Source organism: Crinia signifera, chromosome 7 (genome assembly GCF_055691185.1).
Source record: "Crinia signifera chromosome 7, ASM5569118v1, whole genome shotgun sequence".
Lineage (NCBI taxonomy): Eukaryota > Metazoa > Chordata > Amphibia > Anura > Myobatrachidae > Crinia > Crinia signifera.
Window position 1 is genome coordinate 132,519,387 of NC_139223.1, and position 121,896 is coordinate 132,641,282.

Sequence of the window (121,896 nt, forward strand, 5' to 3'; positions counted from 1 at the left end):
TCTATTTGTTGGCAGCACATCTCCCAAACGCCGCCTCCCATGCCACCTCTAGTTACTGACTAGGCATTCAGTGGGCACATGGGTGGCATGATGGGGAGGTCGCACCCCACACTTTTTCTCTAAGTAAACCAGCCTGTCCTTCCTGTGAGGGTCACATTGAGGATCCACAGCACCATGAGGTGAAGGAAGACCTTGGCTGTGATCATGATAAAGAGGATGGAAAGGATATATTGGGTCTGTACTAATAAATCCTATGACAGTTGAAGGTGCTTCCAGCATGCCAGCTTCACACCTGGTATGTGTTTGTGTAGTGCCAAACCCCTCACTCCCCCTTCCAGGTGTTAGGTGCCGACTTCCTAACCCCTCTTGCAGGTGTGTGTTCAGGGCTCCTGGTGAGAGAAGGGCCTGCCTTTCTCCACAACACAAACCTAACTAAACATATGATTTGCTCTGCTAATTTCACCCCTTCAGACGGTGTCGCCAAGCAAGCAGCATGCTTACATCATCCACACTGTGCTGCAAGACTCTTGGGGCTGCCGAGCAGCTCACTGAGGGCCTTATTCTAGTTCACATTTTCTGACAAAATCCTTCTTAGATGGACAAAACCATGTGCACTGTAGGGGGGCAGATGTAACATGTGCAGAGAGAATTAGATTTGGGTGAGTTATTTTGTTCTGTGCAGGGTAAATGTTGGCTGCTTTATTTTTACACTGCAATATAGATCTCACTTTGAAGTAAAACCCCACCCAAATCTACTTCTCTCCGCACAAGTAACACCTGCCCGCCCCCCCCCCCCCCCCCTGCAGTGCACATGGTTTTGTCCATCTAAGAAGGATTTTGTCAGAGTGAACTAGAATAAGGCCCTGAGTACCGGAGAAGCTCCTAGAGTGCAGAGAACAGGGGTGTGACATGCGATCATGACCCCAAAATTTCATACGCCCAGAGGTGTGGAAAAGCAGTCACAAGGCCATGCTTCTTTTCACCTGTGGCCTCACAGGGAGTTTCCACTTGGTGACAATGGGGGTTATTTTGGTTCACTCTTTCTGACAAAATCCTTCTTAGATGGACAAAACCATGTGCACTGCAGGGGGGCAGATGTAACATGTGCAGAGAGAATTAGATTTGGGTGAGTTATTTTGTTTCTGTGCAGGGAAAATACTGGCTGCATTATTTTACACTGCAATATAGATCTCCCTTTGAAATAAAACCCCACCCAAATATAATTCTATCTGCACAAGTTACATCTGCCCCCCCCCCCCCCGGCAGTGCACATGGTTTTGTCCATCTAAAAAGTAATTGGTCAGAAATAGTAAACCAAAATAACCCCCAATAACGCTAGTGACACCATTGGTGATCTATCACACTTCTAATGTAGTGAGTGTGTCCTTGTCTGTCCTTTGTGTACTTTGCCCCCTCATGTTCTCTTCTGCTGGACTTCCAGGTACAGGAGTCAGGTGCTTACTACTGCTCATCTGGAAAAGGCACAGGTCATGTAAGCAAAATATTGCTGCTTTGGGAAGGGAGTGTCAGGGTTTTACATGGCGTAATGTGTATAATGGGATCTATTGTGATGTAACATGTATAAATGGCACTAGTGTGTGGTGTAACATGTATAAGGGGTACTTATGTGAATTGGTAAAGTTACGTGACCATGCCACTTCAACATGATGCCACATGCCTTTAGCGCGCACTATCCCAGCTTTTAATACAGGGATGGGGACGAGCACCCATTCTCTTTTTGCCACAGGGCACCAGAATGTCTAGCTACGGCTCTACTTCAAATTTTGCACTTTGGAAAACTGGAAAAAAGGCATAATTACGATAAAATTTTTGGGATGCCAAACAAAATTAAATTGTGTCCTTTTTCCCTCACATATGCATGTGTGCTAGCACAAATTAGTACAAAATAGGTAAATAACATAAGGAAGTTGTGCATTGTTTTTTACCCTTCCGAGATTATGGGCCTCATAGCAGTCACATAACTTGTACTTTAGTATGTTACACTCCTATCAGTGGCATATTAAGAGAGGGGGGTCTGTATACAGTTTTTGTCCAGGAATCCCCCTTTCTAACAGTCAGTGGCAGTGACTCTGAGCACTAGGTGGTACATAGGTCTCCAGAAATATGGTGCCTGGTCTCATTTCCCCTGCAATTTTTCCAAAATGACAGGGAAATTGGCTCTGGAGAGGTAAGTATATAAAAAATGGCTGCAGGATAGGGTGTGGCCCCCACATGGACCCAGGGACCCACGTGCACTGCACACACCGCACCAAATATAGATGTGCCATTGTCCTGCATTCAAATTGTACAGTACATATGATGTCATGGGAACAGAAGTCTCCTTATCTCTTTGGCTTTTGCGATAAAGAAAGAATAGGTTAGAGAGTAACAGCACTGATTGGGTCTGGCAGCAGAATAAAGGCAATAATAAGTGTCATATACTGGGAATTGCAGGCCCACATCTCTGCATCATTCTCTCACACAAAGGCCGAGACACTAACCTGTCATTACACAGCCAACCTTGAGAAAGTTTTCCAGTTTCAGACATTCAGCCCTCTACCTATAACACTAGAACCTGTACACATCTTACATATTGCCTCATTCTTTTTAGCTAATTTGAGAATGTTAGAATGGAATAATTACATAGGCTTGATCTGACTTTAATGTAGACACAGGTGAGTGCCAGGGAGTTTCAAAACAAAAAGCGGTACTGTTCAATATGCCAACTGCGACAATGGCTCCATGAATACGGGACTTTCTAGCCTTACTAGTAATTATCTGTGAGAGAAGTAAATGTTTTCAATAGGGACATCATTTTGATAAAGGGGGTTATTCAGACCCGATTGCAGCGGGGGATATAGCAGAGCCCTGGGATCAGATAGCCGCCACCCGCCAGAGGAAAAAAACTTGCCCTGTGCAATGCTGCGAATGGCTTGCAAAAATCACGCAGATCGGTAATTGGAATCAGAATCAGCTTTATTGGCCATGTATACTTGCGTATACTAGGATTTTTTTTTCGGTTTCCTGTGCAGCAGCCAGGTGGGTAACAAGTAAACAGCATACAGTATAAACAATAAACAATATAAACAGGTGGGAGAACATGTACAGTCATACAGAAAGCTATTCCGAGGGGACACCGTGTTATGTGCAATGGGTTATGGCACGACTAGACAGTGAGGTGTTCATGAGTTCACGTGTCAACAGGTGAACCACTGGAGGTATGAAACTTTTTAGGCTTCTGGTGAACCTGATGGGAATAGCCCTGTAGCGTCCGCCTGATGGCAGCAGGTTAAACATACCATGGCCAGTATGTAGTTGGTCCTTGACTATCTTTGTTGCCTGCTTTTTGCTCTGGACAGGTACAGGTGCTGGACAGAGGGAAGGTCCGTCCCAATTATCTTCTCCGCAGTTCTGACTACCTTTTGCAGTCTGCATTTGTCATCTCTCGCTGGCAGAGCCGTACCAGACCAGTATTGAGGAGCACAGTACAGGCTCCACAATTGCTGAGTAGAAGAGGAGCAAAAGCTTCTGTGAGATGTTGAACTTCCTCAGTTGCCTAAGGAAGAATAGCCTCTGCTGCGCTTTTCCAGCAATACTATCAGTGTTGGACCCCCATTTAAGGTCCTGGGAGATTGTGGTTCCTACGAACTTGAAGGAGTCCACTAGTGACACCACACTGTCAGCAATTGTTAGCGGAGGAACACCAACAGCCATCTTCCTAAAGTCCACTACCATCTCAAAAGTTTTGAGTGGGTTGAGCTCTAGATGGTTGCTGCTGCACCACCAGGCCATTTGGTCCACTTGTTGTCTGTAGGACGATTTGTTCCCATCCTTGATAAAGCCAATAACAGTAGTGTCATCGGCGAATTGATTATCTTTACTGATTGCGCCTCTGAGATGCAGTTGTTGGTGTACAGGGAGAAGAGCAGGGGTGACAGTACACAGCCCTGGGGGGCTCCCGTGCTGATGGACTGCACTTGGGAGGTGAATTTCCCTGCTTTCACAACTTGTTTTCTATCAGTCAGAAAGTCCACAATCCAAGAACACGTAGCTTCAGGGACTCCTAGACGGAGTAGTTTGGGGTGGAGGATGTTGGGGATGATTGCGTTGAAAGCCGAGCTGAAGTCAACAAACAGGACCCTTGCATATCCAGGTGCTACAGAATGTAGTGCAGGTCCAGGTTGACTGCGACCTCAATGCATCAATTAGATCGGTAGGCGAACTGGAGGGGGTGTAGCTGGTGGCCAGTCAAAGCTTTCAGGTGGTTCAGTACCAGGCGCTCAAATGTTTTCATGATCACAGACATCAGAACTATCGGACGGTAGCCGTTCAGATTTGTAATAGTGGATTTTTTGGGGACTGGAACAATAGTGGAGCTTTTGAGGCAGGAGGGAACCTTGCATAGCTCCAGTGATTTGTTGAAGATCATGGTGAATATGGGGGCAAGTTGGGCATGGGGGCACATACTCTCAGGGCAGATGGTGATACCCCATCAGGACTGGGTGCTTTCCTTGGTTTGGCCCTCTTGAACATCTCCTCCACCTCTACTTGGGTGACCTGGAGTGAATGGATTGGGCTGTCGACATTTGGGGCAGCACAGAGGGTATGGTTTGGTTCACAGTGGACTACTTTTTCAAACCTGCAATAGAAGTTGTTCAGCTCATCAGCTAGGTCTTGGTACTTGGCGGTGGGTTTTGGTGTTTTCTTGTACCTGGTTATTGATTGCATACCTTTCCACACAGATACAGGGTCATTAGTGGACAGGTCATTTGTCAGCTTGTCAGAGAAACGCTTTTTTGCTAGCCTGATTTCTTTTGTTAGCGAGTTCCTGGCTCGGTTGTATTGTGCTCTGTCACTGCTGCTGTAGGCCTCCTCTTTGGTCTGAGCTGGGCGTTGAACCAAGGCTTGTTGTTTTTGAAGATGCGGTAGGTCTTGGTGGGTATACACATGTCCTCAAAGTAGCTTATGTAGGATGTGACGGTGTCAGTCAGGTCATTCAGGTCAGTTGCTGAGGCTTCAAAGACCCCCCAGTCTGTGCAGTCGAGGCAGGACTGGAGTTTCAGCTTAGCCTCGTTAGTCCATTTCTTAACTGTCTTGACGACAGGCTTAGCCGCTCTCAACTTCTGCGTATAGGTAGGGAGTAGGTGGATGAGGCAGTGGTCAGATAGTCCGAGTGCAGCACGGGGGATTGACCAGAAGGCAGACTTAAGGGTGGTGTAGCAGTGGTCAAGGGTATGCCCTTCCCTGGTGGGGCACGTGACTTGTTGTTTGAACTTGGGTAGCTCCCGGCTTAGGTTAGTTCTGTTGAAGTCACCCAGCACCAGGGGCGGGCTGGGCCGGGGGGCAGGGTGCCATGTGCCCCCCGGGCCGCTCTAACAGGCACTGTTGCGGGCCGCGGGCTGCCTCCTATTTTACCTGCTTTCCTCCTGTAAGCAGCACCGCGGCCCGTGTAGCTAGTGTAAGGAGAAGCGGGGGCTGCATGGGCGCCGGGTTCCGGCGATCAGTATGTTTCTTTGTGGCTGCCAGCGTGCCGCCTGCCGCTCCCGCACAGGCGAGTCGGCCGCGGCACGGGCGCCGCCATGACAGTGTCACTGTCACACTGCCCTTACTTGATGGGCAGGCGGGCTGTCATATGAGAACGGGCTGAAGGGCTGAAGGGAGGGAGGGAGGGAGGGCGGGGGCGCGGCCTGGGACGAAGTGTCAGGGGGAAGCAGGTTACTGTCTCTGCTTCTCCTATGCGTGTGACGTCACCACGTCACACGCTGGAGAGGAGGGGAGGAGAGGAGCCGGGAATTGAAGCTGAGCACCTGACTGTGACTTGTTAAGAACACTCTCTGAAGATTTTCTGTTGATAGTCTTTCCCTTGAACTGACGTCCTTGAGACTTGCCCAGAGAAAAGTCCAAGCTTGGCACCTTTAAGCAGACTTACCAGTGTATGAACGGGACGCCGTTACATACACAATTAGCACTTAACAATTCCACATTACCAAAGTGCATTGGATTGAGGACATTGTATCGCATAGTGTGTACCAAAGTGCATTGGATTGAGGACAATTTATTGCAAAGTGTGTACCGTTATGACAAATACCTTTGATTGACTTCATATGTTTAAGTGAAGTATTTTACCATTAAAATTTATTACTCTTGTACATCAAGACCAGATTGATCATATTAATCAATTTATTTATAAATTGAGGCCAAATATCTTTAACAGTGATTCCATTAACACAGGTTTTGAATTAAATACAAGGGTGGAGCGCAGCACTAATTTAATGTAATTAGAGTTTTGTTTTATTTGAAAACGTATCAATCCTGACGTTTCAAGTGCAGCAGCTAGCCCGTTACTCTTGACCCAGTGCGCAGACGTCATCAGAATATTTACTATTAACCCCAAAGGTTGCGGATGATTTGCCGAGTGTGAATCATCACGCACTTTAGACGGGCTGAATTCGCTGAAAAATACTCGCACCTCCTTAGGGGTGTGAGTAAATTTCAGTGAATTCTGCACAGTGAAGGGTGCGAGTTAGGGTTAATTCGGGTGCCATTTTCACCGAAAAAACGGCAAATGAACGGCAACTCGCACCCTTTGGGGTTAATAGGATCGACCCATATATATATATGACGTTCAGTCTGGCACTCCATTCAAATCAACAGCTTATGTGGGTGCCTTCTGGCAGGGTAGATAGAGCCCGATAATGAACAAACAGCGGCACTCCACGGATTACAAAAAATAAACTTGTATTTGTGAAACCAACATTTCGGGGTTCATCTTGAAAAATGGGTTTAAGAACCACGAAACATTGATTTCACAAATCCGTGGAGTGCCGCTGTTCATTATCGGGCTATATATATATATATATACACACACACACATATATATACAGTGTTCCCAAACTGTGTGCCTAGGGTCCCTGGGGTTCCTCAGGACACTTGCAGGGGTGCCTTGGATTAGTGGTCTAGAGGCAAACTGATGTGCTGGCACTCACGCTCCTATGTTCCGTGGTGGGGTGCCTTGTCAGAAAAAAGTTTCATACATACACACGATAAGACCAGCACTCCCCGGGTCCTTCTCCTGTAATCTTAGTAATGACAACGCATACCACTCAATTTCATGCAACGTTTCGGCCCCTCATCAGGCATACTTTGAAAAAAAAAAATAGAACTGTTTTTTTTTCTTCATGTTTTTGCCTTGCCAAAAAAGGCCATTGGGGGGGGTGCAATAATTTTTTTGGCAGGGGGAAGTAAAATTTATAGATACGCCACTGGCCGCGGCTGCAGGAACATGGCTGCCTCCTGCATGAGGACATGCTCACCAGCATGGGATGTGCAAATCCCGGATGGATTCCTGGCATTGGTCTGCACTCTACAGTGTGGCCGCGGCAGACACCGCGTGACATCATGACGCCGTCACTGCCGTCCCACTCGTGCGACACATACTCGGAGGATGGAGAGGCGGCGCCGGAAAGTAAAGGCAAAAAGGGCAGAGGGAGCCGCAGCAGTAGAGCACGGACCCGGGCCTATGAAAGGCAGGTGTCCTGTAACTACAGTATGTATTGAGTGTTATAATGGGGGCCGGGGAGCTGCCTGTGGTGTCCTCCTATAATTATACAGGGGGAGCAGCCTGTGGTGTCCTGCCAAGACCCCACAGGCTGCTCCCCCTGTATAATTATACCAGGACAGTCTTGGTTCTGCCAGAACACCACAGGCTGCTCCCCCTGTATAATTATACCAGGACAGTCTTGGTATAATTATACAGGGGGAGCAACCTGTGGTGACCTGGTATAATTATACAGGAGGAGCAGCCTGTGGTGTCCTGTCAGGACACCACAGTCTGATCCCCCTCTATCATTATACCAGGACAGTCTTGGTATAATTATACAGGGGAAGCAGCCGGTGGTGTCCTGGTATAATTATACAGAGGGAGCAGCCTGTGGTGTCTGTTCAGTTTATGCAGAGGAGCAGCCTGTGGTGTCTTCTTGTTATTATGCAGGGGAGCAGCCTGTGGTGTGAGGTATAATTATGCAGGGGGAGCAGCCTGTGGTGTCCTATTCTGTTATTTGAATACAAGGGGGCAGCCTGTGGTGTCCTGTTATTGTTATTATACTGAGGAGCAGCCTGTGGTGTCCTGATATTATACAGGGGAGCAGTCTGTGGTGTCCTGTTATTATACAGGGGAGCAGTCTGGCGTGTCCTGTTATTATACAGGGGAGCAGTCTGGCGTGTCCTGTTATTATACAGGGGGAGCAGCCTGTGCTGTCCTGTTATTATACAGGGGAAGCAGCCTGTGTTGTCCTGTTATTATACAGGGGAAGCAGCCTGTGTTGTCCTGTTATTATACAGGGGAAGCAGCCTGTGTTGTCCTGTTATTATACAGGGGAAGCAGCCTGTGTTGTCCTGTTATTATACAGGGGAAGCAGCCTGTGGACTCATTAAAATGGAGGTTTTTCAGTAATAAAATATGTATTAATAAAAAAAAGATAATAACACCACGACAGGCTGCTCCCCCTGTATAATAACAGGACAACAGAGGCTCTGTGGTGTTATTATCTTTTTTTTATTAATACATATTTTTTTTTACCGAAAAACCTCCATTTTAATGATGCGCTGTTACTTATGGGCCAGTGCTCAGGACTTGCCCCCCAGGCTAAAAGTTGCCAGCCAGCCCCTGCCCAGCACTATGAACAGAGAGTTTGCTCCATGTCAGATATACTGTTGGCCAGGTGGTGCAGGGCTTCCTTTGTGCATGCAAGGGGGTGGGGATTGTATTATGTGCACATTTTATCCCCCTGACATTTGAATGTTGGGAGATATGCAATTTACACAGCGCACCCACCTCAGATTTCTCACCTCTCATCATACAGCTCTCCACCCTCCCCATACAGTTTATTTCCATTCATGAACCCCGAATTCCAATGCAGAAGTCAATGGTTTGGATACACTGTTCCCACTTGGGATAGACCATATATATATATCGTCCATAGTGTATGTCAGTGGTTCCTAAACTTTTTTAAAGCACGCCACCCCAGAGTATCAGAATTCTTTTCACGGCACCACTAGGGCAAATGTTTCTCATTAAAAAAATCAGATAATTAAATTGTGTTTATTTCCTTTGTGTCACTTACGTGGTAATGGGCAGGATTCACGTCTGTTTGTTCACAATTTGCCTATTACATTGGTCCTCAGAAATAATTTGAACTGATCATGGACCATCGATCCATGGTACCCCTGTAAGTCCCCCAAGGCACCTCAGCGTGTCACGGCACACAGTTTTAGGTGTACATCTCTAATATCCATTTGGATTGTCTTGTTCTACTCAATCTACATTGTCAGGCAGAAGGTTGGTCCAAAACCTCAAAGACATAAACAAAACAACAACACTTCTAATAGTGTATATTCAGTATACACTCATTATAATAGTGCGTTTTCAATATAAAGGGTATTATGAATTTATGAATAGAAAGAGGACTCAATATTAGTACTCCGTACCGTATGAAGGCCTTGATTTAGGCCACACGGTATTTTGCGCATAAAATAATCTCGCTAGGCAGATTCTCCCCTCTGGATATATTTATCTCAATCTTTGAGATACCTCAAAAAGATGCGAAGTTTCTCCACATAGTGAACGCTTTTTTATTTCTCACATTACTTATTTCACATCCACCAACATGTTTCAACTTAAGTAAAGTCTTCTTCAGGGTGTGGAATCATATCCCCATAAACATATTTTTATACTGTTCATAATTATCCTCTCCCACACATGGGGGTGTAAAGGGTCACAATAACAATTATATATAAAACTCAGATTATCAAAGAAGCAACATGTTTAAACATATATACGTATTTTTTAAAAGTAGTTTAAACAAATATAAAATCCAAAAACAAGTGTATTTGTTTTTCTAAATTCCATTAATCGTGTTCCTAGTAAGCACTGAATCGATAACTAAAGGCGCCCATACACTGGTTCGATTTGGCCAGTTTTTATCCGATTCTGATGGATCGCCCTGGTTCTATTGGATGAAAACTGTCCAAATTGGATGCGCTTGACATCTGATACGATCTGATGCGCGGTCAAGGGCACATCGTATCCAGAGATCTTATGTGCAGCACATAAGATATATCGTAATCGGACCCATCAGGGGCACATTGTGGGCGCCATAACTAGGTTGCACCGCTGGCACACACCTACTGTATAGTATGCAGCCATACTAATCCTTCCCACTCTCAGCAAATCAGCGGCCGCCCTTTGATTTAAATGGGATTTTTTAAATCTTTTGCCAGCCTGCCTGCTAGCACAGACTATTACCTGCTGGCTTCTCCCTCTGGCTGCCAGCGGTGGGGGAGGATTAGTATGGTGGGAATCGAACCCATGACCTTGGCGCTGTGAGGCAGTAATGCTAACCATAACACCATCAGTACTGCCCTATTTATTACAGGGTGAGTTTTCCTTCCATTGCTCCCCTTCACCCTAAATTAATTGATACCATTTTTTATACAGCTTTTATTGTATTATAAAGAGATGACAGATCACACAGTTGTGGAATTTCTTCACACTGCAGGGATCACCTGATGTACCTGCCCAGGCTGCTATACAGGGTGGTCAGTAATATGTGATGGCTCCTGTAAAAGTTATTCTGTATAAAGAAAAGCAACAATTTTGTTGATAAACAATCAGCAGAGGTACGATAAAGTAACAAACATATAATACCCCTTTCACATCGCACTTTTAAAACGGTAAATTGCCGATTTTTTTTTATTTTAAAACGTTTAAGCCTGCACTGTGAATGCACCAGAGCCGATTTACCGTTTAAAGTTAACTGGTATTTCGAACCGTGTAAAAAGCAGAGTCCTACACGGTTCCTTGCCGTTTTTTGAGCAATGTGAATGTGTACAATGTGTCTGAAACGGTATTTCAGGCAAACAACACAAGCTACAGAGCAGTGATAGGCTGTCCCCTTTAAAATGACAGGCAATGTTGACACTCTGGCTTGAAACGTGTTCGGGTTGAAACGGTTTGACTGCTATGTTGAATGAGACTTAACCGGTATTTAAAACGGTAATCTGCGGCAATGTTAAGGCTCTGACCCGTTTTAATTACCGTTTTAAAATACCGGTTTTTAAAACGTGTCGGCGATGTGAAAGGGGTATCAGTAACTGTAAACTGTGCAGTCATTTGCGTGGTCATATAAGTCAGTGACAGATCTATCCAAGAAGACAATACAGGATGACAGGCTGTCACTGCCTGGTCTATGTATGAATGTGTGCAAGAAAAATAATATCTCATTCACAATGATAATTCAGAATCTGAAGTGGCCACCACAAGCCAAGGTGTGTGGTCTCCCAATACTTTGTATCTCATCTCAAAAACATCCGTCTGCTTTTACAGCTCATTCACCATTGTTCCCATGATTAGGTTTTATGTTACATGATTTTAGTAGGAATATTGTAGAACTATATTGAGTAACCCTATATATGTACTACATATTTACTAACTTAATGAGCAATGCACGCCATGGTACCGTGAACGGCATCACTGTGACCCTGCTCTGCTGCAAAAGTCTGCAATTAGCCGCAGGAGGCCTGGTTATTCACAGCCAATCATGTTATGTTATGTTATGATAGCCTGCCTTATACATTGCAGTGCACACATAAATGGGAAATGGCAGGGTGGCTTTGTGCCCTGGTATCATGGAAGAACTGTTCTTGTTTCTTCATAACATTTTGGGTCAGTATTCATGTCTGATGTACTATGAATCCATAAAGGAACACTTAAACAATATATTTACTGGTTAACCAGAGCAAAGGTATATTTATGTGCAGATGTTGCCTATAGCAACCAACACAGATACAATGCCAGTGCTTCAAGTCTTCAATATTATCCACTTTGCCATTAGGGCCTTTTTACTGTTATACAAACAAAGTATATTGGGCTTGATTCAGGTTGGATCGTGTATACCAAGCTGCTCACAGCAGCTAAGGTTATGCGATCCATAGCAATTAAAATGCAGGAGGCTGTGCATACCGCCTCCTGCCTGCATTTGCGATTGCTAAAACTGCAACGTGATCACAGTTCTAGATCGATCATGATGTTCTTCAGAGACTGCAGCCTGAGTAATGCCGTCCATACACGCACCGATCCTGGCGGTGCGATGTGTGCTTTGAGGTGCGCGCTCCCGCTGCACCTCATCGCACAGTACAAAAAGTATGTGCTGCACATACTTTTTGTACTTGATATTCATCACATCGCATTGCATCGCATTGCATGCACAGGGCATGCACAAGGCATGCAATGCGATGTGATGGATGCTATTTAAGCCCACAACGCACGCCGGGATCGCAGCGTGTATGGGCAGCTTAAGTCTGACCTTACTCGTTCCAGGGGGCAATGCAAGGTCACCCCATTTATACACATAGCTAGTGGCAGGTGCTCAATTAGTGTAGTAATACCATTCAGGTCCATGGATTGTTACCCACTCAGTATTACCCATACTGAGTGGGTAACAATCCATGGTTTCCCCCAGCTCACTGAATGGTATTAGCAACCAGTCTAGAACACTACATGATAATAGAAATCAGAGGTATTGGTTACATATATTTGCGCAAATTTATGTGTAAGCCCCCAAGCCTTGACGATGGCTTGGGGCTTACACATAAATTTGCGCAAATATATGTAACCAATATCTCTGAATTCTATTATCATGTATAGTGTTCTAGACTGGTTAGTAATACCATTCAGTGAGCTGGGGGAAACCATGGATTGTTACTTAGTTACCCCATTCCTAGCCATGAATGCCTCTGCCCAGGGCCGGAATTTGTGCCTAGGCCCGTGAGGCGCCGGCCTCAGGGCGGCACCAATTAAGGGCGGCAGGCAGACTGACATTCTGTTAAATAGCAGCATGGCACAGCAGGTGGGCAGCAGCGAGTGACGAGCGCCACCGCCGCAGACATGAATTGTCATATGTCGGCGGCAGCGCCGCTCATCACCCGCCACTGCCTACCCACTCTGCCATGCCTATTACATCACCGCTTAGTGGCTGGGTCCGATGGTCCCCCTGCGCGTCCGGAAATGGCTCAGGCTCACTGCTGCCGGCGCCCGCCCATTGGTACTCTACACACACATAGTCTATTGGCTGCTGTGTATCCAGCAGCTGAGTGGCGCGCAGATCCTCCCTGCACTCAGTCAGTCAGTGGGCGGTATTCAATAAGCCTGATTCGCCATGTTTTTATGGTGAATTTGTGCTGTTTGGCGAATTTTTGACTAAAACGGTGAATCACCCTATTCAATGACCACATGGCGAATACATTTGAAGGTTTTTTTCGCCATGATTCACCGAGTAGCAATCGCTATCTTTTTATGGAGAAGTGGAATGTGAACTTTTAAAATAAAGTGTTTTGTTTTTTACATTTGGTGTCAAAAAATCAGGAATTTTATTCTGAGGAGGGGCATGCTATTTTTCTTCATGTGCTGTAAGCACATGAATATATATTTAATTTTAAATTTTTTTTTTTTTTTTTTTTACACAGCAGCCAGCAGGGGGCGCCGGAGCCGAGCCGCTTATTACATATTCATATATTCACTGCACCCGATCGTTACGATCGGGTATAGTGAATATAGGTCCCCTGCTGGCACCCCCGGGGGGCAGCCTGTGCTGCCTGGCACCCGGGGAGCCCACCTAACCCCCACAAACGTTCTGGGCTAGGCAGGGAGACTTCCATCTCTCTGCCTGCCACCGTCCTCAGGCTCCCTGCGGCATACGCCGCAGGAGCTCATATTCGCCAGTCAGGGGCAGCGAGCCCCTGACACGTTGAATACCGGAGCCCGCCGGCTCCGGAACGTGGCGAATGTGCAGCGAATCCTAAAAAGGATTCGCTGCACCTCGCAGGTATTCTGATTGAATACCGCCCAGTGTGTGAGCCGGAGAGAGACTGACGGAGACACTGTGCTAATCACTGTACTAATAAGTGCCTCCCTCCGGGTCCTCCGTGCAGTGAGCAGTCCAGAGTGCTTAAAAAAATATTGAGGTGGGCTACAGTTAAATTTTAATGAAATATATAAATAACAATGTATATACATATATGATTACATTGAAATAGGGGGGGACGGGACACAAAAATGTTGTGCCTAGGGGCGGCCTGACCCTTAAATTCGCCCCTGCCTCTGCCTGATACTCAGGCCGAGGCATTCACGTCTCTGAAATGTGATTGCAAGACCTGTTCGTCACATGCTCAGAATGGCTCCTGTGCATTCACAGTTTCCTGATAATTGGAAATCTGCCATTTAATGCCATATTTTTCTTCTTTAAGGATATTCTTTTTATAGGATATCTGGTCACAACGTCAACTGTTACTATGTACTAAGGGGTAACTTAGGGATAGAAAGAGACTACTCACTGACGCACCTCTACTCAGACATATCCACCGAAACTTCTCCTCACGTGATCACCAGGACCCAAAGATACTACTGGAGATACTGCTCTTACCGGGGCTAGGTACGTGGCCATTATTCCACCAGAGAAGTTATATCCACACTCTATCATGGTAGCAAGTCATCATTGTCCACATGCTGAATGTTGACTTGGTCACTGTCAACATGCTATGCATCTCAACCATTCCACCATGGTGATATTCTGATGTCAACTTTATAAATGTTGACATTGCAAAGAATACCCCTTTATAGAATGATGCATATGTAAGCATATAAATGATATCATCTCATAACTCAAATAGAAATATTAAAATCATAATTAATGCATGTTTTTTGGGAAATAATTTGGCCTAATGTCATATCAAACGATGTTTGAGCTTTGAGGTGGGTTTATTACGAATTAAGTTTTTCTTGGCATAAATGAGAGAACGGAAAGTCCGGTAATTGAGTGTAGAAGCTGAACCACATTGAAAGCTCTGTGCAGACAATGGAGAGGATGGCGATAATTATAGTACTGCAATTTACTCTAATAATTAAGGAAGGCATTATTACAATCGGATCACTGCAGAGGTTCATTGTTAGTTCTGTGTTGAATATAATTATATGTATCATATTTCCTCCTTAATGTTTATTATGATAATTTTGGTACATAACATAAGTGAGTCTTTTCCCTTTAGATTCCAAATTTATAAAACAATGAGAGAGTAATGTCAAGCGGAGCTTGATTGAATGCTCCCCTCTATAGATGCTGCAAGCACCCTTCCACCCTCTACAGATGCACCCCTTTCTCCTCTCTATAGATGCTGCAAGTTGCAGCATATGGGGAGGAAGCATGTAATCCACCATGGCAGCGGGCATGTAATCCCCTGGGCACTGAGCATTTTAAGCCTTGGGCAACAAGCATATAACCCCCCCGGGCAAAGAACATTTAAACTCCCCCGGGCAACGAGCATGTAATACCCCTGGGAAATGAGAATGAAATCTCCCATGGCGAAAAGCATGAAAGCTCTGGCAACAAGCATGAAGGTAAGCAGTACTTATGTGGCATAATATGTTAGACATAAGGGTTTGTGGTATAAAACGTAATGGGCAATGTGGCGTGTGGTATAATGTGTAATGGGCATTACGTTGTATGGTATAATATGTAATGGGCATTACAGTGTGTCGCATAATGGGTAGTAGGCATTACAGTGTGTGGCATAATGTGTAGTAGGCATTACAGTGTACATTTTTACTGTGCGTCTCTGGCACGCATTGTTCCTAATTCTATAGTGTGTCGAGGTGGTGAGATGGTGGTTTTTACAGATTTGTAGTGAGGGAATTGGCACTCAATGTTTTTTATCTGACCACGGGTTCAACTGGCACTACTGGGGATATCTGTACCAGCACTACTGAGGACATGATATGTAACTGGCACTACTGGGGATATCTGTAACAGCACTACTGAGGACAGGATATGTAACTGGCACTACTGGGGACATCTGTAACAGCACTACTGAGGACAGGATATGTAACTGGCACTACTGGGGCATCTGTAACAGCACTAATGAGGACATGATATGTAACTGGCACTACTGAGGACATGATATGTAACTGGCACTATATATGTGCAAGAAAATGTAACAATAGCCCCGCAGACCCCACTGTCACGGGGAGGTGCTGTGTAAGTGCAGGCACCGGGGGTCTGCAGGGCTATTGTAATGCCACTGTGCTGCGGCCGGGACCTGCAGATTTACCTGTCTGCGCAGCGGTCCCGGCTCCCCTCCTGGCCTGGCTTCTGCTGAAATTAAAATGGACCATCATAAAATGTCCGCCCCCATACAGCAGACAGTTCTTTGAAACTGTCTGCTGTATGGGGGCAGACATTTTGTGATGGTCCGTTTTCATACCAGGGCAGGGCAGGAAGGGAGCCGGGACCGTAGACAAAATCTGCAGGTCCCGGACGTAGCATAGCGGAGGTTAAGGCACTGGGACATGGGCGGTGGCTGGGGGGGGGGTGTTATCTTTACTGGGGGGGGGAACTGCCAAAATTTTCGGAGGGGGGGTGCAATTTCTATAGTTACGCCACTGCTTGGGATTCAAATTCAGTGCCTGAGATAGTACACAAATTTTTGTTTCATGTTTTGAAACCTTATTATTATTATTTTTTTGTGTATTTCATGTGTTTGATGTGTTTGTGCAACATAAATGCAAGATACCACAAGATACAACATTGAAATAATAAAACATTCTGAAATACGGAATAATCTGTAATCCAAAATTTGGATAAGGGATATTCAACCTGTATCCCTATTTGAAGTTATATTTTTATCCATTTTGAATATTGACATTCTAGATTCATCTGTGCAACATTTATTATACCAAAAAATACTATATTTTCTACTATAAACAAATCTTCTGATTTCTGCTACAAATGTAACATATAGCTCCCCCCCCCCCCCCCCCCACACACACACACATTTATAACCATAGTTGCCTATTCTCCTGCATTCTGCAGGAGACTCCCTGAAATAGCAGCAATCTCGCTCTCTCCCTCATTAGTCTAGTAATCTCCCTCATTTCACCTAGGCCATGTTACATTGAATCATCAGCACCATTTCCCAGTACTTTAGCAAGGGGTGTGGTATAGGGTTCCGACAGTCAGGATCCCGAAAGTCATTAGCCCGACGTCAGTATCCCGACTGCCCGGACTCAGATATCATAGTGATCGCAACAAAGCCCCTTGCGGGCACGTTGGCTCGCTACGCTCGCCAACTATTCTATTCTCCCTCTATAGGGGTCGTGGGTGGCCGTCGGGCACCTGTCTGTCTGCATTTTGACAGTCGGGATCCCAACGTCGGGTAAATTACTTTCGGGATCCCGACTGTCGGGACCGCGTCCGGCACCCTTTAGCAAGTATAGTAGCTCTTACTAACTGCTTTGGGGCTCATCTACATTTGGATATGTTATGTTAAATTACACACCCACGCTTCTAGGTGCCACGTTCACAATATATTTTCACAATCTTTCCATATATGGAACTAGACACGCCCTTTAGGGCGGATCTTGACACGCCCCCTCAATGGGGCGCTTGGCAAATCTCTATTACCAAGTATAATTTCCCTGAATCTAGTTTTCAAAAGTAGGCAGGTATGTTTATAACTGAATAATTAAAAAGCAGGCCAGTGGGTTTTGGAGTAGCCAGGGTGAATACAGAACCCTGTGAGAGGGCTGTGAAGTAAGCAGTGGTAATGAGTTGAATGCGAGGGCACGCAGAACATCAAGAACAAAGTTAATAACATTGTCAATAAGCAGTTGTAAGAAGCACGGGTAGTCAACAGCTTAGCAAGGGAGCGTCCACTCCAGGCAGTGCACAGTACAGCAGGTACAGGCGATGGAAGGTAACAAGAACTTACAAGAGAATGTTGGATTTGTTTTTCCACTTTAAACAAACACAATGTTATGTGTGTGTGTTACATGTGTGTGTGTACTAACTCGTACATAGGGCCGATTCACACCTACTAGGCTGTGTATATTCAGAGCCTAGCAAGCAGGTTTACACCACCCCGATCTGGAGAAAGCACTCCCACACCACCGGTCGGATCTTCTCGCTACGCTGCAAGTGGATATGTACACTTACACATCCGCTTGTTAGCTATCACCCATCCCGATATAGGGAGGGGGGGTGTAGTTCTTAAGGTGACTGCCAGATGTCTGTGCCAATGAAACTTACTAATGGAACCATTACTTGATGTACATTGTGCTACAGCGCCAGCTGGGCAGCCTAAAGACAAAGTTTCCTTCATACACCACAAGCATTAACATACCAGTTGTAAACCCTTTGTTACATGCTCATGGGCACTATGAATGGCAAATCCCTGAGCGCCCATACACGTGTATTTAGCAGCATTACAAAGAGAGCTACATGTGTATTAGCCTAGTGCACCAGGAACCTTTAATGAGGCCCTGATGATTTCTCATCAACGATGATGGCCACAAGGAGATATCACTGAGAACCCAAGGGCCTTCAAGTTCCTCATTAGTGTACTGTCCTGGTACTTATACACCTTCGACTGTACCACCACTGTACCTCTTCCACTGTATCCTTTCTACTGTACCACCACTGTACCACTTATCTTGTACTCCTTCTACTGAACCACCACTCTACCCCTTCCACTGTATCCTTTCTACTGTACCACCACTGTACCCCTTACCTTGTACTCCTTCTACTGAACCACCACTCTACCCCTTCCACTGTATCCTTTCTACTGTACCACCACTGTACCCCTTACCTAGTACTCCTTCTACTGTACCACCACTGTACCCCTTACCTTGTACTCCTTCTACTGAACCACCACTCTACCCCTTCCACTGTATCCTTTCTACTGTACCACCACTGTACCCCTTACCTTGTACTCCTTCTACTGAACCACCACTCTACCCCTTCCACTGTAACCTTTCTACTGTACTACCACTGTACCCTTTACCTTGTACTCCTTCTACTGTACCACCACTGTACCCCTTCCCTTGTACCCATTCTACTGTACCCCTTACCGTGTACCCCTTTCACTCTACCCCTTCCACTGTATCACCACTGTTCCCTTTCCACTGTACAGAATGCACATTGACTTTGCATCAAATGGAGAGGGAACATGTAGATCCCAATACGATGGTGGCCTAGCGATGCCTGAATTACACTTGTATTATTTAGCTGCCCAATTGACTCAGCTAGTGGAATGGGTTACGCTGATTGGCTGGTGATAAAGTGCCTTTGTACTTTATCACCAGCCAATCAGCTAATGCTATTAAGTTACAGGCTGGGTTTAAAAAAGCGACAGTAAGGAGCTGATTGGGCATTGATACTTTATCACTTCTCCCTTATCACTGCTTCATACCTCTACCCCTCTGTTCCATATGTTTAATGGTTCATACATTGCACAATGACTCATTGATCCCTCTAACAGTGGAGCCCAATTTCATATTTTATAACTGTTTCATAGGAAGAAGACCTCTAAATCCAGCATAAATTGGTATTTTTGTCTGGATGTTGGGCTTGGATGAGGTTTAGAATAATTGGACTGTGAGTAGGTGTAATGTGCACAGTGCAGGCACTTGACTAATGACAGGAGACAGGACTGTTTGGAACCAACACCTGGCGTCGTAGTAATGACTTTCTAAGTACAAATCAATAATGTGTCTGCTTCTTATATTACAATTACAAATATTATTTTTGTACTTCTTTTTTTACATGTTGTAGGTTTAGCACCTAATCATAGGCCACATGTATTAAGCCTTAACAAAAGATAAAGTGGAGGGTGATAAAGGGAGATTAACCATTTGAGTGCTAAGTGAATTTGTCAAAATAGGTGCAACAATTGCCTAGCAAACATTTGTATTCATCATAATGACCTATAATCTTTTTTTACAAAAAAAAATATTTGAATTTATATAACAAATGTGAGCGACGCTGGCATTTTTAGCGGATATTTTATCTCTTTCAGAGATGTTGGCACTCAGGGTTAAGGACCAGACAGTTGGTTTCTAACTGTCATTTCTCAAACACAGCCTGCAACATGGCAGATAGGAGCTGTCCTTTATCTCATTTATCCCTCTCCACTTTATCTCTTGTGAAGGCTTAATACATCTGCCCCAATATGACAATCCAGAAAATATATGCATCTGCGTGTAGAAGCCTATACTTCCCCTGTTTCCCATCCATAGCCGTCCGCATTAGTTTCTGTATTACTGGCAAAACCCACATCGAAAACAGATGTCCATTTCTGCAGTAGCCAATTACTTTCTTTGGCCCATATGAAGTTTGCTGAAGTCTGCTCAAACATCCCCATTTCCTCTTGCCTCCTGTTTAGAATCAGGCCCTTTGTGTATTCAGTCGAAATGAAACCGGTAAATGAGCATTCAGTACTGTCCAGGCAAAAGCTGGTATGTGGCACACGGTACATGTCAAAAGTAAATGCGCATATTAGAATGTAGAAGGTGTGGTGCAGAATATTGAATTGCATGCATGGTAATGAATATATATTTCACCAGTGTCGGAACTTGTGGGTGGTGAGCCCAGGGGCAAAATAATTTGGGCTCCCAATCCTCCACCTCAACCCAAGTTCACAATACAATATGCAACACTGCAGTGGGTGACAGGGAGAGGTAGAGGGTGTGAGGAAGAGGCAGGTGGAGGTAGAGTGTGAAAATGAAGACCAGTAGGGGCCACAGGAATAGGGTGACAGAGGCAGCAGTAGGCCCCTTAGCACCTGCTGCACCAATGGAAATTCTGCCTCTGTATTTCACACACATGCACAGTTGTAGGCATCTGTAAGTTTAGCTTAACAGTCAGCATCATAAGGTTGCACGGATGTATGCCTGAAAATATGTGTGGTCATGGCTATGTTCAACTCTGCATGGCATGCAATTATATCGATACACACGGTGTCAGCCCAGTTAGACTTCTTCAGTCACAAGTTGAGATGTGCCTATGTCTATGCATTGGCACATTTTGGGCCTAATTCAATAAGGATTGCATATGATAAGCTGCTCAAGAAAATAAACCACCCCCTGCCTTCATATAGGATTGCATCAAATTATGATGCAATCGCAGTTTAAGAGGAACGATGTCCTTCTGCGTCTTCAGCCTCGCAGACAGAAAGAATAACACCCCTTGTAAAATTGCCAAAGCATGACATCCTCAAGTAAGTCTAGGGCTTCCACTAATCTACTGAAGAACCAAGCTGGAAGTGGTCATCGCTGATGTCAGAGACCCTGTCTATCAGCCTGTGACTTCTATGTGACTGCTATGCATATTTATTCACTATTTGAGGTTGTTTATGCGCATGATGCGTGCTCAGCCCTTTGATAACCTAAGGGATTATGAACTCTCTAATTAGCGATCCAGGCTGAATTAGGCCCATTGTGCAGTGTGTGGGCATTCCCGATAATCTGACCATATTTCCTGTAAATTATCTTGGCTATGACATCTGGCTTGTGGGCAGACATATGCAAATTCAGTTTGGTTCTGGCAGCAAATGAGTAACTAAAAAAAAAGAATGCATAGTTTGTAGCTCTGATATCAGGACCTATAATTTTCCAGAAAAGGTGTCTATTCTAGGTTCAACCAAAAAACATTCAATAGTGTGTACTGAGCTGAAACGTTTGTGGTCAGACAGATAAGCATCGTTGTAAATGGTTGTGTCTTCCAAGTGCTATAGCCCTATCTGCTCCCAGGGGAGGAATGGACTGTAGATATTAGTGCCCCACCTCATGTGTCATATTGCATGCTCCCCCAATCAGGTGGTTAGTTGGTCTGGCTGTCCAATTTCTGCACTCTTCACATCAAGGAGGGTGGAGAGGGCACATGGTGCTGAAGAGTGTGTTTAGCCCTGTGTGGGGATGTCAAATAAGGGAAGCCGATTCCCTGAAGAAAGCTGCACATGAGCTGAAACGTGTTGTTTTACATACCCATTGAAAAATCCCCTGTAAGAACTGTATACATTTCTGTAAGCAGCAGAGGCGGAACTACCATTGGTGCAGCAGGTGCATTGCACTGGGGCCCCTGAGGACTAAGGAGCCCACTACTGCCTAGACCAGCAGCTTGTACCTCTGTCACCCACTGTTGTGGGGCCCAAATTGTACTTTTGCACCTGGGCCCACCACTCACAAGTTCCGCCACTGGTAAGCAGTTTATATCATACAACCTCTTTCCCAGAGGAGTTGCTTTTGGTTGGTCCACCACATTAAAGCCCCTTAGATAGGCAAGCAGCACAATCGTCACTCAATTCCCAGGATAAAGCACCTTGGCTGGCTCAGGAATATGTATTGCTGATTGCTCCACAGGGTTTAGCCAACTTTTCTCTGGCTCAGTAAGCATCTGGTTGGCAGAATTACCTTTGTTGTTGATCTATTGAATAGTTTAACTGTGTTCTAAGTTATATCATCTTGTGTCTGATAACAGTGATTGTTCAGTGGGGAGATACTGGGTATCAGTGTAACTTGTGTGTGACTGATAGCATGTGCATTAATGAATATATATCTATGAGATAAACTCTGGATGATAAGATTGCTTTAGAAACGAAAGAGTGTCACATAAACAGATATAGAAACATTTGTGTTGTTTATTCTCTAGTTATATCTTTACATGAATACATGATGCTATTTATGGACCAGTACAAATAATTTTATTGCGTATTAACAGTGATTGGCAGGAAAATATCAGCTGTAGGCCAGATGCTGGGTTAAAGGTAAGTCAGTTATTATTGCTCCCACATTGTGTACTGTGCACAGAACTAAATGCATGTATTCACCCATAGTTACTTGAATGCATCTGTGCAATGACCTATCTGGTGCGCTTGTTTTTATACTTATCATCATCATCACATTCATCATCATCATCATCAGGAAGTACATTTCCGGCCAACCCTACTGTACATAGCTTGCTACTGTGAATGACTCTGCATAGCCTGTCCTTGCATATGCTTGGGGTTGGAGCACGTGTAAATGGGCATACATTGTCCAATTGCAGGTTGTTTACCAGCTATCAGAACAATGGATTTGAATGATCCCATCTCTGCTGCATATGCATACATTTCTGGGAAAATGGCAGCCGAGCCATTTTCTCTGTGATTTGAGCAACACTGATCCACTTGAGCCATTTTCCTGAAATTTGTGCAGCACTGATACAGCTGATCTCATTTCCATGTGATTTGTGCAGCGCTGATGCACCTGACTGGATTTCCCTGTGATTTGAGCAGCACTGATGCACCTGAGCCATTTACTCTGTGATTTGTGCATCACTGATGAAGCTGATCCATTTTCCCTCTGATTTGTGCAGCGCTGATGAAGCAAAGCCATTTTTCATGTAATGTGTGCAGCACTTATGCACCTGAGCCACTTTCCCTGTGTATTGTGCAGCACTGATGCACCTGAGCCATTTTCCCTGTGTATTGTGCAACACTATAGCAGCTGAGCCATTTTCCCTGTGATTTGTGCAGCGCTGATGCACCTGAGGCATTTTCCCTGTGTATTGTGCAACACTAATGCAGCTGAGCCATTTTCCCTGTGATTTGTGCAGCGCTGATGCAGCTGAGCCATTTTTCCTTTGATTTATGCAGCACTTCCGCAGCTGAGCCTTTTCCCTGTGACTTGTGCAGCACCAATGCAGGATTCTGGAGAGGTACGTATAATATATAAGGGTTGCCTACCTGACCCTCTCCATGAGGGAGAGAATGCTCTGCTCCTGGACTTCCCTGGTAATGTATGATTGCCATCACCTGTGGGGAGCTTGTTAATTGATAAGAAAGGTGTTTCATACATTACATGGGAAGACCAGGAACAGAGCATTGGAGAGGGTCCATGGAAAGGGTCAGGTAGGCAAGTATGAATAAACAGGTGCAGAGTGTGAGGTCTGCACAGTTCCTTGGTAACCTGCGTCATGTTCTCCATGACTTCTCATCTACTGTGCATGCAGAAATCACAGAGAATATTATGGTGTCTGCACCATTTTCCAGGTGATTTTTTTTTTGCAGCGCCAACATACCGCAAAGATGGGTGTTATATATGGGTGGAGCACCCATTATAGATATGCCGCTGGTCAGTATTGATAGCCTATACTTCAGGGCTGGGCAATTGCGGCCCTCCAGATGTTGAGGAACTACACATCCCAGCATGCCTTGCATCAGTTTCAGCATGGCCACATAGCAAAACTAATGCAAAGCATCCTGGGATGTGTAGTTCCTCAACATCTGGAGGGCTGCAATTGCCCAGCCCTGACAATTGGTTGGGAATTTATCTCTGTTCACTTTAGCACTCTCCAGTGCTTAGTACATCTGCCCCTATAATCAAGGGGACATTCCTGTTCATTTCATGCATCATGACAGGTGATGTATAAGTCATATTCCGTAGTTTTATATATGGTCCAGAGTCATTTAAGCAAGTTCCCAATCTCCACAACTACAGTCCTGGTTTTAAGGATATCCATGCTTGAGTCTAGATGGTTAAATTAAACTGACTGAGGTACTAATTAATGCTGCGTTCTCATTAATCCCGGGTTTTTCTTGCCGGATTTTTGGCGGGGCACAGAGCTTCTCAGCTCAACAGACCCCCTTCATACTGCACCTCAGACCCAGGAATTTCCTGTGTCTGCCCCTTTCACACTGCTTTCCATGCTCTGCCTTCCAACAAGTGTGTGGAATTTGATTGGCTGTTGGGAAATTTGTACAAATTGCTGTGATTGGCTGTTTAAAAACCAGCTTTTATTGGCTGGCTGTCACATATCATCACATGATTACATCCCGCAATTCATTTGCTTTTTTGCATTTTGTGAGAAAAACCCGGGTCTGTGCTATTCACACTACCATACACCCGTGTATTACCCAGGAAAAACCCTGCAAAAAACCTGTGTCTAATTCCCAGGGCATAACACCCGGGAATTTCCCAAAGACCCTTTTACACTGAGACAGGACACGGGAAATTACTGCTTGCCCTGGCAAATACCTGGGTTTTTGCGGCAGTGAGAACGGGGTATTAGTCACCTGTGCTTAAGCACAGACATCCTTAAAAGCTGAACTCTAATGGCAGAATTAGTAAAACTCTAAATGAACACATTATAATAACCGTGGCAGTAGTATGGAGGATTGCATTCTACTCATTAGAAAGTGCCTATTTAATGTATAAGTCCTCATTGAAGACCGACAACAGTAAACTTAATATTTGCAATCTGAAGTTCAAACAATTAGTACATTAAACAAGCACGGCTCAAGATTTTTCATCACCCTAATGGACTAGAAAATAATGGAAATAATTATGGTGTAATCAGTAGGACATCTTCAAGGTACAATATAATATTGGTCAATTGGGACCAGGGGGGTTATTCTGAGGCACAATCACTCTTTAATGGAGAATTAGATTTGGGCATTTTATTGTTTCTGTGCAGGCAGAGGCGTAACAAGAACCTCATGGGCCCCATAGCAAAGTACCCTCAAGGCCCCACCCCCCCAGCGATAAGGGTGAGTAGGTGACAGCGATTCGGGGAGAGAGTGAGGGACAGTGACAGTCATGGGCGTAACCAGCATTTTGTGGGCCCAATAGAAAAATATTGAAAGGGGCCCCCACACACAAAAAATTGTCACTGGAAGGACAAAGAGTGAGGGAGAGACAGTGAGTGAGGGTGCGAGGGATCGATAGTGAATGAGAGAGGGTGTGAGGGAGACCGAGAGAGAGGTTGGAGGGGAGATGAAAGAGAAGGGGCGAGAGAAAAAGATAAAAAAAAAGAGGGGAAAATATGAAAAAGCGGAGAAGGGGGATGAGAAACAGGGTAGAGAGAAAAGAGGGGAGATCGGTCAGACAGAGGTTGAGTGAGATAATCATAATCCCACTCACTAGCAGTTACTGCCAGGTTTCCTATTCACTAGCAGAAGTGGCTCTACGGGGCAGCGGCGGCAGGTTCTCCAGGGCAGCAATGGGGTCCAAGGGCAGCGGTGGCGCCAGGGTCTCAAGGGCAGCAGCAGTGATGTGTTCACCAAGGCAGCCACAGTGGCAAGGGCAGCGCCGGGATCTCCAGGAAAGCGTCAGTGACGTGGCCTCCGGGTCAGCGGCGGTGATAGTCTCCAGGGACACAGGGAGGCAGCGCCGGGTATTTCAGGTCACACATGCGCCGGCTCTCCAGTGTCCAGCGCGGCACAGGCAGTTGTGCTGCACCTGGTCTTCTGCTTACACGAATGGAGACACAAGACAATGGCGCAGCCACTACCCCGGCCCGCGCTGTACTAATGGTTTTTTTAAATTTGGAAAATAGATTCAAGAGGGTGCAGGGGATAGCCAGATGGTCTTTTCGGCCCCCCCAAGCCCCCGGGCCCTATAGCAGCTGCATCCCCTGCACCCTCTGTAGTTACGCCACTGTGTGCATGGTAAATTCTGTCTGCTTTCTTTTTACACTGCAGTATAGATATCAGTTTGAAGTAAAATCCCATCCAAATGTAAATCTCTCTGCACAAGTTACATCAGCCCCACCTGCAGCGCATATGGGTTTGTCCATTAGAGATTGATTGTTCCTTTCCGAGTGAATCAGAATAACCCCACAGATTTTTCATTGTGGGATAAAGAAATCACCTAACTTGTTGATCACTAATTTATCCAAATATGACTATCTGTAAATTAAGGCTTATCCAATAAGGACATTCATTTACTGCTATTTTTTTTTTTAATTCTTTTTATTCGATTTCATCTGCAGTATAAAACAACATATACAGTACATATACCAAAAGGACAAAAAGAAAAACAATTCACACAGCTACACAAAATTACACTTGGTCATACAGAATTACACAGGTATCATCAGAATACATATATTCACACTATTTTATCAATCTTTCCCCCGATACCTAATGCCTCGCTGCATGCGACATAAGACAAAAAACCTAACCAGACTAGACAATACAATACCTGTCCCTTGTTGCCCCACCCCTGTCCCTTTTCATCTCCATTTAACCCTTTAGTATGTCCTTCAGCCGTATTTACTTTTTACTATTCCGTCATAATAGCCTGCTCTATCGGCTCCCTTGGTTTATGCTGATGTTCACTATACCTTATTGGCCTTGTTTCTAGAGTGACCTGGATATTACTTATCCTCTAATATTTTAGTGAATGGGAGGAGGAAAAAAAATTATTAATAAAAAACTTCCATTTCTCTTATGTGAAAGAAAAAAAGAGAAGACACGCACTAGGCGAGTCGAGCAGCGCTTAACACAATGAATAATGCCACTGGGTATACAAGTAACAATTTTACTGTAAAAAATGCATACAAATAATACAATAATATAAATGAATAAAAAGAATTAGGTGGGGAAATAAACGTAAATTGGAATTAATGTAACCAATAATAAAGGGATAAAATTGAAGAATATGAATCCTCGCCTCAATGGACACAACTGTGGAGTCTATGGTTCACTTATTGAGGATCAGGTAAGTGCACATTACCAGAATGAACAATGATGTCCCACGGGAATTGTAGCAAGACTGGGAATCCTCACGATGTAGATGGCCAGGTGGAATGGCCACTGGAGGAAATAGTTGAATTCGGATGGAGTCAGTCCTCTAATTGAACAGCGAGAGAAGATGTAAATTCTTAATCTCAGATCGCCGGAGGGTCCAAAACGAAATGCCCAGTAGGTGTTGTTATGGTGGGTTGGGCTTCCGTGTCTGCAGCGACTCACACTGGTGTGGATGTTGTAACCAGGAGTTGCTGACCACGGTGTCCGCCGTTTGAAGAATCCACAGTGGGGATTAAGGATGGTAGTGTTCACATGTAGTGAAATGTCCACAGTGAAGTCCAGAGGTTTGAGGAAAGTCACCTAACGCGTTTCACTGCGTCCTGCAGCTTTATCAAAGGTATCACACCTTTGATAAAGCTGCAGGACGCAGTGAAACGCGTTAGGTGACTTTCCTCAAACCTCTGGACTTCACTGTGGACATTTCACTACATGTGAACACTACCATCCTTAATCCCCACTGTGGATTCTTCAAACGGCGGACACCGTGGTCAGCAACTCCTGGTTACAACATCCACACCAGTGTGAGTCGCTGCAGACACGGAAGCCCAACCCACCATAACAACACCTACTGGGCATTTCGTTTTGGACCCTCCGGCGATCTGAGATTAAGAATTTACATCTTCTCTCGCTGTTCAATTAGAGGACTGACTCCATCCGAATTCAACTATTTCCTCCAGTGGCCATTCCACCTGGCCATCTACATCGTGAGGACTCCCAGTCTTGCTACAATTCCCGTGGGACATCATTGTTCATTCTGGTAATGTGCACTTACCTGATCCTCAATAAGTGAACCATAGACTCCACAGTTGTGTCCATTGAGGCGAGGATTCATATTCTTCAATTTTATCCCTTTATTATTGGTTACATTAATTCCAATTTACGTTTATTTCCCCACCTAATTCTTTTTATTCATTTATATTATTGTATTATTTGTATGCATTTTTAACAGTAAAATTGTTACTTGTATACCCAGTGGCATTATTCATTGTGTTAAGCGCTGCTCGACTCGCCTAGTGCGTGTCTTCTCTTTTTTTCTTTCACTAAAGTGGGGAGTGACTACCCCCACACCTGAGCAGCTGCTTTAATTGGAGGTTCAGCTCTACACCAGGCGCCTGATTATTCCTTGTGAATAACTTTGTCTCATTTCTCTTACGTGTCTGTGTCGATAATTGTGTTATTCTTTCATATTATATATAAACTCTATTTTAGATAACTTGTACCTACTTTAACCATTTCATCCTTGTTTACCTATATTTTTTTTAAAAATAAAGTGATAATTATTTATTTTTACTTTTATTCGTGTTTTTTTTCATTCGTGTATAGTTTATCCGCTTACTCCAAATTTTAGCTAAACTTTCTTAGTGCGTTTTTGCGTATGTGTACATATTTTTCATGTGTCACTGTATATTCTAAAAGTGCTTTCCAGCCTTCAAATTCAGGGCCTGTATCAGCAAGCCAGGTCCTGGCTATCATTACCTTGGCCAAGGCACAAACGTTGATGATAAAAGCCCTTTCCTCCCTGCTCAGACGTCCCTCACTCATTATTTTCAACAGGCAACATTTTGATGTCATACATTCCCTCTTCAACCCCATATCTACCAGACATTGTATAACTTTCTCCCAAAACTCCTGTATTACTGGGCAGGACCAAACCAGATGATAATAGGAGCCCACTTCACCCTGGCACTTTGGACAGATGTCAGATGTCCTTCCCCCCATCTTCCGCAGTCCAGTTGTTGTTAAGAAGGACCTATGCAGCATAAAAAGCTGTACTTGCTGTACTCTAATTGAGTTTGTAGCCTTTAATACTGAAGCCATCGCACTGGACCAATCACTTTCTTCTATTAGCCCCATATCCCTCTCCCATTTCTCTCTTAGCTCCCCCAAGTTACCCCCTTCTGCTTGCAATAGTTGATTATATAAGATGGAGGTTAATTTATTTTTCCTTGCGGATTTCAGTATCTTCTTAATTGGGGATACCCCGAAACTGGGATGTTTATTCTTAAAATATTCGTCTAAGGCACTCCTCAATAGGAGATATCTAAAGAAATGTGATGTAGGAACAGCAAACTTCTCCTGTATCTGTTTAAATGATTTCAGAGTATCCCATTGAAGATCTGACTTAGGGCAATTACCCCATATTGCTCCCACACCTTAGCAATTTGGTGATATTTTACCTCTTTTATTACATGGGTGTCATTTAATGGACGTTCAACATCCAGATCAACAAATTTCATCACCCTATTAGTTTCCCTCCAAATTTTGACTGCTTGAGCCACTACCGGGGTATCTCCCCTGCAGACGTGTCCCCTCAATAGTTTCTGCAATGGGGTAACCCCCCTCTCATTTTGTGCTATCAGGCCCGCTACCCCTCCGTTTTTATAACTGGGTCCCAGCCACTCTATCAAGAGTGACAGCTGACTCGCCATGTAGTACAGCTTCAGGTTGGGTTATACTACATGGCGAGTCAGCTGTCACTCTTGATATTTACTGCTATTTATGGTACTTGTTTCCTAGCACGGCCACACCGATTTACATCGGGGTGGTCGTGTTGGAAAAATTGCGTCGATCGCATCGCATGCGATTTGGTCGCATGCGATGCGATTGACGCGACCGACCCGATTTTTTGATTGAATCAAATGTGAATCGGGTCCCTGGGACCCGATTTTACATTGGATTCAATGTAAAATATTCCCTAGACCCCCAAATTTTACTATGTAAACCCCACCCCACGATAGACACCAACCCGAAGCGTGGCGAGCGCAGCGAGCCCGCGAAGGGCGTTGGTGCGCGTCCTCCGACCTTTTCATTCCCCTACTATCCACGTCGGCGTGGAGTTGAGAATATATAGTGTGGCGAGCGCAGCGAGCCACCGAGCCCGAAGCGTGGCGAGCGCAGTGAGCCCCGCGAGGGGACGCGTATAACTTCACAGGTATATGCGTCCCCTCGCAGGGCTCACTGCGCTCGCCGCGCTTCGGGTTGGTGTCTATCGTGGGGTGACGACGGGGCCATATATAATGTGAAATGGGTCATATTGGCCCATTTCACATTTTTCACATTTTTTCCTATGTGAGATGGACTTAATCAAGTCCATCTCATCTTGTGTCATTATAATGGCACAAGACCGACGCGATGCTCCCGATTTCAATGTTAAAAAATATTTTAACATTGAAGCCTATGGCAAAATCGGGGGCATTGCGTCGGTCGCGTCGGGACCAATGTTAATGGTCCCGACCGACGCGATGCCCCCGATTTTTTACCTTTGCCGGCAAAATGGACCTGATTTCAAAGGAAATCGGGTCCATCGTTGGGATCCTGTACCTTAACTTAAAGGTTCACGATCCCAACGATTGTGGCCGTGCTAGGAAACAAGTACCCTATTTAGTGTTTTTTCTTTGCTATATTTTAATATTAATGGTTTTATCAGACTTGTAGGGACATATATAATAGCTGCCAAATTGCCAAACATGCAAAGGTGCCAATGATTTCACAGCTGGATTTACACTGATTGTTTTGCAAATGTAAAACCAGGTTTAACGCCAAAATCTCAGAAAACTCTTTTGGCAAATTTGAAGCTATTACATTATTTGCTTATATATTTATTAGCAGTTTCTTATATAGCGCACAAATATTTTGCAGCGCTGCACAGAGAATATTTGAACATTCACATCAATCTCTGCCCCAATGGAGCTTACAATCTATATTACCTACCACATGTACACGCACACACAGACATTCTAGGGTTCATTTGTTGGGAGCCAATTAACCTACCAGTATATTTTTGGATTGCGGGAGGGAACCGGAGTGCCCAGAGGAAACCCATGCAAGCATAGGGAGAATATACAAACTCCACACAGTTAGAGCCATGGTGGGGATCGAACCCATGACCTCGGTGCTGTGAGGCAGTAATGTTAACCATTACACTGTCTGTGCTGCTTCTACATTAGGCTTGTAGAGTTGGATACAGTATGTAAGGACCCAATTCTGTATAGCACATTACCACATAAATACATACTGTGTTAACCACCTTTTTTCTAATGTGTATTGAAAAAGCCAGTCTTCATAAAACTTCATATTAGTCAAGCTGCAAGATATCACATTACGGTCTAGATGTAATCAGTCTTGAAAAGTGATAAACCACCAACCAATTAGCTCCTACCTGTAATATTTCAAATCCAGCCTGTGGCATGACAGTTAGGAGCTGATTGGCTTTTACTGTATCACTCTCCATTTTATCACTTTTGAAGAGTAGTACATCTGGCCCTACATGTGGTTTCCTGGTTGGTAATCTGTCGCTTGGCGCAAATGTTTTTGAAAACAGTTTTATCAAGTGGAACTGAATATCTACCTGTCCTTAGTACATTTCTAGACACACACACGTTCCAGATACGTTAGTCAGTGCACTCTATGTTGTAGTTAGTGAATAATGTGACATTAATTAATGGGCCTCTTGAACTCAAGGTCTAGCCAATAAGTAACTGCCTTTCAGAAGTCTAAACACAGGAATGACAGGTAATATAAGCAATTTAGCTAATTCTCTGAGCAAACATTTCCTCATATAACAAATCAGAAATGAAGTAATCTGTAAAAAAACCATGGAGTCTATATAGGTTTAACCTTTTAGGGACAAATATATCAAGCTTCAGAAAGAGATACAATTGAGAGTGATAAACAGCCAGCCAGCCACTCAGGTCATAACTGGAATGTTACAGGCTGGGTTTGAAAAATGACAAGTATCACTTTTTGTAGCTTGATACATCTGGCCCTATGTTTTGATTTGGCCACTGTCCCCATACTACTGAATGGGCACCAAAATACACGCAGCTCTATAAATATACAATTTTCGAAGCATGACAGCGGGCACTTTTGCAATCTTCTTAAGCAGCACAGATAGTTGAAGGGTTAGCATTGCTGCCTCAAAGCACTGAGGTCATGGGTTCAATTTCCACAACTGGCCTTAACTAGGTGGAGTTTTTAGTCTCCCTGCACTTGCATGGGTTTCCTCCAGGTACTCAAGTTTTCCTCTCATAATCCAAATCTATGGTAGGTTAAATGGCTCAGAACAAAATTAAACCTAGAATTAATGTGCGTACATGTGGTAGGGGTGTATATAGTACGTTCCACTGGGGCAGGGACAGGGGACTGATGTGAATAGCCAAATAATATGTGTGCAATTTATAAATACAGGATGAGTATCCCTTATCCAAAATGCTTGGGACCAGAAGAACTTTGGATAATGGAATATTACGTATTTCAGATTTTTTTTATATTTCAATTATGTATTTTTAGGTATCTTGCATTTATGTTGTACAAACACATCAAACACATGAGATATACACACAAATATATTTTATTTGTGCATGAAACAAGGTTTAAAAAAAAAAATGAAAGTTTGTGTACTATCTCAGGCATTGAATTTAAATGCCAAGCAGTCATTTTCTTGCACATATTTAGTGCCAGTTACATATCATGTCCCCAGTAGTGACAGTTACATATCATATCCCCAGTAGTGCCAGTTACATATCATGTCCCCAGTAGTGCCAGTTACATATCATATCCCCAGTAGTGCCAGTTACATATCATGTCCTCAGTAGTGCTGTTACAGATTTCCCCAGTATTGCCAGTTACAGATGTCCCCAGTATTGCCAGTTACATATCATGTCCTCAGTAGTGCTGTTACAGATTTCCCCAGTAGTGCCAGTTACAGATGTCCCCAGTAGTACTTTTAGCAATAAAAAAAAAAATCCACTTTCTGGAATGTATGGTTTTTGGAATAATTTGGATAATGGATTTTTTGATAAGAGATACTCAGGGGGAGATTCTCTAAGAATCTCCGCCCCCCTTCGCCGCCCATCGCATTTATAATTATCGCATATGTTCTAACATATGCGATAATTATAGCAAAGGACAGCCTTTGCGTTAAGAGCTGTCCTTTGCGGTGAGAGTCGCCGGGTCCCAGCAGGTCCCGGCGGCTCCCCCCTCCCTCCCACACCCGGTGCTGCTGCTGCGCCGGGCTCTCCTCCTCCCTGCACCCGGAAGAGGATCAGTGCAGGGAGGAGGTCACAGGTCCGGGCAGCACAGCTCTGTGCTCCCTGGACACAGGTGAGGGGGGAGGGGGCGATGCGGGGCGGCGGGGGTCCGTGCGGGGCGGCGGGGGGTCGTTGCAGGGCGGCGGTGGGATGCGGATGAAGCCCATTGGCTTCTATTGGGGCATCGCCAGATTTTTCGATGCCCCCCGCCGCGGTAACCCGGCGGGGGGATGCTTAGTGCATCCCGAAATGCGGTAAAAACCCAGATAACAGGGTTTTTACTGCATTTTTCATTTAGAGAATCTCCCCCCCTACCTGTAAATGATAGTAAATAAGTAACCTTCTGATGAAGCAGAGGCTTACTGGCAATGTGAAATTTAATAGGGTAAGAGATTTAGAAAGTGAGAAATTTGGCAAAAATCCACTTTCTGGAATGTATGGTTTTCCGAATAATTTGGATAATGGATTTTTTGATAAGGGATACTCAACCTGTAAATGATAGTAAATAAGTAACCTTCTGATGAAGCAGAGGCTTACTGGCAATGTGAAATTTAATATTATTATTATTATAATTTTATTTATAAGGCGCCACAAGTGTTTTGCAGCGCCGTACAATGGAACAATACAGGGAGACAAAGCTTGCCATAACATTGAATAAATAACAAAAATACAGTACAAATAAAGAGCGCCACAGATCAATACACATTACAGCTTAAATGTAAGTAGTGAGGACTCAATCAACATACAACTAGAGGCTTGAGGCCAATGATGGAGATGAGTATGCGGACAGAGATGGTCACTGAGTGTTGGAGTATAGGAGAGCTGTGAGTGAATAGGGTGAGAGATTCACAAAGTGAGAGATTTGGATAGAAATCTCCAGGTTTTTTAAGCGGCAATCTTTTACACTGCAAAACCAGTGTGATTTTGCAATGTAAATGATTGACGCTTTAAAAAACTGTAGATTTTTTACCAAATCTCTCACTTTCTGAACCTCTCATCCTATTAAATTTCACCCTGTGTCTCTTAAGGTGTGTACACACTTGTACAATTTAGACTATGTATACAATTTAGACTATGTATACAATTTAGACTATCTGCATACATTTTAGAGACTATATAGTGCAGATCTGCACTATATAGCAGGGTTGCCGACCCTCCCGGAATTTCCGGGAGTCTCCCGAAAATCGGGGCTCCCTCCCGGCCCCCCGGAAGGGTGGGCAGCCCTCCCGGATTCAGGGGGGACCCCCGCTGTCCCCCGGATCGCGGCATTAAAATGCCGCAATCCTCGGGTCTCAGAGGAGGGGGCGGAGCTAAAATGACACAATCGCGTCGTTTTAGCCCCGCCCCCTCCACGGAGATCACTGAATTAGCTGGTTTACCAGCATGGGGGCGGGGCTTAGTGATGTCACGCTTAAGCCCCGCACCCTGAGCTGCTACTGAATCTCTCCTCTCCGGGCTTCTCCCGGAGAGGAGAAGAAGAAAGTCGGCAACCCTGCTATATAGTCTATGCAGCCAAGACTTTCTGCATGAGATCCACATGAGATTTTGACTATATAGTCAAAATCTCATGTGGATCTCATGCAGATTGTACAAGTGTGTACACACCATTAGAATGGAAGGAAAAGTCATTGAGAATTATAGGAATTTAAAAATAAATAGATCTTCATCATTACTGCATTCGGTTAATATAATTGCCAACATAATGTTTCTTTGAAGAGATCTAACTTTCAGTATCTCTTGCTTTGATGCCAAGAAATTTTGTTTTTTCATTGCTCAGGTTTAGCAAGATGGATGGACATGAAACAAACAAATAAAGAATAATAAATCTCTCAGAAGGGCCCTTCTGCTCTACCAAGAAAAAAAGTGTGTAAATGTATGTATTCTAAATATCATGATATTAATAATGCACGCAACCGCTCATTGTTAGTGACCCTTGTCTGGACATGTAGGTCAATTTTGGCTGGTAGCCAATGACCTGCATGTTCCGCGGGGTTCTGGTGACATCACTTAACGATATTGTACGCACTATATCAGTGGTCACCAACCCGTCTTTCGCAGCAGCAGCGATCGGGGTGGCTCGACCACTCTGCCGCCGTTCACCTCTCCATTATCCGCCGCTGCCCACCATCCGTCCCTCCATTACCCACCACCACCGCTGCTTCCCTATTCCCTGAGGGGAGGAGAGCGCATTGCGCGCCTCCTACCCCTCACTGTGCATCCCTGTGACTGCGGTGTCTGCCAATCAGAGCTTGCGGGCTGGCAGCCAATCAGGAGCTGGTCCGCGAGCTTTGATTGGTCAGACGTCGCAGTCACAAGGAAGTGAGGGGAAGGACACGCGGTGCACTGTGCTCTCCTCCCCTAAAAAGGGAAGCAGTGGTGCCAAACCCAGACACAGGACACCGCCAGACACAGACAGCGCCAGCGGAAGCAGCACTACAGGGGGGACTGGATGACTGAACAGTTCTCTCCCCGGCAGCAGCAGCAACAATGGTGAGTGTACTGCTGCTGGGAGACACTTGGCACTGTAGGGGCATACTTGCTGGCACTGTGGGGGCATACTTCCTGGCACTGTGGGGGGCATACTTATTGCTGGCACTGTGGGCATTGTTGGCACTGTGGGGGCATTGCTGGCACTGGGGGGGCATTTCTGGCATTGTGGGGTCATTGTTGGCACTGTGGGGGCATACCCGGAACCATGGGGTCATACCTGGCACCATGGGGGCATACCTGGCACCAAGGGAGCATATTTGTATCTGGCACTATTTGGGCATATGTATATCTGGCACTGCACTATTGGGGGCATATGTGTATCACACATTTTCATTTGGAAACACCCCATGTGGCTACACTCAATTTTTGAGTACGCAGTTATGTATATGGCATAGTGTGTCAGGGGCATTACAGTGTGTGCCATAATGTGTAAAGGGCATTATTTGGTTATTAGGCAGATTTTTTAATTTTTTTATTTTATTTTAATCTTCGGGTGGTTTATTTTGCTGCGAGTAGCTCACACCCCAAAAAAGGTTGGAGGCCACTTCACTATATCATCCACCCATGTAGAGGTGTAGTGAGGGTGGTTCTGGCACAGTGCCAGCTCTGGGAGCCTAAAGTGCAGCAGGGTGCACCGTGCACCGCAGACATTCTCCAGCACAGTGGCCAGCAGAATGTTCCTGTTTGGGGCCGCACACAGTATCCGCAGAGAGGCATGTAGAGGGTAGTCCCGCCCACTCTAATGAAAATAAAGTCCGGTACACATGTGGCAATGAAGCCTCTGTGCTGAGCAAGATACTAAAGCACACATGTCTCAGCACACATCGCTGGCACATATGCTATGCACCAGCAATGTATGCTGAGCGATCTGTGTTGACCAGTGTTCTCTGGTGAGAACTGGCTATCTGACTAGATTTTGACTGCATTCAGTCAAAATCTAGTCAGGCAATGACGACACGCGGGACCACACATTGCTGTCGCTATGGCTTGTACACACAAAGCAATCTCTGCTTACTTTCTAAGCGATCTAGACAGATTTCTTAGAAAATAACCCAAACTCACCCATTGTCACATCACAGCAGCGTGGCCACTGGGGGCGGAGTTTCTGAGGGAGACCTACAGGGGGCGGAGCTGCAGGTTAAAAGCAGAGCATGTTACTGTGTCTACTATGTAGTACTGCCCTCCACCAGGATTATTATTGACCATAAATGTGAATCCCCACATTCCATGCAAGGGGATGTGTGCGCTTACACATCCCCTCACATGCAGCCACATGGGTGAAAAATCATTGGATGTTCGATGTCTAGACTGACTTTTATTTCCTACAGAGATGGCAAAAAAGGGGCGTGATGTGACGTGAGCCACCTGCCCCGAGCAAGCATTGACCGTGCATTTCCAAGGGAACACTTAGCGTTTTCATGGGAACGCCTCGGTGAGTGATGCTCACCCTGTCGCACAGGGTGTCTGTACATGCGCATATTCGCAAAACAGGAAACAAGTCCGAATTCGTTCTCGACCGATGAAACCAGAATCAGGCCGTAATTGCCCACCAAGGTGCGCAATGCTTAATAATGCATATATTCTACATTACAATCTATATAATGCCTTCCTCACGTCACACCTACTTTATCACTTCTGACCAACTGAGCATTTGCAATATTTGAACTGCAGACGTGGGAAGATTTAAGAACCTTGACCAGGAGTGAACAAATAGTGTAAACAGTAATTAGGTGTGACAGGTTGGCAGTGAGGCGGATAATGGGTGAGATTATGTATCTCCGTGAGCATTGTCAGTGTTCCAGAACTGATGCTTTCTATACTACATAGTTTAAAATAAATTAGTTCAGGCCGAATAAAAACTAAAGTAAAATAAAAATGCCCTGACATCCACAGGTGGGGCCGAGCATTCAAGAAAGATGAAAAATGACACTTTAATAATGACAATTATTAAATGGCTTCTAATGGAGCCTACAGTAAGGGGGTGATTCTGATCTAATCGCTCCCCTGAGTGTTCCCACAGGGGAGCGATGTTTTGCAACTGTGCATGCGCATAAACGTTTATGCAGCCGCACTGTGAATTGATTATTCCCTGGACGCTCGCACACAGCAGCGCGGGTGGAGGCGTGGGGCAGTGGGCTATGATCGCACCCATGGCAATGGCCAGCATTTCATGGGCGTTCCCATGGAAATTTGCCCGTGACGCGGGTCTGGGCAGCTGATGTCAGTGGATGTCAGCTGCCCGCCCACTTTCCATACAGGTACCCGCAGATCTAAGACACCAGAGAGGTCTCTTGCTGTGTACACGGTGCAATATATTGCTCAGTGTCCTGTTTTTATCAGTGACCAGAGATTGTCGCTGATGAAAAGGAGACTCTGCCAGGGGAGCCGCAGGGGGAAATAGCTCGACCTTTGACCATTAGGGGTCTGAACATGTGAGCACACACCCGGTGATTTATCACTGCAGCACAAACAAATCACTGGCAATATGGTCGCTCAGTGACCATATTGACAGCGATATTGCACCATGTGTACACAGCTTTAGATCTGCGAGCACTGTAGACATCATTCAATGGTTGGCGACCATCAAATGATTTTTCCCTCATATGCAAGGCTGCAATGGATGTTTATCCTAAATATCCATTCGCATGCATGCCGGGAAATCGTCGAGTGAGGGGGGGCGGGCATTCATGCAGGTGCTGGGCGGCGTTTAGGTGACCTGCAAAGCTGCAAATTTTCATAGCTTTGTGGGTCAACCAGAATAATCCCCTATATGGACAAAAGTATTTGGCCATACCTGTTAACAGAGCTGAATGGAATGGGTTGCCATGACCAAGCAGCTGCATACAAGCCTCACAGTGCCAAGCATCGGAATGAGGGGTACTATTGTGTGGCCACACCCGTTCTTTGTGAGACCACACCCCTTTCTTGTGGCGCACACATTTGACGGGCACTGTTCCTTTTCAGGTCTATGAATAGTAGGTCACAAATGTACAGTTTGCAGTGGCCCGCAGAATACCGTTACACCATCCCTGGTTCCACCTGATGGGCATGGAGGTAGGCGGCATGGGAAATGAGTCCCACCACCTCCCCAGGACCACTGTAGGCAATGTGTGCATAGCTAAGCAAGCAGCATCCAATAACAGCATTGCACAGGACTGGATCTAAAATGAGAATTTTTTTATTAAAAAAAAAAGGTGTGCTTAAAAGATTATTACAATGTGCAAAACAAAAAAAGCATACTGTAGGTCTACAGCCTGAGGTCTGACTTTACAGCACAACTGCCTGCATACTGCCATAGGTGTCATATTCCCTTATGTATATTTTAGGCACAGACTTGATGGCTCGTAATGGTGCCCTAAGGGGCATTGTTCAGGGACATTCCAGTGGGAACTTAACATCTTATGATCCCTTGGTCTTAAGGGGCATCTGGAAGCTTTCCTGTCCAACATTTGAAATCCAAAGTGAGGGACAGGATTCACAATTTCTATGTGGGGGTATTTGTGGCAATTTAGGAACATTTGGGAAACTCTATTGTGTTATGCCCAATGGGTTGGAGTGTCAGAAGTGTTTTCTTTTATTCCATGACCCCAGGGTATCCTTCACCTGCCAGCATGTTAAGGCAGGGCCACCATTAAGGGTAAGGCCAGGACTTTAGTACTGGGGCAAGCCCGAAAGAGGGCCTGAGTGACAGCAGCGATGATTGGGACCACCGGCAGACAAGCATGGGGGAATATCGAATTTACCAGAAGGCCACCAAAGCGGCTGCTTAGGACCCTGCTGGTCCCAGGGGAGCCGCTGAAAAGGCTGTATAAAGGGCAGTTCTACCCTCTACACATTTTGGCACCATGTAACAATAATAATAATAACAATGCTGTAATATAGTATAAGCAGGGGGTCACGTACCCTGGCAACACCCGGTGTGGCCTTGAAAGTTCCAGAGATGCTGCATCATGAAAAGGGACATGACCTTGTGTGGCTGTGATGCCTATAGCCCTGTTTTAGGCACTTGGTGGGACTGGAATATGCGGACTACACCTAGAGAGAGAGTGCTGTGGCTGCAGTGTTAGCATACGTATCTAAAAGGTGTCGGGATCCTGACCATCGTAATGCTGCTGTCAAGCTTCTGACCGCCAGCGTCCCAAGCGCCAGGATTCCAATACCACACCTTGCACTAAAATATTACAGTGTAGAACGTAGCCCCCCCCCCAGCATTGCGTACCAATACTTCCTAAAGTGGGGGCTGGACACACCACGTCGCCTCTCATTACCTGCGCCCTGTCAGCTCCCCCAGTGCTAGTAGAGTGATCATGCGGGACCCAGCTACTGGCATTACCAACCAATAAATGGAGCAGGTGCTGTGCTGGATGTGCTCATAGCTGTGTTCTGGTTTTGTTATTTTGCTTATTTCAGAGACTCTATTGGAAACATTGTCATCTCTATAATGCCGTCCCACTGTGGTGGAGACTGCAGACAGAAATCCCATGATATAGATGTCCCTGAGGCAATACACGGATGCCATGTTCATGGAGACCTGCGCAGTTCAGTACAGTCCGACACAAAGACAGAGTCTATAGCGTCCGAGGGCATAGGGCGGCCTGAGCAGAGCCTGCACAGGGCTGTCTCCTCTATTAAACTGCCCAATTGGAAAGTCAGTCGAGGTGAGAGATTTTTTTAGCTGAAGTTAATTAATGAAACCTGTCCTGCAAATAGACATAGAATCCTTATTGGATAGCTGTCAATTTATGTTTTAAAGAAAACAAAAGTTCTGTGTTTTGCAATCTTTAGTGTCAATTCAGCTTATTCTATATTTTAATTTTTTAGTAATCAAACCATACATTAGAGCACACATTTCTCCTCATTACTTACCTGAAATGGTGTGGGGGCCATTTTCTTGCGGCTTTGAGCATGCCTAGTAGGGAAATCACTAGATAAAATGCCCCATTGTGTTTAGCCATGCACCATCATGACTGCAAAACACCTTCTCTCGGTCATAGCTCTGCCTGTCCCTCACAACCATCTCATGAATTCAGACTATAAAAATATAACACAAAATGTCAGACATTATTGTCCTGAGTGAAGTGGTTGTGTGTGTGTGGTAGACATAACACAATATTGTGAAAGCAATGAAGAGGCATTGTCAGAATGCATGCCCCAGCATTCCTGGCTTTGTAAACACCGCATATCAGTATATTGCTTCACTGTAAGAGACCAAAGCTGAATTTCCGCACGTTGAATCTTGCCCAACAATGTTTGCTAACCATCATCAATTTGGTCATATAATTTGCACTAGTCAAGTTATCTGTAAATGGTGATACATGGACTCTAAGCTTGTGAGAAGGGCCTCCTTGACCTGTTATTACTAAGTCTCATTTTGTTACTATTTGGTTGTAATTCCAAAGCAATGGAATAAGCCGGCACTATATAAATTAATGTCAATAAATAATCTGAATACATTTCTTTCATCATTTTATAAGTTTCTTAATACTCATGTAGTCCCAGTACCAGGAACTATCTCCAGGAACTATCAAATCGAAATCTCCAAGTAGCTGCATTGGTACCGTATATCTATTCCAAAATTACTTTACTGAACATATACAAGTCCATTACTTTTATAACCCTTCTAGAATGAACCAAGAAGGTGGTAAGATGCTCATTCAGACCAGGACTAGTTATAATTAACTATGCAGGACTGTGTTGATTGATCTATTCTGATATAACACTAATATTAAAAGCCAAAGTTGAGTCCTTGACGTTGAATATTCTCAGTTGTCTAAGTTCTCCAGATAGTGGCAACAATTTTTTTTTCACACTCAACTCTTCCGCTATCTCTTCCTTCTGACAATATTCTCTATGCTTTATAGTAACCCTAAGAAACAACATATTTAACATGTATAACATGTAACAGTATAAGGACTGGTGGCTACCTATGAGCTATACACCGGGGCATAGAGAGACATGCCTGGCCCTGGTAAAGAGGAGGTGTGGCTTGTAAAGTGGTCTTGACTACACCTGTTTATATCATTTAAACCTGTTTAAATCATTGTAAAAAATAAAATCATTGAAGCAGGTCCCTCCTCCCTGGCCATCGCCATCTTCCCAGTGATATTTGGGAAGATGCTGCTGGCCACTAGAGAGCAAAGACTCTGGCACAGTGTCAAAGTCTTTGCTTTCAATATGCATCATCTTCCTAAAGATATCAATGGGAAGATGACGCCAGCCCCAGATATATTCTGGAGGAGAAGGGGGAGGGGGCAGCATACCCAGGCCCCTGTCTGGTCCCTCAGCAGCGCAGATCCAGGTAATTAGTACCCACTCCCCCTCTCTCAGAACCACTGGCTATACAGCTGGGACAGTGTCTATAAGACCTTTATGTATTTTTTAAATGACACTACAGACTAATGTAGCCTATAGTTTCACCAAGGAGTATTGACAAGACTACGGCACGAGTGATAATGGGCCAGATGTATCAAGCTTAAAAGGTGATAAAATGGAGAATGATAAACAGCCAGCCAATCAGCTCGTAACTGCCATGTTACAAGCTTGGTTTGAAAAATGACAGGTAGGAGCTGATTGGCTGGTTGTTTATCACTCTCCACTTACATCTGGCCCAATGAATGAGTAGGCTGTGTTATCACATATATCCCTTAACCTTTTGAGTGCCGAGTGAATTTGTCAAAATAGGTGTGAAACCTGGCAAACATTTTTATTCATCATAATGACCCTATCTTTTATAGGATATAATATATATTTTTTTTACACAGCAATTTTTATTTGAATTTATATAACAAATGTGAGCGACGCTGGCATTTTTAGCAGATATTTGTCTGCTTGCAGGGTTCACCATTGATGCAGTCTTATTTTCTTTTCTGTCATCTAAAACCTCCCCTTTCAAGCTTAGGGGTCTACGTGCTAAGCATTGATTTGATAAAGTATCAGCCAACCAGCTCCTGTCATTTTTCAAACACAGCCTGTAACATGGCAGATAGGAAATGATTAGCTGGTACTGGTATCTCTGTGCATGTTATCTCTCTCCAAGGCTAGGTACATGGGTCCTGATTCAGACCTGAATGCACGGCTGCGTATTCGCACAGCTGCTGATTATTGATACACTGTTTGCACCACTGATACAAGTTTGCACCACTGTTCTATTGTATACGGCAGTCACAGTGATTACTTTGTTTGATTTTATTCTATATTGTGTACTTCTGGATGTGGAAGTTATTAAAGCACTTTTCTGGTTCATCTACTGAGTGGCCTGAAAGATACCTTGATGTGATTACCAGTGAGTTGGGGTACGCATCCCCTTGGCAAAAATTTCTATTTGTTTGGTTAAAAGATACCTTTATGTGAGGATACTACACTCCTTAATTGTGAGTTGGGTACGCACTAAAGATTAAAAGATACCTTGATGTGTGTAACCAGCCACATCTTTATGTGAGTCTGGGTACGCAAAACCATCCTTACAGATTACATCTGTCTGTCCCTTCTGTTGCGTAGTACATACTTGTTTGTTTATCTCATGTTCAATATTTTGTAAGTGTCAGGTAAGCGTTATGATATCCATAAAGGGTAGACATTATGACAGAGAGCAGGCAAACAGGTGGCAAACACAATCAGGATTTGCTTAGAGGGATAACCTAAAACAATATACAATTCTCTGTACTGGGCTCAAACATTCTTTGAGGTTACTGGCCCTGGAAACAAAAGTTCAGATCTAATTTGTAGCAATCAGAAATAACAATGGACCATTAGTGATTAGCTTTGCTGACTCATAGCAGTGGGATCCTGTGTTTGATTACTGACTCGTGCTCTATCTGTGTGGAATCTCAATGTTCTTCCTGTGTTTGTATACTTTATTTTTACACTACAATTTAGATTTCAGTTTGAACAAACTTAACTAAAAAAAAAAAAAAGGCCCTCATACATTAGTCCGACTTGTCCTAAGGACAAGTCGGACCTGTTTGTCCTGGCAGCTCCCCTGGGGGATCACATGCAATTAGGCACTTCATGTGCGCATGAAATTTATCACATGCTACTCCCTGGGAGCTGCAGGCAGAGGGAGCAGAGGGGCGGCGGACACCGGCGAGGGGACGAGGGAGCGGGTGACGGCAATGGGGGAGGGTGCCCATGACCAGAGAGCCAGACAGAAGGCGCCGGACGGAGGTGCAGGAAGGCGGGCAGGGGAAGCCACTGCCGGGCAGCGCGCTAGCAGTGGAGCACTTAAAAAAAATAATAACAAACCCATACAAATGAATGAGCAGCCACTGATTGGCTGAGACCTCTCCCAGCCAATCAATGGCTGCCTATTCATTTGTATGTTTTTTTTATTTAAGTGCTCCCCTGCTCCCGACGCTGGCGCTGACCGGCAGCATCTTCCCCTGCCCGCCTTCCTGCGTCTCCCCCCTGCTCCCTCCGCCTAGCTCTCTGGTAGCCGGAAGCCCCCGCCCGCTGCCGTCCCCCGCCTAACTCCGGGCTGCACATAAGATTTAGCAAATCGTATGTGCAGCTCATCCAACCTCCCCTCCCCCGATGGGCCTGGGACCGCGCACTGGGTCGGAGGGGATGTCTAAATGTGCGATTTGGGCCAAAATTCTCGGCCCGATTCATCTGAATTGGGTGAAATCATGCCCAAATCGCATAGTGTATGGGGGCCTTAACTCTCTCTGTTAAGGGACCTACACACGTAGCGATGTGTGGAGATGAGCGTTCTGAGTGATGCTAGATCACTCAGAACATTCAGATCGCCCAGCACACAATGCTGCACAGCGACGTGCTGCTGAGCGATCCCTTTGGGCCAGTGATCTCCGGTGAGAACACTGGCTCTGACCCCTCCGATTAACTAGATTTATCCAGCATGCTGAATATTAATCGCCAGGAGACAGCAATGCGCGGGGCCCCGCATCGCTATGGTCCGTACACACACACACAGCGGTGTATGGCCATTTTCTGAGCGATGTAGTTAAATGAAGTACTGTAACATCCCTCAGAAAATGGTCTAATATAGCTACGTGTGTCGGCCATTGGCAGCAAATCGGAAAGGTTTGATTGATCTCTGCCAAGCCAAACTACTGTATGCAGGCACATGTTACAGTGACCCTACACCAGAAGTGTGAGGCTCCTGGGAAAACTGAGGAAACTGTTGCGTGGAGCTGGGTCTTTGTCGGACGTGGCTGCGACAAGCGTGATGAAGATTGTTAGTGCGAGCACTTGAAAAATGTAAGTCTAAAAATGCCCATAGCAACTAATCAGATTCTGACATTTTCAAGGATTCAATAGAGAAATGATAGACAGGATCTGACTGGTTGCTCTGGGCAACATCGTCGCTTTCATTTTTAGAAACTTTAGTAAATTTACACCTTAGGATGGTATTCATTTATTGACGGATTTTTCTACCAGATGAAAGATCTGCAATTTTCGCTCGTTTTAGGGCAAATTGTATTTGCCCCATCCAATGCCGAGTGCTGATTCTCCGACCAACCAATCAGCTATTAACTGTAATATTTCAAACACAGCCTAGAACATAACAGTTAGGAACTGATTGGCTGGTACATGGGGGGCGATTCTCTAAGACAGAAATGCGGTAAAAACCCCGTTATCAGTATGCTCTAACCTCCCTCCGCAGTGGCAGCGCTGAAGAGGGAATCGCCAGCAAAGGCTGGCGATTCCCTGGAGAAGCCTATGGGCTTCTTACCGCAGCGCTGTTTGAGGGATCCATCACGGATCCCTCCCAGCATGCCCTGCGGCCGGCGCGTCACTCTGCGCATGCGCAGATGGACTCCCGGGTCACAGACCCGGAAGTCCAGCACCGGCGCCACATCTTAAGGGACAGCTCTTATCGCAAGAGCTGTCCCTTGCATTAATGACCGCATATATTAGAGAATATGCGGTCACTAAGAATGCGAAGCCCGGCGATACAGGGCTGCGGATGTTAGAACATTCCGCCCATTATCTCTCTCCAATTTCTCACTCTCTAAGAAAGGTATTCCACCCATGCTGATATTTCCCACAGGGGTTAAATATATTGGCACTCGCCTATTCAATGCTGCCATTTCCGATAGTGTTGAAGGCTATCAGTTTGGGCTTTTATTAAAGACTTAACTGATTTGTCGGAAAACGGCTGTGGATCGTCGAATCCACGGCTGTTTTCGTCATTCAGGAGCCGTTTTCACTGATCCACGGACTTTCCGACACTCGACAATTTGGAACATTGAATTGTGACTGTCGAATTAGAGCTGGAAGAAAGTGAAAAATGCAGAGATTCCAACAGTCAGAATCCCGGATTGAATACGACCCTAATGGGGCATACAGATGGGGCTAAGGGGAGGCTTTGCTGGGCAACATGCTTAAGCACAGATTGCTCAGCACACATCACTATGCACCTGTGTTGAGCAATCCGTGCTGGCCAGTGTTCTCTTGTGAGAGAACACTGGCAATAACTAGATTTTGACTGCAAATAGTAAAAATCTAGTCAGGCGGTAGCGACGTGCTGGACTGCTCATCGCCATAGCCGGGGGGTATACACACGGAGCGTTCTGTGCTTAATTTCTAAACAATCTAGTCAGATCGCTTAGAAACAGCCCTCACATCACCCCATGTGTATGCCCCTTAAGACTTCATACATCTCCCCCAATATCTGCAGCCAAGCGATATAGCCAATAAGATAATGTTTTCAGATACGAGTATAATAAAAAAAAAAAACATAACTATAGATGCTGGTTTCTGTTAAAATGCAAACGGTAATCATTGATATCAATCACTGGCACAGACATTTTGAGTTGTCCTAAAATAAACACAATCTCTTATAATAAACTGAATGAAAAATAATGGATTAGTAACATGCATGTCTGTATATGCGGTTATAAAACGAGAACTGTAAGGTCTGTGTGTGGAGTCTACATCCGGCTACATGACCAGGCCACATGTGATCTAGTTGTCATCCATGCACTACAAGCCCAGCTTTTACTCAGATGGGACGTTCATCAGTATCTGAGTCCCCAGGACATTTAAACTCCACTTAGCAATTCGGTGATGTGTCCCAACTTGTCCATGAGATGAGTTCTGTATTATTCACAATGTACTCCCACTCATATTTTTGATAATGGTTCTTATGGTTTTCAATTTTAATTAATTGCTAGGAGAGTGCGATGCGTGGGCTGCACATCGCTATCACATTTACTAAGCAATCTAGTGATCTGCTTAAAACAATACAATTCTCTCATAGCCAACAGTGCAGTTATTAAATATAATACATAGTTAACTTAAAATAGATGTGCTCTTTCATATGAACACAAGTTATATTCTTAATGATATTCAGGTGAATATAAAAAAACCTCATATACTGCTCTACACTAGACGACACCGCAAACGTTACATTGTTGTTCATGATTTACCTTTAACTCCTGGACAATGATACAGTGCAAAAAAAACACCAAACAATTTCACAAAAGATATCCTCAGTGGCCACATCTAGGAGTCAAGCTGTGGTGGACGATATCTTTAGATCAAGCTGCATGTACAGGCCAAAGTGGACATCACAACCCACAAGAGCGCGCATTGTTAATGACTGCTTACACACTATACGATATACACAAAAATGTTGTACAATGGTTGTGAGCATGGTGATTGGCTAATGTGTACACAGCTTAAGTACAATGGCCCTTATTCTGGTTCACTCACAAAGGCAAATTCCTTTTCAAATGGACAAAACCATGTGCACTGCAGGGGGGGCAGATGTAACTAAAGCAGTCAGTATTTTCCCTGCACAGAAACAAAATAATTCACCAAAATCTAACTCTCTCTGCACATGTTAAATCTGCCCCCCCCCTGCAGCGCACATGGTTTTGTCCATTTGAAAAGGTATTTGCCTTTGCGAGTTAATCAGAACAAGTACAATGTCTTCTCATATAAACAGTAATTGAATCACTAATACTTAGTTACACACACATATGTAAGATACACATTGGTTACCTGCGCACTGCGCTTGAATTGTTTGGTGCTAGCTTTCCGTGAGACCAACACAGGGCCGGGTTAGAACAAGTATTTTATGGTAGTAGTGCTGCTCTCTGCTCCTTCTATGTGAGTGATGACAGACAGATGTTTCAGTTTATACGTTTACCTGCTAAACTTACAGTAAATACAATAATGATAATTACAGTATACAGTGTTTTTTACAACATTCATCAATATAGTAATTTAATGGGGGTGGGGGGGTTTGGGGGTTGTCTGGTGAGGGCCGGTGTGGGATTTATTGGGTCCTTTCCACTCCTTTAGCCCCAAAATTTGGGGTGTTCTGCCCTTTGGTTCTTGCTGCCGTTAGCGCTGTACCGTGGACCGGCAGTTCCCCAATATAGGCTTGTGTGCCAACATGTTTGGGGTGCGGGTATTATGGGTGGTGACGGTGGCTGCTCTGTACTGTCCTTTGGCTGCCGGTGTCCCTGCTGGTATGGGGATGATGCTAGATTGGGTACCTGTGGTGGCTGGTCCGGAGGAACCTCGTGCTTCCCTCCGTCTGCGGGCTTGTCTGCGCAGACCGCCCCAGCATCTGGAGGGAAGCGTGGTTCGTCTGGCAGAGTGCGCAGAGCGGATGGTGCTTTTTACCGCCGCCGGCCATCTGCTGTTAACTCCGCCGATGGGCTTGCCTACTCGCCTGGTCCCTCTCCGTTGCCGGTACCTCCTTCTTCTCCCTTAGCCTGTCGGCGGAGATAACAGAAGACGGTCGGCGGTGGTAAAAGGCACCATCTGCTTTGCGCACTCTGCAAGAAGAACCACACTTCCCTCCAGAAGCTGAGACGGTCTGTGTGGGAGCCCAACCAGGCACCCTGCGCAGACAAGCCCACAGACAGAGGGAAGCACAAGGTTCCTTCAGACCAGCCACCACAGGTACCCAATCCAGCATTATCCCCCCACCAGCAGGGACACCGACAGCCAAAGGAGGACAGTACAGAGCAGCCACCGTCACCACCCATAACACCCACACCCCAAAACGTGACATTTGGGAACTGCCGGTCAGAGGGACATGCTAATGGCAGCAAGAACCAACAGGCAGAACACCCCAAATTTGGGGGCAACGGGGTGGAAAGGCCCCAATAAAACCCCCATCCCCCTCCCCCCCGAGACAACCGCCAAAAGCCCTCTTTCAATTACTGTATTGATGCATGTTGTACAAAACACTGTATACTGTAATTATCATTATTGTATTTACTGTAAGTTTAGCAGGTAAACGTATAAACCGAAACATCTGTCTGTCATCACTCACATAGAAGGAGCAGAGCGCAGCACTACTACCATAAAATACATATGTAAGATACATTCCTTCTTAACAGATATTCTATAAACCTAATATAAGAAAAAATATACCAGCGCTGGCTTGTTTCTCAAATAATTCAGAAACAAGCCAGCGCTGGTATATTTTTTCTTATATCTGGTATATTTTCTGGGGATTGACTACCCCCTTACTAGCTGCTGTTAGCAAGCGCACCTTACTGCCACATCATTTTTATTCTATAAACCTAAATACCAAAATACCAGTATTGATCTCACAGTATAAATATTACAGACAAGAACGAAAAAAGAACGTGGGGCGCTTGGGTATGACAAGGAATTCACAATTTATTAAAAAACATATACCACAACAATACATACAATAATACAGTTAAAATCAAGGTGTCACTAAAGTGCTATTGAAATAAGCATTAGACGATCTATCCCCTTAAAATAGAGAAAAGGGGGTTGATTTGGATGGTAAAAGTCCAATTAATTTCCAAGGTACAATGTCCTTTAGGAACAGGGTAGTTCACATGGGTGATTCACCGCGTTGGGCAAATTAGTGTGCACACTTTTTATTTACTGCAGCACAGATATCCTGCTCATAGAGGTAGTAGCAGTCACAATTTGAACACAGGACTTCTGTCACACAGAATGCAGTGACAGTGTCCGTCCTGTATTTTTTAAATGAATCTTACCGCTCTGTAGTGTTGGCAGGTATCGGCAATGATGAATTAGTGCAACTGCACTGTAGCGCCTGCTTGCTTGTGCCTCTCGGCTGGCTCAGCTGTTGGATGAGAGCGCGCAGCCGGTTGTTGTATTTGGCCGGTACCGTCTCCTTGCCGCAATCGATGTTACCTCCGTGTCGGCGGCTGGTAAAGGAGGTTTCTCCGTTTTTTTAAGGCAGCAGTAGGCAGGTACCTTCAGCAGGGGATCTGGATACTTACTTGGTTGATAAAGCCGCCCAGTGTGCGGCGAAACGCGTCCTACAGAGTATCCAGATCCCCTGCTGAAGGTACCTGCCTACTGCTGCCTTAAAAAAACGGAGAAACCTCCTTTACCAGCCGCCGACTCCTGACTCCAACAGACACGCTGTGGCAGAGCGTAACACGGAGGTAACATCGATTGCGGCAAGGAGACGGTACCGGCCAAATACAACAACCGGCTGCGCGCTCTCATCCAACAGCTGAGCCAGCCGAGAGGCACAAGCAAGCAGGCGCTACAGTGCAGTTGCACTAATTCATCATTGCCGATACCTGCCAACACTACAGAGCGGTAAGATTCATTTAAAAAATACAGGACGGACACTGTCACTGCATTCTGTGTGACAGATGTCCTGTGTTCAAATTGTGACTGCTACTACCTCTATGAGCAGGATATCTGTGCTGCAGTAAATAAAAAGTGTGCACACTAATTTGCCCAACGCGGTGAATCACCCATGTGAACTACCCTGTTCCTAAAGGACATTGTACCTTGGAAATTAATTGGACTTTTACCATCCAAATCAACCCCCTTTTCTCTATTTTAAGGGGATAGATCGTCTAATGCTTATTTCAATAGCACTTTAGTGACACCTTGGTTTTAACTGTATTATTGTATGTATTGTTGTGGTATATGTTTTTTAATAAATTGTGAATTCCTTGTCATACCCAAGCGCCCCACGTTCTTTTTTCGTTCTTGTCTATTTTAGAGGCTAGCAATCCTCTAACGTGGTGGCTGCAGGGGGACAAGTTACACCCCCTTTGTCCCGAGCGCCAAAGACTACTCCCTGGGTTCCATTAAATATTACAGACGCTGTGTGTGCGCAAAAATTTGATGTGCATTATACAATAGTGAAGGTACCTGGGAAATTGTGCCACAACTAAAGAAGTAACTGCATGAAATTCCCCCTGGTGCACAATTGAGAACGTGCATCGTTTCAGCCTATCACATACCTCCCAACATGACCCTCTCCAAACATGACCCCTCTCACAATGCTATGTTCCTGGACTACACTCTGAATGCATGATTGCCATCACCTGTTTCATTCATAAGAAAGGTGTTTCACCACAGGTGATGGCAATTAAAAATTAAGATGGAAGTCCAGGAATAGAGCATTCTGTCTCTCCTGGAGAGGGTCATGTTGTACAGCAGTTACCTGTCCCATGAGACTTCTCCCCTTGGAGGAGTCGCACAAGTGTATGGCCAGCTTTACTCTCTCTGCACATGTTACATTTGCCCGACCTGCAGTGCACATGACTTTGCACCTTAGAGAAAGAGTCTGCTTTTTCGATCCATGCTCAGTCAGACCCATAATCACCCAGTCAACCCTTTGCATGCAGTGGCTGACAATATGCAGAAGAAGTGGGAATAGTGCAATACGAAAAGCAACAGTTAGGAAAAGGAAATCATTGTGGTTTGCAAAAGAAGTAGCAAGTATTTCGGAAGCACAAAAGTTGGCCTTCAGAAAATATAAGCAAACGCAGAATAATGAAGACAAAGAGGTGTATCTTGTTAGAAGGAGGCTAAGAAGGCAACCAGATGTGCAAAAGCACAGGCTGAGGAGAAAATGGCCCAGTCAGCGGGCAAAGGGGGGGGGGGGGTATGTATATAAGTGAAAGGAGAAAAACAAAAAAGTGGAGTAATAAGACAGAGTGGAAGTGGAGTCTTCTTGAGGGAGACAATGTAATAGCAGATCATATGAATAATTACTTCTACTTCTGCTCAGTATTCACTGCTGAAAGACAGGGGAAGGGGCCACAGTTAAGTTGCAAGTATATTCAGAAAATGAAAGAGAAACAAGTACATTTACAGAGGAGAAAGTCCTCACAGAACTCTCAAAACTGAAAGTGGATAAACCAATGGGGCCACCTGGGATACATCAAATGATACTAAAAGAGCTTAAAGGGGAGCTTGTAAAACCATTAACAGAATTATTCTAGCAGTCACTAGATACTGGAGTAAACCCAGAAGACTGAAAAATGTATTCCCACTGCACAAAAATGGAAGCAAGGAAGAGGTAAGCAACTACCAACCAGGGAGCCTTACATCAGTAGTAGGAAATGGATGGAAACACTCTTAAAACAAAGAGTTGTAGAATATCTCAAAACCAGCAACTTACAGGATCCTGAACAGCATGGGTTTACTGGGGGAGATCATATCAAACAAATCTTATTGACTCTTTTGACTGGGTGACTAAAGTAATAGATCACGGTGGGGGAGGGTGGGCAGCGCATAGATGTAGCTTATCTAGACTGTAGTAAGGCTTTTGACACTGTCCCACATCTTAAACTGTTAAATAGTAAACTTGGAATTGGATTGTATTCTAAGATGGTTAAACGGATAAGATATTGGTTGCAGGATAGAAATGAGGGAGTTGTAGTAAATGGAGTGCAGTCACAAGAGGCAAAGGTTTCCAGTGGAGTACCCCAGTGATCTGTACTTGGACAAGTGCTTTTTAATATCTTTATAGGTGACATTGCAAATGGAATTGATGGTAAAATATGCGTTTTTGCAGATGACACAAATGTATGCAACAGGGTAGACACACAAGGAGGGTTAAAACAAATGATTGATGATCTAGGTAGATTAGAGGAATGGTCAAGAGCATGGCAACTACAGTTTAATGCCCAAAAATGCAAAATCATGCACTTGGGTCTAAAAAATCCAAAGACAAAGTATAAATGGCACTATAATGGAAACTACTGAAGAAGAGAGGGATCTACAGTAGGTGTCCCTATTTCAGGGGAATAAAGGCAGGTAGGCAATGTAACAAAGCAATAATGAAGGCAAGTCAGATGCTTGGTTGCATAGGGAAAGGTATCAGCAGTAGGAAGAAAGAAGTAATAATGCCACTGTATAGGTCATTGGTACGACCTCATCTATAGTACTGTGTTCAATTCCGGAGGCCATATCTCCAGAAGGATATAAATACATTAGAGACTGATAGAAACTTTCAAATATACAATATATATATATATATAGTTTTAACAAGGTACAGATGGGAGACATTCTTCACAGAAAGAGGAGCAACAGAACACAAGGACATGCACTGAAACTAGAGGGAGGAGGATTCAGGGGAAATTTGAGGAAGAATTACTTCAAAGAAAGGGTAGTGGATCAGTGGAATAGCCTACCATCAGAGGTGGTAGAGGCAAATACAGTAGAGCAATTTAAACATGCTTGGGATAGGCATATTGATATCTTTACAAAGAAATAAGGATCAAATATGGTTTTAAGGTAACATGATTGAAAAAGGGGCAGACTAGATGGGCCAAGTGGTTCTTATCTGCCGTCAAATTCTATGTTTCTGTGTAATATAGTCAGATTGAGTTGCATGCACAGACAACGGGGAAGGGGTTCTTAATGTTGCCTGGGACTGTGCATCATTAACTACATTGAGCATACACACTAAACCGTTTTTTAAAAGATCGCTCAGAAGGGCCCTTCTTATTTATTTTGCTGTAATTAACTCAGAAACAATCCCTATGTGCTGTACACACATAAAGACATCAAAGGAAATCAGAATTGCATTACTTACCTACCATGATAATAAAATGTGCATCAAGTCATGGGTAAGTGCACAGAAGCAGTTTGGAATTTTATTATAAATAATATACAAAAAACAGTAACAAAATGATATTACACCAAAATAAATCTAGAAGGCAGAAATGTTAAACTGGTGATTTCTGCTTGAAATATAAAAACACAATTACATACTATTTCATTTTACATGACTTACCAAAAAAGCAAATATATACTGTATTAACATCAGGTAATGGTAACTTCAATCTACAAGATTGATTTTATTAAAGAAAAGAAAATAAAATTACACTGTCTTGTGGACAAATGCATTGACTACGTTCAGAAACATAAAATTCTAACTCACATTTTGGGTTTATGAAGTGCATAGTTTGTTTGTGCAGTTTCTAGAGAAGTAGTTTGTCTTGTGTTTGTCCCTTTATATGCACAGGTCATGTGCTGGTCTCCATGGTAGTGAGGAAGAAGCCGGGAAAGTTCCTGATGAAGGGTGCAAGTCTTATGCTTACCATGGTTGCAGCAGAAATGTGCAAAGTTGAGTTCATTGAGCTAGATTACATAATCTGTATGCATAACACGGATAGCAATAAAAATATACAGGACATAATAAAGAGAAGATATGGAGTCTGATCTTGGGGGGTGATAATATCAACTTTTAGATTGTTGGACAGATCATAATATATTTTCATTATTGGGCATGAAAAATAATCAAATAATGCAATCAGAATTACTTATCGGGTCTGAAGGGTCAAGGAAATCCCATATGGGCTGAAGGTTTCACTGTGATTAAGGGGGAGATGTAACAAACTTTGGAAAAAAATATGGAGACAGATAAAGTGGATAGATAAAGTTCCAGCCAGCCATCTCCAAACTCCAAACAGTCATCTCCAGGCTGTATTTGAAAAATTACGAGATCTGATTGGTCAATTCTTTTGTTAGAGGTACAATAAGAACACAATCAGACTATAAATAATGGGGAATATATGAACCTTGTGCATGGCCATCTGAATAGCACTGAAGGCTCTGAGCAGAACAATGCACTGGGGCCCCCACCAGCCCATTCAATGAATGAAACAAATTCATAACCTTCCCATTATGTAGTCCCACACTGTCTCTCTGAGTCTACATGATTCCATACAGTGAATAACTGTCAGCACATTGATTGCTGGACAGCTTTAAACATCCACCAATCAGCAAGTTGGTACTTATTTGCTGTCTGGATGGAGGCAGGTAGAGAATGCTACCCTCTGATTGGTGCATAGCTTCAGATGCATAGATTGCTGCAGGATGGTAGGCCGGTAGATAATGCTACAATCTGATTAGGTGTATTTCATAATCCAAGTGGTAAAGAACCATTCTCTGTTACCAGGAAGACCCAGAGGCACCAGCCCATGATGCAGATGACCTCTGGCCCAGCATGCCCTGGTTTGAAGCCCCATTGAAGTGTGAGGCCCTGAGCATTTACCCACTTTGTATATTTGGTAAGATGTTCCTGACTTTGTGTCATATAGAGGTGCGTTTGACCTCATACCCCATCAATATGACAGTAAACCTCTACCCTGTGCTCTTGAGGTTCACACTAAGGGCCTGATTAAGACCTTATCAGAGGACAATTTTGTTCTTAAAATGGGCAAAACCATGTGCACTGCAGGTGGGGCAAATGTAATGTGCAGAGAGAGATAGATTTGGGTGAGTTATTAGGTTTCTGGTCAGAGTGAATAATGGCTGCTTTGTTTTTATACTGCAATATAGATTTCAGGTTGAACACAAATCTAACTCTCTCTAAGGGCGAGATGTGCTAAGCCTTGAAAAGTGATAAAATGGAGAGTCAAAAACCACCAACCAATCAGCTCCTACCTGTCATTTTTCAAACACAGCCTGTGACATAGCAGCGAGGAGCTGATTGGCTGGTGGTTTATCACTCTCCATTTTATTACTTTTCAAGCTTAGTACATCTGGCCCTTACTCTCTCTGCACGTTACATCTGCCCCCCTGCAGTGCACATGCTTTTGCCCATTTTACGAAAAAATGTATCCTGCAATCAGGTCTGAATTAGTCTCTAAATTAAATGAAGAATTTTGAGTTAAAGGGATCTAGTCAATTTTGATAAAATGGATCTCAAAAATGAAGAACTGTAATTAAACATTCATTAACATTTATCTTATTTTACTTATTCGGTAACATAGTACTATGTTTTATTCATACTATAGTATACAATGAAATATTTCCACTGTACCATGGCAGTCTTCCTACCAAACAAGCAAAAAAAAAATGGACTTGGGTCAGTGAACTCAGAAGACTCCACAACTCTAGGCTGTAACTGATAGACTGTACAGTACATCCCGAAAATCTAGTCAACTGTACCTTGAAATGTCCTTAACTTAAAAGTCATTTGAACAATAAATAACTCAGGGGCAGATTTATTAAACTCTGTGAAGTGATAAAGTGTCTGGTTTTTATCACCGGCCAATCAGCTCCTACCTTTCATTTTTCAAACCAAGCCTGTAACTTCACAGGTAGGAGCTGATTGGCCGGTGATAAAAATCTGAAATGCGACATCACTTAGTGCAGGCAGGTTTCTTCATGGTTCATGGCAAGATTGCTCATTAGCCACAAAAACAAATAACAAAGCCGTCTGTCCATATCTCCTGGGTCACGACCCCAAGAGCCATATTCAGCATGTTCCCATAACAACATGGAAATCATTAACCTCTCCATCAATGGTGCAATTTTAGCAGAAGGTCTTCATTCAGCAATTTACCTGCTGATTGTTGACTTCCGCTTTTTACCAACATCCAGATTTCACTGTGCTTTAAATAAATTAGAGCAGAACAAACCCTTCATCTGAGGTTCCCCATAACATCTGCAGAATGGAACAGGTATGCTTAGTCTGATATACAGGATTCACTAATGAAAACCACGTCCGTCGTGCTAGAGGATGGTGAGAAAAAACATGGCGGCTGCCACAGCAGGTACGAGGGCCGCCAACCTGTGTGCGTTTGACTTCCGATGAGATCTGACGACGTTGAACACAGCGTTTGTATTATTGGTGGGCACGTCCACATTGCAGATCATCCCATCACAACAGGAAATGCATTCCTAGAATCAAGGAGGAATATTCATTACCCTGCAGTTCAGTTTGCACGTTCGGCAATGGTATATTTAACCTCGTTAACTAAGTTTCATAACTATAATATAAAAAGAATAATAATAACAACTATATAATAATACTTAGCACTGTCTCACCATGGCCATCTAAACACACAAAGCCACAGGTCCTGTTCTTGGAGCCTGTATTTTACGGTACGGTGTAGTAAGTAATATAAAAAGCTAGTATGTGCTGATCCTTAATCTTACAATCATCACAGAAGTTAATTAAAAATGAATTGTGATACACAAGTTAAATCACAGCAAAACAAATATAATGATATAATGACATCTATTTACATGAAGATGTGGCCAAGCCCATATAGGCCCTTATTCAGATCTGATCACAGTACAAATTTGTTTGGAAGATGCGCAAAACCATGTGCACGGCCGATGGGGCAGATGTAACATGTGCAGAGAGTTAAATTTGGGTGGTGTGTGTTGAAACTGAAATCTAAATTGCAGTGTAAAAATAATGCAGCCAGTATTTACCCTGCACAGAAACAAAATAACTCACCCAAATCTAACTCTCTCTGCACATGTTACATCTGCCCCACCTGCAGTGCACATGGTTTTGCCCATTTTCCAAACAAATTTGTACTGCGATCAGATCTGAATAAAGGCCATAGTTTGGATGTGTTCACACAACTACAACCTGATCAAACAGTGGTGCAGCAACCGTCCTTTAGGATGTGAATGTGTTGCTCTTAAGCTGCTTACACATTAGACGACAAACAGTTGATGCAATATCATCAGCGATTTCCCTTGAACTCCTGGACAAACGTTATAGTACATGCAATGTTGCGAAAGACATCGTCAGTGACCACATGGGATCAGTAGAAGCGACAAATGACCAGCGGAAACACGGATCCACATTGTGATAGAGCGATGGACTATTTACATGATTTGTCCTTCAGAACCTGTTGATATAGTCCAGATGATTGAAAAAGTTGTCTAATGTGTACGCAGTTTAAGTGATGACTATCAGCAGCCATGTCTAGCTATTCCTAAATGGCTCCTGCAATCACTCATGTCATGGCTATATTAATTATAATCATAGACATCTACTTGTGTTAATTAACATATAACAGGATTTGTAAAAGGAAAACTGCAACTGTTTGTACTTAATATGTAATTCAGTGGCGTAGCTACATATGTGGCAGACCCTGCGGTGGCTTGGGGGAGCGGCGCAAGTGGGGTCTGTGGTGGGCGCCGCTGGCTGAACTGAAGGACGACTGAGGCAGCAGTGAGCGCTGAGCTGGTTCCGCTCCATGCATATCTAATGAGCGGGGACCCAGCACAGTGTATATTTAATGAGCGGGTCCCTGCCCCATGCATATGCTCAGAGATCACTGGGTCGCCTGTCAGCTCAGCCAGTGGCGCCCATAGTCAATAACCTTACCCCTTCTTGGTAGGATGGGTGGGGCGCCAAAATTTTTTGGCAGAGGGGAGAAAAATTTCTAGCTATGCCACTGATGTAATTGTAATTAATTACATGTTATACTTAAAATTTGACTTTTGTATTTATAAATAAACATCAAGACAATATTCTCTGTTATATGATTACATTGTGTAGAAATAGGATAATACAATTTTGACATTTGCTATTATCACTGACAATGCACATCTCTGCGTTGTCATACCTGATCTACACCTGGGGAGAACACTAGTGTGTGTGAGCTGACATCTTGCTTCTGACCCACTGTACACGGTTATGGTATAAATCATAGACTGACTCATGGTACACAGTCATATGGTCGACCACTAATGGTCGACAGTCACAAGGTCGACAGGGTCAAAAGGTCGACAGGTAAAAAGTCAACATGGTTAAAAGGTCAACATGAAAAATGTCAACATGGTCAAAAGGTCGATAGGTAAATGGTCGACATGGTCAAAAGGTTGACCTCCAAAAGGTCGACATGGAAAAAGATCAACATGACTTTTTAATGTTTTTAGGGTGTCTGTCGACATAGCTCGACATGGACATTGTCTAAGTGTACTGCTGCGCTCGCCATGCTTCGGGCTCGGTGCCTCGCTGCGCTCGGTACACTATTTTAGTCTCCCTCCACACCCTAGTGGATGGTAGGGCATGAAATACCGCCTGTCGGCACATGTCGGCTGAAAATTTTGTAAAAAAAAATGCATGTAGACCTTTTTCATGTCGACCTTTTCACCATGTCGACCTTTAAACCATGTCGATCTTTATCATGTCGACCGTTAGACCCTGCCGATCTATTGTGTGTCGACCTTTAAACCCTGTCAACCTTTTGACTGTCGACCATTAGTGGTCATCCATATGACTGTCTATGATGAGTCAGTCTATGGTCAGTCCGAATCCCCTATGCACATATAAAAATGCTTGCTTAACATCATAGTAAATCAAAGCACCCACCTTCGAATGAACCCATTATAGTAGATTTGGTACTTGTGTAGTTTCACGGCGCCAGCATGGCACCGTGCTACTTCCGGGTTCTGCGCTCGCCACGAAATATGTCCAAAAAAGTAACTTAACTCCATGCCAACATGGATAGTTCATACCTCCACTATCCATGTTGGCATGGAGTTGAATTTAAATAGCGTGGCGAGCGTAGCGAGTCACCGAGCCCGCAGCGTGGGCGAGCGAAGCGAGCCCCGCAAGGGGACTCAGACGCACGGCGCCATGCTAGCGCCGTGAAACTACACAAGTACCGTAGATTTTTTCATTTTCTATCTAGAAAACCACATTCGTCATGAAACTATGGCTGTCATTTTGATTGACTCGGTAAGCTGTGAAGCTCGCACCTTATCAAGTCCCTGTGAGGCCGCCAAGGGGAATACCCAACCAAGGAGCTTACTCAGACTCGCTGTTAGAACTTCTTTGGTAAATACAGGATTTCTGCATATTGCGAAGCAGGCATTGGGCTCGGCACGCGTACAAACCCCCCCCCATTTTCTAGAATGGTCCCCTCTCTCTGCACCCAAATTGCTAAAGGGAGACTACAAGCAATAACACAAGACCCATCCTGCACAAGCACAGAACAGGTCCTGCACATCCGCACTGCACCACCATCGCATTTGTACAAAAACCAATGGTGTTACGTACAGAGGGAAATCAGGCCCCAATGACTTAACAATAACATATTTTTTTTATAGAAATAGTATTAACAGATCCTAGAGCATGTCCTCACCGTATGGCCGGAGTCTCTATGGTGGCGGCATCCCACATTCCGACATTCCTCTTGCGTGGCACATTTTTTGGAGACAGATTTACTTTTGCCGTGGCTCGTGAAGTGATGTACTGTTTTACAGTAATGTGTATCTGTAACATAAGGGAGAACACGCTTTAACAATGTAGGACCAAAAGAGAATTGCTTAAAACACTTAAATACAAACTGTACCAATGTGTTCCTATAGTAAATTGGGGCCGATTCATACGTGTCTGAATTCGGCTCAGTTTTTGATGGTGGGGGGTCTGGGCATGCGTGTATATGCTGAAACCAGCAGTGCTTATATATATAACCAAAAAGTGTATTACAATATCAGTACAAAATGATGTGCATCATTAAAGTTACCATATGAGCCATTATTTCACAGGCCTTTTGAATAATCTAATCAAAGAACAAGTCCACCATAAGTATAGTAATGTGTTAGTCAAGATCCCTCAATGCCCACTTAGGGTTTAAAGATCCAGAAGAAGTCTGGGATCTCCAACCTGTTCAGCATAGGGTGTGACTGCAACACTGGCTCTGTGACTGCAACGCTTGGCTGTCTGAGTGCAACGCTTGGCTCAGTGACTGCAATGCTTGGCTGTGTGATCGTAACGCTTGGCTCTGTGACTGCAACGCTTGGCTCTGTGACTGCAACGCTTGGCTCTGACTGCAACGCTTGGCTCTGTGACTGCAACGCTTGGCTCTGTGACTGCAACGCTTGGCTCTGTGACTGCAACGCTTGGCTCTGTGACTGCAACGCTTGGCTCTGTGACTGCAACGCTTGGCTCTGTGACTGCAAGGCTTGGCTGTGTGACTGCAAGGCTTTGCTCTGTGACTGCAAGGCTTGGCTCTGTGAATGCATCGCTTGGCTGTGTGAATGCATCGCTTGGCTGTGTGACTTGGCTGTGTGACTGCAACGCTTGGCTGTGTGATTGCAACGCTTGGCTGTGTGAGTGCAACGCTTGGCTCTGTGACTGCAAGGCTTGGCTCTGTGACTGCAAGGCTTGGCTGTGTGATTGCAACGCTTGGCTCTGTGATTGTAACGCTTGGCTCTGTGACTGCAACGCTTGGCTCTGTGACTGCAACGCTTGACTCTGTGACTGCAACGCTTGGCTCTGTGACTGCAACGCTTGGCTCTGTCAATGCAACGCTTGGCTCTGTCAATGCAACGCTTGGCTCTGTCAATGCAACGCTTGGCTGTGTGAATGCAACGCTTGGCTGTGTGACTGCAACGCTTGGCTGTGTGACTGCAACGCTTGGCTGTGTGACTGCAACGCTTGGCTGTCCAGCTGAGGGTAGTACCAGTGTTGCTGTGAGCCCCAAAGGTGCAGAGCGGGCAGGGACAGGGAGATGTCCCCAATATAACAGGAACACTTTGGCTGGTTTACTGGTTCTTTGCGTAGAGAAAGACCTGTACATAATACATATGTAACAATCTCATGAGCTTTCTCTGTCTGTCTAAAATGATTCTATTTAGATATCGTTACCATGACAATTAACTTGCAGTGCAAGCAAAATGTCTCACATAGAATACACCGCAAGCAATTATGTAATTCAACCTGCAGTTCAATAATAGTTTCATGTATGTTGAATACAGTAAACTGGGAAGTCACGTGATTGTATTATATAACTTTGAACAGGAAATGATGATGTATAGGTGCTCCTGATGCTTCACGGGGTTATGGTATATTAGATCTACTGTACAATCTCTAGGTCTACAGTCATAAGGTTGACCACTATTGGTCAACAGGGTCAAAAGGTCAATAAGGTCAAAAGGCCTAAATTCAGAAGGTTGACAGCGTCAAAAGTTCCACAGTCATAAGGTCAACATAGTCAAAAGGTCAACAGTCAAAATGTCAACATGGAAAAGGTCGACATGAGTTTTTCATTTTTTGGGGGGGGGGTGTCTATGCCAACATAGGTCGGTATGAACACCGTCTAAGTATACTGTGTCCCCTAAATGGCTCGCTATGCCCGTCATGCTCGGCACACTATTATGTTCTCCAACCACGCAGTAGTGGAGGGTAGGGTAGGAAATACCACCTGTCGACACATGTCGGCTAATTTTTTTTAACTTATGTCAACCTTTTCCATGTCGACCTTTTGACTGTCCACCAATAGTGGTCGCCTTTGACTGTCGACATAGACACTGTAGATGTAATGACTGCATACCGCTGCATCCTACGTTTGCATCCTTATTTCGCAGGCCCTTTGAACAGCATGTGCAAACCAATTTAACACGGTTACTAAACAACATTGTTACACAACACATATGTAAATAATGTGTACATATACTAGATATGTTTTAGTATCTCACTCACTTGATGGACACCACTTATCTTCGGCCCAGCGGTTGCAGTTATAATTATCGCTCGTTTTGTCACATGTAAAACACTTGAAGCTGTTGGGAAATGGTGTCGCTGCAAGTAAACAAAATATTAATTACATCCATTTCTCCTGAGAAATTTTGTCAATCAGTTTCTAATTAAATATATAACAGTTAAAATAGAAAGAACGACATACATTGTGATATTGTACATTGTGATATCTGTATGAGTCTGAGTTTTTTAGTGATCCTGCGCTGCGAGGCGATGTGCGCTCTCGAGCATTGCAAAGCGCAAAAAGTATGTGCTGCCTGTACTTTTTGAACTAGACCAGATCGCATCTAGTTCAAGATGCACAGTGCTCTTCGTTCCGTGTATGGGCACCTTTAGACACCTGTCACAATGCAGCAGGGAGGCTTAAGGTGCCCATGCACATTGCGATAGGAGTGTGCTTCGCGTTTTGTACTTTACAATGGTGCTGTGCTATTTTACCACTTGTATGCGATGCGATGTGTAATTTGAACTGTGCGATGGGATGCGATTTCAGCCTTTTTTTTTAAAGTATATAGTCACCTAATGGTCCCTAGGTGCATCGCATCGCACTGTACTACAAAAGTGATGCAATGCGATGTAGCACAAAAAGTACTGCCTGCACCCATACTTTTTGTGCTATACAATATCACACTCGCTGGTACGCACATCGCATCCCTGCAGAAACACGGTGCGATTATAAGCCCATGCGATGCGTTTTGAACTAGAAAAGTTCAAAACGCATGCAATAATCACAGCGTGTATGGGCACCTTTATTACTCATCCAATTTGTTCTCTCAGCCAAAATGGATATAGATCATAATATATATATATATATATATATATATATATATATATATATATATATATATACGAAGCAAGAGATTGGCACTCTGGATGGTGAAGAAATGATCCGATGCCGCGGTGCCTTCCAAATAGATAATATAAAACAATACTTCCCCTAACACTGCAACCAAAGCTGGCTAGTGTGATAGGAAAAAAATAGGCAGCACTCCACGGACTTGTCAAACAGATTCAAGCTGTATTAAATCATAAGTGGGACAACGTTTCAAAACCCGAAGGTTTTTTCCTCAGGTCCACATAAATCAAAAAAAGCAGGTTGACAAAACATTTTCTTACCTCCATCCATAAAAGTCTCCCACGGGAGGTAAGAAAATGTTTTGTCAACCTGCTTTTTTTGATTTATGTGGACCTGAGGAAAAAACCTTCGGGTTTTGAAACGTTGTCCCACTTATGATTTAATACAGCTTGAATCTGTTTGACAAGTCCGTGGAGTGCTGCCTATTTTTTTCCTATCACACTAGCCAGCTTTGGTTGCAGTGTTAGGGGAAGTATTGTTATATATATATATATATATATATATATATATATATATATATATATATATATATATATAAAATCTTGATTAAGAGGCGGCACTCAGAGACTGTTAGCTTTGTGAAAAAATGTGGTGTTTTATTGCAACGTTTCAGGGGCAGTCCACACCATCCTCAGGCAGCACAGCAAGTGATCTGAGAACGGGGTTGACTGCCCCTGAAACCTCGCAATACAACAGCACATTTTTTCACGAAACGAACAGTCTCTGAGTGCCGCCTCTTCATCAAGCTTGTGAGCAGTAGTGGGGGGACCCACACGGGGAAGGCACCTGGGCAGGGTAACTACTGCAATATATATGAGTGCCAGTTCTACAGTGATTGTGTATATATATATATATATATATATATATATATATATATATATATATATATATATACAGTGGCACTCACGGGTTTAATGCAAAACAATTATTTTGGTGACAAAGAAATACCAATTATTCTGTGTTTCTATTTCTACGTGACCAATATAACATTTTTTGCACCTATCCCATGAGTGCCACTGTATTTTTCCTCACTTATATACGGTACATTTAAAACACTCACCAACAGGTGATTTGTGGCAAGATAACTTGTCTCTGGTTAATGATATAATATGGCCCTGATATATGGATGCATTAAGAGACATATTTTGACCTCTTACCATTACCGGTCATTGTGACATGGAGCTGTAAAGCCCTGCCACAGACCACACAATATGCATATACACCGCAGATGAGAATTAACAGAACAATGTGACACTTCTGTGACAAGCTTCTAAAAATTAAAGGAGGCGATGTTGCCAATAGCAAGCAATCACATTCTCTCGATCATTTTTTAGGATGCAATAGAGAAATAATAGACAAAATCTGATTGGTCGTTAGAAGCTTTAGTAAATTTACCACTTAGTGCCTGATAAGACATGCTGATACGTACGGTCTAAGGGTGGTCCCACATTGTGGAAATTCACATTCTTGGCAAATGTTCTGCTTTTAAGTATGATGAAGAAGTGTATGGCACACAAGAGGAGGAGGTGCGGTATCAACATCCTGTCCACGGTGATTCCTGGTATGTTACACCTGCAAGTAACAGAACATAATGTATGACACATCCAATGCACAAGATGTTACTCCGGCACTGCAACAAATATGTCAGTGTGCCAAAAATACTAAGCAGAATGTATAGACAAATCCAGAGATGACAGTTTGTACTTGACAATCAAAATCTATGAGGCCTATCACTTCATTAGGGACTGCTGACATAACACAGACATAGCGTAACTTAGTGATGTCACTGGTTCTTACAGAATGGATAGGCTACATTATTTACTAACACACAATCAACCACAATGTAGCACATTGCACCACCTTCACTGACACACAATGCGCCACAGTGCACCACCTTCGCTAACACACAATGTACCATAATGCATCACCTTTACTAAAATCTGTATAGATGTATATGATGCACAAAAGACACAGCTGTTTTGTAATTCATGGCTAAAACTACCACAAAATCAATGTATATCCTAAAGGATGCTCTGCTGAAATTCTGGAAAATAATCCACATTATCACTGGGAGCTCTACTTAAATACCCTAATCCCAAATAATTACCAGTCATAATGGCCTGGGGCTGCTATGAGCAATATTTACACTTAGGAGTTCTACAAGAATGTCTACAAGTGACACACCTAAACCAAGTCTTGGACACAGAGTTTGGATCGGGTGTGGTATGTGACTCCGACAGTCGGGATTCAGACAGTCATTATACGCGAGCCACCTATTCTATTCTCCCTCTATGGGGGTCGTGGACCCCCACGAGGGAAAATAGCAGGTGGCCGTTTGGCACCCGGCTGTCGGCGTTTTGACAGTCGGGATCCCGACGTCGGGTAAATGACTGTCAGGATCCCAACTGTCGGGAACCCGTCCGGCACCCGTTTGGATCATGATGAAGACATGGAAGGAATGAAAACGAAAAAGAAACAACTACAAGCAGCGCTTGAAATTAATGATGGGTGAATCAATTGCGTTAAAAAGGACAAATATAATGAAATGCAAATGAATAAAAAACAATCACAATATGGTATGACCCTATATGTATAAAACCACTAGTAGGTTAATATTTGAAAGAGTATAAAATTACTGATCCAGGTCTCACGTGTTTTGGAATGTCTGCAATCGGAATGTGTGTAGCCTGCAATGTCGATAGTCCCAATTATGGGCAAAGTCCGAAAAGAGTGGTAACAATTGAAGAGCTTGTATGCCGGCTGAGAGAGTGGCTAGTGATAGAGCCTATCTTCTACCTCAACGCAGTTTGTATCCAATTTGGGATTTCCAAAGGTGGGGACCTTGTGCTCGGACAAATGAGCAGGTAAAAGTCCAATATAACACCACGGTTCTGGAAGGAGAGATAACACCACCAACGCATTTCACCGGGCAACCGCCAGCTTTATCAGCACCTTTATCAGACATCTGAGGAACTCTCAGGTTAGCTGAATCACTGGCTTCAGCGCGGCGAGAATCCAACAGTCTGCAGCCTCCACACTCCTGCAGACTGTCCTTCACCTGACGTCCAATATGGCAGGCTCTGCACATGCACAGTGCTCAAATCTTTAAACACATGCTCAGGTCATTAAAAATATATGTAAATATTAAGTCGCTGTATATTTCTGAATCAGCCCCACAGTTCAAGTAAATCAGGAGTCATCAGCTCAGCATTATGTTATAATTACTCTGTATGGTGCTCAATATGTGGTCACTCACATTTTGTTCTATGCATGCTCACCCATTGAAGAAGTGAGAATTGTATTTAAATATTCTCCATTCAAATAGAGAAAACGCCAACCTCTCATGTTCTAGTCACTGATGACATAGTGATAATAGGCACCCGACCACATCCTGTATATCTATAGCTCGCATTATTCATAGTCTATGCATTATGCACTCAGAAAAGCAGTTTCCCATTTTAGCTCCCACACTCATTTTTCCTTCTTACAGTAAACCCTTTTACACATTATGCCACACACCATAATGGCCATTACACATTATGCCGCACAAACCATAATGTTTATTTCACTCTATGCCACACAATGTAATGCTTACTACATATGCCACACACCCAATGCCTATTACATATTATATCACACACCATAATGCCCATTACATATTACTCCACAAACTTTAATGCCTATTACATTCTATGGCACCCACAGTTATGCTGCTGACACCATTTTATGTACAACATACAAAAATAGTGGTCGTCCAATTGACTGTCAATATTATGCCTGTTGATCTAATGATCCACACCCAAACATCAGTGCCACATAACCAATAGACCGGGCATCCCAGACTTCCGTATCACCTCAGGTACACGTGACAATGGCTCTAATAATGCCTCCTAGTAACTTTATATAAAAATCAATTAGAAGAAGAGCTATTGTAATACATGAGTATAACATAAACAGCATCCCAACATTACTTAAAACATCTGCCACCACAGAACCTACATTCAGATTTATCCACCCAATGCAGCGACCTCAGCTTCAGTTCAGGCTTTGGCATGAGCTATTGATGTTATTAACAAATGCAGTGGTTTGATATAGTTCACAAAAAAGGATCATTGGAGCGCTATCCGTACAACAGTGTCTCTTCATGCTGCAGTGTAGAATGACTTGTATCCAGCAGAATGTCTCATAGTTCTACATTCCTCCGTCTCCGAGTGCCCGGCCGAGCATAGCCTACCATTGTTTCGGGTAAACTACCGATGTATTGTTCCTTTTTTCTCTTTGGCTGAATCCAGATGGCAGATCTCAAACAAATATTATGGGTGTTCCTGTTTGGTCAGTGGGAGTATTTTGGTGAGCAAAGCTTACCCTGGTACCGTGCCAGCTAATTCAGCAAGCTTTTCCCAGGAATTCATTGGCCACCGGTCACAGTGTGACACATACAAAGGACAATATTAGGAGAGGGAGTATAAGGGACAGGTGATAGGGAGAGAGGGGTGGGGTAGAGGTGGAAGAAACAGCGGATGAATAAGAGCATGAGGGAGAGAAAGAATGTTTAAGAGCACATGATGTATATTCATCAAGCAGTGGGTAAGCATTATCATTGAATAAAGCAGGTCTTCATAACTGAGGGGTAATGGGACAGAATACACAGGTTTTCCTGTGTCCTATTTCTGAATCATTAACCAGCAAAGGATGAACTTTAAATAAACTGAAAAAACACCAAAAGAGACAAGTCTCATAGGGCCTAATGCTAGGTACACACTACACAATGTGTCTACCTAGCATAAGAGGCTGCAACGGGGACCAGGCCAGGTGCCGGCATCGGCAAGTGCACACACACACACGCGCGCACTTGCCGATGGCTGTGGTGTCAAATGGTGGCAGAGGGGGGAGGGTAGAGGGGGAGCAGGATGCATGCTATCGCAGTACATGCATAGTCAGCCGATAGTCGCAGTACATGCATAGTCAGCCGATAGTCGCAGGACATGCATAGTCAGCCGATAGTCGCAGCACAAGCATAGTCAGCCGATAGTCGCAGGACATGCATAGTCAGCCGATAGTCGCAGTACATGCATAGTCAGCCGATAGTCGCAGTACATGCATAGTCAGCCGATAGTCGCAGTACATGCATAGTCAGCCGATAGTCGCAGTACATGCATAGTCAGCCGATAGTCGCAGGACATGCATAGTCAGCCGATAGTCGCAGGACATGCATAGTCAGCCGATAGTCGCAGTACATGCATAGTCAGCCGATAGTCGCAGTACATGCATAGTCAGCCGATAGTCGCAGTACATGCATAGTCAGCCGATAATCGCAGTACATGCATAGTCAGCCGATAGTCGCTTTGTTGCAAGATAATAGCAATGGGTGGGTTGCAACATTTTGGAATCACATCGAGGTAGAGGGCCCGGCATGCTGGGTGGCCTTGCCCTGTGCCGGACGGCCATCAAACATGTTAGAGAAACCAGTTGTAGTTTTGCAGGTTTTTACCCTCCACAAAACGACAACTGTATAAGACTGCTGGAGAATTGTTGCCTCATCCTAATACAAACTGTTTTGATATTCCAAGTATGGGGTAGAGGTGACACCAACAATGTTCCCACTTATAGATTTAGTCAAATGAACACATTCCATGGTATGACTCTGTATGCAAGGCTCCCTTTGCATTTTGTTGTGTCGCATTGGTGGATACTAAAATACTGATTTGGTCAGGGGATGGCTGCTTTGAAAATCAGTCATTCCAAAAATACCTACCAATGCTGATTCCATTAGTAATTAGTATCTGCTGACTCACAACTGGTTGTGTCAGGGCTATTTCACATGCTCCAGCTCCTGCCGGGCGGCGAAATCCCGCAGGGTCAGGAAGCCGTGTCACGCATAGTAGTTAATAATGGACACAAATGTGTCCATTCACATGTGACGGTCACGGCCCGGCCGCCGGGTTGCAGCCGGATCCCACCACTGTAAGGGACGGCTGCCGGGCTGTGGCCATCCCCTCCATTGTAAACTACTGTGTGCGGCAAGGCTTCCTGGCCGTGCGGGATTTCACCACCCGGCAGGAGCCGGAGCATGTGAAATAGCCCATAGTGTGCATTTAAATAAACTGAGTTCCCGCATGTGTACTGCCATATGAGACACAGGACCAGAGGGGGCAGAGAGATCCAATCAGATCCCTCTTTTCAAAGTTGACTTCTTCCCAAAACAAATAGTGGGACTCCAGAATCTGTTCTTTATGGTGCTTCCTACATAGCTGCTCATACAAGCAAAAAAAAGTCAAATATAAATTCAATGTTATCGTGGATTTGAAGTGAAGTCATTCACGTGAAACATTCCGTTCTGCCAAAAGGCAATTCATTTGTGTGCTGGTCCTGGACACACCTTACAGTGTCTTGGCACCAACCTGGGTAAACACTTCTTGGACAATAAAGCCCATGTGTGCACTATAAGAGACACAGCAGGGGTCTGGTAATGGCAGCATAGGCGCCGATTCTGTGGGTGCTCAAGGGCTGGAGCACCCACGGAAATTCATGAGCACCCACGGACCCCGCAGGCCGCTGCTGGGCCACCGTATTTCTGCTCAATCTCATCATACCCTCCGGCCGCCGCTATACAGTAAGCACACCTCCGCCCTGCAGTGCACACCCATCCCGTGCAGTGTGCACTATTACACGTCCTCATGCACACCGGGCGCCGGCACCAACCTCCCCCTTTCCCTCCACCGCCGTCCGTCGGCATCCGTCACAGCCTGGGCCTGGGGCAGCTGCTGCAGCAGAGTGTGATAAGGCAGCTTACCCCAACAAGCGGAGTAGGCTGGCAGGAGCGGGACCGCCCGGCATATGATTGACTGACAGTAAGTCCTGTCAGGATTGTCAGCTTTTAATATCTGCGCAGGTCCAAAAATATCTTTAGCAACAGTTATCAGTGCATCATTTCTCATCATGAGCCTCCGGATGAGAAATGATGCGCAGATAACTGTCGCTAAACATATTATTGTCCTATGGAATCTGGCTTTATTAGTCCTGTCCAAAGCAGAAATGCACTTATTAATTTATAATTGCCTGCTTATACTGGCGTATCATCACAACCTTTGAAAGGACATTGGATTTTTACTCTGGTCACAAAATGAGATCCATCATCCTATTCATTCACGTTAGCAAAGATCTAAATATCTGAGCAAAGAGCCAACTGTGCTGCGTCATATAAATTGGTATTATTTTGTGGTCACGCCCCTTCCCCATTAAGCCACTCCCCTATATTTTTGGCTTGAGCACCCACCAGTAAAAATATAAATCGGCGCCTATGAATGGCAGGGTTACTTACCTGACCCTCTCCTTCAGGGAGAAAATGCTCTGTTCCTGGACTTCCCTGGTAATATAGTATAGCCATCACATGTGGGGAGCTAGGTAATTAATAAGAAAGGTGTTTCACCACAGGTGATGGCAATCATACATTATCAGGGAAGTCCAGGAACAGAGCATTTTCTCCCTGAAGGAGAGGGTCAGGTAGGCAAGTATGGGTAATGGAGTATGGAACAAGGACATCCTATGGAGCTTCAGCTGCTGTGTAGCGCCGTGTGACATATTAGCTGGAGTTCCACAGGTTGCCTCCTTGTGCTACAGTTGGCCACTGTTTCTCTAGATTTTGTGATCCTGCAATACCAAAAACAGTTCAAATACGTAGCTTATTCATACATACATTGCATTACAGATAGGCATAAAACATAGAATTATTATTATTAACAGGTTCCCATATAGCACAGCCAATTCCGTTGTGCTAATGTTTACCCATCATTATATATGCAAGTGTTTTACAACCCTTCTATTTACAAAACATGTGTTGTTCTGCACGTATTCTTCAAGTCCTAGAGCTGCAGGTGGAGCCTCCAATTCATTTGCACACACATTGCTGGCTGCCCCCAATATCCACCTCAGCTGCACAAACCACCACACCTTGTTCTCTTTACCACCACAGTCAAACATATCAGCCAGAAATCTCAGCTGTGCAAATACATCCGAAAAGAGGAAACATATTATCACTCCACAGCTCATCTGTTCTCTGCACTCTGTTGTACAACTTGCATTATAGCTCTTGTGTCTTAAAATGAATGTGTTAATTCCACTTAAGTGCAATATAAATGGTTGTCATAGCAAAAGCACTTGAAACACTAACAATAGACACTGTGGGTGACTTTCTATGGAGTGAGATAAATGCGCATGTTTTTATATCGCACCACATCGCACTTTTGAAAATCGCAAGATTGGCCCGTTTTTCGCATATTTAATGAGATGCGAAAAACGGGCCAAATAGTGCGAATAGGTGCGATTTGGTGCGATTTCTTTAGTCCTGAAAATGTGCAATTTTCAGGTCTGAAAATCGCACGTTTGCAGGAAATCGCAATTTAAAATAAAAAAGAACCAGCGCGGGGTCCCCCGCCAGAGCATAACCAGCCCCGGGCTCATTGAGCCGGTGCTGGTGACATAAAATCAGGGTCCCCGACAAATAGGGGTCCCCTTGATTTAATGAAACCAGCACCAGGCTCAAGGTCCGGCGCTGGTTCCCGAAATACAGGGTACAAAATGACTAGGGGTTCCCCTGTATTTTAAGAACCTGCACCAGACCCAACCAGCCAGCAGGGTAATGCCACAGCCAGGGGGACACTTATTATATAAGGTCCTGCGGCCAAAGCATTATCCCCCTGGCTGGTCAGCATGAGCAGGGGTCCTGGGGAAGTGGGGACCCCCCCAATGAAGGGATCCCCCCCCCCCTCCAGGACTTACCAGCCCATGCTGAAAGTCCGGGGCTGTCCCCGATGCCCCTGGGCGGTGGGCATCGGGCTGATGCAAAGTGTAAAAAAAGGTTAAAAACTATTGTTTTCTACTGTAGAACTATGAGTCCCAGTAAGCCTACCCCGCATGCTGGGACTTGGAGAACCACAAGTCCCAGCATGCGGGGCATTAAAGGGCCCGCTGGCACTTGTAGTTCTACAGTACAAAAAATAGTTAAATAAAACACACTAACACCCTGAAAAATAAAAGTTTAATACACACATAACACACACACTGATACTTGCCTACCTTGATCCCGTAGGACGGGAGGAGCTCTATCTCTCCCCCCCACCCCTGGTGCTCAGTGTGGCTGCTGGAGCCCACTTTCTCTCTCCTTTCTCTTCTCTCCCCCACCTCCCCGCTCACCTGATCACAGCCCAGCCTCAGGAGCCCTCTCTTCCCCCCACCTCCGGTGCTTGGTGTGGCTGCGGGAGCCCTCTCTGTCCCCGGCTCTCCTCGGCACAGCTCAGCAACAGGAGCCCTTTCTACCTCTGACGCTCAGCGGGAGCGGATCTTGTACAGGTATCGGGTAAGCAGCGCACGTGTCATTTTTTTTTTCAATCAGTGCCGCCCTTGAAATGCTGCCGCCCTAGGCAGGTGCCTAAAGCTGCCTAATGGTAGCTCTGGCCCTGCATGTCAACCTTAATAGGGTCGACTTAATGATCGTATCCCCAAGCAAATACAGCCTTTTAATTACTGTAACCAGATGCATTACTGAGGTATGAGGCACCAAATGCCTTGTGCCACAGTGATGTCAATAAGAGAATTGAAACTCTGCATTGTAGAGAATAGTGGTGTAGCCCTAAGTACCTCTCAGAGCTCAGAACCAGTGTGTACATGATCCTAAACTGCAATAGCTGACCCCAGACTATGGGGTAATTCCATTCCGGACCCTGATGCCTCTTCAGTATGCCACATGGAGTCTTGATAGCATGGTAAGTTTTCCCTCACACCTGCATGCAATGACTGCAATACCACAAGTGCCCAATATGTGCGCAGCTGGCAGGACAATTACATTCCCTCATTTCAGCCTTAAATTTGATACATCTCCCCTTGGTTCTTTTCTACTTGCCGTGACAATATTTATTTGCATTTATTATTACCTATGTTGAACTGTTGCCTAGTAAGTCTAGCAGGGGCCACAACACACAAATATCTCATAGTGAAGCCCAATACATTTGTACACAGGGCCCTGATGACAGCTATTTGGTTAATTCAATTAGGTGTGATGAGGATAGGTTGCCATTGCAATGGCACAGAAAAGGCAGCAACAGTAGCTAAACTCACCCCACTTGCGTCGCGATCTCACATTTTCTGAACAGAGCTAAGGTAGCAACTAAGGTAGCAAACAAAAAGCTGCAAGTTCTGAGCTACTTATGGGGTGAGCTGCCTCGTGGCAAACTGTATTGATCATTTCTTTCACATTTTGGCAGACGTACTTAGCCTAGGAGGGTGATAAAGTGTAGAGCAGTGGTCAGGGAACAGGGGTAAATTACCCCAAATGGGGTAAAATGAAATTCCTGTGGGTAATGGACGGTCGTGTTGCCTAGACGCAGCTGGGTACATAGGTGCCGATTTATGTTTTTGCTGGTGGGTGCTTCATGGGGAAGGGGTTTGGCCACAAAATAATACCAATTTATATTACGGAGCACAGTTGTCTCCAATATTCAAATTACGGCAACAGAGTTGCACATACATAAATGCCCCTACAGTGCAGGTACATAAATGCCCCAACAGTGCAGGTACTCCGCGGAAAGAATACACTCTTCCCGGCATACTGTTTCCCAGGTGGCGGGTCCTGGGTTGTGGGTGCTGCAGCTGCAAATTAGCAAGTTAATATGGCGGCCCAGCAGCGGGACTAGGGCCCATGGGTGCTCATCAATTTCCGTGGGCACTTGAGCACCCACAGAATCGGCACCTATGGCCAGGTATGTATGTGAATCTATATGCATGCCCGGCTGTGTCTCAGCAGTGCGATTGTCCATTACCCCAGGAATTTCATTATATAAAGATTCTATATGCATGCCTGGCTGTGTGTATTACAGTACTGTAGTGTACAAGGACCTGACGCAGTGCCGAGTGTCAGGTCCTTGTGTATAACATGCTTGCCTGTGTGCCCCAGGCCCCACCTCCCAGTCCACCCTCTTCTTCAGTAGAGTTGACTAGTTGCTGCGCCATCTTGGCAGCGCACAGTCTCTACTGCTGCTGCTGTGCTGAGTTTCTTTGCCTGGTTATAGGCTCCTGTCAAGGTATACCCATCTCTAGTCTAGGGGAAAAAATTTCCACAGACTGTCACTATATCATCCAGCGGCGTAACTATAGCACCGCAGCCCCCGCCACCGCGAGGGGGGCGCTGTGGATGTGGGGGCGCCGGGGGCTGCGGTGCTATAGTTACACCCCCCCCCCCAATCCCCCGCAGACTTATCTTTCTCGCTGGTCCCGGCGGCTCCGTTCTTCTGCTGAGGACCACCACAAAATGGCCGCCCCCATATAGCACAGTTCTCTGAAACTGTCTGCTGAATGGGGGCGGCTATTTTGTGGTGGTCCTCAGCAGAAGAACGGAGCCGCCGGGACCAGCGAGATAGGTAAGGCTGCGGGGGATTGGGGGGGTTTGCATGGGCAGCGGGGTGCTTGGCAGGGCGGCGGCGTGGTGCTTGGCAGGGCAGCGGCGGGGTGCTTGGCAGGGCGGCGCCCCCCCCCTAACGGCGGGGGGCGCCCAAAACGTAGCTACGCCACTGATATCATCTTGTAATACTGACACTAATAGTTGCCTGGACATCACATTATCAATGGCTATACCACACACAGCAATGTTGATGAATGAAATCTAGGGATAACTGAACCCAGATTTCTCAGCACAGCCAGAGTAGCACACATCCGGAGGTATGGACGTCAGTATACTTCTATATGTTCATCATGTCCCAGTATGAGGCAATATGTCCACCCCCACTTCTCTGGCAGTCTAGTACAGCTCTAACACAGAGCACTATGGAATGAGACAACTCCCAAAGATGGGTGTAACAAGATGTCTTAATAACATATTATAAAAGGAAAAGTGTATTTATAAGTATATTGTGCATTTAATATTTGTAATAATGCCACGCACATGTCATAATGTTATGAGGTATTCGTGTCAACAGCTGACTTTTGGTTCAATGACTGTACTAACCTTGAGATCATTTAAGGCTTTTAAAGAATTAATTATAATGTTTGTAAATCCAGTTGGGGCCATCACTTAATATGATGGTTTACACTGGAGGCAGAGCACTAGGCGTGACCTGGAACAGACAGCGTCCTAAGCACAAGTAAAATGCGTTAATACTACATAGGATTAATAGATTACTGGTTTGCAACACATCAGATTATACAGAATAATCTTTTCCCTTCATTCATTTTGTTTTTCTGCGCAATTTACCCTAGGCATATGTGATAAACAGTGGCGGCTCTTCCCCTTTAGGAATAGGGGGGGAGCCGCAATGCGCCCCCCCCCCCCCCCCCCCCCAGCTCCCCACACCTGCTGGTCCCGGCCACCAGTACCCTGCACAGGGCCAGCGCATGCACAGTAACTTCATACATATTGCACATGCGCTGGCCTTTGCAGCAGCCCCCGGAGGCTTAATCAGGTTCCCGGGTCCGGTGCATGTGCAGTATCGTCCGCGGTACTGCGCATGCGCAGAACCCGTTTTGGGGGCTGCCCCGCATTTGCGCAGAGAGAGGCATACCGGAGGGAGGGAACACCGCCCAATAGGACTGCCTTGAGTGACTAGCAGGTCTGACTTCCAATAGGAAGTCACTGCCAGTCACATTGAAGCCAGAGCAGTCTCACAGACTGAAGGCGGAGACAGTGGCGGATTTTACCTGGGGGGGGCTGAAGCCCTGCAGCTCATAGGTAAAATCCGCCACTGGTGATAACATTTACAGAGAGTTATTCCCTTAAAAGCTGATTTCTGTACCTGAAGCGAAGTGACACACTAGTTATGTTTCTGCCTTGGGAGTTTATTCTCCTTATGTTTACAATGGTTTCTTCGCATGCACACTTCATCTCCTGTGAATGTGCATCTGTGGGGCAGACTGTGAATGGTAAACTGGGGCAATAACATAAAGAAGCAATCCCACTGAAAATGTTTTTTTTATCTTCTTTAAATAGCAAGTTAAGTACCTTTAAAGCATGCATTGGTTATTTTCTTTGCTATCATTTTTTAACTTATTATATCATTCTCAATACCTCTCTCAAAGAATGCTAAAAATGGCTGCCACAGATTCAAAGCTCTTATATAATGTAATGGCAAATTAGGGGATGTAGGGGATCAGTGGGATGACACAGTGATAACATTCTACTCTTTATGTGCTACATGCCTGTGACTGCCCTGGTAATCACATACCTGTGAAAAATCTGATATTTCATTACTAGACTTCTGTGGGAACAAATTAAGGAAAAATTGTAATCACAAAGATTCTTATCACTTGAAATAGTGATTTTTTAGTTTAACTTTTTTTTAATGTGATTTCTACTTAAGTGCTTGAAAAAGGCACTTAATCTATTGTCACTCTATAAAAGGAAAATACGGTACTTATATAATATCTGGGCTCCCGTTTTTCTTATGAGACCGCATCCCCTCGCCACGCTTCGGGCACGGTGGCTCGCTGCGCTCGTCACACTATATAAAATCAACTCCATGCGTAGTTGGATAGTAGGGGTATCAAAAAATGGGGTGCATTTAACATGGGAGCCCAGATAATACATAAGTACCGAAAATACTTCTAATAATCTAAAGCGCGTTTGTAAAAACAAATATTAAGAACTTTAAAACAAATACAGGTATAAGTATCCCTTATACAAATATCTGTTATACAAGTTATTCTAAAAACCATAGTTTCTGGAATGTACTTTTTTTTTTTTTAATAAAAGTACTACTGGGGACATCTGCAACTGGCACTATTGGGGACATGAAATGTAACTGGCACTACTGGGGACATCTGTAACTGGCACTATGGGGACATCTGCAACTGTCACTACTGGGGACATTATATGTAACTGGCACTACTGGGGACATAATATGTAACTGGCACTACTGGGGACATATGTAAGTGGCACTAATGGGGACATGATATGTAACTGGCACTACTGGGGACATAATATGTAACTCACTACTGGGGACATATGTAGCTGGCACTACTGGGGACATCTGAAACTGGCATTATTGAAGACATGAAATGTAACTGGCACTACTGGGGACATCTGTAACTGGCACTAGCACTATTGGGACATCTGCAACTGGCACTATTGGGGACATGAAATGTAACTGGCACTTTTGGGGACATCTGTAACTGGCATTATGTGTACATCTGCAACTGGCACTACTGGGGACATTATATGTACCTGTCACTACTAGGGACATCTGTAACGGCCACTACTGGGAACATAATCTGTAACTGGCACTACAGGGGACATAATATGTAGCTGGCACTACTGGGGACATGTGTAACTGGCACTACTGGGGACATCTGAAACTGGCACTACTGGTGATATGTGTAACTGACACTACTGGGGACATATGTAAGTGGCACTACTGGGGACATATGTAACTGGCACTACTGGGGACATATGTAACTGGCACTACTGGGGACATCTGTAACTGGCACTATTAAGGATATCTGGAACTAGCACTAAATATGATCAAGAAAATGATTGCTTAGCAATTAAATTCAGTGTCGGAGATAGTACATAAACTTTGTTTCAGGTTCCAAAATTTGCACATCATAAATCGCACCCTATTATATTTGGCCAGAATTGTCTAAAGATGTACAATTGCATACTATACTTCTATAATTCTAGTTGGTGCTGTGGCTACATGTCTCTATGGAGTTTTCCAATCATTTATAAATCCCTATGTCAGCATGCCCTGTACACATTATAAACTTAGTTACTGATGTTTAACGGAAGGCAACCAGGCCCAACACGTTAATGATAAATGCTATTCGTTGTAGGAAAAGGAGTCTCTCCATAAATGCATTCAGAGGTTGGATGCACAACACATGAAATTTCCAGTTCATGGATGAAATAACAGAAGGGAGTGATCACTTGTCATCATACATTATGAATAAGCTCTCTGTTATTGTAAAGTCAATGAATAAACCTTAACTGACTTATGTCACTCTCTGTATGCAATAGTTAATTGTTATATTTTACATGTCAATTAAATAAAGCGCAGTAACCATATTCTGTATATAATATGAACATGGGACCTTCCAAAGTATATAGTTTAATGTTAAAGTAGTTTTGCTGTAACAAAGATAAACCTGTTTTTTATGACATATTGGGCGGGATGTATTAAAATACATCGCCGCCCATCGCGGCCCCCCCGCCGCGATGCCGCCGCATATGTACTAACATATGCGGCTGGCATCGCGATGCGGTGACGGAGGCCCCCCGCGATACCTGGAATGTGGTGTGCGGGGGGTCTCCGTCACCTCTCTGCCCCCTTCTGCATCCCTCACGCCGGGGACAGCTATGCAAGCTGTCCCCGGCGCCTCTTCCTCCCCCCCATGCAGCTGGAAGGACGTCCGGCTGCGTCACTAGGGGGAGGAAGGTGTTACCTTCCGGGTCCAGGAGGACCTGGACAAGGTAAGAGAGGGAGGGGGAGAGGGGGGTCGGTGGGTTTTTCGGCGGAGGCGTCGGGCGGCGAAACGAAGCCCATAGGCTTCTATAGGGTATCGCCACCCAAAGGTGGGGATACCCTACACTGCGGTGACGGTGCGGTCGGGTAATAGTACATAGGAAAATGCGGTAAACCGGGGGTTTTACCGCATTTTACCTTTAGTACATCTCGCCCATTATAAGAAAAACAGGTACAAATGAAATAAACATGCAGTAAACCTTTTTTAATTTGTGTTATTAAACTTTAACTCATATAAAATGCAATATAAAGAATCATTAAAGTAACAAATGACTGGCACAATAGCAAAAATGTATTTCAGTTTTTTATACTGGCAGCTAATAAAAAAAAAAAACATCTTTGAATGAATATTTATGAGAGAACTAACCACCAGTTAACTAATGGTGTGTACACACGGTCAGATGTGCCTTAAGATACTATCCACGATCCGATCAGATCGGATCGGAATCAGATCGCAAGGCACATCCGATTTGCATACAAGTCTGACTATATAGTGCAGATCTGCACTATATAGTCAAGGCAGACAAGACTTTCTGCCTTGCGATACGTAAACGCGCATCGGGATCGGATCGGATCGGGATCGCAAGGGTTAAAACCCTTGCGATCTGCATAAGATTCCGATCGGATGTTGACTATATCGTCAACATATCGACTATATCATTGGAAGGCAAATAGTACCGTGTGTGCACACTATAAGAACTAACGTCATCACGAAAGGCGCCCACACACAGTGAAATGGGTGTTTGATGTGTTTTGTTCTAGATCTCATTGCATCTAGTTTAAATTGCATGCGATACACTAAAACAGCATGCGATTTGAACTAGATGCATGCATATACTTTTTTGACTTACGATATGCGACTTGCAGGAGCGCCCATCGCAAGCCAAAAGAAACACTGTGCAATGTGAATTGCATGCAATGCATTTTGAACTAAAAATTATTCCCCTACCACAACTTGCCTCCCCCACGTGGGTGAAGATGCCCTGCCGCCCCCATAAGGTGATGCGCCTAGGCCATTACTGCCACCAGGTTGTTAAGCAAAAAACATCTCTCCCAATAACATCTGTCCTTTGCAGAGTAGGAAGTTCTGTATTTGTGTCCCTGGAGTGTTCTGCACATCATATGGCACCGTATGGCACAAGTGTAAGATGTAGGTGATACTGGGAGGGATGCAACATGTAAAAAGAAGGCTATAGGGCAGGCTGTTATTAGGCAATGAGTCCAACTCTAAAGGTGCCCATACACGTACCAATTACCCGGTACTTTTTGTGCTAAAATAGCATCGCATCGCATGCACAACAATGCTATTTCAGCAAAAAAGTACCGGGTAATCAGTACGTGTATGGGCACCTTTAGTTCTGGAATGTATTGCATTGTGGAGCATTGTACACATGCAAGCGATTTTCGCCCTTCTGAGCGATTTTCCCGGAGGTGGATGACTTTCAATAGCAGGAAAGTCGTTGTCCCCGTTGCTAATCTACTGGTAATACAAGCAGATGAGTGGTGGCCTCTGGCGATGACGCAGGAGCGCGCATCAGCGCTCCCCGCATATCGCTGCCCAGTACACACTGGGCGGCTTTTGAGCTGAAAGCAGCTTAAACAAGGAAACTGAGTGGCTTTTAGCTCAAAGTCGCCCCGTGTGTATGGGCCTTAAGGAAACAATAATAAATTCAAGCTACTTAACGTCATTTTTTTTCTAAATTTTTAATAAGAAACCTATAGCCTAGGGGTGCCATGAAATATAGTATTATACTCTAGGGTGCTGTGATTCCAAATTTTTTTTTTTTTAAACTGCCCTAATGAATGGATTGGTAATGCTGTTTTCAGACCGCATCTCTGGCTTTGACCCTGTATTTGGAAACGTTTCCAAAAACGGGTCTGCCAGATAAAACCCCTTTCACACCGCAGCACTTAAACGGTATATTACCGTTTAAGTGCCGATTTTTTTACACTGGCAGACCCGTTTTTGGAAACTTTCCAAATACAGGGTCAAAGCCAGTGCAGCCTTCAGCGCTCCCCTCCGTGCAGCTCCCCCCTCCTCCCCCCCTCGCGCGTGTCGACGCCCCCCCGCGCATGTCGTCGCCCCCGCGCGTGTCGACGCCCCCCCCGCGTGTCGGCGCCCCCCCCCCCCCGTGTCGACTTACCCCGTGCCGGTACCTCCGTTGTGGATCCCGGCACTGCAGCTCAATATGCTCGGAAAGCACTTATGAAAAAAGTGTCTTCCAGAAAATGGCTGCCCCATAGGAAACCCTGTTTAAAAAAACTGTCTTTCGTATGGGGGCAGCCATTTTCTGAAAGACACTTTTTTCATAAGTGCTTTCCGAGCATACTGAGCTGCAGTGCCGGGAACCACAACGGAGATACCGGCACGGGGTAAGTCGACACGGGGGGCGCCGACACGCGGGGGGGGCGTCGACATGCGCGCGGGGGGTGTCGACGCGCACGCGGGGGGGGGCTCCAGTGCTGTGAATACTTAATGAGCGCTCATTAAGTATTCACTGTGCTGAATTTAGGACCCAGCTCATTGGCTGGGTCCTAAATACCGTTTCAGAACCGATTTTGAGCCTAAAATACCGGTTCTGAAACGGGTAGGACCCTGCATTTTAACCGGTTAGAAAAAAACAGTTTTTTCTAACCGGTTAAGTGGTCCTGCACCTTTCAGACCGCACACATTACCGTTTTAAAACGGTAAAAAAACGGCAATATACCGTTTTTAAAGTGCGTCTGAAAGGGGCATTACAGTCTCATGAATGTAATAATTCAGCTTCCACATCCACATCAGCTTCCATATCCACTAGAGGTAATAAAAGTAGAATTTAGGCACTTCCAATGCTAAAATAAGGACTTGGTTTGGGGTTAACGTGTCTGCAACACAACAGTGTCCAGCAGACAGTGAGCTGCCCAATTAAACTCCACAGGATGCAATAAACATTTATAACAGGAACAATTTTGTATTATAGCCCCAGTCTAGCTCTGCCAATTCCTCTGCCTAATTGGGACTGTACAAAAGCAAAATCCCCATAATATTAAATATAAAAAGATCAAATAGTTCTATCAAAAGGCTTCAAAAATATTTAATTTGGCTCGCCTTTCAAGTGTCTTTTTTTTTTATAGCTATGAATAATTTCACAAGCAAAATATTTAATTAAAACTATAATAGCTTTTCCTTTAAACACACTATACTTATGAACTTTTAAAGTCAATTTGTAAGATAGCTACTGGCGCAGTTGTAATTGTGATGAAATTCTTTAAAACTCAACACATAAATGTGTTGATCAAATCCGTGTTTAAACTAAAATGTAAACTGTCAGTGAGTATGCCCAAACATACACTTGCAGGATTGTGGGTAATATAGGAAATAGATTTAAAAGTCAAGAACATATTTAAAGTTGCGGTCACAGACTGGTCAAGGCTGTTCAGAATCATAAAGGGAGTCATAAGCAAAGGTTAGAAGAACAAGGATGATCTTGACTTCTGGTAATTACCATGTACAATATTACTCTTCTGAATTAAAACAAATTTATTTGATTAAGTTCACATGCCAGAGAAAGCCACTTTATCTCTCTCAAAAGCTAAGTACATAGGGGTCATAGACCCCTGTGTTCCTGGACACATGTCCACTCATGCTGGCTATATGTGGATTTGCATTTAGAGGTCATAAATCTGGGTGCCTTGTGACAATTGTTCCCTTGTGGTAGATCACACTCAGCAACAAGGACAATAGACAGGAAATCGAAGCTGGTGTTTGGTCTCCCTGCAATAAAAGCCTGTGGGTCAGTTTGTGGCACAGTCTGATACAGAAGTATGTGAGCCAGAGGCCCAGTTATAATTAGGATAAATAGACGACGGGTCACAAGTTAACTGTTTACATTCTACATTCAAAATGAAGAGGAAACTAGGTATGCAGCGGAAATTTTACAGTGTTATACCCCTTTTACACTGCAGATCTGGTTGTACCCAGGATTTTTAACCTTGCTCTAAACCATGCGACCGAGATTGTGACCCTTTTACACAGGTGTCGCTACCCGGCATAATGCCGGGTGGGTGACATACCCGTAGGCTGGTGCTGAGCCAGTGCTGGCAGATGAGATTATTTCCCGAAGCGGTCTGTTTCATTGCTGGTATTGGGTCCGGATCGCCATTCACTCAGGTTACCTGTTTACCATGTGCCGGGAGCCAGGTAGAAACCATGTTCAATTCTGCTCTCTACCTGGGTTGAAAAGCCTGGTTCCTCGACCCGGGTCATTTCAGTTGGGTGCTTTCACACTGCACAATATCCTGGGTTGCTGCGCATTCATGTGCAATAACCCAGGTCATTTATGGCAATGTAAAAATGGTGTTAGCTTGTATGGGGTTCTTTCAGAAAGGTACAAATACAGTATATGAATATGTAGAGAACAGACCATAAACTGCAGTTTCTGATATTATTGAGGTGCCTAGAAAATTGTTATCAGGAATTTTGTTGCACGTCAAAAAATGTTAATTTGATGACTGTAGTGACCTGTCAGTGGATTAGCTTCTGGTCTTAGTGGCCTATTAGTCACAGGCAACACGCTCTAGAATCCTGCAGAAATGGGAATGACATGAAATAAATAAATAAGTGAAGGGCTGCTATGCCTAATAAGTGCTGTCCTCCACAGAGGGGCCTGATGTATGCAGGAGGTGGTCATTTTGTGCAAAATGAAATGCACTACTCATTAGCATATGATATCAGTAAGACAGTCTGAAAACTGCCCTATGCTGTCACCATGAGATGTGAAGGCTGGTGTGTGTGTGTGTGCCTGGTGGGACTAATTCTGAGTGGGACTCATTTGAGAGTGAGCTCCGTCAATGGACGCATACATCCGTTTGCACTTGTGAACTCTATTTGTGTGTATAAGGGAACCGGCACATGCACAACTGCAGCATGCTGAAATCCGTGAGATATGTGCACATTGGGGCTGGCGTGCGACTCAGAATGTAATAGTGAAATGTCCTGAAATGGGGTAGAATGTAATAGTAACATGTCCTGAAATGGGATATAATGTTATAATGGCATGCTCCTAAATGTTTGCGCATGTGTTCTCATACACATCCCCTCGCATAGAGGGAGAATAGAACCTGTGGCGAGCGAGGCGAGACACCTAGCCCGCAGCATGGCAAACCCGCAAGGGGCTTCTTTGCGCTCGTCCCCATGTTGAAGCACCGGCAGTCGGGATTCCGATGTTGGGAAACTGACCGTCGGGATCCCCCTTGTCAGCCCGCTATACCACATCCATAAGGACATGCCCTGAAACAGGACAGAATGTAATAAGGACACATCCTGAAACGGGACAGAATGTAATAAGGACATGTCCTGAAACGGGACAGAATGTAATAAGGACATGTCCTGAAACGGGATATGATGTAATAATGACATGCCCTGAAACAGGATAGAATGTAATAAGGACACGTCCTGAAACGGGACAGAATGTAATAAGGACACGTCCTGAAACGGGACAGAATGTAATAAGGACACGTCCTGAAACGGGATATGATGTAATAAGGACATGTCCTGAAATAGGATATGATGTAATAAGAACATGCCCTGAAACGGGATATAATGTAATAAGAAATATATCTCCTATAATATGCCAATTTGCATTGAGCAAAAGCACTGAGAGTACCAGAGAGTATTTTGCAGGCACCATGTACCCCCGGTTCTTACCCTGACAGGTATTCTCACAACACAGGAGTCCTGTGAGAGCTCTGTCCCCACTTAACCTAGACCTCAGCTGACACAGAGCGTACATCTCTCAGGGGCTCCTATAACATCATTACAAGGAGAGACAGAAATGGGGTCACCTTAATGAGAAGGCTGATTACATCTCATGCCCTACCCTGGAAAATTAGTTATGCCACCAACCAAAAAGTGACCGTTTCCTACTTTCCTTCCAACAAGCCCATCATTGTGCGCACCTGACAGTAAGCGAGATGCATTCAGTCTCTTGCTAATATGCCTGGAAGAGAAAGTCTCGGATGTCTGCCCCAGCAGCATTCCTGTGCAGGACCGGTGTTAGCTGACGGCAGTGGCACTCGTCCAACACACCAGAGCTTGTCTCTATTGACATCTATGCTAACTAAGCACAATCAACAGCTCAGATACTGTGACTTCCAATGCTGCTACTGTATTCTACTGCTAATGTCTCAGAAAACAAACACACATATCTTCAAAAGCTAAATTAAATGTAACTATATTGGTCCTGATTCAGAGTCTTACACTAATGCTCTCGCCTGTCGGTACATGTCGGCTCAAAAAAACGCAAAAAAAACCTTTTGACTGTCGACCTAGCCCTTTGAATGTTGACCTTCAGTGGTCCACCTCATGCATGTAGACCTTCTTCTTGTGCACCCTATGACCCATACCCGCCAGAGACATTGCAACTGCATACGCGATCGTAGTCGCAGGTTCAGACATGTCCCAAACATGGTCATAACATGCCTACATTTTTGCCACCGCTCCCCCATTATGTCCCCTAAGCGGCCCCTGACTGTCACTTTGTGAATAAATCCCCTCGGCAAACTCTGTTGGAAACCATCACAGGACATGGACAGTACAAGTAAGTAACATGCATGTGGAGATGGGCAATAAAAAAAAAACTCGGGTTGGCATACCTGAAGTGCGTAGTGAGCCCGAACACCTGCCGATCATCAGATTTCTCTCCCCTTCGGAAATAAAAGTCAGTCTGAACACTGGGCATTCCCTGGCTCCAGCGCCATTTATGCCCCCATCCCTCCCTCTCCTCAACGAACTGCCCGGCGATTGTGTAACTCGCCAAAGCCGTTTGGGGACGGGGTTTGCACATGCGCAGAAATGTGCATACACAAACTCCGAGCATCAGGGCTGGGGCCACATCCATACACATTACCCGATCCCCAAACAAAAAAACAACAACAACCAAGTGCAGGGGCTGGCTGGCTGGCAACTTTCAGCCAGGGGGGCAGACACAAGCAAGTAGCCCAGCTTTTCACAGGGGATGTTGAGGGAGTGGCTTGTGTAATGTGGGTGTGGTTTAAATAGGCACATGTGGGGAGTAACCCGCATTTGCAAAAAGTTTGATATTTCGATTTTTTTTTAAGCCTAATTAAAATCCATATTTTAAAAAAAAAATTGTCACTACTTGCTCTGATCTACCCTAATAACTAATTATGCAATTGGAAGTTTAATTAGTCTCTTCTCTAGCATTACAGACAGCTTCCCTGTACCGGGCACAGGACAGGTACTACCCCTAACAACGCAGCCGTCCCCTTCACACATTATATGAGCCACCAAGCCTGCAGAGTGGCGAGCGCAGCGAACCGTACAAGGGGCTTCTTTGCGCTTGCCCCCTTGATGGAGCACCAGCAGATGGGATTCCAACGTCAGGATACTGACCGTCAGGATGCCCCCTGTCAGACCGCCATACCACACCCACCTAAACTACCCCTGACTCACACCTGCTTTCCACAAACACTACACTAGCCCTAAACATGCACCTGTTCCCCGCAAGCACTACCCCACCCCTAACATGCCAGAACAAATGCAGTAAACTTTACACATCCGGCCCTGGTCTTCTGGAGTCCTGATTTCATGCAAGGATCCTATGGAGAAGCGGAAGGGATCACAGGTGATGGAGGATATAAAGGATGAAATGTACAAATAACCTGGAGCCACTGACTTGTCTTTTATCTTTCAACAACAGCTTCTAGAAAGACAGATCTGTCCGCCTGACCCGTTGGAATTGGATCCAAACATTTGACTTACAGAACAGAACACGGTTTCAGTGGAGGAACAGTAAGTCCATTCAGTCAGCACACACCTGAGAGGGATTAAATTGTACATTTAAATACGCAATAAATTATTCATTATATAAGGAATGTTCCCCACGAGGTGACGGATCCCTCACACAACAGAAGCCGGATTATGGCTTAGAAACACACTTGCTGTTTGGTACAGATCACCTATATTTACAGATGCCGCCACTGTGAATTTTTGACCCTTCTTTTCCTTGTGGTATAGGGAGCTTTGCCAGCATTTCAAGCTGAATGAGGCAGTCACACTTAACCAAGCCCTAGTGTATTGTATTTCCAGTTGATTAATACCTGTATATAAAGCTTTTGTAGGACACATAATCCAAAGAGTGTGTATAGAGTAAGAACACGTAACAGTCAGCTAGAAGAAACAGGCTACATGCTGTGCTCCCACACAGGTGTGTCGGCTTAGGACCCTGGTTCCCAGTGCAAAGTCTGACCTGGGCCCTTGTGTGCCTCTTATTTTATGTCCCCTTCTCCATCCATTTTACTCCCCAAACAAAAACCCTTGTAGGATCTGTGGCTTTTTCAAGTTAAATAGGAGAATGATATTTAGTGAATCCCCATCCTCCTACAGTTGTGTCATCATACATCATTATCTAGGTCCAGTGAGAATATTTTAGCATTGGGTGTCTTTTTTTGCCAAAAATGCATATTAGTCGCAACTCAATGTGGCTCGGATGCATCGGGAGACTGAGAATTTGAGGTGACACCTGTACAGTATATCTGTTGTGAGACTGAGTCTTTGAACACAAAGTATACCCTCCCAGAATGGCCGGGTCCCCTTCCCAGCCCCCCCCACCCCCGGAAGGGTGGGCAAGCCTCCCACATTTAGCAGGGCCTCCACACACCCTACCTCTGCCGGTCAAATATTGGCATTTGTGGCTCTTTGGGGAGAGGCGGGGTTAATTTGACTAAATTAGTTTTTCAATGGGGTTTTTAGTCCAATTCGCCAAGAGAGTATTCAATGCTCAAATGGAGAACTGCTTTCTCCAGTGATTTTCGCCGTGATTCTCCATTTTGAATTCAACATCTTTTAAAGGTGAACTTGAAAGTGATCTTTTAAAATAAAGGTTTGTTGTTTTGTTTTTTGGTGTCCAAAAATCCGAATTTTTTTTTGGTGAAGGGCCATGCTATTTTTATTCATGTTCTTGAAGCACATGAATATATATTTAATTTTAATAAAAAAAAAACAACATTTTTTTAACACATTCGCCAGCAGGGGGCCGGGAGCCGTTCATTACATATTCATATTCACTTCACACTGCTCCCGCTCATTACATATGCACAAACAGGAGCAGTGCAGCGGCTCCCTACCAGTGTCCCCTGCCAGCTCTCCGGGGGTGCATCTTCTGCTGCCTGTGTCGCTAGGAGCCCCCCCCCCCCCTACACATTCTGGGGCAGGCAAGGAGGCTTCCATCTACCTGCCTGCTGCCGTCCCCCCGGCTCCCTGCGGGGTTAAAATTCGCCGTCAGGGGCAGCGAGCCCCTGCAGCGTTGACTAGAGTGAGAGGGAGATCTGGCAGCGAATGCTCCAGCCCTCCGGAACCCTGCTAATGTGCAGCGAATGCTAAACAGGATTCGCTGCACATAGCATAAATTGTCATACACACTAGACAAGATAATAAAGTATATCTTTTACTATCTTGTAGTGTTTATGGGGCTTAAGAAATAGTGAAAACTTGAAAACTACAATGTTTTTTTTTCCCAGCACTCTCAGGAAAATTAGAAGATAATTACAGCAGACGGCTTTTGTTCTAATTGCCCTTATCTTAGACAAACACAGGAGATCATTGTTTTATTTTCCCTCCTAATTAGACAACAGAACACCTAAAACGTTTTTTTGTTTAACTGATATCTTATACTTTAATAACATGCTTGGATTATTTAAAGTCTAGTTGCTGTATTGTTTGCTTAGGCTGCATATGAATGTTAGGTTGTATATAGATGTTAGAAAATACCTGTAGCGTATTCACTGGAGCTTTTTGTTCTCTTTCGGAAGTGGAAACAGAAAGACCCAAGCTGTAGGGCTGCTAATAGTGGGAACAGTGAGCATTAATGGGGGAAAAGTGATTTTTATCCTGATAATTAGCAAGTAAAGCCATTAACATGCCTTCAATCCCATTTGTAGACGTAATTTCCGGTCTGACAAATGATCTAGGACAAGGAAAGTACAGTGGTGAATTGCTCACCACTGCCTTAAGGGGCACACACATGTGGCAACTGCGCTGAGCAATCTGAGCGACGTTAGATCAGCACACAGCGCTTCACAGCCATGTGTCAGGGATGTGTACTGAGCGATCTGTCAGGGCCAGTTTTCTCCGGTGAGAACACTGGCCCTGACTGGCGATTATCTAGATTTATGCAGCATGCTGGATTTCAATTGCAGGGCGATGGCAAAGTTTTTTGCTTACAATACTTGGCCTGATTGAATTGAACACTGTAAACAGACCGCAATCCCTGGCCTTGCCACTCCCAGAAATCAGGGGCAACATACTGTACATGCATTTGCAGGAACTCTGGGTGGCATTATAACATTCCTGCCCCCAAATGGCAATCATGGCGGGGGACAAAACAAACAAAAAAACACGGTTTTTGGAATATTTAGGTTTTTGGATATACGGATACGGGATACTGTACCTGTACTGCCTCGGACTCGTGGGTTTTTGTTCACAGTCCTACGGAGAGAGTATAGCCCCACTATCTCACATCACAAGGAAAATAGCAGCTGACTGAAATTACCTCAGAGAATGAGAATTTGAGTGGAGCCCAATGTTCTACAGGTATGTGTAGTTGTACAGTTCACTCACAGCAGGCCTGGGAAAGAAGCACAGTGCCCATATTTTTGGTTTTAATTTGCTCTATCACTGTCATCTGTCAGGTGGTTTAGGGCCTTATTCGCAGTAACAATGTTGCGCGTTTGCGTATGCGCAGGCGGGTATCTGCACATGTGCAGGCATATGGTGCGTGCACCCACAGCGACCTTTCGGTTCGCCAGGTGCACGCACCCATGGCGGCTTGGGGGGGGGGGGCGGAGATGGGCTGCCGCATTACCATATGGGAATGCCCAGTGTTCCATGGGTGTTCCCATGAGAACACTGGGCGTTCTCATGGTAATGAGGCAGTGATGCGGGTGTGGGGGGCGGGTAGCTGACATCACCGGATGTCAGCTGCCCGCACATATCAACGCCAACGTGCACGCAAATGTAAGTGACTGAAAAGTCTCTTTAATAGGCGTGCACGCTAAACATCATTCGATGGTCGGTGACCATCGAAAGATGTGGGCGGTTACCCGAGCTATGCGAATGGATGTTTATGCAAAACATCCATTCGCAGCTGTTCGGGCGAAGCCGCACTTTGACGGGGCGGCAGGCGGTCGTTCGCTGGGTGGGGTATGGTGGAGTCGCAAGGCTGCAAAATCGCAGCCTTGCGAATCAACCTGAATTACCCCCTTAGTGCTTTCCAATGATTGGAACCAGGCTGAATTTACAGCCAATTTTAAGCTACCCCAAGGATTTGTTGCCTGAGGAAAGTGCCCAGTTAGCCTACATTATATATATATATATATATATATATATATATATATATATATATATATATATATATATATATATATATTATGTAGATTAGGCTGCATGATTATATTGTGTGCCTTAACCCTTTGAGTGCCAAGTGAATTTATCAAAATAGGTGTGAAAATTGCATAAGCGAACATTTTTATTCATCAAAATGACCTGTTTACTTTGTATAGGAAATCGAATCTTTTTTTAAACAGCATTTTCTTATTTGAATTTATATAACAAATGTGAGCGATGCTGGCATTTTTAGTGGATATTTTGCGCATTTCTCAGAGATGTAGACACTCAAAGGGTTAATGTCTGCAAAGTTCTATGTGCAAATACATCTAAACAGTTCAGTAGAACAATTTTAACTACTAGCTAATATTTGAAGTCGCCATACGGTAGATCACAGGTTCTTAAACCTCCCCAAACAGTGCATGTTTTGCAGGTCTCACAGAATCACAGGTGAAATAATTAGCTCCACCTGTGGATCTTTTAAAATGTGTAAATGAATAATGAATACATCTGTGCATCTGCCAGGTGACCTGGAAACGTGAACTGTGTGGGGACCGAGTTTGAGAACCTCTGCTGTAGATATAACTTTTATACAGTGACAAGAAAGATGAGGTGCAATCTAGGAATTTCTAAAAGTTGGTAAAAGGTTCCCATCCTTTAAAGAAAGGTCATATGCTTCTAGAATAACAAGGCGTGTCTATCATCTATGACAGAACAAAGAAATAGGATTTTATTACCAGTAACCAGACCACAAAAGAATACCAACAAAAAGCCATTGAGGGAAACACATAACTGTTGTCAGTATAAAGAGCTATTTTAATTTCTTTCTGAAAGTGGGCTAGTTGAAAGCCTGAGACACCCATGTTGGTTCTTTCTGGCAAGTCTGTGCATATATGGATTTATTGCTTCCTCCAAGGTGAGATGGTTTTGTAGGTCATGCCCTTGAGATTAACAGTCTTCAGTTTGATCTATTGCCTCCATACTACCATCCTAATGTGTTCTAGATCTGTAAAGACTAAATGATCGAAACATTAACAAAGACCAGACACCAGAGTCCATTACACTTATCCAAGAGGTTTAGTGAAGATCTAAAGATTTACAGTTTAAAGTAGTAAGTGCTACTTTCTTTATCTCAATCATCAGTAGACAATGTCAAATTGAGATTGAAATCAAGTCTAGGATAAGAATGAGAAATGTAGGGAAAGAGGAAAGGTCAGAACTTTGTTTAGCTTAATACTTTCTCTGCCAGAGGGGCCGTTAACAAATGTGCTGAATTATAATATGCCTGTGGATTCAGCTAGAAAATATCTAACCCAGACTCGGCCAGTCACTATGGGCATAATTTATACCATAGGAACCCATTAATACCTCTTTTACACCAAAACGCAGGGTCCCACCTGGGTTTTTTGAACCCAGCTTCAACCTGGGTGAGACCCGGCGTTTGTTACCTTTTACACCAGCGTCCCCCCAACAAACTGTCCACCAGCGTCCCCCCGACAAACTGTCCACCAGCGTCCCCTCCGGCAGAGGCGGGTCCATAGTGCATCATCTCCAAGTGCCGGGGAATCCGCCAGTCGGGACCCCCCACAACTACATTGCAGCGCTGGGGGTAAGCCCAGCACCAAGGTAAGCTGCTGGGCTGCCCCCAGCCTCTGTGTGCCCCCAGCCTCCGTCCATGAGGTGAATAGATGCCGCACACAGGCTCCCTAATTGGTGGAATGGAACCCGGGTCGGATGACCCGGAATACCCATTTACACTGCCTCCCTTTTACTCCGACACTGACCTGAGTTTCCCTCGAAAAGGTAGTATGCTACCTTGTGATTGCCTCTGTGTTTGTGCATATGTGAGAGAGAAAGCAATGGCAGACTTGCCCTGCACAGTCCTGTACATCTGCACATAGATTGAGATTGAAAAAGGCAGATGCTAAGATCCATCCACTCACATGGACACTTATGTGTGACTACCATGTGATCTTTTAGAACTGATCTGTCAGGTAGGAGTGTCAAGATCGTGTAGGCCAAGATGTGCACTTTCTTGGAGTGTGTGGATACAGATGGGCCTTCTGTTTCAGACAGATCTTTGGCACCCAGTATGGAGTGCCGATGCTAACAGTCAGTGGTGTCATACAGTGCAGGTGAAAACTGTTTAGCTATGTATTGTACTATGTATTATTTAAATATGTATTATATGTGCATTCCATGGGTATTGACTTGCATGGTCAGACTCCTGTGAAACTAACCAATAGGAGTATGGGGGCGGGCTTGGATGGAGTGTGATTCCACATGCTGAGTGTCAGGTGCCGATCCCTGTGGGAACCAGCCTGCACTATGTGGTATCCACTGCAGCTGCCGCAAATGATGAGAACTGTGGATGAAAAGATAGGTGGACACCCGCATGAAGGTGGCCCAATGCTCAGCATAGATGTGTGGATACGCACACAACAAGCAGATGTATCTGACTCAGATGCAGGCCCTGTATTTACAAAGCTGTGCAGCCAGCTAGTAAAGGATATGAGCATCTGCATTGCCACTCAAACCAATTTAAAGGTATCAATGACATTAAATTGCTCAGTGCATATAGCAACAGCCAGGACCTGGGTTTTACTAGGCGCTACCCCTATCTAGACTCTCTCAGCTCACCCCTGTTTGACCCGGCATTGGCAATATGCATGCACTTGCCACGTGCCAGGTTCCTATAGCAGCGATGTCGGGGTGGGTACCCAGCCTAACACATAAATAAATGCCATGGGAAGGTGCTATAAAACCACCTGGCACTGTATAAGATGTAATTCTGTAGTTTTCTTGTAAATACCTATAAGCCATAACATCAAACTATGAGCCATGTGTAAGTAACACACAATATTAGTGACCCTCTGGAGGGAAATCAATGACTTTCTCAACCACGTCACGCCTGTGTCTGCACTCATACATTGTGAAAGATCCCAGCAAATAGCTATTAGTCACGGTGTACATATCGTCTAGTGTAGAAAAAACACATGGGAGCACACTCCTTTGCTTTCCCTGCACCAGCCACACCTGCCCACAGAGAGATAAGAGCACTGGGTATATGAGGGGATTTGGAGTTTTATAGAGGATTTTGGTTTTCTTTACATTTGTTCCCAGACTTGAAAAGCTGCAATAATCTGTATTTATCTATGGTCTTTACGTGTTGCTTTTAAGCAATTATCTAAGCAGTGTTAAAAGCTATCCAAATGACAAGGCAAGCAAAATAAAAATGTAAGAAGCCTGTGCCGCTACAGGGAAAACATGGGGAGGATCAATAGAGCAGCAACAAGGAAGGTTGTACCGTTCCAAACAATCCCCATCCATTTTAATAGTACTTTCCACCCCAAACATTAAGAGATCTCCGGAACATTTGTAATGGGGGAGGGGGGTTATCCCCATCCTCCTAATGGTAATCTATCTAAATGGTTGTGGATTAATAGATCTACAGTGTCTAGACAGACAGTCAGTCAGTCAGTAGGTTGACAGGGCCAAAAGATCGACATGGTCAAAAGGTCGAAATGCGTTTTTCACATTTTTTGGTGTCATGGCCCATCAATTAGGGTAACGCTTACCCTCACATTGCTCACTGCGCTTGTCATGCTTCGGGCACGGTGCCTCGCTATGTACGGCACACTAATATATTTTTTCCGTTTAAGCCGAAATGGATGGTGAGGTATGAAACATTCCAAAAAATTATCAAAATAAATCACATCAACCTATTCAATGTCGGCCTCTTGCTTCAACCTACTGACTATATCTAAACACTGTAGATCTATCAACCGGATACAATCTAATGAGGTCATCACATACTGTATGTCAGCATACTGACCTGTGGCATGTATATGGCGTGCATCCCAGATACTTCTGCTTGCCCCATGCATGTTAGGTAAGATGCTATACTGATGGAAGAAAAGAGGATCGGGAATGGGGATGGTAAGTGTAATGGGTCAGAAGGGGGTAGGGAAAAGAAGGACTGGGGACAGGGAGAGCTACTGAGGGGACAGGGCCACTGATCCCAGATGTAACCCAGATCCATTTATTTTCAAGTGTGTGAGGGTTCGGATTCAATTGGATCTCAAAAACTGTATCTTAATGACTATCAGCTTTCAAGTGTTTTGGATAGCCAATACGATAAGTCTTGCACTAATTAAGCCAAATAAACTGAGTTAATTGGAACCCGCTCATCTCTAGTAAGGATGATTGATTAAAAATTAAACCAAATCTACACATACAGAAATTCACCGCACTCACCATTCCCAGTAAAACTCTATGACAGGTTCTCAAAATCTGGGTGATAATAGTATGACTTGCATTGAAATGGGGTCCTTTGACATTGGACTGCAAGCTTAAATGCATTAATCAATCCATGAACCAAAAACCCATCATGTATTAAGGTAAGTTTACTATGGATTGTCCTGAACTCTATGATTACACTTCTCAGTACCAAAGTATGTCCCTCCCACCAATTCGCCTTGGGTTAATGCAAAGCTTCCATAGTATACAAGTGAATTTGAAATGTCAGTGTTGATTAAAAACCGGTATGAATTATTATGTAACTTGCCTTAAAATAATAACTTAGGCGTGGGGAAGAGCTGCTGTAATTTAAGAAATGACAGTTTTTATTACATAGTAATGTGCAGTAATTGCACAAGCATCCAGTGTGTTCCAGTCTGGAAGCATTGAAGTTTTACAGTGTACAAAAGGTAAATAATGGTAAATTTAATGACAACACATGTAGTGGTACACAAATGTAAACAGGAACGTTGTTAGGTGTAGGTAACAATATTTCAGATTGAACATTTCATATAGCGGAGTATCTAAATCTTCCTGACCAATTTGAAAGAATATTCTAACCAAATTTGCTCATTTTGAGCAGTCTCTTGTGAGGCGCTAAAGGGGGGGGGGGGGGGGGGTGTTGCAGGAGGAGTGCTTTGCAACACTGTCCACCACCATGCAACAATATTGCATTGGGATACACCATGGTACAAAATTGTAACAATAAGATGTTGTATGTGATTTACAGAATATCATCAGAATGCCACACACAATTGCTTAAGCCAGCGTTTGTCAATTTTGTGGAATCACAGCGCCCAACAGTATCAAAAAGAGGTTTTACCACACGTTAAAGCCCCATACACACTAGACGATGGCCACCGCCACTGATACTGGCGGAGGCGGGAGGGCGGCTTTGGCAAGTCCATATGTACTTGGCAATGCCGACTCAGAAGCTAGCAATGGCGCAGGGTGGGGGAGCAATGGGCAAGATGCACCTGCAGTATGGCATGGCCTACATCACAAAACGTACCAGGAAAGACTAAAAGATCTTAATATGTATACTTTAGAGCAGAGAAGGGAAAGGGGGACATGATAGAAACGTTCAAATATATCAAGGGTTTTGACAAGGTCCAGGTGGGAGACATTCTTCACAGGAAGAGGAGCAGCAGAACACGAGGACATGCACTGACACTAGAGGGAGGAAGATTCAGGGGAAATGTGAGGAAGAATTACTTCACAGAAAGAGTAGTAGATAAGTGGAATAGCCTCCCAACAGAGGTGGTAGAGGCAAATACAGTAGTACAATTTAAACATGCTTGGGATAAGCATATTGATATCCTTACAAAAAAATAAGGATCAAATATGGTTTGAGGTAACATGTTTAAAAAAGGGGCAGACTAGATGGGCCAAGTGGTTCTTATCTGCCGTCAAATTCTATGTTTCTATGTTAACGAGGACCTCCCTTGCCTGAACATGCAGGACGAGGGAGGGGGTCGATAATGATGCTCGGGGGCACGCATCGTTAATGACATTCAGTATAGACAATAAAAAATGAAGTAAATTGTGTGTATAAGTCATCATTAGGGTCATCTATGTGCTAAGGGACATGATTCACTTCTGTTTGTCCACATATTTTATGGTTGGAAGCTAAAAGCACTGGTTATGACTATTACATTGACAATAAATAATTTTAATATGTTCTGGTCCAACAATCCAGGGCACCTCTTCAAGTGGCACCCAGTTTGGGAACCACTGGCTTATGTGACAACATAAATTGGTGTTTACTAACACCATGACTGTTAACATCACAAGGGAAAAAAACAGACATTCTATTCATTATTAAGGGAACAGGGGTGATTCTGTATGACTGATTGGAGTCGATTCAGCTGTTTGGATGTCCCCTTCTGGGTGTCTATCTGAATAGGAGCCCAACGGAGTAATTCAATTGTTGCCCTTAGGTCTAGCCCATTAGTACTCACACACCCAAAAGCACTAGGTTTAGCTGATCAAAGTGACTAAACCTGTCTAAAGCAGTGGTTTGGGCACCCAAACCACCATTTAGTCAAATACACCATGGACTTTAGACACTTTTTTTGGGGTTCCAGATGACTCGCCGACAGTCGGGATTCCGATAGTCGTTTCTCTGATATCGGAATCCCGACTGTGAGGAGCCCAACGGTCAGAATCCTGACTTTCACAGGCTATTTTACCTCATGGAGGTCCATGACCCTCAGAGGTAGAATAGAATAAGTGGCAAGCACAAGCAAGCCTGCAAGGGGCTTGAAAGCACTCCCCCCCCCCCCCCCCCCCTCCCTGTCGGACTCCTGACAATCGGGACTCCAATGTCGAAGAAATGACCATCAGAATCCCAACTGTCGGGGGGGCTATACCATGCCCTTCTTTTTGCACCTCAGGTGGCTTTGAGAAGAAATGTGTCTGTACGAGATAATGGGCTCCCAAACAGAGCAACAAATGAGTTGCTTTGTTAGGTACTGCAAACAACTGAATAGCCTAAAATGAGGACAAATGCAGTAACTTCAAGTTAAAGCGAAAAAAATTATCTGAGAGTTATTTAATAAACATTAACAGCATTTTAATTTCATAGTATGATGTTAAAATGTATGTTAAAGAAAATGGTCCGGTCTTGGATTAACAAAAGTGTGCTATTTTATAGGATTGGTTAATAGATCAAATGGGGAAAAAACTATTCCATATATACGTATACTTCTATAATTGAAGTGATAGCGGAAAATTTCTAAATTTGCAAAACGATAAAACATACCATAAAAGGATGAATTGTATTTAATATCACATCATTATTTTCGGTACTCTTTACCTAGCACGGCGCCCATCGCGACCATCGCATGGACTAAAAAACGGGTGCGATGCGATGCCCGCGATGCCCGCGATTTTCCCATAGGGATCAATGTTAAAAGTCAGATTGGTCGCGATTTTAGCGTTAATTGGCTCAATGCCCGCGATTTTTACATAGGAATCAATGTTAAATGGGCCACAGAGCCCTAATAGTCCCCCTGAAGTGTGAAATGGCCCCCACAATTTTTAACGCCACCCCACGATCAACGTGAACCCGAAGCGTGGGGAGCGCAGCGAGCCCGCGAGGGGCGGCGGTACGCGTCCTCCGACCTTTTCATACCCCCACTATCCACGTCGGCGTGGAGTTGAGAATAGAATAGTGTGGCGAGCGCAGCGAGCCACCGAGCCCGAAGCGTGGCGAGCGGACGCGGATACCTTCACAGGTAAACGCGTCCCCTCGCGGGCTTCACAGGTGTCCCCGTCGCCACGGACACCTGTGAAGCCCGTGAGGGGACGCGTATAACTGTGAAGGTATCCGCGTCCCCTCGCGGGGCTCGCTGCGCTCGCCACGCTTCGGGCTCGGTGGCTCGCTGCGCTCGCCACACTATTCTATTCTCAACTCCACGCCGACGTGGATAGTGGGGGTATGAAAAGGTCGGAGGACGCGTACCGCCGCCCCTCGCGGGCTCGCTGCGCTCGCCACGCTTCGGGTTCACGTTGATCGTGGGGTGGCGTTAAAAATTGTGGGGGCCATTTCACACTTCAGGGGGACTATTAGGGCTCTGTGGCCCATTTAACATTGTTTCCTATGTAAAAATCGCGGGCATTGAGCCAATTAACGCTAAAATCGCGACCAAACTGACTTTTAACATTGATCCCTATGGGAAAATCGCGGGCATCGCGGGCATCGCGTCGCACCCGTTTTTGAATTACCCGCGATGCCCGCGATTTTTTACCCCCGACGCCCGCGATTGTAATCGCGGGCGCCGTGCTAGGTAAAGAGTACCTTATTTTCAATAAAGTTTTAAGCACTATTTTTTAATATTCTTTGCATTATTTTTATCGTATTCTTTTTATACTTTACTTTATTTATTTATTTAAAAAAAAAACGGTACTCTTTACCTATAACGGCGACCATCGCGACCATCGTATGCACTAAAAAACGGGTGCTATGCGATGCCCGCGATTTCCCATAGGGATCAATGTTAAAAGTCAGATTGGACGCGATTTTAGTGTTCAATGCCTCAATGCCCGCGATTTTTCCATAGGAAACAATGTTAAATGGGCCACAGAGCCCAAATAGTCACCCTAAAGTCTGAAATGGCGCCCACAATTGTTAACGCCACCCCACGATCAACGTCAACCCGAAGCGTGGCGAGCACAGCGAGCCCGCGAGGGGCGGCGGTACGCGTCCTCCGACCTTTTCATACCCCCACTATCCACGTCGGCGTGGAGTTGAGAATAGAATAGTGTGGCGAGCCCGAAGCGTGGTGAGCGCAGCGAGCCCCGCGAGGGGACGCGGATACCTTCACAGGTAAACGCGTCCCTTCACGGGCTTCACAGGTATCCGCGTCCCCTCGCGGGGCTCGCTACGCTCGCCACGCTTCGGGCGCGGTGGCTCGCTGCGCTCGCCACACTATTCTATTCTCAACTCCACGCCGACGTGGATAGTGGGGGTATGAAAAGGTCGGAGGACGCGTACCGCCGCCCCTCGCGGGCTCGCTGCGCTCGCCACGCTTCGGGTTCACGTTGATCGTGGGGTGGCGTTAAAAATTGTGGGGGCCATTTAAGACTTCAGGGGGACTATTAGGGCTCTGTGGCCCATTTAACATTGTTTCCTATGTAAAAATCGCGGCCATTGAGGCATTTAACACTAAAATCGCGTCCAATCTGACTTTTAACATTGATCCCTATGGGAAAATCGCGGGCATCGCGTCGCACCCGTTTTTTTATGTGCATACGATGACCGCGATGCCTGCAATTTTTTACCCCCGACGCCCGCGATGCCAATCGCGGGCGCCGTTCTAGGTAAAGAGTACCAAAAAAACATATTTTTCTAAACGGTCATTCACACTCTCAAAATGGTACAATGTTTTCTACTCCATTTTTATTTGATTTCATTAAGAATATCCCCTTGGGGAGGGCAGCTTAATTTATCTATCCATCAAGATACATCACACCTAAAAGTGGGGCAATGCTAAAGAAAGCAGGATTTTTTGGGTGCCAGGTGGCATTATAATGACATTTTTGGTTACATAAAACTATAAAAGTCTTCTATGTCTAAATAATAGCAATTGCAGTGTAGGACTTTTACACTTTGAAATAATCATATTAAACAGTGCATCCAGAAAGTATTCACAAACTTTCCCTTTTTCCACATTTTGCTACAGCCTTATTCCAAAAATACATTTTCTCCCTAAAAATTCTACACACAATGCCCAATAATGATGACGCGGAAAAAAGTTTTTCAGAGATTTTTGCAAATTTATTAAAAATAAAAAACAAAGTAATCACATGTACATAAATACTCACAGCCTTTGCATTCACACCAAAGAGTTCAATCTTTGTCTCAACAGACCAGAGCATACCTCCCAAGTGTCACGATTTCAGCGGGACAGTCCCGATTTTCGGGTCCTGTCCCGCTGTCACACCCGCGGCCGGCATTGTCCCGCTGCGTGGGGTGGCAGTTGGGAGCCCCCCCAAGCTGATTGAATAGTCTATTCACGGCCGAAAATGGGGTCGCGGATAATTTGCATAAGCCGCACCCTCATTTGTATATGCCCCGCCCCCTTTCAGGGCGCGCGCGGGGGTCCCTATTCCAGCAGCCAAGAAGTTGGGAGGTATGCCAGAGTATTTTGTTTCTCATGTCTGAGAGTCCTTTGGGTGCATTTTGGCATGCCCAGGGGGGCTGCCATGTGCTTTTTACTAAGGAGTGGCTTCCATCTGGCCAATGTTGTAAAAGTGAAGCGCTGTGAATACTTTCCAGTTGCACTATAGGTAAGAGGTATGATTTGAACTCACATCATCCACAAATAATGGTGAACAAATAATGCATACAAATGCACATTTGTTTGAGCATACCTCCCAACTTTCGAAGTTGGGAGGTCGGGACGTCCGCGCGGCGAAGCCGCGCGCGCTCCCGAAAAGGGGGCGCGGCCTCGCGAAAAGGGGGCGTGGCCTCGCGGGGTGACGCGAAATTCGGCCACGCCCCGTTTTCGCCGCTCGTCGGCGCTGAATAGACGCTGTGCGCATGCGCACAGCGTCTATTCTCGGGAAGCTGGGGGGGCTCCCAACTGTTCCCCCCCCACCGCGGGACAATGGCGGCCCCGGGCGGGACGCGGGAACGTCCCCGAATATCGGGACGTTCCCGCGGGAATCGGGACAGTTGGGAGGTATGGTTTGAGTCCTGTTGGAGAAAGTGCTCTATATATATATTATACTTACTTAACTCCTCTTCATCAGCTTCAAGGTGCACTTTACTTTGCTTATAAATGCTATAGATATGCCTGGCAAGAGGTGTATTTACACATATGCCCATAGCCTGAAAAAGCCTGCAGCTGCACTCACATGCCCACACAGAATGCCCAGTTACTTTTCTTTAGATGAAAGAGAACGTGCAACTGAAATTCAGCATCACTCATATTTGTGTACACATGGTTGCAGAGCATGCAAAAAGTGAAAAAACAAAACAAAACCTACGCTCCACAAACAGGCACACACTCAAATTAGCACCAATCCCTGTACAGTTAAATGGTACATTATGGTGACCCAGAACAGGTTAATTCTAACAGCACTAAACGGACAGTATATAAAAGAGCACATTTATGACAGGATGAGAAAATAAATATTTGAGGGTAAGTGAGAAATACCCCTTGAATAGAGCGTTTAGTTGTTCTAGATCACAGGACTCCTCCAACTGTAAATAACCGGATAACAACCTGACACTGCAAACATGGACAGAGGCCAGAAGTATACAGGAATGGCGGGAAGATCGTCACAGCAGGGGGATCATGGGAACTTTCAGAATCATATTCACTGACAAATGACACAGTCTAAAGGAATGTCCTGCTCGGTGACTGTATATGTTTGAGTAGATACGAGCCAAGTAGCTTATTTACAGGAATCAATAAGAAGAATCTAAGGTCACCACACCCATAAAATGGCGTTTGAAGCCCCCTGTAAATGGGTGTGATGCAGGGTTGCCTACCCTCCCGGAATGGCCGTAAGGGTCCTGGAAATCAGGGAAAGAATGGCAACCCTCCCGCAAAATCGCCTGGCTCCTGTGACCCCCTCTCGGCGGGGGAGGGGGTGGGTATCCGCCTGTCAAATGACGCGAATAGCGCCGTCTTAGCCCCGCCCACCGCAGTGCAATGCCATAAAAAAATGGCATTGCACGTCGGGAGCATGGCTAAAATGGTACTATCGCTCTGCCCACACCCCCAACAAGTAGCCGTCCATGTGGCTCCGCCCCCTCCCCACCCCTTATCACTCCCGACGGGCCCCCCCCCCCCAAGCTGGCTGCCCTCTCCCGGAAAGGGCAGCCAGAAAGTCGGTAAGTATGGTGTGATGGATCTAAAGTGTTATCACAGACTCAAGCTGGCCACACATCTATAGATCGATTGTCAGATTGGGCTGGTTGGAAAAAAAAACTGGTGGTATCTGAATGACAGCTTGTCAGCATTTCAAAGCAAATGGTCAACTGTTATTTGCTCTCATCCATTACCAGGATTTTGTTCCAACCAGCCCAATCTGACAATCGATCTGTAGATGTATGGCTGGATTAAGGCTTTAATAAGTGATACAGAGCCTAATTCAGGTTCATACGCAATGGCCTTCGTTCACACAACGGGACGATTACCATGTGCTGCAATGGCAATGTACATGTGCCAAGGTCCTGCTGTGAGGATTTCCTGCAGAAGTGATGCACAGGAAGTGACGTATTGGAGGAGTTAACAGGGAATGGCTAGAGAATCACAGACAGGTATGGGTCATAGGGTTGACTGTATTAAGGTCGGCATTCATTAGGTCGACCACTGAATGTCGACAAGGGTTGTCACACCTGACATGGATAAGGTCAACGGGATCAGAAGGTTATAAAATACCACGTCGGCACAAGTCGGCTACATAAGAAAAACGCGAAAAAACCTTTTGACTGTCGCCTTTCTCATTGTCGACCTAATGCTTGTGTCGACCTTCGAACTATGTCAACCTTATCCATGCTCACTTATTTCAGGGAACAACATAAGCCCTTTTGACCTTCAGTGGTCGACCTAATGTACGTTCATGGGGTCGACCAAGAGACCAGATCCCTCACTCGCAGACATGTCTTGTCTGGTTACAGCGCGTGTATCTGCAGTCAATGGCAAGTTTGTGCTCGTCAAAACTTGGTGCCTGCATCGCTACTGCCGCAGCCAGTCTGCATAGCCATGGGTCTACCCCCAATCTTGATGGTCCTCATTTTTGCGTCTAGGCTGCAAATGTGTATGTAATTGTGAGTGAGTTTGCAATGGCTCCGGTGGATGTCTCGTTTCCTTCCTAAGCAGCAGCTTCAATAGCTAAACACTAGCAATCCCGTAGCTTGGAAAAGTGCAATTGCAAACAAAAATGAATTAGCACCATGGTATCTTTAATGGATATGACTATACTGTGAATACATTTGTTTCAGGTACTGCATATAAGAAAACACTGCAAGAAATTCTGATTTAATCCACAGCCACCAATAAAAGGCTGGCTTTCATATCATAAAGCGTGAGACACGGCAACTGCAATGTGATTGGTTGCTGGTGGCCATTGAACACAGTTATAGCTACCTGTGAGTCGCAAATAACCAGCCATCATTTATTTTCTGTCTGTCAGATTACACAGGATTTTCCTCTCTTTTTAAAGCTCCCCTTGATATTTCCAGTCTGATTGTCCTTCAAGACAGCAAAGAAAGACAAACAAGTTCAGGACTGAGAGCAAACACAGCACATGAGACTGCAAGCTGATCTAAGAGGGAGGTTTAAAACCTGTCACTATAGTTTGTGTGTAATTGTCTTCAGTGCACAGACACACAAAACACCTGTGTGCGGTTTACTTGACATCGCTCTGCTCTTTAGTTTGCCTTTCAACACTTTTACAATTATTGATTTTTACTTTTGGAGGTTCCTTCAGAAAACAAACTAGTTAGAAACGGCAAGCCAGTTGGAGGCTCATCGGACATAATGGGAGTTGTAGTTTCATGAATCACTGTTTTATAACAATGAAAGTACTATATAACTGGAAATCATGCTTTTACCACACATCACACTTATTATCTCTATTTAAATGTGTACTCTGGGAGATTTGGGTGGGAAGATAGAGGTGTGAAGCGTAGGGGGCGTGGCACAGGAATTGTGTCATTGCTGTTCCGCCACCGCTGTGGAATGTTGTGATTGATGATGTGATTCTCCAAGATCAACTGGGCAGCAACTGGAAAGCTGTTCTTCTGGGAATCTGAGAATGAGATTCACGAGTCTCCGAAAATTTCTGGGAGATTAGGAAAATAGGAAATATAGGCAGGGCTGGAGCTACCACTTAAGAAGTGTACACACGGCGCCGGGTGCGCACTCCCGTTTTCAGCCCTGTTCTAATCGCTGGTCGCAGGAAATTGCTCCTGCGACCAGCTGATTACCTCTGCGGCAATATATCTCCCCTGTGTGTACGCACCTTTAGGGGTAAATTTACTAAGATGGGATGTTGCACATAGCAACCAATCAGCCTACTTCTTAGTTATTTAGCAGCTTCTAGAATATAATCGATAGAATCTGATTGGTTGCTATGGGTAACATCTCATTTGTCAATAGACTTACAATCTTAGTAAAGTTACTGCTTAATGTCCTCACCAATAGGACCCAGCTCCAAAGCTCTAAATAATGAAGTGACTGCTGGCTGCCAGTCTGTGTGTGTATATTGGAGGTGTCTGCCACCCCTACAATCCAACCGGGAGGTTGATGTGCTCCTTACATATTGGATTGCATTTGGAGAGATTTCATCTATACACTACATCCTGGAGTGCTGATCCTTCTGACTGGGACCATGAGGTTGAGGATGGCGGCCAGCACTCTTTATTCCCACGGTTTCCACCTTTAGAAACTGTATGGACCTGCCTATAATATATTTATTTCAGGGTTGAGCATTAGCGCAGTGTGTCATTTGGAAATCAGCCTGCGCTCTCCCATGTGCCAGTATCATCCACATTTGAGACACTGCAACCATTCATCTGTGCCACCTAAAGGGTACGCACTTCCAACAGGGAAATCTACATTGCCAGCAAGAGTCTATTTGGATTAAATCTGTACCAAGAAACTGTGAAACTACATGTTCCAGCATGCATTGCCACATTTTTTCCTATGAGAGCATGCCAAAACTGTCAGGGCATGCTGGGACATGTAGTTCTACAACATCTGGAGGGCCACAGGTTGAAGACATGTGGTCTAGTGGGTCCTACACATGTAGTGATTAAGGGGTATTTTCTAAGCGATCCAACTAGATCGCTTAGAAAATGCCCCTACAATGCTCCGTGTATAAGGGCATAGAAGACATCGATGCGCGGCCCTGTGCGCCGCTATCACCCTTGTGAAATATGCCCAGCACGGTGGAGAAATCTAGTTAATCAACAGGGTGAGGGCCAGTGTTCTTGCAGCACTGTGCAGCGCTGTGCGCTGAGTGATTTCAGCGATCTAGCATTGCTCAGAACACTCATCACTACGTGTGTAGGCCACATCATTTACTCATTCATAATCCAAAATCTGTCACATCTATAATGAGAGGAACTTTTACAGATGTGGGACTTTTAATTAAACACTGTTTGATACAATCATTGTATTTATGTTTCATTGAACGTTTGTTTTTGCGCTCAATTTATGTTTATATTTGTAATAAATTGTCTTTTGTAAAGTCGGTTAAAATTGACCTATATTTGTGTTTAGATCCACCTTAATCCATGCAAGAGTATTTTTGAAGTATACAGACAAAGTGATCAGCGGCTCTAGCTGTGAAGTCAACCCCCACAGTAAAGCTGCTTACACACTAGACCAGTCCTATCTTCATTTTCAGGCATGTTGTACAGTGTGTACACATGATATCGTTAACAATGCCTGCTATCACAGGTCGTTAGCAATGCCCTCTGCCTAATCTGAGGATATCATCAACGACCGCTTTACTCCTGGATGTTGCCACGGATGATATCATTTGTAAAATTGCTCAGTGTGTATCAGGGAGTTCCAGGCAGTTCAAGAGAAATCAAAGACGTCATCGCAACCTCTGTATGTACTGATGTCATCTAATGTGTACTCAGGCACGTGCAGTCAGGAGGCAGGGGAGGCAGAGCCTCCCCTGTCATAATGATGAAAATAATGAAAAGGAGATATTTATATATCTTCTTTTATTATTTTCATAAATTCTACCTCTCCCCCTGCCTCCCACCTTCTTGCACTGCTGCATGTGAGGGTGGGAGGCAGCGGGAGAGGTGCCTCCCGCTGTTAACATTAAAACTCCGGGCAGCGGGGGGCGGGTAGGGGAGGGCAGGGTGCAGCAATGGGCTGTAAAAGCCAATTGAAAATGAATGGGGAAGCGGCACTTATACTGATGCCGCAATGACAGCGGCACCAGTATAAACGCACGCCCCCAGATGTGATTGGGCCAGCAGATCCAGTGCTGGATCCGCTGTCCAATCACATACATGCAGGGCCCTGGAGGGATGCAGCAGCGCGGGCAGCGGGGAGTTCAGCACCTGCAGGGAGAAAGCAGATGTCACTCACCCGTCTCACCGCCGAGAGGACTGGCCGCCGCCACCGCCGAGGACAGGTGAGTCCGCCGGGTGGTGGGAGGGGAGGGGGGGGGGCGCATGTACCGGCGGCCGCTGGGGGGGCATCCCATGATAGTCCGCTGAGCATCCCATGATAGTCCATGTGCTATCCGGTGCCTGTTGCTGGTGGTGACTGGAGCTATGGCCGCTGGCTTCCCCCCCTCTCTTGCAGCGCGGATAAGGCCGCCGGATAAATCGGGTCATGGAGTGACATGACTCAGTCACCCTAGGACGCAGATTACACTTGTTGCTGACCCCGCGCCGGGGAGCTGTCCGTTCAACTTCAACACCACAGCGGCCACCAGCAACAAATGAACCCGGTTCCTCCCTCATCAGCCCGGAACAGCCCGATCTGTGGCAGCACTGATACACGAGCAGCTGACGGGCTGCCACTTGTTGCAGGTAATCCTGGGGGCCGCCGTGCAGGGAGAGAGGCTGGAGGTGTCCCATGCCTGTGAGGCCATATAGAATATACAGTAACGTGCGGTGAGGTCATTGCCTCCCCAGGCAATGACCTCACCGCACGTCACTGTGTGTACTCTCCTTTACTGTATGGGTGGGTATACACACAACCTGATGCACCGATATATCTGATGGTATATTGGCCATCGGTGCATTTCTTCAGTTACAGAATGTGCAAAGCATGGCGCCCTGCTAAACACCTCACAGGAACACTTGCTTATATGGTGCCTAAACTACTGCATGTACTACTGTCTTTGCTGTGGCCTGTAACTCCTCTATGTCAGTGGTATATTAGAAGTGTCGTGTTTGGCTATGATGTTACAATCCCATACCACACTCATGGCCACCTTGCTCCACAAAGTGTAGACTGCCAGGGAGACAACATTCCATACACACAGGAGTGCACCACAATCATAGATGAATTTAACAGAGATTGGTATCTAAAATCAATTGGTATACTAAATTCCAGAATAAGGAGCCTTCTCACATTGAATGAAGAACGTGTTTTCAGCCTATCCTTGTAATATTCGTCTCTGCTATCTCAGTACCTTGATTGCTGAAAATACCTGTGGCTTGTACAAGAATAATTTTACTTAATTTGTTATAGTAATTACCTTTCTTTCTTTAATGTTTTCACTGGTTCATTAGATACAATGGGTGAGATTTAATAGGATGAGAGATTCAGAAAGTGAGAGATTTGGTAAGAAATCTCCAGTTTTTTAAAGCGGCAATCATTAACACTGCAAAACCACTTTGATCTGGCAGTGTAAATGATTGCCGCTTTAAAAAACCCTGGCGATTTCTTACCAAATCTCTCACTTTCTGAATCTCTCATCCTATTAAATCTCACCTAAATGTTCATACAGCAAATACTGATATAAGTGAGTTTGATTAGTGAATTATTATAAGTCGCTAGGCGCTGCGCAGCTCGGCGGGCATGTGACCACAGTATGTAATGTCTTAATGTAGTAGTAGTAGTAGTAGTAGTACGTTTATTTATAAGGCGCCACAAAGTGTCCGCAGCGCCGTACATAGCAAACAAAAAAAAACAAATTACAAGGTAACGTACAGGGTGTGTAGAAAGATACAGTATAAATAGGGGTATAGCTGGTAGAACTAAAATCAGCATCAGTTCAGAAGTAGGTGTCAAAATAGTCAAGGAGACCGAAGATGAAGTAGAGGAAGGGAAGAACAGGACAGGAGCACAGGTGAGGTAATGAGGTAGGGTGAGTACGTGAGGAAGGAGGGCCCAATAGGATAAGTAGGAACGGAGGGGAACGGAGGCAGGATAGGAGGATCAAAAGAGGTTAGGAGGAGGGATAGGCTAGTCGAAAAAAGTGGGTTTTGAGGGAGCGCTTGAAGGAGGTAAGGGAATCAGATAGCCTGATGGGTGGCGGGAGGTTGTTCCAGTGCAGGGGGGCAGCGCGAGAGAAATCTTGGACACGGGAGTGGGAGGAGGTGATTAGGTGAGAGGTCAGTCGGCGGTCAGCGATGGAGCGAAGAGGACGGGAGGGAGTGTGGATAGAGATCAGTGAAGAGAGGTAGGGAGCTGTGGAGGAGGAGAGAGCCTTGTAGGTGGTGGTGAGGAGTTTAAAGAGAACTCGGAAAGGAATGGGGAGCCAGTGAAGAGATAAACAGAGGGGGGAGGCGGAGGTAGAGCGGTGGGAGAGGAAGATGAGCCTAGCAGCAGCGTTAAGAATGGATTGGAGAGGTGCGAGGCGGGTGAGAGGTAGCCCAGAGAGAAGGATGTTGCAGTAGTCAAGGCGGGAGATGACAAGAGAGTGAATGAGAATTTTGGTCGCGTCAGTGGAGAGGAATGGTCTGATGCGTGAGATTTTGCGTAGGTGAAAGCGGCAAGACTGTGAGAGAGCACGAATGTGGGGGGTGAAAGAGAGGGAGGAGTCAATGATGACACCGAGGCAGCGCGTTTGGTCGGTGGACGTGATCTCGGTTTCACCAATGCTGATGGAGATAGTGGGAGAAGAGGGGATGTTCGGGGGATGGAAGATTAGAAGTTCAGTTTTAGCCATGTTTAGTTTCAGGAAGCGTTGGGTCATCCAGGCTGAGATGGCCGTGAGGCATTCGGAGACCTTGGACAGAAGTGATGGGGATAAGTCGGGGGAGGAGAGATAGATTAGGGTATCATCAGCATAAAGGTGGTAATGAAAACCATAGGAGCTGATGAGGGTGCCCAGAGAGGTGGTGTAGAGGGAGAAGAGGAGAGGGCCAAGGACGGACCCTTGGGGAACACCGACTGGCTGGGGGGTAGTAGGAGAGGAGGAGCTCGGAGTGGAGACGGAGAAGGAGCGATCGGAGAGGTATGAGGTGAACCAGGAGAAGACCGTGCCAGTGATGCCAAAGGAGCGGAGGGTGTTGAGCAGGAGAGGGTGGTCAACAGTGTCAAAGGCAGCCGACAGATCAAGCTGGATGAGGATAGAGAAGAGGCCTTTGGATTTAGCCGATAGTAGATCGTTAGTGACTTTGGTCAGGGCAGTTTCAGTGGAATGTAAAGGGCGGAACCCGGATTGGAGGGGGTCTAGAATGGAGTTAGCAGTGAGGTGGCTTAGGAGACGATTATAGGTCAGACGTTCTAGGAGTTTGGAGGCAAAAGGGAGGAGGGAGATGGGCCTGTAGTTGGATGGAGAGTTGGGGTCCAGATTTGTTTTTTTGAGAATTGGGGAGACAAGAGCGTGTTTGATGGAGGAAGGGAAGATCCCAGAGGATAGGGAAAGATTAAAGAGGTGAGCCAGGTGAGAGCAGACTGATGGACTGAGACGACGGATAATATTGGAGGGGATAGGATCAAGCGGGCAGGTGTAACGTATGTAATGTCCTCCACCCCTTCATCCCTGCTGATGCTGCACTGTAATCCACAAAAAATTCCTAGTGTGCGCAAGCATACATGGCCAATAAAGTTGATTCTATTCTATTCTATTCTAGACTTATTATATATAACAGAGTTCTTATTTTATCACATTCCAAATCTGAAAGTCCTTCCCAGTGTCACACTACGAGCGCTTGCTTTCACATACAGAGGGGTGTATTTACTAAACCTCGTGTTTGAAACCACACCATGTCAGATTGTGTTGATGTCCAGAATTGAAATTACCAGCCGCAACTTTCTAGTAAAATCTTTCTTTAAAATTTTGGACACAAACATAATCGGAACTGGGGGATCTTAGAATCTGTTGCTCAGGGGGATATGGAATTGAGGCTGATATTTTCCAAAACACAGCGGCATAAAGATTTTCCTATTTTATTTAAGCAGAGAAAACGGTCACATTTCAAGAGCACAAAGGTGATGCATTGTGATTGGCTGGTGGATGTTTTGCCACATAACTCTAAAACTAAGCAATAAATTACAAAGCCAACATAATTCAGCAAATCTACGGACCAAGAGTTTTCATTTGTTATTTCATAGACAATGGCATCATAGAAATAAGTCACTCGTAAAAGTCATCCTTCTACTATTAATATGGACAACTAGCATTTGCTCATGGCATCACTCATGTCGATGTCTTCTGGGGGGAAAAATAAGTTTTTTATGTATCCATAGTCCATAAACAGACCCTATCACAGGTATGGGCAACCTGTGGCTCTCCAGCTGTTGTGAAACTACAAGTCCCAGCATGCCTTGCCACAGTTTTGCTGTTAGGGAATGCTAAAACTGTAGCAATGCATGTTGGGTTTTTACTTTATTGCTTTGCTTCCCGATGCCACATTGGGATCATACAAACCATGAACATAACTTTATTACATATTCTCTCTCTCTCTCTCTCTCTATATCAGGGTTGCCGACTTTATTATTCTCCTGTCCGGGAGAAGCCCGGAGAGGAGAGTTTCAGCAGCCGCTCAGGGGGCGGGGCTTAAGAGTGACATCACTAAGCACTGCCCCCATGATGGTTAACCAGCGAATTCACGGAACTCCGTGGAGGGGCGGGGCTAAAATGACGCAATTGTGCCATTTTAGCTCCGCCCCCTCCTCTGAGACCCGAGGATTGCGGCATTTTAATGTCCCGATCCGGGACCCGATTTTCGAGAGACTCACGGAAATTCTGGGAGGGTCGGCAACCGTGCTCTCTCTCTCTATATATATATATATATATATATATATATATACACACACACACACTCACAGTATATACTGCCTTTGTTGCAGTCATCTTGTTGCATTAAGTTGCTAACGTAAACAATTATTTGTATTCAGGCACCAGAGCTAGTTACTGTGGCACTGTGTATGGCAAGCAAAGTGAGTACGTTAAATAGTAACTTGTAATTAATGAGAACGGTTTTGTAAGTAAAACCCATTATCTGATAACCTTGGGTCAAGATTTTATATTACTAGTTGTTAAGAATCTGTGCATTGATCAGGATGTATTGGCAAGCACAAACATTCTAGACAGGAAGTTACAAGCACTCCGGCCCTGCAAGACGAGGATGATCAGGGGGCAGTTAAACAATTCCACACGTTTGCCGCAGCCCCGGGGTATTCAGGTGTCTCTCTCCACGGCAAGTAATTAATTTTTTACTTTAAATAATTATTATCACACAGACACGGAATGATTACTTTTTAATAAGAACGGAATATATTTTATCGAAATCTAAAGTGCTGAAAGTATCATTATAAGTAAGATAATGAAAGGCTCATTTACAGCTGTCAGATTTGAGTTACAATTGTACATAAAAAAAAAATGAATGCAGAAGATACTATCCATTCCACAGAGCCTGGAGTAAGTACGCACACTTATGCACCAAGGAAGCGGCTTGACAGTGTTACTTGTAAATACACTAAAAGTGTATTATGCACACAATGTAATGATGTAATGAAGTGTTGTATACCCACATCTGTCATTTACCCCTTTCATAATCAAATAGGAATTTCCTCAGCATAAATGGGAATGGATAATGACCACAACTTGATATAATTAAAAGGTAACATTAATGATTTAGGGGGGTACGGTCATTTGGTCTGCAACAAGAAGGTCGACAATCATTGGGTCGACATGCAGAAATGTCGACATGGGTCTAGGTTGACATGGGTTAGGTCGACAGGCTCATTAGGTCGACACAAGCATTAGGTCGACCTGGGCAAGGTTGACAGTCAAAAGGTCAACATGGGGTTTTTCACAGTTCTTTTGAGCCGGTATGTGCCGACAGGCAGATTTTATGCCCTACCAACCACTAGGGCTTCAAGCGGTGCACTTTAACCTGTGTCCATGTCGACTGTGTTGACATTAGGGTTAAAAAAAAGCGAAAAAACCCCCATGTCGACCTTTTGACTTTCGACCGTGCCCATGTCAACCTAATACTTGTGTCAACTTAATGACCCTTTTGACCTTGTCCCATGTCGACCTAGAACCATGTCAACCTTTACCCATGTTGACCTAGACCCATGACGACCTTTGTGCATGTCGACTTAATGGTGTTGACCCAATGCTTGTCGACCTTCTTGTTGTAGACCAAATGATCCTCACCCGATTTAGGTCTATCAGCTGGAGGGGTAAATACACAATGAACTAATCACTGGCAGTTGGATAACACGACTGATGGTCATCATCACTGCACATAGACAGCAGATAAGAACCACTGGGTCCATCTAGTCTGCCCTAAACATATACATATATACCAATATACCTCTGGAGAACCCAGAGGTAACTCACAGGCATGGGGAGAATATACAAACTCTACACAGTTACAGCCAAGGAGGGAATTGAACGCATGTTCGATGTGCTGTGAGCCAATAGTGCGAACCCTTACATCCTCCATACTACTCCGGTACCCCAGGGAAATGGGCCCTTTAAAGGCATATTTGGGGATGCGTGCACAACTGATTCCCAAGGAAGTGTAAATGTCCTTACTGTGCTCTGCTGCTATGCTTATGGCCCCACCCACCCACCTTGTTCCATCTCAATAGGGATAGTATGGGGACGCTAGTTATCTACAAGAAAAAGTCTCTATATCAATGGGATACGGTTACTAGGATGACCCCATTTAGGTCAATATGCACTGACTTGACCACTGAAAGTCAACTTACATAGGTTGACATGGCTAAGGTCGACTGGGTTGGAAGGTCAACACAAGCATTAGGTCGAAAATGGGAAGGTCAACAGTTAAAAGGTCGACATGAGTTTTTTTAGCCGACATGTGCCGACAGGCGGTAATTCATACCCTACCATCCACTATGGCGTGGTGTGAGAATACAATAGTGTGCCGAGCACAGAGGTACACTTTGACAGTGTCTATGGGCAGTATTCAATGAGAATACTGGCGACGTGCAGCGAATCCTGTTTAGGATTCGCTGCACATTCGCCACTGCCCGCCGCGTTCCGGAGCCTCGCCGGCTCCAGTATTCAACGAGTCAGGGGCTCGCTGCCCCTGACCGGCAAATTTGAGCTCCTGTGGTGGACACCGCAGGGAGCCTGAGGACGGTGGCAGGCAGGGAGATGGAAGTCTCCCTGCCTGCCCCAGAACGTTTGTGGGGGGGAGGTGGGCTCCCCAGGTGCCAGGCAGCACAGGCTGCCCCCCGGGGGTGCCAGCAGGGGACTGGGTATATTCACTACACCCGATCATGCATATGTAATGATCGGGTGAAGTGAATATATGAATATCTAATGAGCAGCTCGGCTCCGGCCCCCTGCTGGCTGGTCTGTGTAAAAAAAAAAAAAATGTTTTTTTAAATTAAGTATATATTCATGTGCTTACAGCACATGAATAAAAATAGCATGCCCCACCTCAGAATAAAATTCCTGATTTTTCGACACCAAATGTAAAAAACAAAACACTTTATTTTAAAAGTTCACATTCCACTTCACCATAAAAAGATAGCGATTGCTACTCGGTAAATCATGGGGAAAAAAACCTTGAAAAGTATTCGCCATGTGGTCATTGAATAGGGTGATTCACCGTTTTAGTCAGAAATTCGCCTTACAGCACAAAATCGCCATAAAAACCTGGCAAATCAGCCTCATTGATTACCGCCCTATGTTGGCATTCAGGACAAAAACCTTCCCATTGTTGACCTAATGCTTGTGTTGCCCTGCCAACCCTGTAGACCTAAATTTGGTTGACACATACCATATCATCATACACATGCACATTTTTGGTGGTGTAATGCAGAAATGCATATATCCAACACACAAGTCCTGAGGTACATTCAGTGCTAAATGTATGCAATGCATTCCTTACACAGCGCTATACCCTGCACTGCCTTGCTGGAATACACGTAGAATACTTCATATCCGTATTACAACATAGCATGGTGAATCGGTAGGATAATGCTGACATTATCTACATGCTCCCAGGAAACCTCTGTAGCTTAGAAGACTTTAATATATGCAGGTTATCTTTATCCACTTACATGGTATACAGAACATACTTGGCTTAAAAGGCCAGACTGCATTTTTCTCAGAATAGGCAATTACCAGCTCTCAGAGTAAATAGAACCATTTACAATAAGTTGTCTATTCATATTCTAGTCACTCTCTAGGTCAGGGTAGAAATGAGCGTACATAATGTCTGCATAATGAGTCTAATGACAAGTGTGACACTGAATATACACTGATTGGAATGAACGCCTAGTCTCACTCACTAGCTTTTGACATCAGGCGAGTCTACTACGTACATGTCTCCAATGAAAGTCCTAATTGTCACTATGGGCCTTATTCTAGTTCACTCCTAGAGGCAAATTCCTTCTCAGATGGACAAAACCATGTGCACTGCAGGGGGGCAGATGTAACAGGTGCAGATAGAATTAGATTTGAGTGTGTTATTTTGTTTCTGTGCTGGGAAAACACTGACTGCTTTATTTTTACACTGCAATATAGATCTCACTTTGAAGAAAAACCCTCCCCAAATCTAATTCTCTCTGCACATGTTACATCTGCCCCACCTGCAGTGCACATGGTTTTGTCCATTTCAGAAGGAATTTGCCTCTAAGAGTGAACTAGAATAAGGCCCTATGTAAGGTTGGAATGGTTTAAAAGTAGAAGGCCCAGTCTCTATCTCTAAACACAATCATAACTACATTCTGGCTGATAACAATATCCAATAAAGAAACATGGGACAGATAAAAAAAACACCTGCCAGGTGATATATGAGCTCCAGACACAGAAGTTAATCTGACTACGGAAAATAAAGGAGCATGATAACACTGTTGGAGAATTCTAATATCCTGATTGGTCGCAGATTGTACTAGGAATACTCTAAAAGCTGGCCTAGACCTGTAAACATGCCAGAGTTCTGATTGGCTCCAGCCTGGCACAGCATTGTACTCTGACTGGCTACAGGTTGATTCTCGCTCTGTTTCAAAGTTGCTTGTACACAGCCGTTGCTGAGAAATAGACAGATACAATAGGCGTTCACACCCAAACGAAGCATGCCAAAATCAGTAAATGACATAGACTAGGCATTTATTCATGGATATCACAGAGGTGAGTTTTATTACAGAGATCAATGGATAATTTACTTTTCAGTCTCTAAATAAAAACATGTGACTCAATTATTAATTAACACCTCCAGTTTTCTGGATCAGTTGGTCACCAGCAAGTTGTAGACAGTCATTAGGTCGGCACCATTAGGTAGACATACATTTAGGTCGACATGTGTCTAGGGCGACATGCAAGAAGGTCAACATGAGACTAGGTTGACATGGGTTAGGTTGACAGAGTCATAAGCTCGACAGGGTCATTAGGTCGACATGGTTTAGGGCTACAGTCAAAAGGTAGACATGGGGTTTTTCAGTTTTTTGACCCGAATGTCGACACAGTCGTCATGGACACAGGTTAAAGTGCACCGCGTCCCCTCGTATGGCTCGCTGTGCTCGCCATGCTACGCTCAGTACACTATTTTATTCTCCCATCACGTCCTAGTGTATAGTAGGGCATGAAATACCGCCTGTCGGCACATGTCGGCTCAAAAAACTGTGAAAAACACCATGTCAACCTTTTGACTGTTGACCTAACCCATGTCGGACTAATGACTCTGTCAACCTAATTACCCTGTTGACCTAGACTCATATCGACCTTCTTGCATGTCGACCTAATGGTGTCAACCTAATGACTGTCTAACTAACAACTTACTGGTGACCCAATGACCGTATCCCTTCTGAACCAGGGAAAAATTGAGAGAGGTGCACACAAATGTATCATGATACATACAGTATGTAACAAGTTACAATCCATATTACGCAGCTTTTGGGGCTAATAGTAAATAAACCTCACTCAGCAAAAGCCCCCAGCAATTTAACTAACAAGTCTGCACACTGATTAAATGTGTCAGTCAGACTAGTCACATGTGATTAAAGGTTTGTTGAATGAGTCACTGATAACAAATAGACCAGTGTTAGCATCATCTGTGCATAGCATATCTGTCAATACCATTTGGAAAGAGGGGAACACAACACACGCTACTTCTAATTATTAATATATATTTTTTTACCTTAAAATCACCTGGAACATACTCAGGACTGGAATAAAAAGGGTATTGTGTCACTGCGGTTCTAGGCTTTTATTAAAAAATGAAAACAAAACAAACTAAAGCACTTGGTTCATTGGCCACCGCGCATAACACATGCTATGCGCAGATACCAAAATGTTATATTTTTATACCTCCCAACATGACCCTCTCCAGGAGGGGCACATTGCTCTGTTATTGGACTTCCCTCTTAAGCCCCGTACACACGGGGAGATATATTGCTCAGCCATATATTGCTAGCAATATATGGCTGAGAAATATATTGCTCAGTTTCTCCTTTTCATCAGCGACCAGAGATGGTCGCTGATGAAAGGGAACCTCTGCCGCTGATGAAAGGGAACCTCTGCCGGCAGTGCTGCAGAGGGAACCTCTGCCGGCGGTGCCGCAGAGGTAATCAGCTGGTCGCAGGAGCAAGCTCCTGCGACCAGCGATTAGAATGGGGCTGAAAACGGAAGCGCGCACCCGGCGATTTATCACTGGCAATATGGTCGCCTGCGACCATATTTCCAGCGATTTCAGCCCCTATCGCCCCTGTGTGTACACAGCTTAAATGTATGATTGCTACCACCTGTTTCACCTGTTAATTGCTAATAAAGGTGTTTCAACACAGATAATGGGCATCATTAATTAAGGGAGAAGTCCAGAAACAGAGCAATGTGTCCCTCCTGGAGAGGGTCATGTTGGAAGGTATGTATTTACATATATAAATCACTGAGTTAAAATGAAAATATTAGCCATACGCACATGAGTGTGAATAATAATTAAATACAAATAACCCTGTTACCTAGGAGACTACAAGTTCCAGTGTATGTATGTAATTTATATTGTACTTATTTATGTAGAGCCCATGTATCATTGTGACACAATATTCTCTCCCCGCATTCAGAAAAGGATCTTATGCGCAACATTCTGGCGCCAGTGAGAAAGAAGTTAAATATGTACCAAGCAGTGAAAAAACAATAATAAATAGGAGAAATAAACATAATTGATGTGTTTTCTTAACAAAGGCGCAAATCCTCCCATAGCAGAATGTCAGGTCAGAAACCAGTCTGATACTTGTTTAGTAAGAGGGAAGGTCAGACACAAAGACTCGTTTTAACGTCCTACAAAAGTATTATGGGCCTGTATGTATTTGTAAAAGTGACAATTAACCCTTGCACTGCTGCGACTCTAGCCTCGGCTGATTCATGGTGGAAGGCAAAATGTCAAGAAACCTTTCGTACACCACACAATGCGAGCATTTACAGTTTATCATCGCAATCGTAGTCAGAGATCTATGAAATTATTATTATTGTTTATTTATATGACACCACAAGGGTTCTGGAGTAGAGGGTGTCACCCATCACCATTTTTTTTTTAAACGGGGGCATATGGCGGTACTTGTATAATAGCACAGAGCCCGGCTATGCTACATTTTCAGTGTAGGCTAAGCTACGCTGTCAGCGTAGCCCAACGGCTGCCTAGCATAGTTAGCGCAGTGACTCCGCAGCATGTACTTAGCGTAGTGAATCCGCGGCAGCCCGGCTCTGCCGCCGGCGTCCATGGCTCTGTCCCCGGCATCCATGGCTCTGTCCCCGGCATCCATGGCAAGCCCAGTGAGCGCCTCTCACACAGCGCCGGGAACCGCCGGATCCCCTGTGCTGGCGGATGCCGGCTGAGAGGGGATCATGCGTGCGCCGGTGGAGAGGCGCTCCAGCTGTCTGAGACGCAGGTGCGTCTCAGACGCTCCTGTATCTCTGTAATTATTGTGGCAGGGTACGGCAACCCTGCCCATGTCCGCTTCAGGGAGACGGGGTTAGGGGGTTCTGACTCCACGCTGACTACGCTTGCCGAGGAAACACTACGCTACTTCTGACTGACTACGCTGGCCGCGTGAACACTATGCTGAATCTGACATGGGCGCTGACTATGCTGGCCGAGGACACACTACGCTACTTCTGACTGACTACGCTGGCCGCGCGAACACTACACTGATTCTGACAGGGATGCTACGCTAACTACGTTATGGGCAACGTGCTATTACACAAGTACCACATGGCCATCGTTTTGAAGGCCTGAGAGGTCCAGGGATGCAGATTTCCTGGACCCCAGTGCATACCTCCCAACTTTTGTCCTCGTCGATGCGGGACGCTGCTCCTTCGCGCCGGAGGCGTGGCGAAATTTAAGGGGGCGTGGCCTAATTTCGGGGGCGTGGCCTATACTCGCGGCTCCCCCGCGAGGCCACGCCCCCATTTTGCCGCTATGGGGGCATGACCCAGAGGCTCTGTGAGCCTCTAGCCCTGCCCCCAGTCCCCTGGCTGCGGGAATAGACGTTGTGCGCATGCGCACAGCGTCTATTCCCCGCTGCTTAGCAGCCGACAGGGGGGACTCCCAACAGCCCCCCCACTCCGCGGGACACTGCCGCCCGCGGGTGGGACATCGGGACAGGCCCTGACAATCGGGACTGTCCCGATAATCGGAGTTATGGAACCTATGGCCAGCCTGAGTATGCATCAGGTTGCGCAGGCTGGACAGTGCCTGTATACAGTGCTATTTGAAGTAGATGGTCATGATGGTGATCCAAGGCTACATCCTCTGACACTGCATTTGGATTGTCACTACTGCTAACAGGAGGTGTCTATCTCCTATCTCCTAGATGGAATTGTACAGCGGCTGTGCAATCCCATATAAACATGAATCAGGCCCCAGGTAATAAGTTGGAAGAGGAATATGGGGCACTTAGGATGGAGAAGGCAGGGTTGTGGTGCCGCACAAGGCAGCCAAAAAAGAGCTTAAACCATTTACATACTTTCGGATGTCAACTTAATAAAACAAGATATATCGCTAATGTGTTTCCAGTGGATCTATATGCTTGCTGGATGGATAGAACACTTGGCTTGTCTTGAAAAGACCCCCAGTGGGTTGAAACGTCGATATAACAGTATGTTTTTCACCTATTAAACTTTTATCTTTGGGAACTTCATCATGATGAGTACCCTAAAGCATTCTTTCTGATGCTGAAATTAATTTTTGCTATTAATGGAGTATCCCTTGTGGCCCTCTCCACGGAGCACCCTGCTTTGTCGCCACTTCTGTATATGTATATATATATATATATATATATATATATATATATATATATATATAGTATACGATACGGCGGCACTCAGAAGAAAAACACGTAGGCTGATTTTTTTCTTCTGAGTGCCGCCGTATCGTATACTATACATAGCTGTTCTACAAGGATCGGCTTATCGGAGGGCACCGCATTACAGTGCACCAGAATTCGCTCTGGCAAGCAAATACTGCAGCTATATTGGAGTGCCGCCTCCAGGAAATATATATATATATATAAATATATATATGGGATTATACACTCCATACTATAATCTATAATGTATATAGATATGAATATGGATCACTGGTGATTATTAAACTTGCTGTCATTAATGAATCCACACAAAAAATAATTTTAAAAACTTCAATATTTATATATTATAATTTTGTAAGGCCCGGTTATAAAACACATATTATAAAGTGTTACACATGAGATACATACATATTTAAAGAGAAAGTATTAATCTGTGTTATTTGATAGATATCCCCAGGACTGTCCGGCTACTATATATATATATACTTTCATTTTTAATATATATTGAGTGCCTAATTTATAAATAATAAGTCTATAGATATGAATAGGCAGATTTAGTTCAAAGCCAGATTCTGTAGGAACATTGCACGATTTGCAGATTTTGCAGATTTCCACCCATTACGGATTGCTGTAAGTATCTTGTTTCTTTTTTCTGGCTTGCTTCTCTATGGCGTGAGACCTTAAGCAAGAAGATATCCCCCGGTGCATTATCCCTCGAGGTGGTGACAGAACCACGTGGCTAATTAAATTCTTCCCTAAATTTCAGCACAGAATTATGCGACCAAAGAACAAGGCCGTAGGCCAAGGTATCACCTAGTATCGATAATAATTTACAGTAGAGGGTGCATTATTCCTAATAATACAAACCACTGAAGTGATGACATTGGAGCTCACCGTTTATAAAGATATTACTTACAGGACTTTACACGGATTAACATCACTTGTGTATTATGTATGCCATAATCTTGCTCTCAGACAAAGCATTTACAGAACAGGAAAAGAAAACCTCCAACCAATGCAGTAAAAACCTGCTTCAAAGTAACAGCCTGTCATGTCTTAAACCAAGTGACAATTTGCAATGAAATCAGCATCCAGCACACCCAGCCCCCATCTGTCTGAGCCTTTGCCAGACACAAGCAATAAATCCCCTAAACCTTAAACAGAGTTTACAATAGTTTACTTCTCTAATGCACAGTGATCCTGACCTACTGTAAGCACAAAGTCACAGGCAAAGTACTGTACAGTTAACCCATGCTGGGACATTAAAAGGATGTAAACTGGGGAAGCACAGTACAACAATGTAGGTTGTGTGTGCACATCACAAAGCCACAACGTAGTGTATCGCTTGCAGTAACACAAGGGGTCGTGGATCTTTAGCAACGAGTGTGTCAGATAATACTACACACACCAGTGTCACAGCAATGTCACACTACACAAGTTCTTTGCAATATACAACATGTTGAAAATGAAGTCTGGATAATGTACACATACATACGTCATCACAGCATGACTATTGTATATACTGCATGCAACATAGGAACAGTGCCAACTCTCCCTGATTTCTGTGCAGACACCCAGGTGGTAAATTGGACGTTTTTTGTCCCTGCAGATGTCCTTATTTGTCATTACCATTGGTACAGTATAATGGTATAATGACTTGGCACATACAATGCCACTGCAGCTCTCCATGCTAAGTGCCTGGCATTATAAGCTGCTATTTACTAAGCAGAATGAATACCTTATTATTTATTGAAGAGAATATTAATTAAACACATACAAATGCCATTCTATTTCTAGTGAGCGTGTCACAGATGGGTGTGCTGTGCTGGGAGCTCCTGTAGGCTGCATTATGTATGTATAAGTCACCAACAGCTTTGCTCTCTTGTAAAGTGGGTCATAAATGAGCCCACTGGCTGTCATCACCTGTCCTTACCGCAGATCACACACAGCAGGTATTGTGTGCATTCATAATAGCACAAATAATAACACACATAGCACAATCATACATACAACACAGCATTATAACAATGACAACACTAAAAATAACAAGAATAATAATTATAGCAATAGTAATATAATAATAGTATCAATAATAATAGCAATAACAAAGAGTCAGACATCACTTTCCACACTGCCCAAAAATCTAACATTTATCTAGAGAGGGCATGGAGCCACTCCGGCCCCCATTAGATCACAGCCCCCCCAGCCTGTGATGCTCTCCTGTAGGTGGGCTGCTGGAGACTATTTACCTGAGAACAGCTCTCGCACACAAATCGCATCCACCGGGCTCCCTACAGCGACCACGACTGCCGGCCGGGACGGGACCTGATGCGCTCAGCTTCTGCAGGCACGCGAGACGGCTCCTGATTGGTCACGGGCCGAGGTGGGCGTGGTGCACGGACCGATCGCTGCTAGCCTGGCAGGCTATTGTAGCAGCAGCGGTATACTAGCGCCCGCTATCATGTCACCGCCGCGCAAAGGCGCTATAGTACCTGCCCCTGTTGCGGCCGCTGTGCTCGGCAATCTGACATGGACACCATGCTTGCGTTGCCCTCAGAGGAGCACGACCGTCACTCACTTGTTCGGGGAAGGTGGGCACCTCGATCTTTGAGGATGTCTCCATAATTTATTAAAGTGTCACTATAAAAGTACCAGCACTGATCTGGAAACTGTATAGGGGTGCAGGGCCGGCCTTAGGCATAG

At 44.8% G+C, this 121,896-nt stretch overlaps 1 protein-coding gene across 2 annotated transcripts; it reads right to left on the reverse strand.

Annotated features, from left to right (window-relative positions):
• Positions 1 to 55,715: 55,715 nt before the first annotated feature.
• Positions 55,716 to 121,551, reverse strand: LYPD6B (LY6/PLAUR domain containing 6B). 2 transcript variants are annotated; one of them, XR_014450598.1, is made up of 6 exons: positions 121,443 to 121,551; positions 64,752 to 64,894; positions 62,410 to 62,508; positions 60,068 to 60,198; positions 56,316 to 56,852; positions 55,716 to 56,227 (listed from the first exon to the last, which is right to left on the reverse strand). XR_014450598.1 is itself a non-coding variant. In XM_083152056.1 (5 exons), exons 2-5 carry the CDS (start codon positions 64,861 to 64,863, stop codon positions 56,685 to 56,687), a joined length of 510 nt encoding a protein of 169 aa, XP_083008182.1. In that variant the 5' UTR covers positions 64,864 to 64,894; positions 121,443 to 121,551; the 3' UTR covers positions 56,273 to 56,684. The 2 variants fall into 2 exon arrangements, 1 of the variants encoding a protein (XP_083008182.1); XM_083152056.1 differs by lacking the exon at positions 55,716 to 56,227 and having other exon boundaries at positions 56,273 to 56,852.
• Between the last annotated feature and the right edge of the window lie 345 nt (positions 121,552 to 121,896).

Bases quoted from the DNA above. Each gene is read 5' to 3' on its own strand.
- LYPD6B (XM_083152056.1), bottom strand. From the start codon at position 64,863: ATGTTGATACCGCACCTCCTCCTCTTGTGTGCCATACACTTCTTCATC. The intron at 62,509-64,751 runs GTACGTATCAGC...GTTTACTTGCAG, and splicing joins TGTGGGACCACCCTTAGACC to CGACACCATTTCCCAACAGC. The intron at 56,853-60,067 runs GTGAGGACATGC...CCTTGATTCTAG, and splicing joins ATAGAGACTCCGGCCATACG to GAATGCATTTCCTGTTGTGA.